The sequence below is a fragment of the Panthera uncia genome, chromosome A2 (assembly GCF_023721935.1).
Source record: "Panthera uncia isolate 11264 chromosome A2, Puncia_PCG_1.0, whole genome shotgun sequence".
In the NCBI taxonomy this organism is placed as follows: domain Eukaryota; kingdom Metazoa; phylum Chordata; class Mammalia; order Carnivora; family Felidae; genus Panthera; species Panthera uncia.
The window spans coordinates 155967601-156096615 of NC_064816.1; the positions used below are offsets into that span (position 1 = coordinate 155967601).

Sequence of the window (129015 nt, forward strand, 5' to 3'; positions counted from 1 at the left end):
CTGGAATGATTCTTCCAAGGTGATTATTGTGAATGGGATAATGCTTGCTTTAGATTTAATACACAGATGATTCAATGAATGAATTGTGCCGAGTTTATTTTGTATCTAGCAAATGTATGACATGTCCACTGATGATTACTCTCTGAATTAGGTGCTCTCGTCTCTGATTTATGGACAGAAAAGTGAGGCAGAGAAGGTTTGCTGGAAGGTAGGGCGCACAAAGAGCCAATGCCAGGGCAGGAATCTAAGCCAGGCAGTCAGATTTCGGTCTTTGCTCTTCATTACAAAGCTATCTGGCTTGTTTGCTCTGATTTCTAGGTGTGTCTCATACAATAATATCAACACAGTAACAAAGTATAGTTTCTTATTCGTTGTGGTTAAACTTCACCTCTACTCAGATAATATTTCGATTTGATGAGTTTAGAAAATATACAAAATATCAAATTACTGTTCTTTCACACATTCTCCTGAAGGGAAGGGAAAAGAGGGGTGCCTGGGTGGCTCAGTTGGTCAAGCATCCGACTTCGACTCAGGTCACGATCTCGCAGTTTTTGAGTTTGAGCCCCGCGTGGGGCTCTGTGCTGATGGCTCAGAGCCTGGAGCCTGCTTCAGATTCTGTGTCTCCCTTTCTCCCTGCCCCTCCCCTACTCACACTCTGTCTCTCTCTGTCTCAAAGATAAATAAACATTAAAACAAAATAAAAATAAAAAAAGAGAAGGGAAGGGAAAAGAAATCAAAGCATCTGTGTTTGGGCAAATTTAGGAAGGAACAAGCTCACAAAAGCAAATTCAGATTTGGGTCTTTATGTAAAACCTGACAATTTTTTTTTTTAAAGTAACCTATCAGACTGTGAGTAAAACTTTCTGCTCATTGGGCTAACCCGTGTCTTATGTGTCCAACTAGAATGCTAGCCAAACTCACGCCAGATTTGCAGTCTGGCTTTTGGGAGACGGCTTTACAGCAGCTATCCTGTTAGAAACCTCAGAGGACAAGTTACTTCACAGCATTCCTTTAGCGAGAAGCCTACTTTTTCTTTTTCCTTTTTTGTCTGTGAGGGTACCTGGCTGGGTGTGTTCCCTCTGGTTATAACCAAGGGCAAGGTCCTTGCCGATTCCATTTCCTGGGACAATTCTCTCCCTTCAGTCTGTTCCTTCCTCTTGGGAACCACAAAAGACCCTTTTTATACCTTTATTGTATGTTACTACTTGACGTATCTTTTGTTGTTCTATAATAATTTATAAATGTGTCTTATGTCCCCAGGCAAATTAGAACCTCTTTAGTGCTGGGAATGCAATTGTATCCATTTCATTATCTGGCAACGCTCTGTACACAAGCGTTGCTTATTCTAAAGAATGAGAGAGAGAGCGAGAGCGAGAGAGAATATGAATCTTAAGCACGCTCCACACCCAGCACAGCACAGACACAGGGCTCGATCTCACAATCCTGTGATCACAATCTGAGCCGAAACCAAGAGTTGGGCGCTTAACCGACTGAGCCCCCCAGGCGCCCCAAGAATACTTTTGAGTGCATGAACAGTTTTCATCTCCAAGGATCCACGTTCTCAACTATAGATGGGATCTAGGTGGCTTCAGAAGTCATGCGAGCACCAAAAGGTGCCCAGTTTCTAATCTTTAATCTGCTGCAGCCAACCTTGTGCGATTCCAAACTGCCAAGAATATTGATGAAACTCAGCAGGACAGAGGATTCACTCCGAACTTGACCATTTTGATGAGTTCCCAGACTACTCTTGTTGGACAGTGCTATTTTCAAATGGTTCCTTGATTTGTATTCATCTGGGCATTATTCAGCAATTTAAATAATTAAATAATTATTTAATTTAAATAATTTAATTTAATTTAATTTAATAATTTAAAATTAAAATTAAATTTAAAATTAAATAATTTAAAAATTTAATGAAATAATTAAATTAAATAATTTAAATAATTCAGCAATAAAATAATTAAATAATTAAATTATTGCCTCAGGGACTTCCTTTAATCCCTAAGCACCTGAATTCAGAATGGATCCTGCAAGTCCATGAGCTAACCCTTGAGTTTTCCTCTCTTTTCCATCCTTTACATGAAGTCCGAACACCATCATTTTAATAAGGAGATTGTCAATAGTTACTGGCACCCGCTTTTAGCAAGCACTGTGGCAAGGAACGCATAAGAGAAAAACCCTCGGGGGGCGCCTGGGTGGCTCAGTCGGTTAAGCGTCCGACTTCGGCTCAGGTCACGATCTCGCGGTCCGTGGGTTCAGGCCCCGCGTCGGGCTCTGGGCTGACGGCTCAGAGCCTGGAGCCTGCTTCGGATTCTGTGTCTCCCTCTCTCTCTGCCCCTCCCCCGTTCATGCTCTGTCTCTCTCTGTCTCAAAAATAAATCAACGTTAAAAAAAAAATTTAAAAAAAAAAAAAAGAGAGAAAAACCCTCGGTCCTCAAGTAGCCAAATAAATGATTTACCTGCCACTATGTTTCTGTCCAAAGTCTATGAGAACACTAAAGTATGATGTAAAGTCCCCGTAGCACAGTTGACAGATCAGGGACTTCAAACTGGAGAGGTTGGACGGTCCACCCAAAGATGCACAGCTGGGAAGTGACCCAACCAGAACTCAACTCCACTTTTCTGATGCGAAGCGTGATGCCCCTGTCCCAAAATGTTGACGGATGTGTCGAAATATACGTCCCGCCTGAGGCATTTCCAAGGAGAGGGAGAGACTATTTATGACTTGAAGAGCTTTTACCGAATTTTAGGGGCACCTGGCTGGCTCGGTCTGAGGAGCATGTGACTCTTGGTCTTGGGGTTATGAGTTCGAGCCCCATGTTGGGTGTGCAAATTACTTAAAAATAAAATAAAAATAAAAGACAGAGACTTCAATGCATTTTAAAGAAAATTATAAGCACAATGCAATTTATAGGGTAGGCTATTCAGTTTGTGAAAATTGCTAAAGAAAATAGCTGCGTTAAACGTGTAACAGTACATGTAGTAAGGAATATTAATAGCAAAAGAATATATTTCCAAGAAAAGAACACATGTAATTTTTGACTGACAATTACTGACGGAAATTGATGGTCGTGTGATGCCATCAGGCACGGAGGGATGTGCTTGTGGCTAAGAGTTTGGTTAGGAGTAAACTGCTAGGGGGCGCCCGGGTGCCTCAGTCGGTCAAGCATCTGACTCTTGGTTTCAGCTCAGGTCATGATCTCACGGTTTGTGGATTCGAGGCCCACATTGGGCTCTTCACTGGCAGCACAGAGCCTGCTGAGGATTCCTTTTCCCTCTCTCTCGGCCTCCTCCCCCCTCCCACTCAAAATAAATAAATTACCTTTAAAAAAAAAAAGGGGGGAGGAGGAAACCACCAGGCATGCGGAGGGTAAAGGGCCGCCTACAACAGGGGACAGTGAGCTCTCTGAGGCCACACAAGGTCACTTCGTGGGGAAGGAAATAGCCAGAGCAAGCGGCAACAGTCTCTTGGCTTTCCTTGAAATAGCTTGTCATTTTCACTTGCCTCCTCCAGGAGGAAATAAGCAAGACCACTCAGCAGAAGTGAGGTTGCATGCCTATAGCTTCCCGTATTCAGTACACACCCGGTGGATATTCATGACAAACGAATGCCACCGTCTATAGCATAGGTGCTGTCAGGAGCCAATGACTTAATTGCAGGCGTCTTGCTCTCAACGTCACATACAGAGAAAGGTCCCGAGTGCCTAGAGAAGGTTGCTAGGCTAAAACCAAAAGGCTGCTGTCACCTTGCTAGGGACGGAACGTTTATGTCCCCCTCAATCCGTATTTTGAATCCATAATCCCCAATACGATGTTATTTGGTGGTGGTGTCTTTGGGTGGAGCCCCCATGAATGGGACAAGTGCCTTTCTAAAAAGAGACAGGAGAGATGATCTCTCTCTCTCCACCCTGCGAGGCCACGGTGAGAAGACAGACTTCTGCAAACCAAGAGAAGAGCCCTCACCAGAAATCAAATCTGCTGGCGCCCTGCTCTTAGACTTCCAGCCTTCAGAACTCTGAGAAACAAAAGCTTGCTGTCCAAGCCCCCCAGTCTACGGTCATTTGTTTTTGTAGCCTGAGCTGACTGAGACACAACTCATCACATTCCATTTCTACTGCTAGCAGCTACGTGTGCTCATGCACAAGTTAGGCTCAGTTTTCTCAGTATTAAAATGGGTATAAGAGGGGCGCCTGGGTGGCGCAGTCGGTTGGGCGTCCGACTTCAGCCAGGTCACGATCTCGCGGTCTGTGAGTTCGAGCCCCGCGTCGGGCTCTGTGCTGACAGCTCGGAGCCTGGAGCCTGCTTCCGATTCTGTGTCTCCCTCTCTCTCTGCCCCTCCCCTGTTCATGCTCTGTCTCTCTCTGTCCCAAAAATAAATAAAAAACGTTGAAAAAAAAAATTAAAAAAAAAATAAAATAAAATGGGTATAAGAATAGGGGCGCCTGGCCGGCTCAGTCAGATGCGTGATTTTGGCTCAGTTCGTGATCCCAGGGTGGCGGGATGGAGCCCCGCATCAGGCTCCACACTGAGCATGCAGTCTGCTTGGGATTCTCCGTCTCCCTCTCCCTCTGTCCCTCCCTTGCTTGTGCTCTGTCTCTCTCTCTCTCTGTCTGTCTCTCAAATAAACTTTTTAAAAATGAAACATAAAATGAGTGTAACAAAACAGGTGTAAGCTCCTCACCATCAGCCTTGGTGATGATTTTTTTTTTAATTTGACACTAATCAATCAATCAATCAATCAATAAAGGCAACAAAAGCAAAAATACGGGTGCCTGGGTGGCTCAGTCGGTTAAGCGTCCAACTTCAGCTCAGGTCACGATTTCACAGCTTGTGAGTTCGAGCCCCGCGTCGGGCTCTGTGCTGACAGCTCGGAGCCTGGAGCCTGCTTCGGATTCTGTGTCTCCCTCTCTCTGCCTCTCCCCCGTTCATGCTCTGTCTCTCTCTGTCTCAAAAAGAAATAAAGGTTAAAAAAAAAAAATTAAAAATAAATAAATAAATAAAAATAAAAAATTAAGATCGTTAAGTTAATTAACTAAATTAAAAATAAACAGTGGGCTTACATCAAACTAAAAAACTTCTGAACAGCAAAAGAAACTTTCAATAGAATGAAAAGGCAACTTGTGGGATAGGAGAAAATATTTGCAAGTTATCTACCTGATAGGGATTAAAATGCAAAATACATAAGGAACTCAAACAACTTAATAGCAAACCAACAAACAATCCAATTAAAAATGGGCAGAAGATCTGAATAGACATTTCTCCAAAGAAGACGCAAAGATGGCCACCAGGTCCATGAAGAGGTGCTCAGCATCACTCTTCATCAGGAAAACGTAAATCGAAATCACAGTGAGGCATCACCTCACAACTGCTACAATGGTTATTATATTGGTTTTTTTATTTTTAATTTTTTAATGTGTATTTAGTTTTGAGAGAAAGGCAGAGAGAGACAGAGTGTGAGCAGGGGAGGGGCAGAGAGAGAGGGAGACACAGAATCCAAAGCAGGCTCCTGGCTCTGAGCTGTCGGCACAGAGCCCGACGCGGGGCTCGAACTCACAAACTGCGAGATCATGACCTGAGCCGAAGTCAGACGACTGAGCCACCCAGGCACCCCTACAATTGTTATTATAAAAAAGACAAGAAACAACATGTGTTGGTGAGGCTGTGGAGAAAGGGAGCCCTCGTACACTGCGTGTGGGAATGCAAACTGGTACAACCACTGTGGAAAACAGTGTGGACATTCCTCAAGATTTAAAAAACGGAACTACCCTACGATCCAGTAATCGCGCTACTTGGTATTTATCAGAAGGAAATGAAAACACTAACTTGAAAAGATATTCGCACCCCCATGTTCGCTGCAGCGTTATTTACAATGGTCAAGACATGGAAACAAACTCAGTGTCCATTTGATGATGAACGGACAAAGAAATTGTGGTATATATGATGGGGTATTATTCAGCCATAAAAAAGAAGGAAAAGCTTGCCATTGGCAACAACATGGATGGACCTTAGCATTATGCTAAATGAAATATACAGAGAAAGACAAATGCCTATATGATCTCACTTATATGTGGAATCTAAACCAAAAGACAAAAACCAAAAACCGAAATCACAGATACAGAAAACAGATCGGTGGTTGCCAGAGGTGGGGGTAGGGGGATGGAGAGGGTTGGGAGGGGTAGGGGTTAGGCAAAACGAGTACAAGTGGTCAAAAGTACAAACCTCCAGGGGCACCTGGGTGGCTCAGTTGGTTAAGCGACCTATTTCTGCGGGGCTGGACCTCATGAACTGTGAAATCACCACCTGAGCCGAAATCAAGAGTCAGCTGCTTAACCTACTGAGCCACCCAGAGGCACCTGAGAGTAAATCTTAAAAGTTCTCATGAGAAAAGAAATTTGTGACTATGTAACTGTGTGTGTTGACAGATATTAACCAGACTTATTGTGGTCATTTCACAATGTGTAGAAATATCGAATTTGCATTATGCATATACCTGATGCTAACATAAGGTTACAGGTCAGTTGCATCTGAGTGTTTTAAACACAGGCCTAACAATAATACTATTTCACAGAACGGTCTGGAGGGTAAAGGACTGCTCTTAGCACGGTCCCAAGCAGCCAGTGCTTAATTAATGCTGACTACTGTAATAATTATTATTACCTGCTCTCTGTTTCATAGGCGTGATATTTTCTTTTTTTTTTTTTTTTAATTTTTTTTCAACGTTTTTTATTTATTTTTGGGACAGAGAGAGACAGAGCATGAACGGGGAAGGGTCAGAGAGAGAGGGAGACACAGAATCGGAAACAGGCTCCAGGCTCCGAGCCATCAGCCCAGAGCCTGATGCGGGGCTCGAACTCACGGACCGCGACGAACTCACGGACCGCGAGATCGTGACCTGGCTGAAGTCGGACGCTTAACCGACTGCGCCACCCAGGCGCCCCTATAGGCGTGATATTTTCTATATTGCAGAGCTGAACGCTGTTCTGCTGTAAACTACATGCTTTTCGACATTATTTGACTCCAACTATAAAGGATTGTCTTTGAACACAGTTCAACATGGATGCAAAAAAAGGCAATAAAACTTCCCAGAAGTGCCCCTTAATACTGCAGCACTCACCGACAGGCAGACTTTGAACAAGGCAATTTTTGAACTGGTTTTGAGTCACAAAGGAGAAAGATGAGCGTCCTGGCCACGGCGAGTCTAGACTGGGAACATAGCAAACGGTGGCACCGAGGTCCCCTCAGGGCCCCTACACGTTCACACTTCTGCCCATTTGGGCCCATAAGATATTCTCATTCCCGTTTTACAAAGGAGGGAAGAGAGCCGCAGAGAGACAAAATGGCTTGCACACAGCAAGGGGTGGCAGAGTGGGGGAAAACACCAGATCCCCAAGCAACCCCCCCCCCACCCGCCCCAGGTCCTTTCCACCCCAGCATGGCCTGCTGGAGGCAGAGATCTGCGGGAAGAGCTGGTCCTGGGAATGGGGCAAGAGGTGTAGGCAGAAAGAAAGAGGTAAGTACAGAGGAGAAAGAAGTAAGATTTTAAAACGGAAAAAAGCTCCCGAGGGGTCAGCCTGTCCAAACCAGAAGGCCCTGAGCGTTCCTGTGTTTAGCCTGCGGGGGCCTTGCCGCCTCACCTGACACCAAAGGATGCCGCGGGATCCAGCCTCTCCCCTGGACAAGGATGCGCTGAGAGTCGTTATGAAGGCCGGCTGTTCCCTGTGGTTGGTGGCTCCGCGCTCCCCACGCCCCGGCCCTGTCTCAGCCCGGGGCCTGCGCGACAACGGCCGCAAGTTCCAGGCGGAGCCTGTTGAAGGAGAACCCTGGAAACACCGAGAACCGCTGCTCTGCCCCCGGAAGGGGGCTTTCAGCACCGCAGACCCTCGCACAAAGTCCTTCCCCGGAGGCGCAGACCCTGACACCGCCTGTCCCACAGCGCACGAGCCCAGGCAGGTGTCAGGAGTACCCCGCCCCCACCCCCTGCCTCTCCCCGGCTGCTGTCCTGGGGCCCACATCCTTCAGGATCCCAGCCTGTGAATACCAAGTGCCACCTTCAAAACCCGAGCCTCCCCAAGAGGAGGGCTGATTGGCGTGGAAGAAACACCTGAAAATGTTTCATCCTGCTTGTTTCCTTTTTCAAGTGGGAAAACCGTGGGAAGAAGCCGCAGCTCAGCTTTACAGAGGGTTCGTGACGTTCTGGTTGCTTAACGTCCCTTTACAGGTTCATTTTGGGTCTGGAGAATTCCATTTACATCAGATACAGACGTTTATGTGGGGTTGTTTACACCACACGGGGATTTGTTTACTCTGCTTTTCGTTATTCTGACTAGCCCAGCTGGAAGCAACGAAGGGATGAGATTTCTGATGATCACCCAAACAATACTACAACACGAGTATTGGAGGTTATATATACGCGATGCAAAGGAAACACAGACACTGTCCCGATATATCAAACTTCGGATTTTCAGTTTTCTTGGCTTATTCTCTACACTCTTATTTGCTGCTAGTCTGTCTCGTAAGTGCAGTCTTTGTTTTGCTTTCTGTTTTCCCACTGAACTTTATGTGGGAGACTTCCTTTGTACCACCCAGCTTAACAATTTTCAATTTAATTAACTAATTTGAGAAAGAGAGAGAGAGAGAGAGAGAGCAGGGGAGAGGGGAAGAGGGAGACTCTTACATAAGCTCCGTGCTCAATGCAGAGCCCAACACGGGGCTCGATCCCACAACCCTGGGAACAGAACCTGAGTGGAAATCAATTCTCAGATGCTCAACCGACTGAGCCACCCACGTGCCTGTACAATTCTCAGTTTTAAAGCTGAGTAACTTTCCATCTCACAACTAGATGTATAAAATATATTAATGCGTTTCTTATTGTTGGATGTGATCTAGGGAAATAAGGGTTTTTATGACTGGGGGGGGGGGGGGATGTGGTAATTTTGAAGGCTGGGCAGGCACTGCTGCCCCAGGGCAGCTCTGCATGGGACAGAGGGACAGAGAAGCAGGTGGAGAAAAGGAGGGAAGATGTGACACACCTGAATGACTTTTGCAGCTGGCCATCCGTATTCCTCGGATTCAGAGCTTTTCTTAAGCTGAGTTCGTGGTCAGGCTAGGGGGTCGGTGAACACTCTGACATCGCATATTGAATGTGTGCACTTTTGTGAGCGTAGATGTATAACTTTCATCAGAGACCCAAAGAGTGTAATAATTTGTAAAAGGTTTTGGGGTGTCTGGGGGGCTCAGTCAGCTAAGCATCTGACTCTTGATCTCCACTCAGGTCACAATCTCACGGTTTGTGAGATCGAGCCCCGAGTTGGGCTTCTTACTGACAGCACAGAACCTGCTTGGGACTCTCTCTGTCCCTCCCCTGCTGGTGCATGCTGTCTCTCTCTCTCTCTCTCTCTCTCTCTCTCTCTCTCAAAATCAATATTTTTAAAAATGTTTTCACAGTTTTTTTTAATTTATTTTTTTAAATTTACATCCAAGTTAGTTAGCATACGGTGCAACAATGATTTTAGGAGTAGATTCCTTAATGCCCCCTACCCATTTAGCCCATGTCCCCCTCCCACAACCCCTCCAGCAACCCTCTGTTTGTTCTCTACTGGGACAGATGAACCCCAAAGATGCCTTTAGAGGAGCCTCTGGGGTGGGGTTTGACGCACCGAGGCTGGAGGGTAGGCCCAACAATAATAGAGTGTGGAATACAGAGGGATAGGTTGGTCGGGGCCAGGAGGTTGTAAGATGCATCCCTTAATTGGGACGCCTAGGTGGCTCAGTTGGCTGAGCGCCGGATTTTTGGTTTCTGCTCAGGTCATGATCTCACGGTTCATGGGTTTGAACCCCAAGTTGGGCTATTAGCTGACAGCATGAGCCTGCTTGGGATTTTCTTCTCTCTTTCTCTCTCTCTGCCCCTCCCCGACTTGTGTGCACACACACACTCTCTCTCTAAAAATAAATTAATTTAAAAAAAAATTTTTTAACCCCGTGGGGCACCTGGGTGGCTCAGCTGGTTAAGCATCTGACTTCGGCTCATGGTTCGTGAGTTCAAGCCCCACACTGGGCTCTCTGCTATCAGTTTAGAGCCTGCTTGGGGTTCTCTCTCTCCCTCTCTCTTCGCTCCTCCCCTGCTCACCTGCATGCTCTCTCTCTCTCTCAAAAATAAATAACCATTTAAAAAATAATAAAACTAAATAAATAGAAAACCCAGTGAACACGGGCTGTCTCCATGGGTTGACCTGTAGCTCCGTCACCTGAGTGACTCAAGCTCCTGTTTCCCTGGTTCAGTCAATGCTGTGAGGGCCCCAGATGGCCTGCCCACGTTCCCCAACCCCAATGCCACTTCCTTTCCAGCAGCCGGATGTGTGGCACCCCCTCCACGGACCCCCAGTTCTGGCCTCGCACGTTCAGAGCAGGGTGGGGGGGGGGTCCTCCTTTCTGACTGACACGGCTCTCAGGGATTAAGTGATTATTCACCTGCCAGTAAGCAAAAAGAAGTTTCATCACTTGGATCCAGTCTGGCCCTGGAGAGTCGCACACACCACAGTCCACGGGTGAGGCGTTCAGTTGAGCTCCTAGAAGATAAGCTTTCTTGATCATCCCACCATCTTCCACGCACACACCACACAGGGCCCCACACCCAGCACGACCTCCCCAGACGTTTGTACGACCACTGAAATGATAAAGCACCCGATTCCCGTTCAGATTTTTTGGATTTTGTTTGTTTTTTACTTTCTAATGTTTCACTCGTTGCTAAAATCATATCAGAGCACAAGTAAAAGCTTATAACCAGCTTACAGAGTATTGAGGCGCAATTTACGTGCCATACAATTCAGTGATTCTTAGTAAACTTATAGAACTGCCCAACCATTGCCATAATCCGGTTCTAGGACGTTTTTATCACCCTCCCAAAAATGTGTTCTACAAGTCACTTTTTGCAAGGAAGGGAACGTCCTGGCCTTCTATCACTATAACATCACCCTTGCCTTTTTCCCCCCACATTCCTTGGTGATCTCTGCCCAAAGGCGACATTTTGTTATTGTTGTTTCCACAGTCATATTCTCCTCCAGCATTTCAGAAGGGTGGCTGTTTACATCCCATGCACAGAGATTTTTTAACTTCTTTTTTTTTTTTTTAAGTAAACTCTGGGGCGCCTGGGTGACTCAGTCGGTTGAATGTCTGACTTTGGCTGAGATCATAATCTCACCGTTCGAGAGTTGCAGCCCCGAGTCGGGCTCTGTGCTGACAGTTCAGAGCCTGGAGCCTGCTTCAGGTTCTGTGCCTCCCTCTCTCTCTGCCCCTCTCCTACCCATTCTCTCTCTCTCTCTCTTTCTCTCTCTCTCAAAAATAAATAAACATTAAGAAAACTCTATGCCCCAAGTGGGGCTCGAACTCAGGACCTGGAGATCAAGAGCACAGAGATTTTTTTTTGTTTTTTCAGATTTTATTTTTAACTAATCTCTACATTCAACATGGGGCTCGAACTCACAACCCCAAGATCAAGAGTCACATGATCCATTGCCAGAGCCAGCCAGGCAGTCCTAGCACAGAGATTTTTACAGGGAGAATGCATATGGGAGACCGGCTTAGACAGAGCTGGCTGCAGATGTTTTTGTCCACAGAAAGATTCCCTCTAAATAACTATTTGCTTTCCTTCCAGGCCAATAGGCAGCTCGTGACCGTGACCCGCAGGGTGGATGGGAACTGGACAGCAGGAGGCTAATGGCAGGCGGTTCTCGGGTGTGGCAGGAGAGCAGGGGTCATGGGCAGGGCTGTGGACAGCCTGCAGAGATGGGCCTGTGGAAGTCAGGACCCAGAGGTCCATTTAAATGGGCATTTAAATGTCATCTGAAAAATAATAAATAAATAAATAAATAAATAAACAAACAAACAAACAAATAAATGTCATCTGAAGACAGCAAGGGCCATGGAAGGGGTTCCAGTATATTCCAAAGAAAAGCACAGGTTAACGCTTGAAAAGTATTCACCCCTATGATCAAATGGCCCATTTTCCTAAAGAATTGCCATGTTTCCAGGTGGGCCAAAACCCAGCCTTCAGGTAGGCTAATGATGTCATCTACCCTTCCACTTGTTTTGGGACCCCCTTCCCCAGGCTGCCCCCTAGCTCCCACCCCACCCCCACCCCCTCCAGCCCAGGGAACGTGCACTCCTGTTGTATTTGTAGGACTCTGAGCTCAGCACCGGTTAAACTCTCAGTGAAGTTAGAGACATTCGAGTCACAGCCACGTGAAACCCATCCTGTGGGTTTCGTGAAATCCAAGCACCGCTTTAATAGCTATTTACGCAATATTTTCTTTAAGTAAATTGATTTGTTTTACTTAGATGCTTCTTTTTAATTTTTTATCCTTAGGGAGGAATAATCTGTATACAGTAAGATGCACCCATTTTAATCGTACAGGTCAATGAGTTTTGACAAATGTGTACATACACAAAATCACGATCAAGATGTAGAATATTTTCATCACCTCAAAACAGTTCCTTTAGGGCCCTTTCCTGTCCTCACCCCATCCCAGACAACCACAGATCTACTTCTCTTACCATAGATCAGTTTTCCCCTTTCTAGAATTTCATATAAATGTTGTCATTAGGGGCACCTGGGTTAAGCATCCAACTTCGGCTCAGGTCATGATCTTGGGGTTTGTGAGCTCAAGCACCGAATCAGGTGAGCTCAAGCCCTGCTTTGGGCTCCACACTCCCTCTCTCTCACTCTCTCTCTCTGCCCCTCACTCACTCACACTCTCTCTCTCAAAAATAAATAAATACATACATACTGTCATTAGGGGCACCTGGATGGGTCAGTCAGTTAAATGTCTGGCTCTTGACTTTGGCTCAGGTCATGATCTCATGGTCATAAGATCGAACCCCCAGTCAGGCTCTGAGCTGAGCTTGGAGTCTGCTTAAGATTCTCTCTCTCTCTCTCTCTCTCTCTCTCTCTCCCTCTGCCCCTCCCCAACTCTAGTGCTCACTTGTTCTCCCTCTCTCTCTCTCAAAAACAAATAAATAAACTTAAAAAAATGTTGTCATTGGATCTGGCTTCTTTTGTTCACTATTGTTCTTGACATTATTCATGGTGTTGCATCTATTGCTAATTTGTTCCTTGTCTTCCCAAATAATTTTTAGAAAATATACTTATTTTTTCTTTAATTAATTAATTAATTAATTTTATTTAATTTAATTAATTAATTTAATTTAATTAATAATTTTTATTTATTTATTTTATTTATTTATTTTATTTATTTTATTTAATTGAGTGTGAGAGGGAGGGAGGGGCAAGGAGAGAGAAACCCAAATGACAGTGGCTTGAGCCATACTTACTGTCCTCATGTCCTCATGTCACAGGAAGCATGTTGCTGAACAGTGCCCAGGGCTGGAGCAAGGCCCCAGGTGTCATCAATGTGCCAGGATTTCTTTCTGCTTGTCTCAGGCCATCTTTAGTGAGGGCCTCTGTCCTCATGCTTTCAGGATGGTTTTTCCAACTCTAGGCAACGAACCCCATTCTGGGCAGTGGGGTTTCTTTCTCTTCTCTTTGTCCTGTTTCTATTATTTCACTCAGCGACAGGGGTATTCGAGAAGGAATTCAGAAAAACTGCATGTGTTCAGGCTACCATGTTAAACAGAGGTTGATAAGAGATGTCGGAGACCAGAGTGGCCTTCCATCCAAATGAATGAAAAAACCTCTCAAGTGTGGGAAAAGGGAGAATAATTTTGGACTGCTCACGCTTCCAGGAAACCCCAGCTAACCTATTTTGGCAATCAGTTATCATCACTGCATGAGAGATTATAAGGATGATGACGAGAGACAGTATCTTCCGTCTACACTCTCCCAAAGTCTCAGCCCTTTCCTTCTCTGAGTCTCGGTTCCCAGGGAACTATACCAATTCTCATTCTGGTTACTTAAAAAACTTCCAGTTACTGGCCAAGCTCGATGCGTATGAAATTGGCAAACATTATTCCTTACAAAGTGATATTTCTTAAGCATTCAAGTTAATTACACTCTTTTTTTTTTTTAATGTTCATTTATTCTTGAGACAGAGCGTGAATAGGGGAGGGGCAGAGAGAGAGGGAGACACAGAATCGTAAACAGGCTCCAGGCTCTGAGCTGTCAGTACAGAGCCCGACGCGGGGCTCGAACCCACGAACCGTGGGATCTTGAACCGTGAGATCATGACCTGAGCCGAAGTGGGACACTTAACCCACTGAGCCACCCAGGCACCCCAAGTTAATTACATTCTTGAACACACATTTTCTTCTGTCCCTGAAACCTTCAATTCACTTTAACATTTAGCATTCTAAAATATTTAAAACAGGAAAATTAAGCTTTGGCAGGCTTGGGATGAGCACTGGGTGTTGTATGGAAGCCAATTTGACCGTAAATTTCAGATCAACAACAACAACAACAAAAGCTTTGACAGGCAAAGAAAAAAATTACTAAGATTTCTTATCCCTTTTTCCTGGTTAATGTGCCATTTCTTGCCGGGGGGGGGGGGGGGGGGGGTCATAGCTAATCAGTGAGTGGGACTCCACTAACAAAACCATTGGTAAAATCTATTTTTGGCACTTTATGGCAACTTCTAAATAGTAACAGCAGTCTTAAAGCTGAAAGATACGGTCATATTAAACGTGGCATAAGTATTTGACCTACTGTAACTATTAGGGATCATTAGGAAAGGAAGAAAATTCTGGGAAATACCGAGTGTGAACAATAACTTGTTCTTGGCTACGAAGTTCTCTAGCCAAAGCTCTAGTACCGAGTGGACAGAAAGTGAATCTTCTGTGTGTTTACTGCCATCTGCTGCTGCCTTGAATCAGAAAGGCATTTTGCAGATTATAGACAGGAGGACGATTAAAAAAAAAAAAAAATCAAAGCTCATTTTGCGGACGTTACACGTCTTTTTTTTTTCTTTATTGCTAACTACTTGGCACAAGTATGTTCATTTTTTTCTGTGAGCCCTGAATGTCCTAAGATATTTGTGAAGGGCAAGAAGCTTCTACCTGGTCATTTGTGTCTATTTCCCATCATGCAACTGCATTCATTTTGAATATCAGTTTGTGTCAAACTGTCTAAAATTCAAGGGCGATAATTGGGAAACATATACATTTTTGTACCAACAAACTGTATGGTTCTTGTAACATTAAACCTTGTTAAAGCCTATTAAAACATGTCGTCCTAAGTTATTTGGAGTAGCTGCTTAAGAGATTTATATAATGAAAGTGAAAGTACTCCTCTCGGCTGGTCCGATGGCAGTGGGGTATCAGAACTTATTAACATTAGTGTCACTAAAGTTGGTATACACCCCCCCCACTGCTAAATTTGACTGGCTTTTTAGGTTTGATTTTGTGTCCAATTACAAAGATAGCCTTGCATTCTAACCAATTACAAAGATAACTTTTCAAACGTTTCACTTTGGGGGAAAACATTCTTAAAATGAGTGTACGTATAACAACCAGGAACGACACTATTCTTTTTCTAAGGTTGTTCTTTTTTGTGTAATTTTGAAAAATATTTATTTTATTTTTCAGAGAGAGGGAGGCAGAGCGTGAGCAGGAGAGGGGCAGAGAGAGAGGGAGACACAGAATCCGCAGCAGGCTCCAGGCTCTGAGCTGTCGGCAAAGAGCCCCACGTGGGGCTCGAACCCACGAAGGTTAGATCATGACCTAAGCTGAACCGACTAAGCCACCCAGGCGCCCCTCTAAGTTTAATTATGATGGTATGTAACCTCTCTCTCTCTCTCTCTCTCTCCCTTTTATTTTCCTGTTTTTTTGTTTTTTGTTTTTTGTTTTTTTTAACCCGACATGGTCTTTTGCAGGTTTGATTCTTTTGTTTGTACTTAGCCTAAATGCCAGACAATTTCCTCCGGCTCCGGCTCCAGGGACTGAAGCCCATCTCCTCCGTAGAAGCCCTCCGGGATGGAGCTGAGGGTTGAGTCTCAGATGGCAGCTGAGGAGAAAGGAGGGGTCTACAGGGTGCCTGTTTGCTGGGGAGGGAGGAGCGGTTTCAGGGGACTACGGACAACCTCCCCTGCTTGTCCCCTTTTGAGGATCAAGGCTCTCCTGGCCGTCCTGGTCCCCTATTGTTTGAGCTGCAAATGCTTGTCAATATCTGTCTCTGGGAGCATCTCTCGGCAGCTCAGGCCTCCCCACTCTGTTCAGAGGAGTTTGTGGATGAGAACCAAGGTGCAGGGCAACCTGTTCTACTATATTTGCTTTAGTTTAAAATAATGACGATGATTAAAAACAATAATAAAACCAGCATAATCTTTCCTTCCTAGAAAATAAGACTGGCCACTGGAGCAAGGCAGAGAAAATAACAAGGGTAATGTTTATTCCCCAAAGCTCCTGATTGGGGACAAAAATAATACATATTTCTTTCTCTGTTTCTTTTTTCTGCAGTGGGAAAGAGGGGCAAGGGCCAGTGGCTGAGTGACAGAAATACAAATAGCCTGCATCCCCAGAAATACCACTTTATATGATGTCTAGTCCAAACCTCATCATGATTTCAACTGGTTACAGGAAATGACGAATCAGAGCAAACAAACATCTGGGTAATTGAAGCAACTTTCCCATTGCTCCCCAAACCACTTTGCCTTTTGTATCTGAATAGTGTGTCCTCAGTTGCTTGAATTATGGCCTCTGCTCCTGTGTGTATGTGTGTGTGTGTGTGTGTGTGTGTGTGTGTGTTGGGATCAGAGTTCCAGAGACAAGCACAGCAAGAACAGTGTACAGACTCACACTGTGTGGCAAAGTGGGCTTGTAGCAGCAGCCCCACGACGTCTCCTCTGCGTGGTCCCTTAAGGACTGATCATTGTTTTGATCCAGATATCAAATGTCTTGCTTTCCAGGGGCCAGCTCTCTGATCACCACCCCCCACCCCATCTCTGAACCCCCAGCCACACTGCCTTTGGCAAAAAACCCTCCATCACCTCCAGGCAGAGTCCCCTGTGTGGCCCTTATCCTGCTCCCTATGGTCTCATTTTCTCATTCTCCACCCACTTTTCTGGCCGGAGAGTTAGTGTTTCTCAAGTTCTTTCCCCCAAGCATTCCTTGTGCCCGGCACCCAAACTCCCACTTCCCAGGTGCTCGATAAGTGTTTCTGGGGGCCTCTGGGTGGCTCAGTCAGTTACGCATCCAATTCTTGATTTCGGCTCAGGTCGTGATCTCGTGGTTCGTGAGTTTGAGCCCCGTGTCAGGCTCTGTGCTGACAGCTCGGAGCCTGAAGCCTGCTTCGGATTTCATGTCTCCCTCTCTCTCTCCCCTTCCCCCACTCACACTCTGTCTCTGTCTCTCAAAAATAATAAACATTAAACAAAATAAAATTTAAAAAAAAGAAATAAAATGAAATTCTCATTAAATTAAAAAAGATGTGCCTCTGGAATGGATGAACAATTGAGTGAATAAATATTTCATAAAATTCACTGAGCAAATATGCAAAATTTTCAAAGCCTTGGTTTAATAGCTTATTCGTTTTTTAAAAATGTTTATTATTTATTCTTGAGAGAGCGTAAGCAGGGGAGGGGCAGAGAGAGAGGGAGGCAGAGAATCCAAAGCAGGCTCCAGGCTCTGAGCTGTCAGCACAGAGCCCGACGCGGGGCTCGAACCCACAGACCGTGAAATCCCGACCTGAGCCAAAGTTGGACACCTGACCGACTGTGCCACCCAGGCGTCCCCAGAAATAATTCTTTTTCCTTCCTTGCTTCCATCTGTGCAGAACGGAAGTGTGAGCTTCCTACTGCAGCAAGGAGTTAACCAACAACAGAGGTTGTACTGGGAAAGAGACAAAATCGACCACAGGAAGCTGGATTCTTTGGTGACAACCTACCTCTTCGGTGGCACGATCTCCTTGCTGTCGGTGACAGATGCTTCTGAAGAACCTCCGGGTGGGTTTCTGAGCACCACCGCCTCATGTGGCACACTGATCAGCCCCGGGGGCCAGAGGACACCCCCAGCTGCTTAGTCATTGTTGTCACTACTGTTGTAAAATAGATCCCGAAGAACATTTGATTTTTGTTTGTGGAACAGCTACTAGTCCCTGACCCCAGCCCCACAGCCGGGAGCCTCAGAGAAGGTGGCCCACATTCCTGGCATGGTGTGATGGTGCTGGGGTGGGCAAGAAAAACTTTGTCCTCCAAAAATCAGGGTTGTGTGTTTCGATGTGTCTTGTGAATCATTGAGAGACCTACACGGATCTGGCCGTGTTTCAACCACTCGGGCTGAAGCAGCTTCTGTGGAAAGAGTTTAAAGAGATAGAAAGACACAGAACACCTTTTGTTCCTTTCTTTTCTTATTGGATTCAGGCATTCAGATCACAGGCTGACTATGGAGATGATGGAAAAGAGACTTCGGTGACCACACATAACAAAGAATACAGTCTTAACAAAAGCAGTTCGGAAAAGTCACTAAACAAACAGATGACTATCGGCCTTTCCAAGCACCAACATCAATCCCCAGAGAGGGAGAAAAATCTGATTTCCAGAGTTACCACATTTCAATATTCAAACTGTCCAGTTTTCCACCAAACATTATGAAGCATACAAAGAAACAGGATGGCTGAGCCACAGGAAAGACAGAAATTGTCAGAAACCATCCCTGCGGAAGCCCAGATGTTAGACTTATGAGACAAAGTCTTCAAATGAACTGTGTTAAATATGCCCCAAGAACCAAAGGAGCCATGGACAAAGATCTAAAGGAGATCTTGAGTCTGAAGTGTGAAAAAGTAGGGAATCTTAACACAGAGATAGGAATTATTTTTATAAAGAACCAGAAAGTCCGCAGCTGGAAAGTACAATACCTGAAATGAAAAGTTCAGTCGACAGGGTTAACACCCCAGAAGAATACCCTGGGGCCCGTAAGTCATTGCTTCCCGTTCCAACCATATGCTGCTTATAAGACACTCACCGTAGATCTAGAGACACAGGGGTGCCATAGGACCCAGCAATTCCACTTCTGGGTATTTATCTGAAGAAAATGAAATCATTATCTTCCAAAAAAATATCTGTCCCCCCATGGTCCTTGCGGCATGATTTACAACAGCTAAGATACGAAAGCAACGTCAGTGTCCGCCGATGGATGAATGTTTTTAAGTTTTTTTAAGTTTCTGTACTTATTTTGAGAGAGAGAGAGAGACCCAGTGCGAGTGGGGGAGGGGTAGAGAGAGAGGGAGAGAGAGAGAGGATCCCAAGCAGGTGCCAAGCTGCCAGAGCAGAGCCCAACACGGGGCTCCAACTCAGGAAACCGCAAGATCATGATCTGAGCTGAAACCAAGAGTCGGACACTTACCCAACAGAGCCACCCGAGCACCCCGCACGACATGTTCTTTATGTATATAGTCTATATACTGTATATTTACAATGGAATATTATGCAACCGTTACGAATGAAACCTTGCCATTTGCAACAACATGAATGAAGCCTGAGGGCATTACACTAAGTGAAATAAGTCAGACAGAAAAAGATAAATATTGTGCGATCTCACTTACATGAGGAGTCTAAAAAACGACAAAACAAAACAAAACAACAGAAAGCCACGAGCACACGGATAGAGAATTGCTTGGAGCAGGGGGTTGGGGGAGGGGGCGGAAAATGTGTGAAGATGGTCAAAAGGTACAAATTTTCGGTTATAAAATGAGTAAGTCAAGAGGATGTAATGTAGAGCATGATGACTATTGTTAATAATACTGTACTGCAGATTGGAAACCAGCGAGAAAACTGGATCTTGAAAGTTCTCATCACAAGAAACAAATTTTCTTTTTTCCTTTTTTTGTTTTAATGTTTATTTATTTTTGAGAGAGAGAGAGAGAGAGAGAGAGAGAGCACAAGCAGGGAAGGAGCAGAGAGAGAGGGAGACACAGAATCCGTTACAGGCTCCAGGCTCTTGAGCTGTCAGCACAGAGCCCGACTCGGGGCTCGAACTCACAAACCGTGAGATCGTGACCTGAGCCAAAGCTGGATGCTCAACCGACTGAGCCACCCAGGCACCCCACAAATTTTTTATAACTACATATAGTGACATGTTTCCTGGACTTACTGTGGTGACCATTTTGAAATACATACAAATATTGAATAATTATGTTGTACACCTGAGACTAATATAATGTTATCTCAATTATACCTAATAATAAATAAATAAATTGCAGCATACCTATAGCAAGTAAAGAAATGGAATTAGTACTTTTTAAATGTTTTTTCTTTATTCTGAAAGGGAGAGTGGGGGAGGGGCAGAGAGAGGGGGAGACAGAGAATAGTAAGCAGGCTCTGCGTTATCAGCATAGGGCTCAATCTCATGAACTGTGGGATGATGACCTGAGTCGAAACCGAGAGTCGGACACTTAACCAACTGAGCCACCCAGGAGCTCCTGAATTAGTAATTTGAAAGATTCCTAACAAAGAAAATCCAGGATCAGATGACTTTATTGGTGAATTTTACCAGACATTTAAAGAAGAGTTAATATCAATCCTACACAAACTCTTCCAAAAAATAGAGTAAGAGGGGACACTATCTAAGTCATTCACTGAGGCCAGCATTACCGTGGTACCACAGCCAAACAAAGACACCACAAGGAAATAAAACTGCTAACATCAATTATGAATATAGACCCCCAAATCCTCAACAAAATAATGGCTAACTAAATCCAACAGCGCATCAGAAGGATTACATCCATGGCCAAGAGGCATTTGTCTTAGGAATGCAAGGTGGTTCAACCCAAGAAAATGAGTCAATGCAATAAACCACGTTCATAGAACAAAGAGGAAAAATCCACAATGATCATCTCAAGATGCAAAAAAGAAAACCATGGGACAAAATGCAAGACACCCTTTCACGATAAAAACACTCAGCAAACTAGGACTGAAGAGGAACTTCTTTAACCCGATAAAAGGACATTTATGGGGCGCCTGGGTGGCTCAGTCGGTTAAGCATCTGACTTCGGCTCAGGTCATGATCTCGAGGTTCCCGAGATGGAACCCCGCATCGGGCTCTGTGCTGACAGCTCAGAGCCTGGAACCTGCTTCAGATTCTGTGTCTCCCTCTCTCTCTGCCCCTCCCCTGCTCATGCTCTGTCTCTCTCTCTCCATCAAAAATAAATAAACATTAAAAAAAATTTTTTTAAGACAGTTATGAAAAATCCACAACTAACATCATTGGTGAAAAACCGAAAGCTTTTCTCTTAAGATCAGGAACAAGACAAGGATATCTATATTCACTACAGCTATTTAACACTGTACTAGAAGTCCTAGTTAGAGCAATTAGTCAAGAAAATTTCCCTGTCTTGGCTACTGTGAATAGAAGCATATGTTTTCCCCAAACAAGTCAGAAGGCAGAGGCCTAGGATTCCACTCGGTTCATTACCAACCACAGCCTACTTCAGTGGCCCTAAGTTGTCCCTCTGATTTTTCCATCAAATTATAAGACGGTTCTGTAGTTTATGCTAATTGAGGGGTTAATTCCAAAGTGGAGAACTTTCTTCTTACTGCCCTCCTTCCAAGAGTTTAGAAGATACCTCACTGTTACCCTTATGTACCTCTGACGTCCTTAACTCAAGAACTCAAGGTGAAAGTTGGAAAATATTAGCGTCGATGTCCCCGGCACGGTGAATTTCTGGCTCGATGAGGATACCTGTTCCCAGCCAGGACCCCACAGTGTGCGTTACACTCTGTGCCTCTGGTTGAAACTCTGACTCAATCCCTTCCTTGAGGTATCTTGGTCTCTCAATCGCAAGGGATAAATCGCTTTACAAGGAAGTAGCTAAATGTTGGTCAACTTTTGAGTGGACCTGTTTGTTTGTTTTTTTTTAACTAAAATTTTTTTTTTAATGTTTATGCATTTCTGAGAGAGAGAGAGAAAGCAGGTGGAGGGGCCGAGAGAGGGAGACAGAGACTCTGAAGTGAGCTTCCTACTGACAGCAGAGCCCGACGCGGGGCTCGAACTCACGAACCGTGAGATCATGACCTGAGCCAAGGTCAGGTGGTTAATGGACTGAGCCACCCAGGTGCCCCTGTTTGTGTTTAATAAAAAGCTGAGCTTTTTACTTTAGACTTACAGAATTATTGAGAAGATAATACAGAGAGTTTCCAGATACCCCGCGCCCAGGTTTCTCTATCATTAGCAGCTTGCAGTAGTAAGGTACCTTGGTGACAATTAGTAAGCCAATGTTGATACTTTATTTTGGGGGGGCACTTTATTATTAAGTAGGGCGATACTGGATTCACATTTCCTGCTTTCCCCTAACGTCCATTTGCTGTCCCGGGATCTCCCCCAGGATACCACATTACATTTAGTAGTCAGGTCTAGACTTCTCTTGGCTGTAACAGTTTCTCCGGGTTTTCATGTGTTTGATGACTTTGACAGTTGTGAGGATTGCTGTTCAGGTAGTTTGTAGAATGTCCCTTAGTTGGGATTCCTCTGATGTTTCCCTTCATGATTAGATCCGGGTTATGGGTTTTAGGGAGGAAGACCTCAGACATGAAGTACCGTTGTCATCACTTTGTACCAAGGTTACCTACTATCACTATGACTTATCACTGCTGATACAACCTTGATCACTTGGTTGAGGGGTTGCAAGGTTTCTCCACTGGAAAATTACTCTTTTCTTCTCTCCCTTGCCATATTATCCTCCGTGGTGGAAAGTTGACTGAGCCAGTGTTTTAATGTCATCAACATTTCATCTTTACATTCTCCTGGTGGCCTGACTTCCCTTGATCATAACAACACCCACGTCTGTGTGTGCACGTGCACACACACATACACACACAGACACACACACACACACACACACTTTGTACGTTAGCTGCCACAGACACCTTTTCCAGATGGCTCTTTCCCTTCCTTGTGTATAGCTCGTTTTTGAGTCTTGCCAGTGAGTCTGAACTGTACTTTGTAGGGTTTTGTTTTTTGTTTTTTTTTTTTTTAATTTAAACCTAAGTTAGTTAACATACGGTGTAACAATGAGTTCAGGAATAGAATTCAGTGATTCATCACTTACATATAACACCCAGTCCTCATCCCCAAAAGTGCCCTCCTTTATGCCCATCACCCAACACTCCTCCGGCAACTCTCAGTTGGTTGTCTGTACTTAAGAGTCTCTTATGGTTTGTCTCCCTCTCTTTTTATCTTATTTTTCCTTCCCTTCCCTTACATTAATCTGTTTTGTTTCTCAAATTCCACATAGGAGTGAAATCGTGTCTTTGTCTTTCCCTGACTTATTTTGCTTAGCAGAACACATTCTAGTCCCATCCGTGTTGTTGCAAATGGCGAGATTTCATTCTTTTTGATCATTAATATTCCATTGTATATATATACCACATCTTCTCTATCCATTCATCAATCAGTGGACATTTCGGCTCTTTCCGTACTTCGGTGATTGTTGATAGCGCTGCTATAAACATTGGGGTTCATGTGCCCTTTTGAATCAGCATTTTTATATCCTTTGCATAAATGCCTAGTAGTGCAATTGCTGGGTCATAGGGTAGTTCTATCTTTAGTTCTTTGAGGAACCTCCATCCTGTTTTCCAGAGCGGCTGCACCAGTTTGCATTCCCACCAGCAGTGCAGAAGGGTTCCTCTTTCTCCGCATCCTCGCCAACATCTGTTGTTGCCTGAGTTGATTTTAGCTATTCTGACAGGTGTGAGGTGGTATCCCATTGTGGTTTTGATTTGAATTTTCCTGATAATGAGTGATATTGAGCATTTTTTCATGTGTCTGTTAGCCATCTGGATGTCTTCTTTGGAAAAGTGTCTGTTCATGTCATTGCCTTTTTCTTCACTGGATTATTTGACTTTTGGGTATCGAGCTTGATAAGTTCTTCATAGATTTTGGATACTAACCTTTTTCTGATATGTCATTTGCAAATAACTTTCCTCATTGCGTCAGTTTCCTTTTAGTTTTGCTGATTGCTTCCTTTGCTGTGCAGAAGATTTTCATCTTGAGGTCCCAATAGTTCATTTTCGCTTTTCTTTCCCTTGCCTCTGGAGACATGTCAGGTAAGAGGTTGCTGCGACCAAGGTCAAAGACGTCGTTGCCTGTTTTCTCCCCTAGGATTTTGATGGCTTCCTGTCTTACGTTTAGGTCTTTTAATCCATTTTAAGTTTATGTTTGTGTCTGGTGTGAGAAAGTGGTCCAGGTTCATTCTTCTGCATGTCGCTGTCCAGTTTTCCCAGCACCACTTGCTGAAGAGACTGTCTTTTTTCCATTGGATACTCCTTCCTGCTTTGTCAAAGATTAGTTGGCCATACATTTGTGGGTCCATTTCTGGGTTCTCTGTTCTGTTCCATTGATCTATGTGTTTGTTTTTGTGCCGGTACCATACTCTCTTGATGATTACAGCTTTGTAATACAGCTCAAGGTCCAGAATTGTGATACCTCCAGCTTTGGTTTTCTTTTTCAAGATTGCTCTATTTGGGGTCTTTTCTGGTTCCATACAAATTTTAGGGTTGTTTGCTCAAGCTCTGCGAAGAATGCTGGTGTTATTTTGATAGGGATTGCATTGATTATGTAGATTGCTTTGGGTAGTATTGGCATTTTAACAATATTTGTTCTTCCTATCCATGAGCATGGAATGTTTTTCCATTTTCTGGTGACTTGTCCAATTTCCTTCACAAGCTTTCTATAGTTTTCAGTGTATAGATTTCTCACCTCTTTGGTTAGGTTTATTCCTAGGTATTTAATGGCTTTTGGTGCAGTTATAAAGACCAATTCCTTGATTTCTCTTTCTGCTGCTTCATTATTGCTGTATAGAAATGCAACCGATTTCTGTACATTGAGTTTATATCCTGTGACTTTGCTGAATTCGTGTATCAGTTCTAGCAGTTTTTTGGTGGAGTCTTTTGGGTTTTCCACATAGTATCATGTCATCTGCAAAAAGCAGAAGTTTGAGTTCCTCCTTGCCAATTTGGATGCCTTTTGTTTCTTTGTGTTGTCTGATTGCTGAGGCTAGGACTTCCAACAATATGTTGAATAACAGTGGCGAGAGTGGACATCCCTGTCGTGTTCCTGACTTTAGGAGGAAAGCTTTCAGTTTTTCCCCATTGAGGATGATATTAGCAGTGGGTCTTTCATATGTGTTCTTTATGATATTGAGGTATGATCCTTCTATCCTTACTTTCTTGAGGGTTTTCATCAAGAAAGGATGCTGTATTTTGTCAAATGTTTTTTCTGCATCTGTTGAGAGGATCATATGGGTCTTATCCTTTCTACTATTAATGTGATATATCATGTTGATTGATTTGCAGATATTGAACCAACCCTGCATCCCAGGTATAAATCCCACTTGAACATGGTGAATAATTCTTTCAGTGTATTGTTGGATCCGGTTGGCTAGTATCTTATTGAGAATTTTTGCATCCATGTTCATCAGGGAAATTGGTCTGTAGTTCTCCTTTTTAGTGGGATCTTTGTCTGGTTTTGGAATCAAGGTAATGCTAGGCTCATAGAATGAGTTTGAAAATTTTCCTTCCATTTCTATTTTTTGGAACAGCCTCAAGAGAATAGGTGTTAACTCTTCCTTAAATGTTTGGTAGAATTCCCCTGGAAAGCCATCAGGCCTTGGACTCTTGTTTGTTGGGAGATTTTTGATTACTGGTTCAATTTCTTTACTGGGTATGGCTCTGTTCAAATTTTCTATTTCTTCCTGTTTCAGTCTTGGTAGTTTATATGTTTCTAGGAATTTGCCCATTTATTCCAGATGGCCTCATTTGTTGGCATAGAATTGTTCCTAATATTCTCTTATTGTTCGCATTTCTGCAGTGTTGGTTGTGATCTCTCCTCTTTCACTCTTGATTTGATTTATTTGGGTCCTTTCCTTCTTCCTTCTGATCAATCTAGCTAGGGGGTTATCAATTTTGTTCATTCTTTCAAAGAACCAGCTCCTGGTTTCATTGATCTATCCTACTGGGTTTCTCTTTTTTATTTCAATATCATTGACTTCGGCTCTGATCTTTATTACTTCCCTTCTTCTGCTGGTTTTGGGCTGAACTGTACTTTGAATATTCTCACGAAGCAAGAGCTTGGCAAGCGGGTGTCGTTAGAGCAAGGAGACAGTTTCTGTGACCTGCAGTGATGAGGCTGTTGGTTGTGGAGAAGCCTTGTTTGTTTGTTTAATGCTGTCAGCTGTGACACGTGTGACAGCTAATCACCACATCACTCATCTGCCATGTAATTAGCATCTCCGTTAAAACATCAGCGCCCGCTAGCAAGTATCATTAAGTTTAAATTGGATCCCTGGGCAATGTTCTAATTACAATATTGGAATTTTTAGAATGAACTCATAGCAAGATTAATTTCCTACTGTAATTAGTGATTTTCTCCAATTGGACAGAAATATGCACCGTGCATTTTTTTACAGTGGATTTTTAAAATTTTTTTTAATGTTTATTTATTTTTGAGAGACAGATAGACAGAGTGCAAGTATGGGAGGGGCAGAGAGGGAGACACAGAATCGGAAGCAGGCTCCAGGCTCTGAGGGGTCAGCACAGAACCGGATGTAGGGCTTGAACTCAAGAACTGTGAGATCATGACCTGAGCTGAAGTCGGATGGTTAACCGACTGAGCCACCCAGGCGCCCCTACAATGTATTTTTTGAAGTAAATGTTGATTTCATCCTTGTAACACTAAGGTGGGCTTATGTGTCTGATTCATTCAAGTAATTACATTTCACTTCTTATTAAAATACATTATGTATATAATATATATTATATATGTAACCTATACTATGTCCTATGTAAATATTATATGTTTATATATGTAGAAGTATGTTTGAATGTTTATATATGTATAGATAGATATACTATAGAGAATATGGAATGTAATAGTCTGTGTCACATCATATATATTCTATATTCTATTGTATGTTATATTGTATACAATCTATTGTTATATTCTATATTCTGTATTCTGTTGTTATTGTTGCTGTTTTTAGTGAGCTCTTTGCCCAACGTGGGGCTCAAACTCGTGACCCCATGATCAAGAGTCACATGCTCTACTGACTGAGCCAGCCAGGCACCCTCTATATTCTTATGAGAATATATATGCATGTTTATAAAATATCGTGGTTGAAAATGGGGAATGTCGTGAAAGTAGGGAATGGCAAGATACCATTTCAGAGCGAGGTTAATTACACCATGCAAAGTAACAAAGGCACATAGAGGACAAAAGCAGTTGGGATACAGGGACGTTGTGTTTTAACTAAATAGAAAATAGGGGCGCCTGGGTGGTTCAGTCAGTTAAACGACCGACCCTTGACTTTGGCTCGGAGCACGATCTCACAGCTTGTAAGGTCGAGCCCCACATCCGGCTTCGCGCTGACAGCATGGAGCCTGCTTGGGATTCTCTGTCTCCCTCCCCCTCTCTCTTCCTCTCTCTCAAAAATAAATAAACAAACATTAAAAAGAAAAAGAAAGAAAATATCCTCCTCGGTATTGACCCTATGATTTTTCCGGCTCCTGCCGAGCAGCCACAGGACACACTAGCCCTGACAAACAGGGACGGCCAAGTGACAATGTGAACTTTCAGCCCCTACCCCAAGGCACCTTGCCCACTGCCACTGTGTTTCCCCAGGCTGCACACTGCACAACTCCAGAGAGCACCATTCATTCAGGGTCTGTAGCATGGCCATCCTGAGAGGCTCCTGGAGTTCTACCACGTGACTTTGGGTCTCCCATAAATTATGTATATGGCAGAGAGGTTTCCTGAACACTTGCCCTACTTTTCTCTTTCTTTTTTTAAAATCCATAGTGCTCCTCGGATGCTAGTCTTTAATGATTCACTCATCTTGTATCTAATCCATTTGGATCTACCCTCAACACCTGGGAAGGGCAGTCTGGCCCTTTTTCATGTTTCGATTCTTTCGCACCATGTCTTTGTTTTCAGTCGCTCGACAGATAGGTATCAGTATTTCAGTCTGTGCCTCCCGGCGGGCTTTCCTTCTCTTATTTTGAAGAGCAGGCATGGAGAATCTTTTATTTCTTGCAATCCCACGCCCCACAGTGGTAAAAAGCGTATCAAAACCGGCTGAAATAGAGAACCACTTAAACTCGTATTGGAAACTTGTATGTAGATGTTCATGGCAGACTTAGTCGTAATATTCCAACTCACATGTCCATCAGCTGCTGGGTGCACAAACAAAATGGGGTATATCCATACAGAAAAACCTTATCCTGCCATAAAAAGAATGGATTACTGCTACACCATGGCAGAACCTTGAACACATCATGCTAAGTGTAAGAAGGCAGACACAAAAGGCCACATGTTGTATGATTCCATGCGTACAAATGTTCAGAACAGGCAAGTCTATAGGGACGGGAGGTCAGTGGTTGCCAGGGATGGGGGTAGGAGGTTGGGAGTGACTGTCAGTGGATATGGGGTTTCTTTTCGGGGTAAAGAAAATGTTCTAAAATTAGATAGGAGTGATGCTTGTGAGTATACTAAAAAGCCACCGAAGTATACACTTTAAAAGGATGGGTTTTACTGTGTATATGTCAACAAAGCTATAAAAAGTTTTTTTAAATCGTATCAGAATCACAGAACTTTAGAGATGCATTTTAGCGGTCTTCAGACACATTCCTCCTTTTATAGGAGGAAAAGAAGGCTCAAAGCAGTTGCTTGCTTGTCCGCAGTCACAATAGTCTGTTAATGGCACCACTATGATTCAATTGTGAGGGGGAAGGTGTTTTTGTGGGGGTACACATCCCATGTATGGAGTTGTTGATGTACCCGGGGGATGGTTCTTATACCTGGCTCCTTTCTGATCTTCTCTCCAGTGAGGAGCCCATCTCCCTGGTTAGGGATGAATGTAATGCCTTCAGCTCACGCATTTTATAAAGAATAAACAATGGGGCGCCTGGGTGGCTCAGTCGGTTCAGCCTCCGACTTCGGCTCAGGTCATGATCAAGCGGTTCGTGAGTTCAAGCCCCGCGTCGGGCTCTGTGCTGACAGCTCCGAGCCTGGAACCTGCTTCGGATTCTGTGTCTCCCTCTCCCGCTGCCCCTCCCCTGCTCACGTTCTGACTCTCTCTGTCTTTCAATAATAAATAAACATTAAAAAAAATTATAAACAATCAGAAGCACAAAACTGCATTGAATTAATCAATACAATGAACATTATACGGATACTTTCAGGGGCACCTGAGTGACTGGCTCAGTCAGTTAAGCGTCCAACTTCATCTCAGGTCATGATCTCATGGTTCATGAGTTCAAGCCCCATGGCTCAGAGCCTTCTTGGGACTCTTTCTCTCCCTCCCTCTGCCTCTCCCCTGCTCACTCTCTCTCTTTCTCTCAAAATAAATAAACGTTAAAAAAAATTTTTTTTAATGAAGAATACTTTTAGCCCATTCCTAGGCCAGTGAGGACAAAATTACAGAAAAAGGAGAGACTGAAGAAGAGAAATGAGGACACAAGAAAGAACCCCAGAGACAAGGGCCGAGACCCGGGTCTCCTCCTCTCTACGCCACCCTCCCCTTCTGCTGGCACTGAAGGAACAACAGCTCAGAATCCCCTACGCAGACCCTCCAGTCTCCCCACCACCCCGGGAGGCCTGGCCCGAGACCACCTTGACCAAACGCCACTCCCAGGCCCCAGCGCCAGGACCTATACCTTTGGTGATATCTCTCCTGCTGCTGGGAACAGACACTGCTCAGCTGGAACACCAGGGAAGTCACCGGGCCATTAACACTGGAGAGTGAGATTTATTGAGGGGATTCTCTTCCAGACAAAATGGCACTGACTTTGTTAACCTTGGAGGAGACATTCCCCAAGGCCTCCCCAGTCCTAAAATTCCTTTCATCCAGGATCTTAAGACTAGGAAGAAGGAGTAGATCAACACCTCAGGGCAGAGCACTTGCTATGGGTCAGATAAAACTTGGAGGCTCCCTCAGGGCTGCTGGAGCCACGCGGGAAGACAGAACAGCCTCGTTCATGCACCACCGTTGGTCCCGCTCAGGAATGCAAACCACTGTCTCCTCAGAATTGCAACTTATGGGCAATCGGATGGCTCATTGCTTAAGCTGCTGACTCTCAGCTCCGGCCCTGATCTCATGGTTTGTGAGTTCGAGCCCCCTGTGGGGCTTTGCGCTGGCAGCATGGGGCCTACTTGGGATTCTCTCCCTCTCTCTCTCTCTGTCCCTCCCTACTTACTCTCTCTCTCCAAAAAATAAATAAACTTTAAAAATTAATAAAAAGGATTGCAATTTACTATGACAAAGTTATTAGGCAACCATTGTGGGGCCTTTCGAGGGAGTGGATTTTATTTTTTTTATTATTTTTAAATTTTTTTTAAAGTTTGTTTATTTTGAGACAGAGAGAGACAGAGCATGAATGGGGGAGGGGCAGAGAGAGAGGGAGACACAGAATCGGAAGCAGGCTCCAGGCTCCCAGCCATCAGCCCAGAGCCCGACGCGGGGCTCGAATTCACGGACCACGAGATCGTGACCTGAGCCAAAGTCGGACGCTTAACCGACTGAGCCACCCAGGCGCCCCTCAAGTGAGTGGATTTTAATAAAACTCCGCTCTGCAGACCCTCCTGGGACCTGGGATCGCTTCCACCTGTCACCTGCAGCCACTATCCTGATTTGCCATTTGACGGACCTGGTCTCACAGAGAACGTGGCCGTAACCCTGTGGACTTGGGCTTGCACTTTGTCAGTGTTGACTGCGCTGATTTATGAAACAGAGTTTTTAAAAAGACTAAGACCTCATTTTTCTACAGTGGAGAGTTGGCAGTTCTCTATTGCAAACACATCAACAACCAGACTGGATAAATTCTCCTAAATGTTATCCCCTCAAGGGCATGAAATTTGGGTCAAATAATCAAGGAGTCTGTATTGAGCACCTGTCGGGGGTCAAGTGTGGATTCGATTACTTATACTGGCTTCAAATACGCAATAAGCGAAAGGCTGGTGGAAGCCTGGGGGAGCCGAAGGGAGCACGTTGCCATCGGGATTTCAATGAGGTTAGAAGCAGCTGGTTCTCACCCCCCACCCGGGACAGGATCCCTCACCCTGCCTTAGGGATGGCCTTGTTGAGACCACCCCATTACGGAAATTCCAACTCCCTCTGCAGGAATCGGTTCAGGATCTCAGCCCATCGGTGCATGCATGGCCTTGACCTGGGTCTGGTATTGATTGTGAGCCGGGCACATGATCCCATCCCAGCGACAGAAAAGACATTTTTCCGTAGCAGATCTGGACCTGAGCCGAAGTCGGACGCTTGACGGACTGAGCCACCCAGGCGCCCCTTGTTGTATTTTTTGAAATCGTGTAAAATATATATTACTTAAAATTGACCGTCTTAACCATTTTTAAGCGTACAGCTGGGTCGCCTCAAGTATTCTCATCCTGTCGTGCTAGCCACCTTTGGAACTCTTCATCTGGCGAAACTGTAGCTCTGCTCCCATTATACAGCGCCTTCCCGATTCCCTCTCTCAGCCCTTTGCAGTCAACATTCTACTGTCCTTCTGTCTGTCTGACCAGTCTAGGTGCCTCACATCAGTGGGGTCATACAGTATTTGCCCTTTTGTGACTGGCTCATTTCACTCAGCATAATGTCCTCGGAGTTCAACCACGTTGTAACAGGCGTCAGAACGCCCTTCCTTCTTAAGGCTGAAGAAGATTCCATTGTATAGAGATGTGCCCCATTTTGTTGACCCGTGCATCTGCTGATGGACACATGGGCGTTTCCACCCTGGCTGCTGGGATTAATATCTATGTTCAGAGCAGCGTTATTCACAACAGCCCAAAGTGGAAATCCCCGAGCGCCATCAACGGATGAATGGATAAACAAGATGTGGTCTATGGGAACAACGGAGTAGTATTCAGCTTCAAAAAGAAGAGGCGCCTGGGTGTCTCAGTCGACTGGTTGAGCGACTGACTCTCGGTTTCAGCTCAGGTCATGATCTCGAGGTTCGTGAGTTCGAGCCCCGTGCTGACAGTGCAGAGCCTGCTTGGGATTCTCTCTCTCCCTCTCTCTCTGCCCCTCCCCTGTGTGCGCGCTCTCTCTCTCTCTCTCTCTCAAAGTAAATACATAAACTTAAAGAAAAATAAATATTAGGAAGAGAAGAGAAATTCTGACAAATGCAAGAACATGGATGGACCTGGAGGATGTTAAGTTAAGCCAGGCACAAAAAGGACAGAGAGCGAAGGATTCCACTTACGTGAGACCCTTACAAATAGTCAGATTCACAGAGACAGAGAGGAGAGAGTTGTTAGGGGCGGGTAAGTGGGGAGTTGTTCAACGGATACAGAGTTCCAGTTTTACCGGATGAAAAAAGTTCTGGAGATAAATGGTGGTGATGGTCACACAACACTGTGCATGTATTTAATGCTACTGAGCTGCACAAAGACGGTTAAATGGTGAATGTTATGTCGCGTATATTTTCCTGCAATAGAAAACAAGGTGAAGGTGGGGAGCAAATGGTGAGGTTGCGCGTGCCTGTGGGAACTGCCCCAAAAGACAAAGATCCACTCGTGCAACAGGTTACAATTGCTGGGCCCATGGGACCAGCAGCAATTAGAAAGACAAGGGACAGGGGCGCCTGGGTGGCTCAGTTGGTTGAGCGTCCGACTTTGGCCCAGGTCATGATCTCGCAGTCCTTGGGTTCGAGCCCCACATCGGGCTCTGTGCTAACAGCTTGGAGCCCGGAGCCTGTTTTGGATTCTGTGTCTCCCTCTCTCTCTGACCCTCCCCTGTTCATGCTCTGTCTCTCTCTGTCTCAAAAATAAATAAACATTAAAAAGAAGAAAGAAAGAAAGAAAGAAAGAAAGAAAGAAAGAAAGAAAGACAAGGGACCTGGGTGGAGTAGACTATTCCTTGCAAGCCACACTATTCCTACCATAGGCTTGGCTTGGAGTTGTAACAGTGTGAGTTGTAAAACACCTGTGCCTATCAGAGAAAAGTTAAAACACTCCTTTGAAACAATATATTCATTTCAACACCCATTGAGAAGGTTACCTGTTTTCTAAGGAGAATAAAATATCCCACATTAGAATACCAATGTAAGTACCACTGTGGAAGTGTCGGCTTAGCCCTGGTCTCCAGACACAGATTAGTTATTTATGCATATTTCCCTCGTCTCACTAGAGGGGCAGGCCCTGTTGGAATGTGTGTGCGCATGTACAGTTGTTCAGGGTGTACCCTGAGCAAGGGTACCACATATACATGGATACCACTCCCACTGCATATATCTTCACTGTTTTGCAGTATATTAATTTTTTTAAGAGAGAGAGTGGTCAGGGAAGAGGGGCAGAGAGAGAGAGGGAGACAGAGAAAGAGAGAATCTCAAGCAGGCTCAGTGCTCAGCACAGAGCCCGATGCAGGGCTCTGAGATCATGACCCAAGTCAAAATCAAGTGTCAGATGCTTAACCGACCGAGCCACCCAGGCACCCCAAAATATTAAAATTTTTATTATAATTGCATTGACTCCAATGATGGAAAGATGGAAGAAGTCTTGTTCTAACAGGATTGATATCGATCATTCCACTTGGAATTCCACAGGAAAAAGCTTGACGAGAGAAAACTCTTGTTGATGTCTTCCTGAAGTAGTCTACGCTTCCAAAAAAGGAGCTCTTTTTCTGCCCTGATTGGCGATTGCTTTCAAATTAAACAAATCCTCTCTTGGCCCTAGCTAGTACGTGCCTGATTTGACACTTTGCATTGTGGTTCTTCTCTCAGCTCTTTCTTGCCCGTGTCAGACCTGTATTGCTGAATTCCCAAATGATACCTACGAGTGCTTCCATTGTGTGATAACATGTATATATTTACCTCCATTATCCAAAGTCAAATATCATCTAGGCAGAAATTAGAAATTACTTTGTACTGGTTTACTATTTTATATTATAAACATTGTTTATTTGTTGTTGAGGGATTTCATCAGTACAAAAACTCAGTGCTCAAACGTAATGCAAACAGGCATAAAAACTGCCATTTCCTTTTTACAAAAGTAGGGCCTGTATATAAGACTCCTGTGTAGCAAATTATTGTATCCTGGTGATTTTCAGCTTTTATAGTGATTTCAAATTGATATTTCTATTAGTTTGTCTTTACTATTTTGACATTTTTTTAATGTTGATTTATTTTAGAGAGAGAGAGACAGAGCGTGAGTTGGGGAGGGGCATGGAGAGGGGGAACACAGAATCCGAAGCAGGCTCCAGGCTCTGTCCGAGATGTCAGCACAGAGCCCGATGCAAGGCTCGAACTCACAAACTGTGAGATCATGACCTGAGCCGAAGTCGGACGTTTAACCGACTGTGCCACCCAGGTGCCCCAATATTTTGACATTTATACATGGTTTATACATTACATGGAATGATTTTTTAAATTTATTTATTTATTTATTTATTTTGAGAGAGAGAGAGAGAGAGAGAGAGAGAGTGCAAGTGGGGGAGGGGCAGAGATCAAGGCTGAGAGAGAATCCCAAGCAGGCTCCGTGCCATCGGCACAGAGGCCAAGTTGGGGTTCAGTCCCAAGAACTCCGAGAACATGACCTGAGCTGAAATCAGGAGTCCAACATCCAATGGACCCAGCCACCCAGGTGCTCCCACATGGAATGATTTTATATTTTTGCTGGTGTTATTATTGACATATACATGACATTGATTAAAATTCACCTTTTACCACTTATAACGCTAGCCTTGCTTATGGCAAATCCACCTTCACTCCTGGAAAGGGTGAGGAGGGCACATAAAACATAGGTTATTGACGATGAATGTGGAAAGAAATGGCCAACCTTCTCCCCCACCCCCCACACACGTAAACTCTGGCCGATTCAGGAGCCATCTCCATGCAGCCAGCCCAGAGGAGGGAAATAAGTCCCCCAACGTGAGGAACGAGGATGGGCGTCTCTCTTGGAGATTTGGAGGAAAGTCAGGGGAGCAGCAGCCTGGGAAGAGGTAGAGATGTGAAGAGCTTTGTGGCTTTAGGGAAATGCTGGGGTCTGACAGCATAGAGGGAACAAGATAAAGTGTCCCACGAGCAGCCACCTACAGACGGGAGTCAGCCTGTCAGGGCCCGGGAGGCTGTGAACAGAATCCTTTAGACCCAATGCCCAGATTGAAAAGCAACAGAAGCAGCAGCTTGTCCTTGGGCCTGAGGATCTAAGGAGAGCACGCACCGGGAGGGGGATGCGCCGGGGTGGGGGGCACACTGCAGACAGGCACGGGCAGCCAGACACTGTCCAAGGGGACCGAGAAACTAGAAGGTGGCCTGCTTTTATTTATTTATTTATTTATTTATTTATTTAGAGAGGGGTGGGGAGAGAGAGAGAAAGAGGGAGAGAGAGAATCCCAAGCAGGCTCACAGCTGTCAGCACAGAGCCAGATGTGGGGCTCGATTCCATGAACCCCGAGATCCTGACCTGGGTGGAAATCAAGAGTTGGATGCTTAACCGACTGAGTCACCCAGGTGCCCCCGGCCTGCTTTTTATTATCACCACGTGCTGGTAATTTTAAACAATGCCAGAGACAAAGTGCTCCTTGCCCCAAATCTATTGCTAATCCAAGTTCTAAAACATTGCTGCAGTTACTTTTGAATTTAGTATCTATAAGATTGGAATTAGCACATGTTTAAATGTTTTTATTTATTTTTGAGAGAAAGAGAGAGACTGAGCACAAGCAGGGGAGGGGCAGAGAGAGAGGGGGAGGCAGAATTTGAAGCAGGCTCCAGACTCTGAGCTGTCAGTACAGAGCCCCACGCAGGGTTCGAACTCACAAACTGGGAGATCATGACCTCAGCTGAAATCAGAAGCTTAGTTGATTGAGCCACCCAGGCACCCCTGGAATGAGAACATTTTTAAATGTTTCCTTTAATACACATCATATTCCAGGGCACCTGGGTGGCTCATTCGGTTAAGCATCTGACTTCGGCTCAGGTCATGATCTCACAGTTTGTAAGTTCGAACCCCACTTTGGGTGAGCTTGAGCCCTCTTCGGGTGAGCAGGAGCCCTGCTTCGAGTAAAAACACAAACACAAGCCCTGCTTTGGGTGAGCCCCACTTCTCTTTCTCTCTCTGCCACTCACTCACCTGTGCCCTGTCAATCTCTAAAAACAAAACAAAAACAAAAAACCACACTATGTTCTACATGGGAGTTAATTTGGAGACGTCTCAGGCATAGAGGCAACCAACACACGTGGACTCAGCTCAAGCGTTTGTTTGAGGAAGGAGTTCCTCTGGTTCCCCACATTATTTAAGGTAAATCACTAGCTCACAGCTATGAACCACTTCATTCAACTGCAGGATTCACATTCTTCTCAAGCTCACATGGGACATTCACCAAGATAGACCACAGTCTGGGTCATAAAATACACCCTAACAAATTTAAAAGACTAGAAATCATAAACTGTTTGCTCCAGACCACAATAGAATTAAACTACAAACCAGAAACAGAAAGATAGCTGGGAAATCCTAAAATGCTTAGTAATTAGCACACTTATAAGTAACCCATGAGTCAAAGAAGAAAGCTCAAGAAAAATTTTTAAATATTTGAACTAAATGAGGATGAAAATACAATTTGTCAAAATTTTTGAGATGCAGTGAAAGTAGAGAGATATTTATAGCATTGAATGAATGTATATTGCAAAGAAGAAAGATATAAAATCAATTATCTAAGCTTCCACCTTAAGAAACTAAAAAAAAAAAAAAAAGAGCAAATTAAATCCAAAGTCAGCAGAAGAAAAGAAATAATAAAAATTAAAGCAGAAATCAATGAAATTGTACACAATAAATCAATAGAGAAAAAACAAAAACAAAAACAAAACCTGGTTCTTTGAAAAGATCATTAAAATCACTAAACTTTAGCCAGGCTAAGAAAAAAGAATATCTAAGTTACTAATATCAGAAATAAAATAGGGACATCACTACAGATCCTATAGACATTCAAAGGATGAGAAGCAAATATTGTGAACAACTCTATTCCCACAAATTTGATAACCTAGACGAAACAGACCAATTCCTTCAAAGCCACATACATCTGCTAAAACTCATACAAGAAGCGGACAGTCTGGGTAAGCCTATGAAAAGACATGGAGAAAACTTAAAGGCATATTACAAAGTGAAAAAAGTCGATCTGAAAAGCTACATATTATATGATTCCAACTGTATGACATTCTGGAAAGGGCAAAACTATGGAGACAGTAAAGGGATCAGTGGTTGCCAAGAGTTGGGGCAAGAGAAGGATGAGAAGGCAGAGCACAGAGGATTTTTGTAAACCTACTCTGTATGATACTGTGATGGTAGATACCCATGCACACTTAGTGCACAACACTAAGAGTGAATCCTATTGTAAACTGTACACTTTGGGTGATCAGGATATATCAGTTTGTCCATTGTAACAAACATACCAACCAGGCTGGTTCAGGATATAGATAATGTGGGAGGCAGTGGGTGTGTTGGGGCAGGGAGTACATGGGAAATCTCTGTATAGTCTACTGGATTTTGTTGTAATCCTAAAACTGCCCTAAAAATGAACCCTATTACCAACAACAACATCAAAAAAATTGTAGGACAACGATTGTTCGGACAAGAAACCGAACTTGAGTTACTTGATTTCTATCACTGTCTATCATCACTTGGGATTTTTATTTGTTAAAGTTTAATTTAAAATTAAATTAATTTAGAGGAATTTTAAAGTTTAATTTTAAAATACGTAGATTTAAGTTGGTTTTTAAATTAAAATTAAATTTTTTTAAATTTAAAACACTGTTTTCAACAAGGAAGCTCAGAGGGAATTGCAAGGTGTGATTTTTTTTTTTTTTTGGTAGTAAGAGCAAATTTTAATTCATACATGAAATAATTTACTGAATGTAAAGAAAATCTTTAAACTGTAAATTTCTTCCTTTTCAAAATGTTGGTGGCTTGTTTTAAAACGAACGAAGGAAACAGAGATTACTCCTAATGATTGCGGGGAGTATGACTGAAAATAACTGGGGTACAGACGAAAGTTCCAAATGGCCCCCTCCGGGGTCAGGCAGTGGTCCCAGCGGCTCCACCTGAGGACGAAAACTGCCGCCGAGCAGCGCGGTGCCCGTGTCCGGCTGCGCGCCCGGGTTGGGAGGAAGGTGCTGCGTCCCCGCAGGACCTGGGACGGGGGGCGCGCGCTTGGGCAGGACCGCGCAGCCGGGGCGGGGCAGGGCAGGACGCTGGGGCAGGTCCTCAGGGAAACCCGGGAAGGTGCCCCCTCCCCGACTTCGGCCTGCGGTTACCGTGAGCCTCGTTTCTGCATCGCAGCTTCCTAAAACTGACTTCTACTGACACGTTGTCTCAGCCTCCTTGGGTGTCCCCTTCTGTTTCCACAGGGGACCCCCAGAGGGCTGACAGCACCCAGTTCTCCTAGAAACAAAACCTCTCGAGAGCACTGCTACGGAGACCGGCGGGTAGAGAGCAAGCGAGGCCCCCAGGACCAATGGTGGAGATCAGGTCCCGGCGGTTGGGCTCCTGGCTGGGGGCACACGGCCGCCGAGCATCCATACACCTGTGTCCGTCCTGGCAGCGGCCGTCCCCAAAGGTGGAAGCGGCCCGCGCTCAGGTGCTGTCTCAACATGCGTCCTGCCTAGGAAGACGCCCTGATGAGACAGATTCGGGTTTAAAGAAAATCGGGTGATTTCAGCGCACTGAACAGAACCGCCACACAGAAACCAGACGCACCTTTTGGATTCTGGTGGATGTGGCTGCCGCTCGTTTGCATGCACATCACCCACAATGCTCTGAGCAGCGTTGCCTGGAACTCCTTTAATTCCATCGAAAAGGGAAAGGCTTTTTTCATGACAAAGTTGCTAATGTTTTGTCTTTAAAAAATATGGTTTATATTCGAGGTGCATAGTTATGCGTTTAAAAGCAAACCTTACTACAATCACCATAACTGTAGAGAAGATGGAACTCTGGAGACTTATATAAGGGGCAGTGCAATACCATCTCCTGGCTGGTCCGAGTGCAGTGGTGTTTACAATTAATTGATCACAGCCAGTTACAGATTTCTTTGTTCCTTCTCCACTCCCACTGCTTCACTTGACTAGCCTTTTGCTACAGGGGCGGGGAGAAAAGGAAAGATAAAAATTTTTTCCCCTATAGGCCAGCCGGGTACTAGGTCCTGCTTGATGGTTTCTTAAACACACCAGAAAACGCATCGTGCATGCCAAGGACCTGCCAGCAGAGATGACTACTGGACAGCAGCATATTGAGCGATTATCGGTTTGCCTGGATCATGCTGAAAAGGAAGGTCCTCTTGTCTCCTGATTGTTTCTTGAGAACAGGGAGAACCAAAGGTTTAGGTGACCTGGGGAATAAACCGTGCCTCATGCACCTCCTTATCCCCAGTGTCAGGTGTTCAGGAGAGAGGGCAGGAAAGCAAGGGGCAGCATCGTGCCTTGGAAAGAACACAAGCAAGTTGCAAAGTAATGTGCATAGAATGCTTCTATGTCACTCTATAAAGCAAAACAATGAACATATCTGTGAGTGAGTTTGTCTGCGTTCACAGAAAACACGGAGAAAGAAGACAAAGGAAATCCCAAGGCTGTTATGCCATGGCAGAAATGAGGTTTTACTCTGTGCTGAGTCCTGGATAAACTGTTTATGCACCCTTATGCATTCCTCAGTCTCTGTGGTTCACGGTATTAGCTCTAAGCGTTGGGTCCACCAAGCTTTGCTTTTCTAGTAAAGCAGAGAGGTTTTGGTATTGAAAAAAAAAATTCCCTTTCTCTTTTAAAATGCCAGGTTTTTGCAAATCAAGATGATTTTGGCTTCAAACTACAGTGTATGCAATAATAGCAGGATATACCTTGCAATATTTGGGATATACTTACACTAAAAAATGATTTGTTATCTAAGTATCTTGTATTTTATCTGACAACCCTATCCTAGTCACATGAGTCTTAGGAAAGAAGTAACCCCAAACTCTTTTCTTTCTAGGGTTATTATATTACTCTGGGCTGGCCCCATTGCTGTATTGGCCATTCATTATTGCTTTGCAGGTATTATTATCTGGTTAGGAACCCTCTAGAAATGAGATACATATATCATCAAGACTGATGGGGGGGTGCCTGGGTGACCCAGTCAGTTGAGACTCTGACTCCGGATTGCGCTCATGATGTCACCGTCATGATCCTACAGTTCATGAGTTTGAGCCCCGCATGGGACTCTGAGATGGTCATGAGGATTCTCTGTCTCCCTCTCTCTCTGCCCCTTCCCTGCTCACACTCTCTCTGTGTCTCAAAAATAAATAAACACCAAAGAAAGAAAAAAAAAAAAAAAACCTGACGGGATTGTGCAGTCCCCTAACCTGTGGAATGAGATTTTCCTAGGGTCAGAGAAATTGACTCTGTTCTCGAGTTTCTTAGTTTCCATGTTCACACTTATTCCACCACCAATTACTTACATCCCCTGAATTCGGTCTTATTTTATTATCTAACTATCTTTGAACTTTTTTTTTTTTTTTTAACGTTTATTCATCTTTGAGAGAGGATGAGCTGGGAAGGGGCAGAGAGAGGGAGACAGAATCTGAAGCACGCTCCAGGCTCTGAGCTGTCAGCACAGAGCCCGATGCGGGGCTCGAACCCACAAACCACAAGATCATGACCTGAGCCCCTGAGCTACCCAGGGGCACCTACCTATCTTTGTATTCTAATGCAATGTTTCCATTGATTGGGACACCACAGCAATTGGTTTCATGGTGTTGTTGCCATTGTTTGTCAGTTTTTCATTGTGGGGTAGCAGAGGGATTTCTTGGAAAAGAAAGGTAATTCTGGCCCTGCAAGTGGTGAGCTCTGTGGTTGGCCTTGAGCTACTCGCATGTTCTCTCAGAACCTCAGTTGCTTCATTTGTGAAATGGTAATGCCTGCCATACTAACCTAACTGGGTTGTAAAGAATATTGTGAAATAACGATATGAAATAAATGATACGAAATATTTTGCACCTTATAAAATACAATGCAAACATAGGGGTTTTCTTTAGCAAATATAGTCCATTGGCTGTGGCCAATAGACTGTTGTTCTCTTGCAATACCACTTATTATCATTATTCTTCAGATATGACAGTCCTGTGTTCATTGCTGGTGTATGATCAGAGCATCATCAATTGGCTTGAACGATCCACTGTAAGTAAGGTGGTTCTCCTAAGTGTATATCCATTCCCGAAGAAACAATGAGGTGTACAGGAAAGGGCGTGGGATCTAGATTGAGAACACCCACTGGGAGCCCTTGGTCTCTCTAAGCCCTAGGGTGCTGCTCTTAACCTGGCCTTACCTCCCAGTGGAGTCACCTTGAGACTACACAAGACCGTACTCACGGAAGCGCTAGGGAAATCCAATGTCCTCTCAAGGTACCTTGGATTGCCTCTACCTATGAGGACAAACCAAATCATTTCCTTTATAGGATACACATTTGTGGCCGTCACACGGTACTATGCCTGGTTTCTGTTGCTGTTAGGAATTACACTACCATCCGGTAAAGGTGAAAGGCGGACCGGTGTTATGACTCCTACTGTCAGATGAGGGGGCAGCTCAATGGCTTTCTGAAGGTCACACAAGAACGCAGGGGCAGAACCACGATGAAAAAGTGGCTCTGAGGCCCCACCTGGATGTCCCACAGTATACTCTGCCCTTCTCCACCTTCTTCTGTTTTCAGACTCTTGGGCTTGGTTTTCCTTCTTCCAAAATGTTTTCTCCTTGAAAATGTTCACATCTCTGTCTTCAAAACTTTGCAGGATTGTCAACTCTGAAATGTCTCCAATTCTCCAATGTTGTCTATTAAGTGTTGTATCATCAAATATTCGTCTCACATTCTACTGATATTCAAAACATTTTATAATCCTTACATATCTTCAAAGATGTTTCCTTTGGGTTGGTTTTGTGGGGTTTTGTTTTTGTTTTTGTTTTTGTTTTGCAAATGACATAAAGAATATAGAAATTAAATAAATAAAGGGCACCTGGGTGGCTCAGCTGGTTAAGTGTCTGCCTTTGACTCAGGTCATGGTTCATGAGTTCAAGCCCCACATCAGTCTTCTCAGCACAGAGGCCACTTCAGATCCTCCTTCCCTCTCTTTCTCCCCCTCCCCTGTTCTCTCTCTTTCAAAATCAATAATTAAACTTAAAAAAAAAAAGAAATTATATAAATTAAACAAAACTCCATTCCATTAAAAGGTGGGGGAGGGTCGCCTGGGTGGCTCAGCGGGTCAAGCCTCAGACTCTTGATTTTGGCTCCGGTCATGATCTCAAGGTTCCTGGGATCGAGCCCCATATTCCACTCTGCACTGACAGCACAGGGCCTGCTTGGGATTCTCTCTCTCCCACCCTCTCCCCCCCCCTCTAAATAAATAAACATTTATTTTAAGTGGGAAAAATAAAAGCCTTATTACCCCACCCCCATTTCCTTTCCTTGATCTCTTAGCATACATACTATATTTATCAGCTCTCTTTTATTTTGGGGGGTAGGCAGGTGGTCCGTGTTGGCTTCCCTAAGTTCATCATTAGCTCCTGAAGGTTGAGGTAATGGAGTATATTTTAAAACGCGTGTGTTGCTGTTGTTATTTGGTTGGTTTTTTCTTTTGTTTTGTTCTTTTTTTTTTTTTTTTTTTTTTTTGTATTCCCAGCTCTTATCTCAATGATACAAACATGGTAAGACTACTTGGTAGTGTTGATTTGAAAATTTTTTTAGTAGAAACAGACACCTTTAAAAAAAAAAAAAAAGACTAGTCAAGTGCAGTAGTGAGAAGGGGGGAAAGAGTAGAACAAGGAGTTCGATCTGTAACTGACTGTGAACAATCAATTGAGATAACTCACTACCTTCGGACCAGCCAACAAACCAGGCTTCTGCTTCCAGTATTTAAAGCCCAAGCACATACTCATTTTTAGCTTGTGGCGACACTTCAGTTACTGTTTATAAACAACTATATTCACAGGACACAACTGTACGCATCCTCTAAGAACTCCTCAGTGCATCCATTTACCAGGAGATACCGTAAATGTATTTAACAACCGGAATCAGAAGCACTGCTGAGCATCCTGGGAAAGAGAATGCAAAATTAGCATCTCGCCACTAGGGCGTCTCTTTTCAAGTCCTGTTTGTCTGGAGTGGATCCAGGCGCAGGGTCTGGGCGAGCTGCCCAATCAGCGCTGACCTCCTTTGTTTACCGCGTGTGACCAGGGGGACCTGTGAGGTCCGGAGGCGACTCCGAGGCGGAGCACACGAAGTCCTGTGCTTCCCTGCCTCTGTGACCCCAGCAGAGCTCCGCACCCTGGAAGAGGCCGCCCTTCCATCATGGCAGAGTCTGCCCCCTTCCGAAGGGCAGAGATGCCTCCCCCGTCTGCCCAAGATCGCCGTCCTCCTCCTTAAACCCCGACTGATGGAAAACAGAAACCACTACAGGAACGGGAGGAGGAGGAGGCATCTGAAACACCCCCAAACCTTGGATGCTGCTTAGGACTTCAGAATTCAAAAGGCAGAAGCCAAGATGACCAGGGGAAGCAAGCGGAACAGATTTCGGTAAAAGTGTCAGAGAGGCAAACCTCAGAAAGACCCAGAGTTCGCCCTCAGGGCAAAGAACAGCGAGAGGACAGTAGGGATGAACCTGGAGAGACAAGGATGGGAATATTCTGGAACAGGACGTAGAGGCCCCCAGAGCTCACAGCTCCGTTTTGCTCCCTAGGAAGGGCAGACCCAACTACAAGGGAGCAGACCGGAGGGGGTGGGGGGTGGGGGGAACAGGGCGGGCAGGAAGCTGCCCCTCCCCCCCTTGGCCAGAGAAGACGTGCCCCTGGGTACCCCAAGCTGATGTGAAAGGAGAATCGCCATCTGATTCCTTTTGGTGCCAAGCACAATGCCTGGCAGGTAGCAGGTGCTCAGTAAACGTGTTGAGTGAATACGTGAGATTAAGGAAAATGAACAACCTCGGAAAACTAGACATAGGGAAATGTCTCCCTTTTCGGGAGGAGAAAAGTGAGAGCAAGAGTTTCATAAATTACCTTCTCTAAATTGCTGTCGCTTTCTAGCAACATTCTGGTATGGATTATGAAAGAGGTGGATATGACAGCGGGAGCCAGCTTGAAATTAACAAGGGAAAAAAACCAAACACCGAACAGAATAGTTACTTTCTGTTTTTTCAGTGTCGCTGGTGTCTGCCCCGGTTGATTACATCCCTTCTTCTGCCTGTGTGTGGGTTGGGTCCAGTGGGCTGGAAGCCATTCAACAACCTGGAGCAGAGGCTGCTGAGGGGGGTTGATGCCATCCTGGGAGAGGCGCGCTGGTGTTACGTGCCATGGTGTTGTTCGTTGGCCAGACCCGCTCTGAGCTGAAGATGGCCCTAGATTGATGGCACAATAGGTGATATGTTGTGAGAATCCAGAAGGCACTAGAGATTTACAGCCTGGGCTCATCTCACCTCACCTCGGGTCCTAGATTTCACTATCCACTAGCTGTGCGTCTTTGGACAAGTTGTTTACCCAGCTTGAGCCTCAGTTTCTCACCTAAAGTGGGCATAATCAGAGTATCCATTTTTAGCAGGTTGGGGGGACTAAATGTGAGGCCATGTAGAGAGTTGTTCAGCCTGGCTCATTAAAGAGCCCTATAAGGAAGTTAGCTCTTGGGGCACCTGGGTGGCTCAGTCTATTAAGTGCCCGGCTCTTGACTTCAGCTCAGTTCATGTTCCCATCCCTCACTGGACTCCGTGCTGACAGTGCACAGCCTGCTCGGGATTCTCCCTCTCCTCTTTCTCTGCCCTTGCCCCACTGGCTGCCCCAGGGGTGGCAGGCTGGGTCTAGAGCAGTAAGTGTAATACGATTCCAAGCCCAGCCTGGTCCCCAACACCCACCAACCTCCCTGCTCGCCCTCTCTCAGAATAAATAAACTTAAAAAAAATATTTTTTTTTTCTTTAAAGTTAGCCCTCAAGGTTCAGAAACATTTTCCCTGGCTCAACAGACACAGACTAACAAGAAACTAACAGATACAAACTAACAATATAATTGATACAGATCAACAGAGCTGAAGTTCCCCTTTTCAGTTAAGAATTTTTTTTTTAATCTGAGCAGATGCCACATAAGAGACTCTCACAGAGTAAAAATACAAATACCAGCTTAGTTACACAGAAGTTGGCTGCCGTCGTCCCTCTGAGATGCGCTCAGGTCAGGTGGCGCCCAGAGCCCAGGGGACAGTTTTTAAAAAGACAGTGGCAAACCAGAGGGTCCTCAGGGGAAGGTGACTGACGTAATGGTAATTTCCACTTCCTCCCACTCTGACTTCACAAAAATGCTTTCAACTTAACGGCTCAAAGAGCCCCAGGTGAGTTACCCACACCACCCAGCAATTCCACGCTTAGGTAGGGACCCCAAAGACTTGCAAGCAGGCGCTCAAACAAATCCATGCACACGCGCGTTCACAGCAGCATTTCTCACCGTAGCCCAAACCCGGAAATGCTCTGGAGTGTCCCGCAAAGCGTGAACGGGTCACCCAAAGGTGCTCTGTGCCTACAATGGAAAATCATTTGGCCATGAGAAGGGATGAAATACTGCTACGTGCAGCCACATGGATGAACCTTGAACACGTCATTGCTACGTGGAAGGAGCCACACGCACAAGGTCACCCTAGTGGATGAGTCCAGCTGGGAGCTGTCCAGCATCAGTGACTCCACAGAGACAGAAGGCAGACCGGTGGTTGGTAGGGGTGATTGCCTAAAGGGCACCGGGTTCCCTTTGCAGGTGATTAACACCCGTTAGAACTAGATGGAGGTGGGCTGCACAGCGCTGTGATTGGACCAAATGCCACTGATATGTACAATTAAGATGGTGAATTTTATGTTCTGCGAATTCTTTTTAATATAATTTATTGTCCAATTGGCTTCCATGCAACCCCCAGTGCTCATCCCAACAAGTGCCCTCCTCAATGCCCATCACCCATTTTCCCTCTCCCCACCCGCTGAAGTCTTTTTTTGTTTGTTTTTTCTTTTCTTTTTTTTCAGTATATGAAATTTATTGTCAAATTGGTTTCCATGCAACCCCCAGTGCTCATCCCAAAAGGTGCCCTCTTCAATACCCATCACCCACCCTCCCCTCCCTCCCACCCCCCATCAACCCTCAGTTTGTTCTCAGTTGTTTGTTTGTTTTGAGCATGAGCAAGAGGGGGAGGGGCAGAGAGAGAGGGAGAGAGACAGAATCCCCAAGCAGGCTCTGTGCTCACAGCTCAGAGCCTGACTCTGGGCTCGATCTCACCATGAGATCATGACCTGAGCCGAAACCAAGAGCCAGACGTTCCACCGGTCGAGCCACCCAGGAACGCTTGTCCTGTGAGTTCTACCTCAAGTTCCAAAAATATTTTCAACTAATCACACCCATTACGTTTGGTCCTCATGACAATCCGTAAAGGCATAGGATTGGTGATGTTTTTTCTAGTCGTATGGCTGAGACAAATGAGGCTGGGAGTAGTGTGGGGGTTCGCCATTAGTAACCAGCTGGGTGGTGGCAGGCTGGGTCCGAAGCAGTGAGTGTAATACGATTCCAGGCCCAGCCTGGTCCCCAGCACCCACCAACCTCCCTGCTTCTCTGTCGCAGGCGTGTGGAGATGTGCCTGCCTCCCACCCTGCCTGCTGGCCCAGAGCCCTCCCCTGGAGGGCCACACATCCTGTGTCCAGACAGCCCCGCAGAAGGCCGAGGGGACTGTGGGGACGTCCGTCAGGTCTGTCCTCCCTTGACCCTTCACCTTGTGGCCTGGTCAGCCCCACAGGGTGAGAAACACTGTGCGGTCAGGGCAGGTCCCTCCTTCCTTCGCAGGAGGCCCTATCCGTGGGCTGGACCAGGGAGGGCCCCCACCTGTAGGGGCAGGTCCGTGTGGGTGACAATGTTATCTTACTTTTTTAGATGGCCAGCTGCCCTTGGCCTCCTCCTATGTTACTTCCCTGGACTGCAAGGGAGTGAGGGAACAACAACAAAACTGGAAGGAATGACAGTTAAAATACTATATGAGAAACTGGTGTAGACAGAAGTCTTTTTCTTACGACCCACCGGCATCCACCGGGAGAGCTGGCTGGAAATCAAACGTCTCTCCTCTTAAGCCCTGTCCTGCCTTTGAATCGTGAAGATAAAGCCAACAGCAACAACAAAATGAGATAAAGAGACACCCCCCGCCGGGCTTCCCTGGCCCCATGGGGGTCCGTCTGACTTTGGCACCCAGTTGACAGACCCTTTCGGGCCCAGTGGAGTGGCCCCCTGGGACAGGGCCCTGCATAGTCACACCAGGGATACTGGCTGTTTCCCTGGCTTGGGGGTTATAACAAAGCACCACAGGCTGGGGGAGGCTTAGACAACAAGGCACATACTTCTCACCGTTCTGGAAGCCAGAAGTCCAAGATCAAGGTGCCCATGGGTTCCGTTCTCCGAGAGGACTCTCTTCCTGGCTTGTCAACGGGCCACCTTCCCCCTGGGTCCCCACACAAGGGAGACAGAAGGCTGTCTTTTCCTCTTCTTGTGAGGACACCAATCCCATCATGGGGGCCCCCACCCCCGTGACCTCATCTCAACCTACGTGCCTCCCAGAGTCCCAACTGCCCAAATGCCATCCCACTGGGGACTAGGGCTTCAACGTACAGATGTCAGGGGGACACAAACGTTGGGTCCACGGCCCCGGTTCCTGCTGGGCTTTGCTTTTTCTCAATGCATCACTGCATGGGCTGCAGTGGTCCCAGTAGTGAGGATGGACCCAACTGGCCGCTCCCCACCGAGGCTCCCAGGGTGCAGTTCACAGTAGGTCCTGGAGCCCCATGTCCCGGCAGTCGTGGCGTCATGGACGCAAACCTGGGGGCCCCTGTTCCCCAAGAATCTGTGTCCATGGCTTAGCAGGTTTCCTCTTAATCCTTCAAAGATAAAGGGCCTGCCTCCACCCCTCTCCCCACAGTCCCACGCAGGTGCTGCCGCCTGCCAATGCGGGGACACCGGTGGGCGTGGGGACAGGAACCTTCAGTAGCTCTGGGGGGCTTTCTGGTGTCCCCCAGGCCCCCATACACCCATTCCATCCGAGGCATCATTTCCTAACTCACAGGGGAGTTAAAAGCCTAAAAAAAAAAATCCCTCCTGACTCCTCTGGAATTTCAATGGACTGCCTCCTCCCTACGGCCCCCACTCCAGAATTTTCTCCTCGGGTTTCATCCTTCTTTCCATAAGGAGGCCCTCTCCTTGGTCCCCACATCCGTCTTCCTTAGAAACAGAGCCTCAAAGGGCCGGAGAGAAGGGGCCACTGGCAGGTGCCAGTCTACATGACTGGATCCCCCCTCCTCCCCAGAGAGGCTCAGGGGACGCTGCCCTCACCCCAGCCCAGCCCAGCCTGTGCCACGTTGCCCTTCCTCGGGAACATTTTCTCAAAGCGCTTCTAGGGGCGCCTTGGTGGCTCAGTCGGTTATGATCTCACAGTTGATGAGTTCGAGCCACACACTGGGCCCTGTGCTGACAGCTCAGAGAGCCTGGAGGCTACTTTGGATTCCGTCTCCCTCTCTGCCCCTCCCCGCATCAAAAATAAATAAAACAAAAAATTCTAGGCGCTTCTGAAGAGCCAGGTCACCTCCCTCCGCCCCCCTCGGTGACCACTGTGTATTGTAAACAGACCCCTTCTAAAAACAACATGGCTCCCTCTCCACTCCTTTGGTTTTGAAACCCAGAAGAGGGGAGCTGGGAAGAAAGGGCCAAGGGGCACTTCAGTCTGTGACCTGAGTGACAAGGGCAGGGCCGTGTGAAGAGGCTGGGCGTCTGGCTGCCACAAGGTCATCGCCTCAGGAGCCTGGGCTGGTGGCAGCACAGGGGACAACAGAGTCCGTGCCCTGTGCCAATTCAGCAATGAGGGAAGAGTCTTGGAACCCCAGGACGTTGAAACAGAAAACACGGACGGTAGCTTCGTAGTTTGTAGTCTGGAGTATTTGGAAGGGCCCTGGGCCACCTCTGTGACTCGAGCAAGCCTATTTTTTCTCCAGGCCTCAGTTTCCTAAACAGGAGGGAGTTAGAAGCATCAAGGCTTCAGCAGGAACAGCAGATGCTGGTGGGCTTGGAGCCCGGCTGGCTCAGCCCCCAGGGAACTGCTGCTGCTTCCGAGGCCCAAACTAGCTTTGGGGTGAGCAAAGGGCAGTGGTAAGAAATGTGGCTTAGCAGGTGTCCCTGTCGGGGGTGCTCCCATGGGGTCAGAGAAATAACGGGAAGAGGCTGACCACGCGCTGCACCCAGGTGACCCTGGAAATGGGGCGCGTCTGCCTGGCCGGGCGGCCGTCCCGTGTTCCAGTGTGGTTCAAGCACAGGCCACGGCCGGTGCCATGTAGCCAGCAATCCAGCAGAACAACCCAAACCCAGCCCAAATTCCAGCACCAGACTGCAATCTCCAGCTTTTCCGAAGGAAACCAATTCTTAAGCCTTTTTGCACTCCGTGCATCCTCTGTGATTGTAAAAGTCAGGAAGAACAAAGAGGGGTTTTGGTGAGGTCTGCGGTTTCTAACAGAATCCAGCTCTCGGGAGCCTTTTCTTTGGCCCACATAGTACCGTTACGACAGTGAATTAGATGCAACATTTTAAAACTGGGCGATTTCACGTTAAAATCCTGGCTTTTCTTTTTAAAGCACCTGAACAGCCACAGCAGGCCCGGATTCCCCCAGGCCACGAGTACCCCCTCCAAGTGGGACACAATCTCAACTGTGCCCTGGTCCCCACCACTCCCTAGTGTCCACCCGCCCCTTTGTGCGGTTAACCTGCCTGTCCAGCCCCTTGAACACTGGTTTTCGACCTCTGACCTTGAAGGTCCCTCAAGTCTCCAGCCAACGTGTTACCTGTGATTTCCAGGTAGGATACTCTCGTAGCAGGCAGGGAGAGGGAGAATTCAGGATTCCTACATACTCGTGACTGAGGCTTCAGTTTTTAATCCAACCTGAGCTGAGCTCACAGAAGAAAAGCCAGAAAGAATACAGAGCGTTCCCTTCCCACAAGATTCCTTCTGCAGGCAACAGCCATCACTTTCGAAAAGGCCCCCGTCTCCATTTTTACTAACAAGTGGTCCTTTGTCCTCCTCTCTGCCACAGGATCCCCATAATCTAAGGTGTGTTGGAACACACTGAACTGGAGAACTCTGGGGCTGGGCCAAGTGCACAGGGAGCCGTGGTAGCCAAGGGGGAGGAGGGGACAGTGGGGCCCTGCCCGGCCCTCGAGCCTGGTCAACCCAGGGATCTGGTTCTCCAGTAATTCATTCCAACAGCGTTCGTTACCGTGTGCTTGGCCCTGGCCCCCCCCCCCCCCACCCCCCCCCGGCCCGTGTGTTGGCCCTGGGGGGGGGGGGCCCACTCCCCCCCCTCCCCCCCCAGCTCACGTTAGCTTTCCCAAGCCCCGTGCTACTCCCAGCGAGCCACCCGCCACGTGGGAACTGGATGGCTTTAAAGGAAAGCCACCTTTCCTTTCCGAGGTGCCAGAGGGTGCACTTTAAATACCTGGGATTCGGGGCGCCTGGGTGAGTGTCTGACTTCGGCTCAGGTCACCATCTCACGGTTTGTGAGTTCGAGCCCCACGTCGGGCTCTGTGCTGACAGCTTGGAGCCTGGAGCCTGCTTCGGATTCTGTCTCCCTCTCTCTCTGCCCCTCCTCCCAGCTCACGTTCTGTCTCTCTCTCGCTCTCTCAAAAATAAACATTAGAAAAGCAATAATAAGTAAATACCTGAGATTCACGGTCCTAGGAATCAAGGAACTAAAGTAATGTGCCCTCTCGGGTGAATCTCCCTTGGCCTCGGCCGATAGGTCTTGGGAACACCTGAGTGAGAACACCTGTATGTAACTAGCTGTTGTGTGCGCTGTGATGGGCTCAGGGGTGGGCTTGTCCCGGCCCACACCCTTCACCCCAGGGCCCGTCCACGGTGACACAGGAGGAGGGGAGGGAGGGAGAGACATCGGTGCTTCCTCAGGGCCGGGGACACTGGCACGGGGGGGGGGGGGGGGGGGGGGGGGGGGGGGGGTCACCGCGCAGCTCTGGGGACCTGTGTGGTTTGTGCTATAGAAGCCAGGTGAAGCCCATTCTTCTCTCGGAGTCCCTGGAACGCTCAGGCCTTACAGGCTCTGTGAGCTTCTTCAACAAGATCCCCATTTAAGCTTTTTATTTTTTTGTAAGTTCTGATATTGTCAAATTACTAACAGAATTCAACTTTGTTAATTTTTTTTTTTTAACATTTATTTTTGAGAGACAGAGCGTGAGTGGGGGAGGGACAGCGAGAGAGGGAGACACAGAATCCAAAGCAGGTTCTGGACTCAGAGCTGTCGGCACAGAGCCCAAGGCAGGGCTTGAAGTCTAGGACCACGAGATCATGACCTGAGCTGAAGTCGGACGCTCAACCGACTGAGCCACCCAGGCGCCCCTAACAGAATTCAACTTTAATGGAGCATTTATTAATCTTCTTTAGAAATGTTCTTTCAACACATCTGGGGAAATGCTGGGGCCTTAACTAGTTCTGAGTTCTAGTTCCAACTGGCCAATTTACTGGCCCCATGGCTTTGGGCAAATTACATTGTTTTTAAGTGTTTATTTTTGAGATAGAGCACGCATACACACACGCACAAGCAGGGGGAGAGGCAGAGAGAGGGAGACAAGAGAATCAGAAGTAGGCTCCGGGCTGTCAGCATAGAGCCTGACATGGGCCCGACTCTGGGCTCAATCCCACGAAGCAGATCACGACCTGAGCCGAAATCAAGAGTTGGATGTTTAACTGACTTGAGCCACCCCAGCGCCCCTGGGCAAATTATTTAATCTCTCTGACCTCCACTCCCTTCATTATGTGATGGAGGTCACAACACCTGTCCTGTCTTCATTTCAGGGGTGAAATGCGATTGTATTTCGGAACTTCTGAAAACTGATACTAGGCCCCAATCCTGCTGGATCTGATTCAGTAGGCCAGCACTGGGGTCCACAAAGAATCTGCATTTTATACATACAAACAGACCCAAACCCTCCATTTGTGGTCTATCTTATCCCGCACAACGCACGGTCAGGGGCCCCATCCTGGCCCATCACAATGGGCTGGAGAAACAAAAAGACAAGCACTTCCCACATAGATGGGAAAGGCCTCAGATTTAGCATTTCAGAGCTCTGCAGAGCTTTGCTCCGGTGTCTGATGTTCTGTTCACCAACTTCCTCTTTTATGCACCGGCAATCCCATCCTTCGGTTGGCACACGCTGGGTTAGAGACAATCACTGACAAGAGGGGTGTGCCTTTGTCAACGAGAACTCCAAGCCTGGGACTCAGCGATGGACCTACCCGCGACGAACCCCTGCCAGGGACGAGCTGAGCCAGCACACGTCCTGCACGGGGTCCCTACAGGCACGCTGCAGAGGCTGGGGCTTCATGTTACGCAAGGAGTTAGGTAACTTGCCCACAGTCACACGGCAAAGGAGCAGTCAGCCTGGATTAAGGCTTTGGGAACAGCACATGCCGGACCCCGGATCCTAGCAGGCACACGGTCAACGGCTCGAATCTTCAGCCTTCCGTATTTGGTGCTGTTTTCTACACTCAGCTCCCTCCAGGTGTCTACGTACCTCCTGGAGAGGCCGAGACCGCGAACATCGAACATTCCTCAAACTTGTACACGCGACACAAACAACAGATTCAAATGATCCCTTGTCACTGCTTCCGCCGAGTGGAGGCTGCAGGGAAAAGCCAGCGGGTGACGGGCACAAGAGACAAGCCCAGAGCAGGCACTGTGCGGAGTCAAACAGACCAAACGTCACGAGCCATTTTTGAGACACGCGGGCACACGTGACCGTGCACTAGGTACGGGATGAAATCATTCACTTTGGTGGCTGTGCTGAGGTGCGAAGAGCATCCTCAAGTCCGCAGCGGCGACAGAGAAAAGAAGGGGGACGGACAGATGAAGATGCGGCAAAATCCTGGTGACCTGTTTCACATGGGTGATGAGCAAATACACACGGCCTTGTGTGTACCGACCACACCGAAGCCCCAGGAAAAGAACCACTCAGCTTTCCCGGCAGTGCCGGAGGGGTTTGCCTCTTCAAGCACCATACCCACCTCCACTCCGGAATCTTCTGGCATCCAGCCCAAGGGGAGGCCCGCTCCTTCTCCCAGTGGGAGAGGACACACAGGTGGACCTAGACCTACTGCACTGGCTACTCGGAGAACTTACCAGAGCAGCACCACCCTCCCGTGCTTGGGCCACTTGGCTGGAAAGAGGTCGTCTGGAAAGGCCCACCCAGGCGGCCCCGCCCCAAGACCTAAGACCTGCTCCCTGGCCCCCAGCCGGCCCCCGCCACAATCACACGTCACTGCTGAAAGCTGCCGCTGGCTCCAGAACTGTCGTCCTCCTCACTTCTGTGTTAGTCACGTCAGGAGCAGGGGAGTGTCAGGGGAGGGGAGGTGGAGGCGAATGGAACCACTGGAACGAGGCTCCCGTCACGCACGAATCCCCCAGACCCCCATGTCGGGGCCGCACCATGCCCTCCTCCCGGGCTCCTGAAGTGCTGGGGACAGTCTCCTCAGCCTCCACCCCTGCCGTCCACACAACCGGGAGCTAGATCGCCGATGCCCCCCCCCACCTCCGCCAGGACACCCCATTCCCCGAATGCTCGGGGGGTCTGTGGCAACAGGCACCTGCAGGACGGCCAGCCCTCCCCATCTTCAGCTCAACCCAGGCTCCAGGACGGAGCGGACATTCTCTGACACGGTGACGGGTAATTTCCAGTAATTGCTTTATTCCATCATGAGAGCCTAATCTATCTTTTCCATCACCCGTGCCCTAGGTCACCTCTCCTCCGGCAGTACTGACGCCAAGAGGTGGGGCCGGCCTAACCAGGTGGGCAGGCGGCCTCCGTCCCCCCGACCCCGAGGCGGAGCCCTGGAAGCTGACTCCCAGGGTCTAGGGGACCCGGAGACCTCCTCGCCCCACAGTCCTGGGTGTGAAAGCAGAAGGCACAATGACGCCCAGTCCCGCAGAGACGGGGGTGGCTGACATCTCGGCACGGGGCTTGGTGACAGTTCTTGGTGCCGTACGGGAAGAAATGAAAACGAAAGCACAGGGACCGTCAGATCTTCAACTAGTAATTCCTCAGACAATGGTAAAATAAAAGGCAAAAAAACCAAAAAACAAAACAAAAAAAAATTGTGATTTGGCAAACTGTTTTCTTAAATTTTAAATTAGAAGAAAAAAACATTCACACAGAAGAGATTCAACTTATCTGCTTTGAAGAAATATATTAAAGAAAATGGAAGGTTAAAAAAAAAATCAAACCCCAAATAATGGTAAAAATAGACGTATCCTCTGTAAAAATCTGGGCTAATCTACTGAGTCATTCATATCTATTCAGTATTCAGAGCATGAGGTGAAACACCAGAGTATAAAAAAATTAAAAACCAAAAAGAGATACTGCCCTTGCGCTAACCCGCCAGCCTCACGGCTCGCTGGGCCTCTGGTCACCGGCCGCTGGTGGCTACAGTGTCTGGTCCCTCCCGCCCACCACAGACCTCACTCGAGGCCTTCAAAGCTCCTCCCTGGTCCTGCTCAGTTTTGTGGCATGTTCTTCTACAAACTTGCTCAAATGTTCCAGATCTCGGTTTCCATCCTCAAACTTTATCGGGTTCTTTTTGTCCCCGCTGGGGGCAAAGTAGATGGTCGGGAACCCCTCGACTTTGTAGCGGTTGTTGGGGATGTCGTTGGCGGTGGCGTCCATCTTGGCGATGACCAGATTCTTGTGGCCCTTGTACTTCTTGCCAAGGGCGGTATACTCGGGCTCCAGCTGCTTGCAGTGCCCGCACCAGGGCGCGTAGAATTCGATGAGGACGTCCTTCTTGGGGTCCATCACGATGGAGTCAAACGTCTTCCCCACCACGACCTTGACAGGTCCCTTGTTGTTCTTGGGCACTGGCTGGGACTTGACAACCGGCTTTAGTTTTCCTGCCCGGGAAAGCAAGCAGGGGAGCGTGTGAGTGCTGCAAAGGCCCTGGGCTCTGGCGGCCCTCACAGGACCAAGTGGCGAGGCCAGCCCGAGTGCAGGACGGGCGAATCCAATGTGCCAGGCCAGGTGGAGCCCACCTCTACTAGCGGGCCCCTTAGCTCTCTAGCCTCCTCACCCCTTCTACTCTCCCAGTTCCTATAAAGGCCAGAGAGCCTGTTGATGGTCACACCCCAGGCCCGATGGGACGCTGGGCCCCGTCCGGCAAGGAGGTCACAGGAGGGGGGGCCACCTGGTACGAAGGGGCTCTGGGAAGAGCCGGCAGCTGGGGCGGGGAAGGCCTGCAGGTACCAGCACAGGGAACGTTGGCAGACGGCGGAACGAGGTCCGCAGAGGACTCCGCCCCACGCCAAAAACTGGGCCGAGGTGCTCACCCAGATCAACAGAGATACCCTGATGCCTCAGAGCAAGTTTTCCACGTGTACAAAACTTACTTCTAGGTCCAAAAGCCTGCTTTACACATTAAACATTTTAAAAATAGGGCTTCTCGAAATTTCTGAGATACCAGCCTTTTGTTACAAAAAAGAAAAGCAAGCGAGCACGGGGCCTGTCTGTGTCCGTTCTCCCACCCCCCAGGTACAGGAGAATACACGCAGGGCCAGGCTCACCAGAAGGGAGTCGGGGGATGCAGTGTTGGAGCACCAGGTAACCACCCCTCCCGCCCCCAGGCTCCATGTGGGGAAGCTCAAGACCAAGGCTCACCTTTTTTGAAAGCTCTGACAAACTCACGGAGGGTGTCAGAGTCAAACTCGTCAGGCTCCATGGCGAACTTCCGCCCGCCCTCGTCCAGGATGGCTGCGTTGACGTCCTCGCCGCTCTCGCTGAGCCCCAGGTCCTTCACCTCCGTGGCAAAGTCATCCTCATCAGCCACGGCGAAGGTGTACTCGGGGAAGTCCTTGGCCACCTCCAGGACCTTGTTCCGCCAAAACTGAGTGGCTGAAATGGGACGGAGCACTGTGAGCTGAGCCGTAGAGATCAAGTTTAAGATTCTGTGGCTCAGACTCTCTGACCAGGCTCAAGCCTCACTTGGAGAGATTAGCATTTCTGAAAAGCGTCCTCCCTGAGCAGGTGGACCTTACTCAAAAGCCCAATGAGCCCAAGTGGCCTGTGTCCAGTGACATAAACCCCTGCCTGCCTGAGGATCAGGGGCTGGTCTAGTCCCAGCTCTGCCGCCCCATCTCTAAGAGATCTCTGGACTCCACACTAAGCTCCCCTCGTGCTCAAAAAGGAAGGAAGAAGGGCAGCTCTATGTAGCAAGGAAGGAAAATTGCCTTGGAACCACAAATACAAAATACACCCTTGCGAACCCGCAAGGTCTTAGGTGCAGGATTCCTAAGTGCGAGAGCCAAGAGCCCCCACCAAGAGCCCCCCTCCGCTGGACAGGCCCTGGGGTCTCACCAGCTCTGTAATCAAAGCTGAAGTCCACGCTGTAGTAGACGACCACCAGGGGGCGCCGCGTGTACCGCTTGGCGTCATTGGAGGTCTTGCGATGGCCCACCAGGGGCAAGGTGTGCTTCAACACGTGGTCCCTGATGGCCGACCCCTCGGTGGTGCTCTGCAAAAAAAAAAAAAAAAAAAAAAGGGGGGGGGGGGGGCAGGTGAGGAGCAGTTTCACGGAGGCGGGGCTCATCTCACCCCACCTTCCGCTGCCACTGTTAAGGAATAACAGCTCCGAAGGGACGGGCATGGGAGAGGAGCCGTCTGGAGGGGAGCTGCTGGGGGAGCACACCCAGTAAGACCCTGGTGTCTTTCAGGGCCTCTTTCCTCCACTGACCCCTAAGTGAGCTTCTCAGGCTACGGCAGACAGCATGTGACCTTTCCTCTGGGTCTGGGCTGGCCATCGGTGTCAATTAAAAACAGCTGCAGGGGGCACCTGGGTGGCTCAGCCGGTGAAGCATCTGACTGCGGCTCAGGTCATGATCTCAGGGTTCGTGGGTTTGAGCCCTGCGTCAGGCTCAGTGCTGATCGTGTGTCTGCTAGGAATTCTCTCCCTCTCTCTGCCCCTCCCCAACTCACGTTTTCTCCCTCTCTCCCTCTCTCTCTCTCTCTGTGTCTCTCAAAATAAAAAAAAAAATTTTTTTAAAGAAAGGAAAAGAAACTGCTGCGGGAAGGCGGGCTTCCAACCGCTGTTCCCACGGCTGAACAGAGTGGAACGATCTATCTTCCCCTCATGTGACCTTCACTACAGCCCCACCGGGGGCATTTTACAGAGGTGAAGGGAGGGAGGCCCAGGGGCACACACCTGCTGAGCAGCTATGCTGGGCTTCGAATCCTACCTTGAGAAACAACACCCATGACTACCGGTTACACCAGAGCCCGGCCAAGCTCTCAGGGAAACGCGGAGCCAGACAGAGCTGCGTGGCTGGAGGCTGCTGCACCTGAGGCCACGCCTCCTGAGACAGGGCCAGGAGGCGGGGCGTGCGGGGCTCAGCTGTCTGGTACCAGGCACCCGTCCTTGGACAGGCTCAACAACAGTGGCTCTTAAAGCTGGTTCACGAGGCTTCCCAAGTGTTTTCCAGATGAGATGGACCCGACTGACAATTTATGCAGCACCTGTGACCAGCTGGGCACAGCGGCAGTGGCTTGGGGACACGGAACTCAGGCGACCGCCCCAAGGGACACGCAGGGCCCCCTGACTCATGGTAAGACAGTCTCTGAATCAGAACCTCCAGACACCAGCCTCACAAACACATTACAGAGGAAGAAACTGAGGCACGGCCAGGCTGAGTTGCTCACCCAGGTCACACAGCTGCAAGTGGTTGGGGAACACCACACTCTTGGCTCTGGGCCCCAGTCCTGTCAGGATGGGACAGTCAGGGAGGTGGCCCTGTGTAGCACTAAAGGATGGCAGGAATTGCCAGGTGGGAGGGGGAAGGCGCTCCAGGGGAGGAAACAGCAGGAACCCAGCAGGGTACAAAGTCCCAGGGGAGGGGAGGGAGCAGGGGGAAAGTGCTGGAAAAGCGCGCAAAGAGGACGGCAGGTCAGGACAGCCGCTGGACTGAACATCACCTGGAAGGTGACCTCAAGAGTAAAGCAGAGTGGCCCCAGGGCACACGTGCTCTACAGCTGGGCACGTGCCACCCACAGGCCTGCGCCGAACTCAAGGGCAGAGCCGGCCTCACATCCTGCAAGCAAACAGCTACTTTCTTCCGGCAACGCTTCTTGTGCTGACTTTGCACCTGGCTTCACCGTGCCTGTCCTGCCTTGGTCTCTCCTTCGCCCAGATTTCCAAATCCACCTTTTACAAAATCGCATTTCACTGTGTTGTGTAAATTTTTACAAAGCAGTCTTAAATAATTCCGGCAACAAAGGTGGCATGTAAGCAATGCCAATCTATTTATTTGTTTTAAAGTTTATTCATTTGTTTTGACAGCCAGAGAGCAAGCAAGCAGGGGAGGAGCTAAAAGAGAAGGAGAGAGAGAATCCCAAGCAGGCTCCGCACTGTCAGCATGGAGCCCGATGCGGGGCTCGAACTCACGAACCGTGAGATCATGACCTGAGCCGAAATCAAGAATCGGGACACTTAACCGGCTGAGCCACCTAGGTGCCCCATCACCGATCCATTTAAGGTAAAGAGTAAAAGGCAGCGATGTGTATAACAAACTAGACCAAGTGGCCCTTAACCTTTTGGGGGTTAAGGACCCCTTGAAGCTCTCTATGGAAAGCTGCAGACCCCTTTCCCGGGAACATGCACACCACCTGGAATGGTGCCTGGTTCCTGGGGTCGCCTGAAGAGGAGGCGGAAGGGACAGGAGAGGGAGCAGCCCCCGTATGTCCAGGGGAAGAGAGGGGCCCTGAGCCTGAGCAGATGAGCAGATGTGGCCATGAGTGAGACTCCAAGGAGGAGCCATGGTGTTCACGACCCAGGGAATCAGAAAGATTCAAGGTGGCCTCTCCAAGGCCCCACATGCCCCCTGTTCACAAAAATGGATCAGAAGGTACGAGGCTGGGGGCGCCTGGGTGGCGCAGTCGGTTAAGCGTCCGACTTCAGCCAGGTCACGATCTCGCGGTCCGTGAGTTCGAGCCCCGCGTCGGGCTCTGGGCTGATGGCTCGGAGCCTGGAGCCTGTTTCCGATTCTGTGTCTCCCTCTCTCTCTGCCCCTCCCCCGTTCATGCTCTGTCTCTCTCTGTCCCAAAAATAAATAAAAAAAAACGTTGAAAAAAAAAAAAAAAAAAAAAAAGGAGGTACGAGGCTGCTCCCTACGGTGCTCACCCTGCCTGGGCCGCCACACCCTCCAGGTCCCAGGAGAGCCCTGGCGGGGGAATGGGGGCACTTGCAGCTTTCCCTCAGCCTGCCCCTAACCGGTGGTGGCAGTCTGGGCCATAGCTCACTGCTCTGCAGCCCCGTCTATCCAAGGAGAGCTCTGGGACCCTTGGCGTCGACGGGTCTTCCAAATCTGAAGATCCGCTCACAGAAGCGCCGGGCACCCGTGAAGCACTCCGGACACGGAGCTGGATACAGGCTCACCCCGGGCCAGGAACCCCTCACGCCCTTCTCAAGGGAGTGTGTCGCACGGTTTCGGAAGAGGGGGGCTGGGTAGGCCAGCGGAAAGAAAAGTAAGGCCAACCCCATGTGCCGCACTCCATGGCTCCATCCGGTGGAGAGAGGCCTGCATCACTCTGTACCCTCAGGGCCTCGCCTGCCCTTCGGCTAAGGGGGCCTAGGTCAGAGACAGGAGCACGTCCTGGCCCAGAGCAACGCTGGACGTGCAGGCCAGGCCCGCAGTGGCCGGGCACCCAGGGAAGCTGGCGCTGGGCTGCAGGAGCATGAAGAGAGGGAGCAATGCTGGTAGGGGTGTGAGGCCCCCAGACCCCCCAATAAACCACCGACCACCCTGCTGCCTGCGCTCACGTCTTCAGCCTCCCAGGAACCTACACCTTTACCATGGGGTCGGGAAACGGGGGCCTGGAAAGGCTCCAGGCTTAGAACCCCAGCGTTGGCTCAACCAGCAGCCTGAGGCCGATCAGAAGCCTGGGTGTACAACGCAGTGATCAGTTCCACACGCCTGAAACTAATATTATGTTGTAGGCTAACTGGAATTTAAATAAATATTTAAAAAAAAAAAAAAAAAGGCAGCCTGGGGCTGCGGTGGCCGCTGAGCCCTCACGCACCTGGATCTCCATCACGTAGCTCCTGGGCTCGAATTTGGACTGGAATTTCTCAGGCTGCATTACAACCAACTTCCCAGAGGAGACTTTCAAGAACTTTGCAATTTCAGTGCTGAAAGTGTGGTGGAATTTGTAATCTTCTCTTAGGTTGTTGGCTGAGGAAGTAACAGAATGGTAAGTACACAGTTTATTAAACTGCCTGACAGATCTAGGCTTAACTCATGACTCTTAAAGCTGTTGCCCTGCAAAGACCATGATTCCCACTGTGAATTCTGTGTGGACGATACCTAGAGTATGAACACTTGAGGTTTGGATTTTAAAACTTGGTACAGGTGTATTGCCTTAGAACCTCTATATCAGAATTGGCTTTAAAAAAAAAAAAGATAACCGTTCACGAAACAGCTCAGAGTTAACTGGTCAAGAGCTACTGTCTCCAATGCTGAGAAACACATTAAACCCCCAGACAGTTCGTGTGAACAGGGGAGCGTCACACTCTGTTATACCCACAAGGCGGCTTTTCACACGCAGCCCCTGCGAGTGGGCTGGCCTCTCCCCCTCGGACTGGTGGCTGGCCCGTTTGCAGGCTGCAGGCTTTTTGCTATACACACTTTCACTTAGATCTTGTCAGACTCTCAAGATGAAACCCCCCAGCCTGAGAATACTCTAGAACGGGGGTTGGCAAACCTTCCGGAAAGGACCAGACAAGATCTTTGGCTCTGTAGGCCATACTCTCCTAAGCACTCAACTTTGCATTGCAGTGTCAGAGCAGTTAGACAGCATGTAATAAAGCGTGGCTGCGGCCCTAAAAGACTAAGGAGACCAGGCAGGGGCTGGATCTGGCCCGCAGGCCAGTTTCTCCATCCATGCCCTGAATCCCCCGGGGGCGGGGGGAACGCACGTCAGTTCTCCACGCTGTCCTCACTGAGGCATCCAGACCCATCCTGAGCGGAGTCTGTGGTCCAAGCACTGGGTAAGACCTCCAATGGGTCCCCCCATCCTGCAGGGCGACTGGTTATAGGAAACATACGTACTGGGGGAGGTGGGAGACGGCTTTCAAAATCAGCCAGACTTAGATTCAAATTCTAATTCTGAGACCTGCTCATTATGTGACTTTAGGCCTCCCCGGGCCTCAGCCCCTCCTCAACAGAAACATGGAAGTCTACCCTGTAACCCCTGGGTAGGCTGGGGCTTCCCTCGGCGTGTTTCTTCCTGGCTAGTTCCCAGCAGGTGACACGGTTACTTCATCAGTTAAGACTGATGAAGCACCTTGGCTCCCGCGTTGGACATGGAAATGGGATTTCCCTCTACTGTCGGTTTTACCACGTTCATCTGCACTTGATGGACACACGATCGTTCTCGTGCAGCACAGAAATTAGCACTAAGTGGCAACCGGTGCATTGAAAAGTTGCAGCCGCTACTCTAAAGCAGAAAACCAAGCCGTGTTTGGAGTGGGGTGTAGGGCATCGGAAAGGACGCAACAAGGCCGGAGGGCATCCTCAGGGCTGCTGAAAGAACACATCTTCCACTCCTGACCCAGAGTCATCCAGCAGGGCAAGTACGCCTGCCACCAGGCAGGAGCCTGACAGTGGGTCTCAGGATGGGGCGAGTGCGACGTGCCCCACAGAACGCCACCTCTGACCGCTGTTCACCTCTCAACGCTAACACTGGACCTTAGCATTACCAGGCACGTTTGCTAGGTGCTTTGTCCACATCAGCTCAATTAATGTAACAACCTCTGATGTAGAAAACACCAAGTCGCCACCTGTGGTCCTTATGCTAATAATGGCAGAGCCAGGATTCGAACCCAGGCCAGAGTCAGAAACCCTCACTTTCTGGTCAAGACCCTGCCCTTGCAGAGAGACTGGGAAGGGGTGCCTGGAGAGACAGGGAGACAACGAACATGGATGAACGTGACCGTGGCCCTGCTCCTCCTCAGAGCCCAGGGAGACGGCACACTCAGTATACGATCCTATCACCCGTGTGTATTCAAGGCAACAGGGACTGACCTCTAACCCCAACCCCAGAAAGGCAAGTCTGTTCCCACAGATGCTATTGCAATCCTTCATCAAGCTGTCCCCTCGAGTGACGCCCCAGGAGCTTCACACAGGAGCAGCAGACTCCCCGACAACCTCAGACGGCCTGGGCACGTTCGCTTCATCCAGCCCAGAGTGCCACTACTTACCGGCTTCCTGGTACTGCTGGTAGGCCGGGTCACTCTCCCCCGTAAAGACCCCGATGATGATGACATCGTCCCCGTCCTTCAGGAACTCCTGGACCTGCTTCAGAGCCACGATCGCCTTGGAGGGCGGCCCCGACTGCTCGATCATGTAGTCCACGATCCCTGGGAGCCGAGCACACGCCTGAGGAGGGGCGAGGGGCTCCGAGGCGCTCCACCCACCGCTCTCCCCGGCCCCCTACGTCCCCCAGGACACCCCCCTCCCCGCTGAGGGAACACCAGGAGGCAAGCCTACCGTATTTTTCCCGTGGGCCGTTGTAATCAAAGGGTTTTCCCTTGCGGAAGATTTTCAGGGTGGGATAGCTAGAGACGTCGAACCTCTTGGCCAGGTCTGTTTCGGCAGTGGCGTCGACCTTGGCCAGGGGGATCGGGGGGGAATGCTGGCTCAGCTCCTTGGCCGCCTTCTCGTACTCGGGGGCCAGTTTCTTGCAGTGTCCACACCTGTAAGAAGCGACCGTTGTCAGGAGCCTGTTCCAGCACGAACACAGTCTCCCATCCGAGCGAGACACAGAGGCCCGGCCCTCGAGCAGCTCCGTTAGACCCTGCAAACCTCTGAACGTCTCCTCGGGGAGGGGGTGGAGCCGGGCCACTCCGGAGGCCAGCGTGACATCACAGGTGCCACTCACACAAGGTGCACACAACACACACACACAAACAGGAGGGAGTTGGGGGGGAGGGCGGGTAAGACATGGGAAAGGCGAAGAAAAACAACGATTTTTCTCCATTGCAGTCGGGACAGGGAAGGACACAGGTCAGGGATGGCTTCATACAGGAGGTGACAGTTGATCTGGGACGAGAGAGACAGGTAGGAAGCGGACATGAGTTGGTGAAAGGTGGGTGAGGGGAGGACAGACCGAAATAACCACATTAACAAAAGCACAAGGACGAACAGTAACCAACCCTCGCGGACGCCGCCCAGCAGGGCAGCAGAGGGTGGGCCTGAGGACTCCGTACCAAGAACCGACGGCTCACACGGGGGCAAGGACCTCGCAAGTCACGGGCTCCGCGTAGTGAGCTGAACAAAGCACTGCCTTGTCAGGGTCCCCGGGACGCCTCGGGGCTGCACCCTACAGCAAGTGAACTGTCTGCAGCTACAAGAACTGTTCTCCGCGGGGTCAGAAACCAGGTGAACCTGCTCTCTGAGCATTTACTGAGCCTGTGACGTCAACGGGCAGCTGAGCCCAGCCCCCGGCAACTAGAACTTAGGATCCGTAACCCGTCGTGAGACGTAACCTCACAGCCGTCTCTCCTCCAGCACCGGCACCACCTCCCGGGTCCCCTTTGTGCCGGAAACCTCACAAGAGGGGCCATGGCAGCCCTGCTCTCCACGTGCCCCAGGCCTTCCTTCCCCCTCCCACCACCCCGTCTTCTCTCTGCACGTGCACACCCCGTGAGACCAAGTGGAGTGACTTCTGCTGCAGAATCCAGAGCCTGGGGTCACTGTCGTCTGCCCCGCGGTCACATTCCTGACTCTGGTCTACACCGCACACCCTGATGAAAAGCAAGCCTGCTCCAGAGTCAGAACCGCTAGCTGCCCCGTGATGAATGCGCCAAGGTGAACTGCGAAGGCTGACCATCCTCCTGGACCCCTGGCCTCGACGCTCACACCTCCCTTGAAGACAGTCCACTTTGCTTTGCTCTGTCTTCTCCGGCTGCCCACACCTCCGTGCTCTCCTCAGGAAGCACAAGAACCACATACAGCACCTCCACCAGCCACTCTCCGACTGCCTTTCTTTCCGGCATCTTCTTTCCCACGTCCGGGTCCCCTCCCCTGAATGATCCCTGCCCCCGCATTCTGATCCTTTCTGCTCTCCTCTTGAGTTCTGTCGTCGCCTACAATCTGGGGGCCAGAACTGGCCACGTCACCTGCGTATGCTGGGGTCACGCAGGCCACACCCCTCCTCAACTCTAAGGGACTGGCCCACTTCCTCCGCAGAGCTGGGGATTCCAGTTCTCTGACAGGGAGCGGGCTTCGATCCCAACCCACGTGCTAGGGCCACAGCCCCCAGACAAGAGCTCTTCAGGCGCCCCCGGCCAGGTTCTGCTGTTTCTCTCCTACAAAAGCTGAAGCCCTGAGGCCGGGGGGTTGGGCAGGGGGCCCAGTGGCATCGAGAGGCCAGGGTTGTGATGGACAAGAGGAAAGGAGGCAGGGCGAGTGGAGAAGGCAGGAGGGCCGCGGGACCCTGGAGGCTCCGACTGGAGAAGGGGACACATCTGGAGCATGAAGCGAGGCTGAGGGTCATCTTCGAAGATCTGTTCCAGAACAAACAGCCACGAGTGGAGACGAAGACAGATAAAACCATGGTTCGAACCCCTCAGGAGGCAGCGAGGCGGGAAGAGGCGGCCCGAGGCCACCAGCTGCCACCACCCTACCCACCGCGGTGGCAGCTCCGCAAGGTCCTCCTCATCACAGCTGGACGAACTTCCGTGAACAGCATTTCCACACCTGCTACGGCCGTGTCCCCTCACACTGCCCCCCAGAGCCACGGCCGTCCCAGCGCCTTCCTGCGTGTTTCCTCAGGGACACGCCCTCGGCACATCGCTGGGCAGGGCAGGCGCGCGATGACAGATGGACCCAGCAGGCACAGGCCTGGCGCATGAGGGAACATGGACCGCCTTGTGGCCCCACACACGGGCTCCACTCTCCTCTGTGCTACAGGCCTGTGTCTACCCCGTCCTGTCATCTGGGAAAAGACCACCGCTCTCTGGAGGACTCAGCAGTCAGTTCGGCCTTCACGCATGGCCGGGCGGAGGGGGGAGGGCCGTGGCAGGACCCCGTTCTGCTTCACACGCAGGCATCTGTCTCTGACGCCCTCTACCCAGGGGCTATGGGGGAACCGAACGCGGGACAGGGCTCATCGTACCCGAGTACATGGGACAGATGGCATCTTACCAGGGGGCATAGAACTCCACCAGAATGATGTCTGCATCGTTCACCACTTCATCGAAGTTATCCTTGGTCAGCACAAGCGTGACTTCTGGTGGGGGCGTCCAGCTGGGCTGGGAGATCTCTTTGACCTTGGCCACAATTTCTGAAAGAAACCACACAAGACTGAGCACGGGCAGACCTCACTGCAGAGGCAGGCGGGGAGGCGCCGACAGACAAGTGGCAGGGCCTCGAGGAGAACGGGAAACATCTGATTTCCCCAAATCCACCGGCAGCTCTCGCCAGCGCCGCTCCGCAGTTTGAGGCCACAGTTCAGGGTCGAAGGTCCACGGTTTCCGCCAAACCCCCTCCTGCCCTTTTTCCATCCCCTGGTGACTTCTCCGACGGCCCAACGCCAGCTGGCGAGTGAGACCCTGTTCTTGCCCCGCTGCGGTGCTCACCGCAGGCCAACAGAGGGGGTCTCCCAACGTCTGACCACACGTGCCTCGGAGTAGCCTCGAGGGCGTCCCCTTCTCAGGTACAGAGCCACACGCGTTTCATCATGTTACATCCGGCACGCGTCCCGACACGTCCGCAAAAATCAAGGAAAACGAGGAGGAGCAGCCCCTCCCCCTGCTGCCCGGGCCGCGTCGGCGTCACCTGGGAAGGCATCACAAACGGGCCCGGTCGTGGCCCCGCTCCCCAGAGATGGAGTCAGTGACGCGAGTGGGACACGGAACAGACTCTCACGAGGCACCTTCCAAGTGGCTCTTAGGAGCAGTGCGGGCACACTTTACATTCTTCTTTTTTTCTTTTGCTCTGCACTCACCAAGGAGCCGGATCTGAGAGCCACTCCTGCAAAGCAGGAGCCTTCAGACGGAAGTAAGCACAGCAGCAGACGCACGGCATGTCCACGGCGTGAACCCCCGCGCCACCATCGTCGGGGAGGCCCATGTACTAAAACGCACTTGGAGACCACACTGCTCTCAAGATTCCAAACTGGCCACACCGCTAGGGGTCAAATGTTGGGACCAGATGTCCACATATATAAGCCTTTAAGGTTTTACTTTATTTATCTATTTTGAGAGAGTAAACGTGTGGGCGTGCGCATGGGGCAGGGCGGAGAGCAGAGGGAGGGAGAGAAAATCCCAAGCAGGCCCCACGCTGTCAGCAGAGCCCAACTCGGGGCTCAAACTCACGAACCAGGAGATCATGACCTGAGCTGAAACCAAGAGTCAGACGCTTAACCAACTGAGCCACCCAGACACACCAAGCCTGTTTACTTTTAAACGAGAAGTACACGGCTTTCAGCCTGTCCTTCCATGAAGTTCCTCTATGTGCTGACATGGGTAAGACATTATTTGTTAGGTAAAACACGAATGTGCACATGATATGCTGACAACTGTGTGAAAATCACACACACACACACACACACACACACACACACGCTGCCACCTTCCTGGAAGGGAGCCAGATAGCCAGGCTCAGGGTGGAAAGGCTATCCCTTATCTACCTCCTTGAATTCTGAACCACGCAAACATATTTCTGGTAAGTTCTCAGACAGATACAATGTGAAAGTAAGTACTGATGGATGTGAGGTCTTCTTTGTGCACCTACAATGGGCTCCAGTGCTTAGAAGATCATAGGACTGACCCTCACACCAGCTCAAAGAGAATTCAGATCAGACCCAAGTGACCTCCTGTTCCTCGGACGAGGAACTTGAGGCCTGGCAAGGAGAAGACACTTGTCCGGGACCAGTGCTATGTCACGACTGTAAGACCCAAACCTTAGTCAGTGCCATACCACACCAGGAAAGGAAAACGTAACATAATTTTTTTTTTTTCCTAGTGATTAAGAGATATGGTGAAGAGGGGCACCTGGGTGGCTCAGTTGGTTAGTTCTCCAACTTCCGCTCAGGTCATGATCTTGCAGTTTGTGAGTTCGAGCCCTGCATCAGGTTCTGTGCTGATAGCTTCGAGTCTGGAGCCTGGAGCCTGATTTGGATTCTGTGTCTCCCCCTCTATCTGCCCCTCTCCCCTGCTCACGCTCTGACTCTCTCCCTCAGAAATAAACCATTAAAAAAAAAAAAAAAAAAAGATATGGTGAAGATACCACAACTTGATTTGTTCATTCGTTAAAAAAAGAATTTAGCGGGGCGCCTGGGTGGCTCAGTCAGTTGGGCGTCCGACTTCGGCTCAGGTCATGATCTCGCGGTCCGTGAGTTCGAGCCCCGCGGCGGGCTCTGTGCTGACAGCTCAGAGCCTGGAGCCTGTTTCAGATTCTGTGTCTCCCTCTCTCTCCGACCCTCCCCCATTCATGCTCTGTCTCTCTCTGTCTCAAAAATAAATAAACGTTAAAAAAATTAAAAAAAAAAAGAATTTAGCTTGTGCCTAATGTCAGTCAGGCAGGGATCCCTCGGGCTTGGTTTTGGAAGAACCACCTGGCTCCCAGTGCCTGTAGTTCCTAATATGGGGTTCTGGACCCACAGCCTCAGTAAGCCCGGGGAGCCTATAAGGAATGCACATCATCGCGCCTGACCTGAAGCGTAGTGAACTGGAAGGCTGGGATGGGGCTCAGCACGGGCTGCGGGAGCCCACCAGCTGAGTCTGACGGAAGCTCTACAGCGCCGCCGAGAACCTGGCCTCGGGCAGCATGTGACACACGGCCTCCAGATCTGGAGTTTCATGGTCTGAAACGGGAAGAGACCCCTGCCACCCTAGGACAAGTTTATTTTGATCTCAGTTACCTGGAACATTCCAGCAGGGACCACTCCCAGCCCACACAACTGGTCTTCCTCTCTATTTCCCAAACTCCCCCTCTCTCAGCTTTCCTGTGGGAAGACAGTCCCGGCCTCATCTCCCCCTGCAGCTCAGGCTCCACTCACCTTCCTGGGTCCGGGAGCCCTCGTAGTCCACAGCCTGCCCCTTCTTAAGGACCTTGATGGTGGGGTAGCCGCTCACGCCAAACCTGCTGGCCAGCGCCGACTCCGAGGTCGCGTCAATCTTGGCCACAGGAATGGGAGGGTCATTCTCCTTCAAGGCACTGGCGATTTTTTCATATTCTGGAGCAAACTGCTTGCAATGTCCACACCTGAGAAAGAGATTTAGGGAAGGAGAAGCAGGTTAGCTGTACCCATGGAGACTTATACCCAGCAATGCACACAAACGCCGGGGCACCGGGACCAGAATGATCGCAGTCGAGAGAGAGAGACACAAGGTAACACAACGAGGAAGCCACGGTGGCTGGAGTCAGACAGACGTAGGCCAGAGTTCCCGCTCCGGGCTGGACACACACTCTCAACACCTCCAAACCCCAGTGCTTTCACCTGTAAGCTTCTCAAAGTCCATCAAGGGACCCCTTGTGAGGGGTCTATGAGGTTAAAAACTCTTTACCAGGGGCGCCTGGGTGGCTCAGTCGGTTAAGCGTCCGACTTCAGCTCAGGTCATGATCTCACGGTCCGTGAGTTTGAGCCCCACATCAGGCTCTGTGCTGACAGCTCGGAGCCTGGAGCCTGCTTCCGATTCTGTGTCTCCCTCTCTCTCTGCCCCTCCCCCACTCATGCTCTGTCTCTGTCTCAAAAATACATAAAAACATTAAAAAAAAAACCAAAAAACCTCTTTACCAAAGACCCTTCTGGTTGTCTTCGTGCATTCCCTCAGAGCACACGGTGGAGTTTTCCAGAGGCTACATGACAGATCACAACGTCCGCATAGTGATGATAACACGTAAGGGTTATCATTAAAGATGAATTAGTATTGAAATTTCTCCGTTTTAATGTTCAATATGGTACATACTGATTGCCATAATCCACACAGAAAGCTATCTGGAGGGCACCTGGCTGGCTCAGTCAGTGGAGCGTGTGACTCTTGATCTTGAGGTTAGGAGTTCAAGCCCCATGTTGGACACAGGGCCTTTAAAAAAATAAATTAGCTTTCTGTGCCGTTAGCATTCTTGTAGCCATGGTGAACGTTCCTAAAACCCGCCGGACTTTCCGCAAGATGTGTGGCAAGCGCCAACCCCACAAAGTGACACGGTACAAGAAGGCAAAGATTCTCCTTACACCCAGGGAAAGCGACATTATGACAGGAAGCAGAGTGGCTATGGTGGGCACACACAGCTGATTTTCCAGAAAAAAGGCTAAAACTACAAAGAGGACTGTGCTGAGGCCTGAATGTGTTGAGCCCAATTGCAGATCTAAGAGAATGCCAGCTATTAAGAGACGCAAGCATTTTGAACTGGGAGGAGATAAGAAGAGAAAGGGCCAAGTGACCCAGTTCTAAGCTTCTTTTTTTGTTACGTTATGAAGACAACACAGTCCTGAGGTTACGTTCACTTCAAAAAAATAATAACAATTAACTCCTTAAAAAGCTATTTGGAGTCACAAGAGCAAAAAGCGAGAAGTGGCGATCTATTATTACTGTTAGTTAATAATATGACCTCACGAACCTGTTGTTAAGGACTACTTAGTTACCTTGTACGGAACACCTCTCACTTGAACATCAAACGCGGGACCAACCACATGAGTATATCTTAACTATCTTGTCTCAAAAGTGAACCAAGGAGGGCAGAGGAAAGAGGACGACAAGAAGGAACAGAGGCCAGCAGGAGAGGGGAGGAGGAAGGGACACAGACCTGTAACACTGCACACAGTGGTGGGGGGGGAGGATAGAACGAGCGGGGCCCGGGAACTGTGTGCCCTTCCACACCGGAAACCACCGTGGGCCAGGCTTGCACTCGGGCAGCATGTGGTGGGAGCAGGGAGGTGGGGTGGCCTTGACACAGGTCAGGGTAGAATCTCTAACAAGGGACGTGTCTGTCGCCAACGCGGGTCTCCGCGGCGGCACAGCTTGTTAAACGTGCCCACGCCCCGGCCGTGGCTATCAGAGGTCACGTTCACATTCTGAACTGCTAAGGACCGCGTTCCACGAGGGCCGGCTCCCTGGACGCGGGGTCCCTGGCGTTCCTGCACCCGGACACTCCCACCCCGCCGGGGTCTGGACGCCCGTGAGGCACCAAGCGTGACAGCCCAGAGGAACCCCTCGTCCAGGCTGGCGGAGCGAGGAGGATGAGGGTCCTTACCATGGAGCATAAAACTCCAGCAGCACCGTGTCTTTGTCTGCCACAAAGTTATCAAAGTTTGCGTCGTTCAGGATCAGGACCCCATTTTCTTCTTTCACTTCCAAGTCGTCTTCCTCCTCGTCGTCGTCGTCCTCCTCCTCTTCATCCTCAATGGCATCTTCCTTATTAGAATCTGAGCAGAAAATACCCATAATGTTGGGAACCTGGGGACTCTCCTCCTTAAAAACTTTCCTAGGACCCCAAGCCCTCAAAGAGTGGCATGAGTCCTGAGTGGCCCCTGAGGACCACGAGCCGGGGTGGTGACATCAGGCCTCCCCCACCCCAGAAATTCAGGGTAGAACCTGTAACAAGGGACGTGTCTGTCGCCAATGCGTTGTCTCCGCGGCGGCACAGCCTGTTACATGTGCCCACGCCCCGGCCGTGGCTATCAGAGGACACGTTCACATTCTGAACTGCTAAGGACCGCGTTCCACGGAATTCCGCTCCCAGTCTGTACACTGGGGAGCCACTTAGGATTTCACTTCAAGGGAGGTCCCGGTTAAAGGGTTTGAAAACCACAGGTCTAGAATTTAAAGTCTCAACGCCCCAGCGGGGCTTGAGGGCAGGACGAGGCGCCTGTGCAGACGCAGCCCCGCAGCCTAGCTCCACGTGCCCCCTGCCCAGCCTGGGGGAACCCTCACCGTCGGCGCCTCCCCCTGCACTGGGATCTGATCCGCTCCTCAGCACCACCCCTCTGCGGGCTTTCCAGGCCTCGCCCCTGTAGCAAAGCTCCTTTATCCACATCCCACGCTTTATTTTTTAGGGCACCTCATTCTCTGGTTACCCCATGTTTGTGCTCCAGGGCAAGGCCAACTTTCAACGACATCTTCTTCCTCACTGACTACGCTTCCCACAAGTAGGGCCTCACTCAATCTCCCGTAACAAACACGTGCCGTGCCGGGCCCCCCAGACAGCACCACGCTTTTCGTTCTGGAGGATGGACTACTGACCAATTCCAGTTCTCTGACTAACCCCAGCGATCTCCAGGGTGGGAGCTCTCCCACGAAGAATTGTGAAGATTTACAGGGTCAACACGCGTCAAAAATACACAAACCACACCTTCATGGGATGCCTTGCCCGGAAGCAAAGCTCTCTTCCCAGAACACGAGAATCTGGGAGTTTAGCTCACTACCCAGGGATACAGGAATCTTCCACCAAACTACACGTACGGGGCACCATGAGCTGTTGTTAACCAGGATCCCCGGCTGCTGTCGCATCGGCAGACAGAGGTGCAGGAAGTACCAGAATGGCAGCAACCCCGGAGCCAGGTCATGGCCAGGGTCCCGTTCTTCCTTCCGGAGGGGCTCCCTGGGAGACAGAGCAGCCCCAGTGGTTCTGTGTTTGGGGCTGAGGGTGAAGTCAGCCTCGGGATTCTGGAACCTCCGGGACTCGCCCTGGCTCAGCCCTGCCCCTGACTAGTCCAGGGCTGGCTCCGTGGCTGCCGGGACGAGCCAGGGAATGGGTCCGGGTGGCCTGGCAGCTTTGCCCGTTTCCGTGAAAATCTACCAATCGGCAAACTAATTATAAAAAACCCTCAACCCTCAACCGCGTCCCTTCACGCATCCTGCTGCTTTTTTCTGGCTTCCATGTCTCTCTCCAGCTTACGGAGTAAGATTTCTCCTTTGTGGGGGGAGGAAGAATGGCCTCTAAAATCCCAAAAGAAAAGCCACCGATTTGACAAGTATGAACCGAGCAGACTCTCCTTTCCTGGGACTGGTGCCCCCCAACCCTGCCCCCAGGGCCATCGCCCTCTGACATGTGCTCTTTCCCTGGCCTCCCTCCTGCAGAGGCCCCGGGCCCCCAGCAATGTCACCAGGCTTCCTGGATGTGGAGGAAGGCAGGACCTGGAGGAAGACAAAGCAGGCTCGGGCTCCGTCTCCACCTCTTAGGCTGGCGGCCTAAACCGAATCCCCTCCCCTGGTCACTGGCAGGCAACACCATACACTCAGGTCTTCTGTCAATCTGAGAACCTAAGGCTCTTGGGAACCTGAGTTTAAAACTGGCTGGCGAGGGCTCCCCCAGGTTCTTCTGGAAATACCGCCCACCCCAAGCCCGCAAGGCAAGAACTCAGTACTGAGCTTTCCTGTTACGGCCTGTGGGACAGCAGCTCCGTTGGCTCTCCAGAAGGCCAATCTGCCCACCCTTCGCTTTAAAGTCCTACCCACGATGACCTGTGTAACGGCTGCGCACTTGAGGGCTTGACGCGGGAATGTTCTGCAGGTTCTCTGCTCCAAGTCGGGGCTACGAGGCACCCCACGCCCTGCCTCCAGAGGCTCGCGCGGGCCGGACAGCCTGTTGACAGCAGTGAGGCAGGGCCTGTGGGCCATGCGGACCCACGCTCACTGCCTGACTGCCCTGCCCATTCGAGAATCAGATTAACTTGCAAGCAAATGGAAAGACTGGAGGCCGGCTGGAAAGAAAGCACCGGGAAACTTAATCTGCGCTTTAAGCTAGGAAATACAGCGGGGGAGGAGTAAGCACTTGGCGATCCGCTCGGAGAATGGGGATAAGGTGAATTTTACAAAAAGAAAAAACAAAGATGCCTTCTCACCTACGCTCAGCCTGATCAGGTCTGTGAGCACAACTAGTGAGTGCTCTTAAGTGGGTGTCCCTGAGCTACCACGGGACAGAGTTCCTTAAGAGTGAACTCATTTCGGGGTGCCTGGTAGCTCAATTAAGCATCTGACTTTTGGTTTCGGCTCAGGTCACGATCTCACTGTTCATGAGTTCGAACCCCGAACTGGAATCCTTGCGGAATCCACGCTGACAGTGTGTAGCCTGCTTGGGATTCTCTCTCTCTGTCTCTCTCTCTCTCTCTCTCTCTCTGCCCCTCCCCTGCTCATGCTCACTCACATGCTCTCTCTCAAAATAAATAAACTTAAAAAAAAAAAATCTTAAAAAAAGTGAACTCATTTCTTGATACTTGAAAAAAAAAGTTTTTTTTGGTTTAAATGACAACAAACAAAACGACAGGGCATTCCCTACATAATTAAAGACTCTCAAATGCATTAAGTCATGCCTCTACCTTTCCATCCCTTCCCAGCTTGCAGATAACCCCAGGACTGGACCCACTACAATCTGAGTAGGCAATGTCTCTATATTCCTACGTACTAGGAACCCACCCACTCCTGCAAGGAAAACACCCCACATTAAAAAAATTTTTTTTTTAATATTTATATTTGAGAGAGAGAGAGAGAGGGAGACACATACACACACACAGAGCGTGAGGAGGGGAGGGGTAGAGAGAGAGGGAGACACCAAATCCGAAGCAGGCTCCAGGCTCTGAGCTGTCAGCACAGAGCACTATGTGGGGCTCAAACCCACGAACCGTGAGATCGTGACCTGAGCTGAAGTTGGATGCTTAACTGACTGAGCCACCCAGGCGCCCCAAAAATATCCCATATTTTAATGGGCAGGCCGTTTTTTCACTGGGCTTCACTTTGAAGATTGGGACATTCTAGGATAGAAAATACATCCACCTCTTTGTGTAAGTGGCCTGAGATGATCTCTGAAATGGTTCACTACTCACTTGACCCGGAAAACCCGACAAAGTCATGCAAATCAAGAGGTTCAAATCTTCGTGTTCACTTTAAGAATACACGGGAAACTGCCCAGGCCATCAAGGGCATGCATATCCGAAAAGCCACCAAGCATCTGAAACATGCCACTTTGCAGAAGCAATGTGTGCCATTCCCACACTACAATGGTGGGGTTGGTAGGTGTGCCCAGGCCAAACAGTGGGGCTGGACACAGGGTCGGTGGCCCAAGAAGAGTGCTGAATTTCTACTGCACATGTTTAAAAAGGCAGAGACTAATGCTGAACTTAAGGGTTTAGATGTAAATTCTCTGGTCATTGAGCACATCCAGGTGAACAGAGCCCCCAAGATGTGGCATAGAACTTACAGGGCTCATGGTCAGACTGACCCATACCTGAGCTCTCCCTGCCACATTGAGATGAGCCCCACAGAAAAAGAGCAGACTGTTCCTACACGAGGAGAGGAAGTTGCACAGAAGAAAAAGATATCCCAGAAGAAACTGAAGAAACAAAAACTTATGGCCAGGGAGTAAATTCTGCACAAAGCACAGGGAAATAAAAATAAAATCAGAGAAAAAAAAAAAAAAAAAAAAAAAAATCCAAAGCCTTCCAGCATCTTCTGGATGGATGCCATTCTCTTTAGCATGAGGCCAATGAAGCCCCTCACACCACCTCCACAATGCTCAGCCTACATGGTAAGACCACTCCAGAAGTGGGGGCCCCTCCTCCAGCCAGGCCTCTGCCATCCCTGTCCACTCTCCACTGTTTATCTGACGACAACACCGGAGCCTTGCCCAGCCTGGACACAGGCAACTCCTTTCAAGATGTCCTCATTCTACCTCCTCAGCTGCTCACTCTTCAATCCCCACCAGAGAAGTGCCTAGAACAGGTGGATAAACTACCATCAGGTAAAAACCATGAAGCTTGCATTAAACAAGGAAAAAAAGAAATTTGTTATCAGACAGATCATTAGAGGTGATATTTATTAGGTGCCAAGCACTGTGCTGAGCTTTTTAAACACACTCTCTCACCCCTGGAGGGAAACATTACATGCACTTTACAAATACAGAAACGAAGGCACACAGAGTATTAGTCACGTGCCCAAGGATCACAAAACTACTCAGTGGATGGAGAATCCTGACCACTCAACTGCTCTGGTATACTGTCACAGCAGATTTTCTTTGCAATATGCCGAAAGTTTTAGGCGGAATCAGGTGGTAATTACTTCTCAGGAATGAAGAGAGAGGGGCTGAGCAGTTCTTTAGCACTGCACCCAAGTGACTTTCCGCTTCACTTTTAAATCTAAACCAATCCCAGATAAAAAACAGACAACCACCTGCATCAAAGTATTTTCCTTCACTATTTTTAGCTGGATGTAAAGATGTGAAAAGTACCACGGATTTCTAATCTGAGACACAGAAAGTCCCACAACCTAAGGCTTATACCACCGGAGCTTAAGTTCTATTTGGCAGCCATATTCTCGGGATGGGGGAGGGGGAGGAGTGTCTTTTAGATCCCAGACACCACTGTGCTGTCTGAATCTAACATGTAAGAGGCAAAACAAAATCAAAACCTAAAGACTGGGAACATCTAGGGTGGAGGGAAATGTGGCGCCAAAATAAATCCGCAGGACAAGTTACATATGAAAGTGAAGGGGCAGGGAACCCCTCCCTCAGGGATGGGAAAGGGTCAAGGTAGGGACTAGAAGCCCCTCCCCAACGCGCCCCCACCTCAAAAGCACATGCCCTGCAAGACCCACCATGACCATGACAACTCCAGAGATTCCTGGGATCACCCCAGGGGCAACTGCTTCCCAGGGCCTTCATGGGATTAGTGACCTGTCACCCAAATGATACACTTGCTGGTCCTAATAACCCTTGGGGTCCACCCAAGTCTGCCACTCTCTCAGGCCTCTTGAGAACTGCCCCCCAAAGAGTCACTGGATCAAAATCAAGACAAAATTATTTTGCTTTTTAGCTGCGTTCCAAAAACTACTCTCCAGCCTCACTAGTCCTGAAACTTTGAGGTGCTTCCCAAAGTTTAATGTGCATATGAAATCAATGAAGAAGTTTAAAATACAGATTCCAGGGCACACCCCTGCAATCTGCTTTGGTATATTTTGGGCCTCTGTATTTAAATAAGCATCAGATGATTTGGATAAAGGTCCCAAGACACACCGTTATCTGGTTCCTTTCGGCAGGTGCTTTTTCCACCACGTGCCGAATTTTACTTCCTTTTCTGTTTTGGCGAAGGCTTGAATCAGTGACCCACACAGAAGTTACTCAATCTGTCTGAAAGGGTATAAAGTTCACACACTTCCCCCTACGCACTACTATTAGAAAAGGGGGGTTATTTATACTGGAACAAACTGGCTAGGGGAAAAAAAAAAAAAAAAAAAAAAAAAAAACAGGTCATCCGGAGAAAGGCCAGAGAGGAAGAAAGTTAAGACCAGGAATGGGATGCCTGTTCTCTAGGAACAGTATTCTTTTCTTGACTACTACTGCTTTCTAATTATGGACGTTTTCTCATACCATTTGTTTGCAGCGAGCTGGTTTCAAAGAAAAATGTGGCAACGATGGCTAGTAGCTGTCTAATGTTCGTACTAGAGCGGGAGCTCTATCGGCCATGGCCACGCTCATCCTATACTCCCAGAAGCCTGCTCGGTGACTGGCACATAGTAGGTGTTGAATAAACAGGCGCAGAGGAAATGGAACCTCTGGTTTCTAACAAATGCAAACCAAGCCGTCCCTTTCTCCCTCAAACCAAAACCCAGGTGCTATTTCTTCCCAAATCTACAAACCGCATTTTTAAAAAGTAAGATGCCTGCGGCCCGCCGCTGCCCGGGAGAGCTCCCACTCTCACCCCTTCACCAAGACCTGTTTTGCAAACAGTGGCCCCCTCTGCCTTCCCGCTCCCTGGGCGTGCTCGCCTGGAAATTTTAACCAGCACCCTTGCCAAGAGCGAGCAGTCAATCTGAACACGAGTAAAAACTGATTAGAATCTGGGTGAAGGAGCCAGTTGCAGAAAAGGCACCTGACACCCTCTCCGCGTCCCAAACCTGGTAGGCAAGGGCTTGCTAAGAGGCCTCCGCCGCCGTCCTCTCCCGGGATCTCCTAAGCGATCCCGCCCACCGCTACTGCCCTCAAACTCCAGCAAGTTGCCGCCAGTAGCGGAGGGGCTCCGCACGGAACCCACCGGTCCAGGGTCGCACCCACCCCGGATCTCACCCGTGGGCCCCTGCGGCCCATCAGGCGCGGCCCACCGCTGGCCGCTCACCTTCGTCCGGCCCCCCGGCGCTCGCCACCGCCAGCAGCTGCGCCAGCGCCAGGAGCAGCACCAGCAGGCAGGCTTTCCGGGGCCTCATCGTGGCAGTGCGCAGCGCGGCCTCCCCACGCCGTCGGCCCCTGGGCACTCCCGGACCTCGGGCCCTCGCCTCGCGAGCGAAACCGGAGGGAAAGCGAGAAACCCCCCCAGGAAGTCCTCGCCGGCGCTCGGCTGGGGGCGGGGAACCCACCGCCCGGCCAATCCCAAGCGGACTGGAGGCACGGGCCGCGTGCGCCTCGGTGCGCGCCGGTGCTCCGCGGCGCCGCCCTCCTCTACGGCCCTCCTCCCCGTCCTCCTCCGCGCGCCCCGCGGCTCGCGCGTTTAAAGCTCCGAGCCCTAACGTGAGGTGCCCCCTTCTGATTGGCTGCGCTGCAGCCACCAATCAGCGGCTGCCACTCGGTTTGCCGGGAGCGCACAGGCTGAGAGAGGGAGTGAGGGAGAACAAAGGCGGCGGGCCAGGGCCAGAGGGGCGGGGCCGGGCTGCGCATTGGGGCGCGATTGGCCGTCGGCGCGCTGGGCGGGGTGGAACCTGGGAATGTGGGGCGGGGCGGGGCTCCGGGTCCCTCAGCGGAGCTTGGCAGGAAGAACACGTGTCCTTAGAGGAGCTCCAGGGAGAAGGGCAGTTGGTAAAACCAGCCCGATAAGAGGAGGGTTGAGGTCGAAGCAGCAGAGGGGACTGAGCCAGTTCTGTTAATGGGAAAAGAAGGGAAAGTGGCTCTTGAGTCTGCTCTTTGTTCGTGGGCTTCTCAGTTTTTTTGTGTGTGTATGAGCAAATAAAAGTGTGCATTTTTCCCCCCTGGGTTAAAACGTATATTGAGCTGGGGAGCGGGGATGAATATGCAGTAAAGGTAATCCAGACCTAAGAGTTCTGGAAGCTGCTCTCCATGGTTTCATCTGCGAACAGACCATCAGTTGCTTGTCCAAATTTTGTCTCATGTTGTTTATTGCTCTTGTAATTTTCAGCAAAGGTGCAATACCAGGTAGGCAATCTAGTGGCTTACATATATCTAAATATGGTCCAAGTTTTCCCTCTTGACAACTGAAAAGAAAATTAGGTTAAAATAATTTTTGTAAAAAAAAATAATAATTTTTGTATGCCAAACCTGTGGTTTGAGATTTCTTCCACATGTGAGGATTAGTATGCCTAAAGAATTAAAGAAGACAAATTGGGGAGGGGAGGGGACTGTGGTCCAGGAGAATTTTTCTGTGTATACAGATTATGTTAGGAAGAAAGAAAGCTGGCTACTTACAGGCTTTATCATTTAGACCATTTTAATTTAAAAATTTTTATTGAATTCCTATAAATCTGATGGTTCTCTCAATTTTGTAGGGCGGAAAGACATTCTGCAACTAAGTATACACTGAGTGACTTACTAGAATGCTATTAGTGTAGAATATCGAATAATTCAATATCATTTTATTTTTATGTATTTTTTAATTCCAGTATATTTAACAGTGTTGTATTAGGTGTATAATATAGTAAATCAACAATTCTATACACTACATGATTCTCATCAACTAGAGCCCACCCAGAATTTTTGTCTTTCACGGCAATTTTCTACAGATCTATATTTTATTTTTATTTTTTTAATGTCTATTTATTATTGAGAGACAGAGACACAGAGCGTGAGCTGGGGAGGGGTAGAGAGAGGGGGAGACACAGAATCCAAAGCAGGATCCAGGCTCTGAGCTCTCAGCACAGAGCCGGATGCGGGGCTCAAACTCATGAACCGTGAGATCATGACCTGAGCTGAAGTGGGACACTTAACTGACTGAGCCACCCAGGTGCCCCTACAGATCTATATTTTAAAGAAGTTATTTCAATGTTTATTTTGAGAGAGAGAGAGAGACAGAACATGAGTGGGGGCGGGGGGGGAGAGAGAGAGAGAGAGAGAGAGAGAGAGAGAGAGAGAGAGAGGGAGACACAGAATCCAAAGCAGGCTCCAGGCTCTGAGCTGTCAGCACAGAGCCCAGTGCAGGGCTCGAACTCACAAACTGCGAGATCATGACCTGAGCTGAAGTCCGATGCTCAACCAACTGAGCTACCCAGGCACCCCTCTATAGATCCATATTAAACTGAGAGGAAAGAGAGCCCCATGTGCCTGGATGTGGGACAAATACAACTAATTTCACTAAGAATCTCTATTGACACAAGGTATGAAAGGAAACGTTTCAAAATGCAGTATGAATGTGTGTTTGTGTGCGTGTGTTTGTGTAGTCAGTATCGCATTACTTGTGAAATTAAACACATTCCTTTTTTAAATGTTTACTTATTTTTGAGACAGAGAGAGACAGAGCACGAGTGGAGGAGAAGAAGAGAGAGAGAGAGGGAGACACAGAATCTGAACCAGGCCAGACTCTGAGCAAGCCAGACTCTGAGCTGTCAGCACAGAACGAGATGCAGGGCTCAAACTCACAAACAGAGATATCATGACCTGAGCCAAAGTCCAATGCTTAACTGACTGAGACACACAAGGGCCCCTAAATACATTCTGTTTTAAAGCATTTGTAGTATAGTGGTGCCTGGGTGGCTCAGTGGGTTAAGCTTCCATGTCTTAATCTCAGTGTTGGGAGTTCAAGCCCCACACTGGGGAATTCATTTCCACAAATACCTGCTTATTCAGCCAGATATCGTAACCAGAGATACACCTGTGTGTAATTTCCTATCCTACATTTTAAACTTAATATTACATTATAATCATTTTTCCCATACTGTTATCTTGTCTTCCTAGAGAACTGTGCTTTCTCTTGAAGGGTCTGCCTTTAACTAAGATTAGAGATGGAGAAGAGGTCCTGGGCCCACACTCAGGACGCTGTTAGTTGCCTGAGAATACCCACCATACTCCTTCAATTCATTCTGTGCATTGTTAGGACACTGTACTTAGATTCTATCATTACATTTTAGGGTATAACAATATTTCAGCAGCTGCAGAAGAGACTGCTTTTGATATGTTTCAAAATAGGGAAACATTCACACATACAGGTGTGGCCAACCATTGAAAGTAAGGCCAAGTTGACATTTTCTGGCAGGAGGTTGTCTGTGACAAGACATTCTTTCCAAGTTTACAGAAAGAGGTAACTGGCACAGTTATTTCTTGATTAAGCCAATGGTCTTGGCCACTATTTCTCATTGTTCTAAGGTGAAGAAATTCTTAAGATGGTTTAAGAGTCAAACTAAGATTATTCCCTTAGTATTTAAATTTTGCTGTCACCAAATGCTAGAAGGTTCCAGGCATTTGGTAGCTGTTACTAAAAAGACATTACTGGTATTTGTGGAAATTAAACAGTAAGAGTTAGGGGCGCCTGGGTGGCTCAGTCAGCTGGGCGTCTGACTTTGTCTCAGGTCATGATCTTGCAGTCAGTCTGTGAGTTCAAGCCCTGTGTCGTGCTCTGTGCTGACAGCTTGGAGCCTGGAACCTGCTTCGGATTCTGTCTCCATCTCTCTCTGCCCCTCCCCCACTCTCACTGTGTGTCTCTTTCTCTCAAAAATAAAATAAAAACATAATAAACAAATAAACAAACAGGAAGAGTTAAATTAAAGACATAATAAGTTTATATTACAGACAAAAACTACTGTATTTGTTGTGAAAGGGTAGGAGTAGAGGCTCTGGAGTTATATTACATGGTCTTGAGGTTAGACCCGACCACTTTATTCACTCATTCAATATTTATTAAGTACCTACTATGTGCCAAGTAGTTATCAGTGTGCAATCTTCCATGTGCTTTGTAATATTTTATGCTATTTTAAAGTACATTTTATTTTTTTATTTTTTTTAATGCTTATTTATTTTTGTGAGAGAGAGACAGAGCATGAGTAGGGGAGGGGCAGAGAGAGGAGACACAGAATCTGAAGCAGGCTCCAGGCTCCGAGCTGTCAGAACAGAGCCTGATGCCGGGCTCAAACCCACTAACCGTGAGATCATAACCTGAGCTGAAGTTGGACGCTTAACTGACTGAGCCTCTCAGGTGCCCCCAAAGTACATTTTACAAATTTCAAATTCCTACTGTCCATTGCAAATATATGGGAGTACAATTGATTTTTTGTATTGACCTTGAATAATGCAGCCTTACTAAACTCACAATAGTTTTGGTAGCTTTGTTGTAGATTCCATTGGATTTTCTACATAAATCATATCCTCTGCGAATAAAGACAGTTTACTTCTTTTTCATTATAGATGCCTCTCATTTCTTTGCCTTTCCTTATTCCACTGGCCAGAACCTCCAGTACAATGTTGGAAAGAAGTAGTAAGAGTGAATATCCTTGTCTTGTTCCCTATTTTAGGGAAATAATTCAGCGTTTCCCATTATACAGGATGTTAGCTATAGATTTTTAGTAGATGCCCTTTATCAGGTTGAGTAAGTTCCCTTCTGATTCCTAGTTTTCTGGAAGTTTTTTGTTTTTTAATTAGGAATGGTTTTTCTTCTTTAGTCTTTTCATGTAGATTATTATATTGATTTTCTTTTTTTATGTTTATTTTTGAGAGAGAGAGAGAGAAAGTGCAAATGGGGAGGGGCAGAGAGAGGGGGACACAGAGGATCCAAAATGGGCTCTGCACTGACAGCAGAGAGCCCGATGCTGGGCTCGAATTCATGAACCACAAGATCATGACCTGAGCCGAAGTCTGATGCTTAACCAACTGAGCCACCCGGGTGCCCCAATATAGTGATGGATTTTCAAAAATTAAGCCAATCTTGCATTCCTGAGACAAACTGCACTTGGTCATGATGTATTATTTTTTTTACATATTGTTGGATTTCATTTACTAAAATTTTATTGAATTTATACATCTATGTAAAAGGGATATTTTTGATGTCACATAATGTTGGCCTCATAGAATGAATTGGGAAGTGTTTGATCTCAGTTTTTTGGAAGAGTTTTGATATATTTTTCTTTCTTAAATGTTTGATAAAATTCTCTAGTGAAGTTTTCTTTGTGGGAAAGATTGTAAGCATAAATTCAATTCCTTAATTGACATAGGGCTATTCAGGTTTTCTATTTCTTCTTGGGTGAGCTTTGATAGTTAATGGGAATTTCCCCATTTCACATAACTTATCAAATTTATTGGCATAAAGTACATAATATTCTTTTCTTATATATTAAGTAACTATAGAATCTGTAGTGAGGTCATCTCTCAGTGCTATGTTGATGATTTTTGTCTTCTCTCTTTTTATTAGTCTGGCTAGAGATTTATAAATTTTATTGGGCTTCTCAAAGAATCAGTTTTTGGTTGCATCGATTTTTCTTTTCTGTTCCACTGATTTCAGCTCTAATATTTATTTCTTTTCTTCAGCTTACTTCAGGTTTCATTTACCTTTTTTTTTTTTTTCCCCTCCAGTTTCTTAAGGTGGAAGCTAAGGTCATGGCTTGGCGGCCTTTCTTCTTTTCTAATATAGGCATTTTGTGCTACAAACTTCCCTCTAATTATAGCTTTAGACCATGAATCAGGCAGGTGGTGATGGTGGATATAGGAGAGTCTACACAAGGAATTAGAACACAAAGGATGGGAAACATAACACAACTTGGATGCATAGTGAGAGGCATTCCATGTAAGGGGAGCCCATGCAAAGAACTGGAACATGGGGAATTTGGAGAAAAGCAGGTTATTTAGTATAGCTGAGATATAGCGACAGGAGGTACAGCAAGGGATGAAGCTGAAGAAGACAGAGTCAGATAATAAAAGGCTTTGGGGGCACCTGGGTGGCTCAGTCAGTTAGGCACCTGACTAGTTTTGGCTCAGGTCACGATCTCACAGTTTCGTGGGTTAGAGCCCCATGTCTGGCTCTGCACTGACAGTGCTGAGCCTGCTTGGGATTCTCTCTCCCTCTCTCTCTGCCCTTCACGCATGCGTTCTCTCTCTCTCTCTCTCTCTCCTCTCTCAAAATAAATAAACTTCCTTTGGGAATGAGATTAGTGTCCTTATAAAAGAGATCCCAGACCCTAACCTCGAGGCCCCAGTGACAGACTGACATCTAGGGATCAGGAAGCGGTCCTCACCAGATGCGGAATCTGCTGATGCCTTGGTCTGGGACTTGTAGCCTCTGAACTGTGAGAAATAAGCTTCTGTTTTTCATAATCCACCCAGTCTGTGGAATCCTGTGATGGTAGCCCGAATGGACCAAGACAGGACACGATTCACATTGTATTCCCTGTCGGTTGTGGTCCAGCATTTACATTCACTTAGATTCCAATGTTAACAGTACTCCCTCAGTTGTGTGCAGAGTGGCCCTGAGGTTTCTTTATGACGTCTTTACAAATGTTCAAGAAGAGTAGATGATAAGCCATGACCTAATCACCTCTCAAAGGCTCCGCTTCCTAATACCATCACATTGGGCATTAGAATTTAACACATGAAACGGTGGGAGAGGGTGGATGGGGACACAGACATTCAGTCAATAACATACTCCCTTGAGTTGGGCAGTCCATGGCCCTGTCTTTGCTGAAGCACAGTAGAAAAAGCAAAGCTCCCTGTGAAAGGAACTGATTTTGCAGTCTTGCCATCTAGTGCTCAAACCTAATACACACTCTGTAGATGGTATTCTGACATAATCTCTAAGGAATTCTGTTGAAAAAAATAAGTCTATGGCAGTAGACTTGATACATTAAATTGACCCACTCAGGGATTTTGTCCTTCACCTTGTTCTCACCGCTCTGGTGAGACGTCCAGTTGAGCTAACAAGCTACTGATAGGCAATAAAGAAAAGCCACCGTGGGGGGCGGGGGGGGTGCCCAGCTTTGGCTCAGGTCATGATCTCACGGTCTGTGGGTTCCAGCCGCACATCGGGCTCTGTGCTGATGGCTCAGAGCCTGAAGCCTGCTTCAGATTCTGTGTCTCCCTCTCTCTCTCTCTGCCCCTCCCCTATTTACACTCTGTCCCTCTTTCTCTCTCTCTCTCAAAAATAAATAAACATTTAAAACATTAAAAAAAAAAAAAAAAGAAAACCCATTGGAACATACAGTCATTTCCAATGAGGGAAGTCTTTGGCCACTGGTGAATGAGAAAGTTAATTTCACAAGTCTTATGTTCACTGATATTTTAATATGGAATGATTTACTGTGGCTTTTTTTTTTTAAAAACCACAGAAGCTTATACATCTGAAACTAATGTAACATTGTGTGTCAACTATACTTTAATGAAAGAAAAGGAGAACCTGGGTGGCTCATTTGGTTAAGCGGCCAACTCTTGGTTTAGCCTCAGGTCATGATCTCATGGTTTGTTGATTCAAGCCCCACACTGGGCTCTGTGCTGACAGCACACAGCCCTGAGTGGGATTCTCTCTCTCCTTCTGTCTCTGTCCCTCCCCTGCTCATGCACTCTCTCAAAATAAATACACTTTATAAATAAATAAATAAAATAAAACTTTCACACAAAAACATTATGGTGACTTAAGTCCTATAGATAGTTCACTTACATGATTTTAAGCAGCATAGAATAGCTGGTAATATGTAAAAATCAGCATCATGTTTTGATCTTCTAAAAAAAGCTGCAGTTGCATTTAGGTGAATTACATTAAATTGCTATAAATGCTGATCTCATTGCCATTGTATGAAAAGCTCTAAAGAGAAACATTCTGTAGACTTTAATTTCATGAATGAGCTATGGCTTCTCCATTTGGTTAATCAAAATATTCTTAAATTGCTTGGAGGCATTTGGATAAGCCATATTATGTCTGTTATATAACTATGTAGGGATCATAAAACAATAAGCTCTCTTCCATTTTCACAGCACTTGGATGTATCCATGAAAGTAACTTTGTTTGTAAACAAAATGAGATTTAAATTCTAAGTTGGACATCTATGTCTTGTACATAAGGAAATTATTATCAGCCAATGTAAAGCTGAAACATTTCAATGAACAGATTAAGGTTATCGAACATCTGTTATTAAATTAATAATGTTTTAAAGGAGTATCTGGGTGACTCAGTCAGCTGAGCGTCCTACTTCTGCTCAGGTCATTATCTTGCAGTCCGTGAGTTTGAGCCCAGTGTCAGGCTCTGTGCTGACAGCTCAGAGCCTGGAGCCTGCTTTGGATTCTGTGTCTCCCTCTCTCTCTTTGCCCCTCCCCGCTTGCACTCTGTCTCTGTCTCTCTTAAAAATAAATAAACACTAAAAAAAAATAATAATGTCTCATAAAGCATAACACAATGGGACAACCTACATACTTCAAAAAGCTTTGTGGGGTACCTGGGTGGCTCAGTCGTTTCAGCGTCCAATTTCGGCTCAGGTCATGATCTCATGGTTTGTGAGTTCAAGGCCCACGTCCAGCTCTGTGCTGACAGCTCAGAGCACGTAGCCTGCTTTGGATTCGGTGTCTCCTCTCTTCTTGCCCCTCCCCTACTCACACTCTGTCTCTCTCTCTCAAAAATAAATAAGACATTAAAAAAATGTTAAAAAGCTTTACTATAACTTGAGAGAGAAAAGTTTGGTTTTTGTTTTGTACAGTTTTGTATTTTTCAATGATTTTTTGCCAATGGCCCTGAAACACCAGCAAGACACAGTATTTTAAGCTGCTACCTTTTGATCCAGGTTGCTGTAGGTTCTGTGCGCAGGGTCTCTGGGTAGAATCCCTGCGCGTGCAACTCTGGAGATGAATCTATGCGTATCCTCATAGGCTTAAGTAACCTGAGTGGTTGCTCGGCCAGTCTTTGCACAGAACTCTTCCCTTGCCTTTGAATTCCGACTTTGAAAATCTGTGTCCTACGGACTATGGCTATCTGACCTTCTCCAAAGCATCTTGTGGAGGAGAAAGTGACTTCTTGAACTTCAGGGAGGTTGTTAATTTCGTCCCCAGATTATTATTGGCATTGACCCTGAATACATGATATACCAAGGTATAAGGCAATCAAAATAAGGATGCCAGGACTTGGGCAGATTCCCCATAAAGAACAGAGAGGAAGTGGAACCAGATGCCTCGGATCCTCTCAACTATGTTACAGTCACATTTTCAGCTTATGACTGGTGTCAAAGGGAGACTTTGGGATAAGGCTCATTCTATAAAAGCAGAAACTTATATTTATTTTTTTTTAAAGAATGGCTTCCCAGGCCTTTATCCCCCCCCCCCAAGTTTATTTATTTATCTGGGGGACAGAGATGACATCTTGGTCACCTCTTAGGGTTTTTGTCCTGTTTTTTTATATCAGCTTTATAAATCAAACAGTGAATAAACCAACATCTCTTATTCCTTTCTAGAAGAGCAATGAGCCCTTTTCTAGTTCAGTCACTTCCATTTCCCGACCCCCCCCATACCAAGGAGACTAAGAGAAGAGATTTGTATAATCTCAGTACAGCGTCTCAAAAGCCAGTGCGATTGCCCCAAAACAGCCACGCTCTGATCTCATCAAATCCACAAGCTCACCAGCATGGGAGTTAACTGTCTTTTCTGTCTCCTTTCCCCTGGATCCCCAAAGAGCAAGTGGCTCTTGCCCATTTCAGTCTGGGGTATCGCGACTGGTTTGGGACTATCACCGTCTGAAGAGAGGTCACCGAGAGGTGGATTAGTTTCCTCCAACTTTACGTCCAAAAGCACATTCAGTGGTGCTAGAATTCCCATGTTTCACGAAAGGCACAAGATACCGGGCGAGAGGAAATACAAACAAAAACCTAACCCCCTGACGACCCTGTGGTGCCGGGAAGGGAAAATAAAACGGTCAGCACTCCAAGGATGTAACCTTTACTTGGATTTGAGGCGCCTGTTTTGGTACACCTGTCACGTGACGAAAAAGCCCGGGGTGGTAACATTTTGTGGTAGTAGGGGAGATACTACCCCAGGAGAAACGCTGGCAGGCATGCGCAGATGGTAGCCTCTAACCCAAGTATTAGGACTGTTGTGTTCAGAACAGGCCGTTCCAACCGTTCTCTAAGAAGCTGGACAACACGGTGCCAGGAAGGAGCGGAGGAAATGACTGGCTGCAGCTTAGGCAGCAGATGCCAGGAGACAGCGCGGTCGGGGCGGGGTCGGAGGAGGGGCGGGGGCGGGGCCGGGGCCGGCGGGGGCGGGGCCGGCGGGGGGGGGGGCCGGCGGGGCCGGCGAGGGAGCGCCGCGGTCTGAGGTTGAGTCTACACTGCCTCCTTCCAGGGACCGGAATCTGCCTTCTTTCATAGACCACACGTGGACCGCTTTGTCGAAAATGCGCATTCCTTTCCTCCCTGGCTCTGTTAGCCTGTCCAGTCTGCGCTTCTATCAGCTTCTAATCTACTCGGGCAGCAGCCACCCACTCGTCGTGTGTCGGGACTCAGCTGAGATGACTGTTTCTCCAGGACCGCTTCCCCGGTCCCTCCAGGTTGGGTCAAGTGACCTTCCTGTGTGTTACCCTCACACTGCCGGTTTCCCTCTAGCCTGGCGCTTTTTCCACTTCACTATATCTGCCCGTTTACTCCTCTTTCTGCCCACTAGACTGTGAGTCTCCCGAGGGCAGGACAGTACCTGGCCATCTCAGTGCTGGGCAAACGCACAGGACTGCTTTTCTTTCTGGTGCTGCCCTTTGGGTGTGATTTCCAAACCTCAGCCATGGCTGTCACACTTTGCCGTTGATGTTTATGATCTCAGTGAGCTACTCCTAATACTATAGCATTAGATCACATTTATTTAAACGATTCCCAAATCTATAACTCTATAGACTCACTTTTGGGGTTAATTTCAGTCATATATCCTCTTGCATATTACATGATCTCCTTTTGATCTTTTCTGCTTCTACACCGATTCGTTTTGTCAACTAAACCCTTTCCATGAACTGTTGTCACCACCTTTTCCTTTCCTTCCTCTTTCTCTTCCTTTCCTGAACAATTCAGCTCCAAAATCATTAAGTGGAGCCATTTAATGGTGTGGTGGGCATCCACACCAGCGGTGGATTCAAGGGTGGGGGGAGGTCAGTCCAGAGCTCAGTGTCACACCCACAGTGGGGCAAGGAGGGCATCTGCTAAGGGCAGGGAGTGGCAGTGGCCAGGTGAGATGGGTTACATACAAGGGGATCGGTCAGTTACATAACTATATTAAGGATAGTGGGAGCAAGGCTTCTCATTGTCGGAGACAGAGTTACAAATATGGGAAGGGACAAACTTGAATGGACCCTGTGGTGTTGGATTAAAATCGGCAGTATTGCTGGGGAGTCATTTTTAAAAAAGAGAAAGGGAAATGTATAAATGTAAACGTATGTGTTATGTGTATGTACGTCCTCACTCTAGGCACTGAGAGGGTCCCAGAGTAACAATGAACACTGCTGGTGGCAGATCTTGGCTTCTGATCCACTGCCCACTAAAAGGAACCAGGGGTCCCTGTTGAAATGTCAGCTCCAGCACTAGAACAGGGAAAAACGGAAGATGAGCCTGGAATAACTGTGCCAGAGAACAAAGGAAGTTGCTCAGGAATGATGGGAACATGTCAAAAAGACACAGAAAGAAGCCTGTGTAGGGGCCCCCTTGTGGGCCAAACTTGGGAAAATTGGAGCATTAAAATAAATACTGACAGAAAGGAATTATAAACCACTGGATAAAATAAGAATAAAAGAACCTATGGGCCACAGAGATATAAAATTTATACCTTAATCAATGGAGAATTCGATGAGGAATGGGATATTTACATGGCTTCAAATACATTCCCACGAAATCACCGCATAGTTAATAATCACAGAGAAGAAAAAAAGCAACTTCACAGTGGAGAAGTCTGGCAGACACGACCTGGGTCAACTGATTAAGGTGAACATCATCAGTAACAGAACAAATTGAAATCCTGTGCTACCCAACAAGATGTGATGAGAACACAGCATCACTTCTTGTCCATCCCTCTGAAGGGAAATAACCTGAACTTAATCCTGAAGACTCATCAGGCACACTCAAACTGGGGGACATTCTACAAAGCAACTGTCCTGCATTCTTGAAAGGTATGAAGGTGCTGACAGCCTGAAGCTGTCTCTTTTTTCTAGAAATGTACCGAGGGCTGAAACAAGCAAGCTGCCACACCTGAATATTTTTTTCTACCTGCCAAGTCCACAGTGCTACATGCTAGTATGTACATGGTCGGAGCCCCAAGATTCAACAGGTGACAGTTACTATTAACGAAGACTGTCAACTTCTCAGACCAAAACACTCATTGCTTTTCTCCATTCTAACTTTCTCTAAGCAGCCAATTCCAGACTTTAGTCTCTATTACTTGCAAACCCCCCCCCCGCTTCTGTTAGCTATCTCTATGTCTTTATTTCTTTAATGTTTTATTTATTTATTTATTTGAGAAAGAGACAGAGTGTGAGTAGGGGAGTGGCAGAGAGAGAGGGAGATACAGAATCTAAGCAGGCCATAGACTCTGAGCTGTCAGTGCCGATCCTGACGCGGGGCTCGAACTCATGAACCATGAGATTGTGACCTAAGCCGAAGTCTGAGGCTTACCGGACAGAGCCACCCAGGTGCCCCAATTAGGATTCTTTATTTTGTAAAAGAAAACTCAACCCGAAACATTTTAAACAAGAAGTAAATGTTTCTGGTTCACATAACTGAGGAGCCAGGGGTAGTATAAGTTCAGGCACAGCTCACGCCAGGGCTCAAATGATGTTAACAGGAAGAGGTTTCCCTGTCTCTCAGTTCTGCTTCCATGTGTTGGCTGAGCAGTTCTTAGGGCCACATCCTTCCTCGTTCTGATCCAGCAGGAAGGAGGGTGTTTTCCCCCCATGTAAGTCACTCTCAAAGAATAAAGGAGTTATGACATGTTTTGCAAATAGTAAAATTGCGGGAGGTTTTCTCTTCTCCCTGCCTGAAAATTCTAAGAGAATGGAGAAACGGAATGATTTTCCCATACAGTTACACTCTTTCGCTCCTATGTGGAAGACTTTCTGAATCGCTGCTGAATCTTCAACAGGAAGTGGCTTCAAAATAAATATATGTGACTTCAAAAGTCATTGGATGGGTAGGTCAGGAAATCCTACTGATAAAGAAGGTCGCCATCTCATGAAAGCCTGGCCAGTCAGCAAACATAAAGAAGGAATGAATTGCTGAGACTTGCTTAGTCTTTGATTTCATGAATTACTCTCAATTTTTCAACAAAGCCCCATCATGCCTAGAAAGATCAGTCTCATAGATATTCTTTATAACATGCGTGAAGGGTTCCTTCGGATGCTCATCCAGATCTTCCTCCTGTGCTCAGAAACAGACGACTACATCATCAAAGGACCCTGCCGCCTGGCCCCACAAACACACTTGCCTTTGTCGCAGGATGGCTCCACGCCTGTCCTCATCAGAAATATTTAGACACCTTCTACCTTTGTTCGTCTCAGATAAGGAGTTCGTGGATCTTGAGAAGCCACACTTTTCAATATGTACGACAGGCACGGCTTGCAACGATTTTGCTCGTCCTTTTTCTGCAAGTTAACCTATACTTCACCCAAACCAGATTTGCCCCTGGCAGAGGTAGAATATTGAATACATAGGTTCTCGTTTTAGAAGAAGGATCTGTGTGTCGTGGGGCGACTCATAAAGCAGTCATTGGAAATGCCATAGACACTCATTTGTAACTGGAGAAACACAACTTGAAATGAGTAGTTTGAATCAATTAAATGAACATTTGAGCACATACCACAGGACACAGTCATGTCAACGTGGTAGTGCGTGAAGTATGCACAGAACTGCCTTCAACATTTTCTGTGATTCAAACACTCATGCGTTTATGAGAAAGAAATACAGAAAGTTACATCTGCAGAGGTTTCTACATTTGGTACTGTGTTGCTCCACTAAAATGAAATTTAAACTGAACACTGATTATTTGGCCCAAGAACACTTTACAAGTGTCAGAACACCAATTACCTTTAGCACCATAAAATCAGATAGTCACTTTACCTAGAAGAAGGTGACAAAGGGGAACAAGGAAAATGTCTGAAAGCTGGATATGTCTGATAACCTGGAAAATGTGGAACAGAAGCTAATTAGGCAGTCACAACCCAAGAGAAGCAGTATTGTGAATTTTATTAATATTTGTTAAAGGAAACAAGTCCTAATAGGTATTTGTTGAAGGGAGGGAAGGAGGGAAGGAAGGAAGGAAGGAAGGAAGGAAGGAAGGAAGGAAGGCAGGCAGGCATAGAACTGGAACTCAGGAAACCAAAGTCGTATTATCTGTCACGTGGAGGAAGTCACTTCAATCTCTGTAACTCGCTTTACTCACCCATAAAATGAGTGAGTTAGATTACAATCACTAAGGATTCTATTTTTAATACTTTTTTTTTCTTTCCTTCTTTTTTGCATTAGTGAAAAAGGCAGTAAGAAATTAATTGCCATGTTTCTTGGGAAACATTGTTTCAAATTAGGCTAAGTATCGGAAATTGAGTTACTGTCACCCCGGGGGTCTTTGAAAACCTTGAAACTAAAATAAGACTTAGGACCATCATTACCATTTTCTTAAGAACTACTAGAGTGACGGTCCCTATCACTGCAATTTAGAGTTGTACTATCTATCATACGTCCCCCCGTCCCCCTGTAGGGCTTCTTTCCTTTTCTCAGCCATCATTTCCTCTGTTCTTTCTCCTATTTTGCACCTCACCAACACGCAAACTCAGCTTCAGGGAAACTAGAACACTCAGCCCAGGGCTGACTGTAGATTCAGTAGCTATGTGTAGGGCTCTACGTTCATTAATTCATTGATTGATTCAACACGCGTTCGGAGAGCGCCCACTGGGGCCATACACTGGATGGGTAAGAAGAGAAAAAAATCAGTCTCTGCTTCAAGGAACTCAGTTCAGGGCTGAGCGCACGGATTTGTCTGCACGGCCCTCTCCGGATCCCACAACACAAGCTCAGGTTGGAGGGCTGGGCCAGGGCTGCAGATTCCACCGTCCGACTTTCTCGGAGGGCGCCTCCTACTGGCCGGAACCGCACCAGCAGGCCACCCTGGGACCGAGGGCCAACCTCTCTGCCCGGCCGAGATGTCACGGCTCACACCTGATGCTGCACCTAAAGCATCTGCGTGATCCAACACCCCAGGCTGGTTCCAGCCGGAGTCTCGCTTCCGTCCGGCACCAGCTGCCCCTTTCTGACGCCCAGTCACTGCGGCAGCCCCCATCCCCACCCACCCCGCACACTGCCACCAGGAAGTCTGGGCGGTCGACCTCTGGGGGCGGCGCCAGCCCCGGCGGCGGCCGTCGCCCTGGAGATACGCAAGGCATCCGGGAAATGTTGCCTTTCCTGCGCCTGAACTCGGCCCCCACAGTGCCGCCTGCGGGCAGGAGGAGCAGATTGCTCCGGGAGCCTCGGCAGCTCTGTGCATCCCTTTAACAGCATCCGGATCTCCCCTGCTCTCCAGACTGGGAGAACTGGAATTGCACTCCACAGCTCTGACCCTTCCTCCTTTGGAGGCTACACAAGGTTAGATCCAAGATTGACCGGCATATAAGTCATGGAATTGGACCGTGCATAACGTTCCTTTTTCTGCCTCAATTTTTCCTGACCCAAATTGCCCCTCTTCAAAATGAAATTGTGAGTCATTGCACCCCTCCACCCACCTCTCCGCCACTCACTTACTCACCATGGTGGTTTTCACCGTTCCGTCGTTTCAGGAAAGGTCTGGACTGCCTTGGGCTCAGAACAAGTCCTTTAGCTTCTATGAGGAGCTTGGGGGTGGAAGAAGGTGATAAGGGAGGCAAACTGAGGAAGGTACTCTAACGATGAGTAAAGGCTAGTTAGTAATGTTCGTTATGTAGATTTCTCTGGTGCTGTCTCCAGGCCGCTAGAGTCTAACGTTGTCTCTGGATTAACTTTTGTCCTTCCTGATAAGTAGGCATCGGTAGAAACCAATGGGCGATTTCCGAGGCACAGCTTTGGAAATTGACGTCCTGCTTTTACGCAAATGGGGGGAAGGCAGGAAACTTGTATCTGCTTCCTTTCCATTGCTTTCCTTATGCCAAAGTGGCATATTTGGGGGTGGCATATTCTACTACTATTCACTGGTCAGATGACCCAGCTAGCACTCGCCAGCAGGAGTGTTTGTAAGTTAAGGATGTAATGTGGAGGCTGTTATTTTTTATTTATTTTGAGAGAGAGAGAAAGAGTCAGGGAGGGGCAGAGAGAAAGGAAGACAGGATCCAAAGAGGGCTCTATGCTGACAGCAGCAAGGCCAATGTGGGGCTCTAATTCATGAACCATGAGATCATGGCCTGAGCCAAAGTCAGACGCTCAACGTACTGGGCCACCCAGATGCTCCGTTCCATTTCATTTTAAAACTTCTGATGACAGGGGCACCTGGGTGGCTCAGTCAGTTAAGCATCCAACTTTGGCTCAGGTCATGATTTCACAGCTCATGAGTCCAAGCCTCACATTGGGGCTCTGAGCTGACAGTTCAGAGCCTGGAGCCTGCTTCGGATTCTGTGTCTCCCTCTCTCTCTGCCCCTCCTCGCTCATGCTCTGTCTCTTTCTCAAAAACAAATAAACATTAAAAAAAATTTTTTTAACGTTAAAAAAAATTTCTGATAACAAACTGTCCTTTATTTTGTCAGTTATACCTAAAAGTTTCTGGATCTGTAGTTATTTAATCACTCCAAACTGCCCTTGTTAAGTTGATGAAAACCTCCCCCGCAAACTTGCTTGGTAAAGAGTAAGGCAGTGAATTACATTCAGTCTGAAACATGTTTGTGTTTTATCCCTAATCATTTTGTTCTTATAATCATAAAAGGTTTCCATTAATTCTCTGCTTTTCTTCCCTATTAAAAAAAAAATACCTTTCATTACTCTTTTGGTCTCTTCCAGATGCTAATAATCTCCTTAGGCCTATGTGATTTTTTTTTTTAATTTTTTTTTTAACGTTTATTCATTTTTGAGACAGAGAGAAACAGAGCATGAACAGGGGAGGAGCAGAGAGAGAGGGAGACACAGAATCTGAAACAGGCTCCAGGCTCTGAGCTGTCGGCACAGAGCCCGACGCGGGGCTCGAACTCACGGACCGTGAGATCATGACCTGAGCCGAAGTCGGACGCTTAACCGACCAAGCCACCCAGGCGCCCCTAGGCCTGTGTGATTTTGTCCTCAGTAGTTGGTGTTTTTTTTTCTGTTCTCTTTCTTTGTAATCTTCTTTCTTATTTTGAAAACGTTTTCCCTTCTCTTCTGCAACAAATTAATTGGTTTAGTAATTGTACTGGTTTTATTACTTTAAGCACTTGGTATTTCTCATGCACAGAATATGAATTTCCTGAATTTCCAATTAAGTGTGGTGGAAGGATCCCTGCCCTTGTACCTGGGGACCCACAAAGAGTCCCAACCCAGCCACTAACTATGGGTGAGACATTTACTATACCTTTGGTTTCCTCCTCTGTAACATTAGAGATTGGAATAAAAAATCTTCCTGCTCCTTATAATGCTAAAATTCGGAATTTAGAATTATAAATTATTCTATATATTTATTATATTCCTTATATATTTATACCTATATAAAGTCTAAAAAGAATTGAAAGGAATACTTGGGTTTAGTTGGATCTTACCTTTCTTCTTGACTTTCTCCAAGGCACCTCTAGTTTTTAACAATATTTTGAACACTCTGGATCTTTTACCATCTGTGAAATCGTGCAAGGGTAACAGGCAATAAGTGAGAACAGCAAACTAGAGGCTCCGGCCTTCGGTCTCCCATGAAACCTCTACTGGGTTCCTGATCACATCCTGCTGGCAGGGTCCCCACCACGGGCATCCACCTTCTTTGCTTACATTGAGTCTAGCTCCACACGTTGAGGTTGGCTACTCTGTGAACACAACAGACATCACCGTGGCTCTGATTGTAAACCTGCCTAAATGATATAATCTTTCAACGTTGTCAGTGACCTTTGCTGGTGTCCCACCACTTGAGGAAAGAGGGTACTCTTAAACCACATAAGAATTTATTCTGACTTAAAGGTCTGTTTTCTTTGCCCCATAAAACCTAAGACCTCTTTTCCTTGGATTCTCATGCTTTAAAAAAAAATTTTTTTTTTTAATTGACTTATTTATCCTGAGAGAGACAGAGACAGCTTGAGTGGGGGAGGAGTAGAGCGAGAGGGAGTGAGCATCCCAAGCAGGCTCTGCACTGCCAACGCAGAGCCCAACACAGAACTCAAACCCACGAAAACAGTGAACTCATGACCTGAGTTGAAACCAAGACGCCAATGCTCAACTGACTACACCACCCAGGCTCCCCGGATTCTCATTCTTCTTAACGGACATAGGGCTGCTTTGCTGGAGCCAAAAGGGCTCTTCAGTAATGTTTTCCAAAATGAATCCTGCAGAACTCTATGTCCCCAAGGTCATAGTAAATGTTTTTGAAAAAGAAAGAATCCCAAGGTCAAATATATTCACAATATAAGAATATACTATACATTAGGTATTCCTAATAGACTTCATGTGTGTGTGGTGGGGTGGAGGGAACAGAGGAAAACTGTTTTTACCTCAATTGGCCATGTGGTGCTTTTCTCTTTTTTCAAAAGTACACCTTTGGAGGGGTGCCTGGGCGGCTCAGTTGGTTAAACGCCCGACTTCGGCGCAAGTCAAGATCTCACAGTTCGTGGGTTCAAGCCCCATGTCGGGCTCTGTGCTGACAGCTCAGAGCCTGGAGACTGCTTTGGATTCTGTGTCTCCCTCTCTCTCTGCTCTTCCCCCACTCATGCTTTCTGTCTCTCAAAAATAAACAATGAAAAAAAAAAGTATACCTCTGGAGCTAGTGTTCCAGAGCACATCATCTGTGAAACATTGTTTTAATAGTGTGTTTGTTATAGGTTAGTTGCAGTCTCATTTTCCGTCATCCCTCCAAATTTCAGGTCAGCCATTCTTTACACGAAACACGAACCCTCTGAAAGTCAGGAATTCTTTGTCTGCAGTGGAATTCTGTCCCTAATGTACAAACATTCTGTGCTCCTGCCGTCTTCACCTCATGTAACAAGTGGGGTAATCTCCTGGACTTCTGTTTACTTTTAACATTTGCTTTCAAACTCCACACTAAATTGTTGTTGCCGGTACTGCTGCATGACAAAGCTGTCTAGCTTTATTTATTTTTTTCCTAAAGATTTTAAGTAATCTCCACACCCAATGTGGGGCTAGAACTCACAACCCCGAGATAAGTCGCATGCTCTGCTCACTGAGCCAGCCTGGTGCCCCTTGGCTTTATTTTGTCTTTACTCAGATTTAGTCACTGCTTAGATAGGCACTCTTGGTAACCTCCTTCACCGTCTTGGCTTCGAACAGCTCCCCTATTCTGCAACTCCTAAACCTGTATCTCCTGTCCCAAATCCATCTCTCATCTAAATTCTAGCCCTATACATCTTAGCATCCTCGCTTTAAAAAAATATATATTGTTTTGGGGCGCCTGGGTGGCGCAGTCGGTTAAGCGTCCGACTTCAGCCAGGTCACGATCTCGCGGTCTGTGAGTTCGAGCCCCGCGTCTGGCTCTGGGCTGATGGCTCGGAGCCTGGAGCCTGTTTCCGATTCTGTGTCTCCCTCTCTCTCTGCCCCTCCCCCGTTCATGCTCTGTCTCTCTCTGTCCCAAAAATAAATAAAAAACGTTGAAAAAAAATTAAAAAAAAAAAAAAAAAAAATATTGTTTTAATGATCATTTGTTTTTGAGAGAAACAGAGTGCGAGCAGGGGAGGGGCAGACACAGAATCTGAAGCAGGCTCCAGGCTCTGAGCTGTCAGCACAGGGCCGGATGCAGGACTCGAACTCACCAACTGTGAGATCATGACCTGAGCTGGCGCTTAACCAACTAAGCCACCCAGGCTCCCCTTAGTACCCTTGCTTTTACATTTCTTCAACTCAGATTACCAAACTTCGATGAAATTATCAGTTTTCTTTAGGGGGAACTATATACATCACCGCCACGAAACATACCGTGAAGCCTCAGCATTCATGTAAACAGACCAGGATTCAGAGAACTTGTTTTATTGCTCACAGTTTCAAAATAAATGAATCAAAACCAAATTCAACATTATATCAGGGCTGCAACAAAATTCACACATACCTGAACCCCCACTTTAGAATCATACTGTGAAAAAGAGAACAGTGGACATTTAATAGCCACCTCATCTCCTCAACTTTGGGAACAGTACTGGAAGGATTTCCTTTTGTCTTAATTCAAGCTGGGATTTCAGAGCTAGCTGAACATTTGGGGGGAAATTACCACTTAAGATGGTAAGAAGAACAGGTATCTCTTTTATCAATGGATAGGAAATAGAACTGGTGATGTTTTAAATGTTTATTTTAGAGAGAGAAAGAGAGCGCCCGCGCCTGAGCGGGGGGAAGGACAGAGACAGAGGGTAAGAGAGAATCCCAAGCAGGATCGGGCTGTCAGCATGGATCCAGATCTGGGGCTCGAACCCACCAACCTGAGATCATGACCTGAGCCGAAATCAGGACTCGGATGCTCAAGTGACTGGGCCACCCAGGCGCCCCTTCCTGGTGATGTTTTAGCCAAGAAAATCCTTTGTGGCTTCTCATACTCCTAACTTGGTTCCATTCTTGCTCAAAAAAGGGCCCCTGTTCCTAAAATCTGTCTCCCGGCGGGTTTCGCTATGGCTGCTGTGGATTCCCAGGGAATGTCAAGCCTGCGGAAGGCTCTGGACGCCCTTCCCGGCCTCAACTCCAGTCAGCCTCGATCATTGCGAACAGCTGGCTGAGCCTCTTCTTGACGTCAGGCTCGCTGGGGGCACTGCAGGATTTGGCGTGCACGCGGATGTGTTCGGCAAGTTTGGACTTGTAGATGAAGCCCTTGCCACAGTCGCCGCAGGCGAACGGCCTCTCGGGCCTGTGTATGCGCTGGTGCCTCAGCATGTGTCCCTTCTCCCGGAAGTTCTTATCACACTCGGGACAGTGGAAGGGCCTCTCGCCTGTGTGCAGGCCTTGGTGGCTGAGCAGCTGCGCCTTCAGGCGGAAACTCTTGTCGCACGTGGGGCACTGGAAGGGCTTCTCCCCCGTGTGCGTCCGGACGTGTTCGATGAGCTTGGACTGCTTGGCGAAGCCTTTGCCGCACTCGCAGGAGAAGGGCATCTGGCCGCCGTGCAGCAGCTGGTGGGCCTTCATGTCGGCCTTGACGCGGTAGCTCTTGCCGCACTCGGGGCACTGGAAGGGTCTCTCGCCCGTGTGCAGGCGCTGGTGACTAAGCAGCTGCCCCTTGAGGCGGAAACTGCGGTCGCAGCTGGAGCAGCGGAAGGGCCGCTCGCCGCTGTGCACGCGGAAGTGCTCGGCGAGCTTGGACTGCCGGGTGAAGCCCTTGCCGCACTCCCCGCACGAGAAGGGCCTCTCCTTGCTGTGGGTGCGCTGGTGGGCCTTCAGGATGCCCTTGAGGCGGAAGCTCTTGCCGCACTCGGGGCACCGGAAGGGCCTCTCCCCGCTGTGCACTCGCAGGTGCTCCCGGAGCTTGCAGCGGTGCGCGAAGCCCCTGCCGCACTCGCCGCAGGAGAACGGCCTCTCCCCGCCGTGCCGGAGCCGGTGTGCTCTCAGCATGCTCTGGAGACGGAAGCTCAGCCCGCACTCCGGGCACTGGAAGGGCTTCTCGTCCGTGTGCAGGCGCCGGTGCCGCAGCAGCTGTCCCCTCTGGCGGAAGCTCCGGCCGCAGTCGGCGCACCCGAAGGGCCTCTCCCCGCTGTGCACTCGGACGTGCTCCGTGAGCTTACACCGCTTGGCGAAGCCCTTGCCGCACTTGGCGCAGGAGAAGGGTCTGCCGCCGCCGTGCGCGCGCCGGTGGACCTCCAGCGAGCCGCTCGGGCGCAAGCTGTCGCCGCACTCCCGGCACCGGAAGGGCCGCTCTCCCGCGTGCACCCGTTTGTGGCTGGCGAGCTGGGACCCGGCAGCGAAGCGCTCGCCACCCTCGGGGCAAGACAACGGCCTCTCCCCGGCGGGACGGTGCCGGACAGTCTCCGCGGCCCCCGGCCACGGGCCTGGCTTCCCTTCCGAGCGCAAGCTGGCCCGCCGTGCCTTCCCTGGGAGGGCCAGGTCACCTTCGCCACGGGAGACCAGCCTCCCCCTGCTGGGCTGGCCCTGGGGAGCCGCCAGGCTGTTCTTCGGGAGAGCATTCCGGTCGCACCTGGGGCACTGGGAAGGCCTCTCCCCCCGGCGCCGGAGGCGGTGGCCGAGAAGGCTCTGCTTGCGCGGGCCGCACCGTTTACATCCAGGGCCCTGCGGGGGGCTCGTCCCCGCGGGTACAGCCAGATGCCTCAGCAAATACCGCTTCCGGTGGAAGCTCCGCCCGCAGTCGTGACACCGGAAATGCCTCGGACGCTGAGGGATGCTGCGCTGTTGCTGTGGATCGGCTTGTTTGCTGAATTTCTTCCAGGGCCTACACGGCTGGTCACTCAAGTGGCTCTGGTGCTTCTCTAAGTGACTCTTCTTCCAAAAGCTTTCCTCACTGACAGCGCTTGGGTGCTGGGTGCCCTCCCAGGAGGGGACCTCCTGAAAGGCAGGGGGAGCCAGAGTTCTGCGACTTGGGATTCCTTCTCTCCGGGTAGGTTCCCTGCAGCTGGGGACTACTGGAATCGGAGCCCATGCGACACGTCTGTGTGGATTCACGAGAGCGATCCTCCCGTCAGGCCCGAAGGAAGCATCTGCCCTTCCTCGTAGTGAGGGTTCAGAGGGGCACTGGCCCTGTAGGAGATCTACTTGGAACCGGCATTTAGCTTCGCCTGAATTCACAGCTTGTTGACTTCCTGAAATGGAAAACAAAACTTCAGTCCGTATTCCTGTCATGACTAAAGGCTTGTATCACCAGGAAAGGGAGCAGTAACAGTGACCTCTGGGAACCCAGCTCCCACGGAGCTCCACAACCAAGGACATTTCAGTATGGTTCCATTTAATGACCAGGAGTTTGGTGAGAGTCTGCTAAAATTAAACCGAAAAAAACTTATCTTAAAAGAGGAAAATCTAGGAGCGCTTGGCGGGCTCAGTCGGAATAGCATGCCACTCTTGATCTCAGCGCCATCAGTTCGAGCCTCATGTTGGGTACAGAGATTACATAAATAAACTTAAAAAAAAAAAAAAGGAAAATATAGGTCTTAATAGGGCCTATGCTCTGAAATGAGACCGTCTGGGTTCAAATCCCACCTTTCCGCTGTCTAGCCTCTTGTCAAGTGAATCTCTCTTGGCTTTGGTTCCTTCTCCCGTAGAAACAGGGAAACGACAGGACATTTGATTGTCATGATTATTAAGTGAGTTCTTGCAGTTACAGTGTTGAACATGTGCCTGGCATACTGCACACCCCATGTGCTCACCGCCATGACTACAGGACCATCCAACTTGTGCCGTTTTGATGTGGAGGCATTTCTGGAGTCAGCATGATGACGGTGTCACTAATAGACCCTAACACCACGGTCCCATGTCACCCAGGGGATGTCCCTCAGGCCAGGCAGCAGGGCTTGGGCTCTGTTCCCCACTCCTCGCCCCTATTTCCACCAACCTTTTAAAAAGGTTTCTTGGAAGAATTGATAACAGATGGTAAAAAGTGAAAGAATTTGTGAAGCAAAACTCCTTTACTGTCCAGAAAGCAGCAGCAACAAACTAAGCAAACTAAACAAATTTCTGGGAATGATGCTCCCGTTGGCTTTCTCATTCCGTATTTTAATGCTGCCTTTTAAGAATCCAAAAATTTCAGACTCTCCTATGATAACAAGAAACAACAGAGGAGAGCTAAGTTTTAGGTATTCAAGTAGAGACAACAGTTCCCAGATAGGAAGGAAGCAATTTTGGTCACTAGGATTTAGGTAACCAGTTTCGCTACCACCCCGCCCCACACCAGCCCTGCCTACTAACAACAGTGCCTACTTACTGAGCTCTCACTGTGTGCCATGTATCATTTTAACACTTTATGTATACTAACCTATTTAAACCTATAATGTAGGTGCTTTTATTATCTTCATTTCATAGGCCAGGAAATTGAAATATCGAGAGGTTGAATAACTTGCCCAAGGCGACCCGGAAAAGCAAGATCCAGACTCAGAGTCCAGGACCCATACTCCTAACCACTGTGCTTTACTGCCTTTTTCTAGAATATGCCAGACATCAAGCCTCAGCCTAGCCAAACAGGAAGACATGATCAGAGAACTGGAACAAAGATATCTGAATGTGATGTCCTCAGGAAAGGGCCCTAATTTCTTAATACTCACGCCAAAACAGATGTCCCTCAATAACTGGATCAAAATGCAGATCAGCTGAAGAGCAAATTATGTTTCCTGATTTCTGTGATTCTCCCCAGTTCTTGAAGAACTCTTTCCCCTGTTCAATCCGTGATATTAGTTCTGGTTTGGGAAGTCCATCATCTGTACAAAGAAGTTAGACAGGGTAGTTTGGTTTCTTTGAGCACTAAATTTAAAGCACGCGGAGTTGTTTTTAAATTTTTTAAATGTATTCCTGGGATAATGTATGAGAAGAGATGTCAAAAAATAGATTATAGGTTTGCACAAAGAGGAGTAAAACTGCCCACACATCCTAAAAGTTCTTCCTCATCTTTCTGGACCTGTTAAATCAGTTATACTGTTTAAATCCTGTCTTGGTCCCCATATGTCTAGCAATATGTATTTAGCCATGGGTTTCCTAAAACTCACTAGTAGGGTGCTCTGAGAATGGTGGGACAGCTCTGGAGACAGCTGGACAGATATCACGAGAAGAGGGGGAGATGGAAAAATAACTCGAATGCCTGTCCTAGGCAATTTCAAAGTAGGTAGCTCCAGCTAAAATATTCTCAGAAGTTCTCTGGTAACGGTGCTAATCATGACTCCAAACATGGTGGAGTTCTGCTAGAATAAAAAGGGTTGAGGGGTGCCTGGGTGGCTCGGTCGGTTAAGTGTCCGACTTCGGCTCAGGTCACGATCTCACGGTCCGTGAGTTCGAGCCCTGAGTCAGGCTCTGTGCTGACAGCTCAGAGCCTGGAGCCTGTTTCAGATTCTGTGTCTCCCTCTCTCTCTGCCCCTCTCCTGTTCGTGCTCTGTCTCTCTCTGTCTCAAAAATAAACGTTAAAAAACATTAATAAAAACAAATTATTTAAAAAAAAAAAGGGTTGTAAGCAATGAAATAAACAGATGAAAACAGTTACAAGATTCTTTAATATATGACCCCCATTTCCCAAAAGAAATGTTTAATTTATTTATTTTCAAGTAAAATTTTCTTTCAATAAAATATATTTAACAGAATCTAAAGTATGCTTCATAGGTTGCTAAAGGGAGATCAGTGTATGGTTCAAATAAGAGAAAGAGGGGGGCGCCTGGGTGGCGCAGTCGGTTAAGCGTCCGACTTCAGCCAGGTCACGATCTCGCGGTCCGTGAGTTCGAGCCCCGCGTCAGGCTCTGGGCTGATGGCTCGGAGCCTGGAGCCTGTTTCCGATTCTGTGTCTCCCTCTCTCTCTGCCCCTCCCCCGTTCATGCTCTGTCTCTCTCTGTCCCAAAAATAAAAATAAAAAACGTTGAAAAAAAAAAAATTAAAAATAAAGAGAAAGAGGGTACGCTGGGCAATGCCTGCCTCAGGAATAAAATGTCAGAGTGGTGTAATACATGTGGAGACAGATCACTGTTCTAGATTCCTCCTTGTCCTCTAAAATCTAACTTCAATCCCAAAAGAATTCTAAGACTTCTTTCATGAGAAAAGGAATCCCTATCTTTTGTTTAAATCCATATACCTATTCTCAATCTTCATCTGTTGAAATCCCAGCATCTTTTAAAATAAAAGTATTTTTCCAAAAGTAAAGCCTGGGTGGCTCAGTCAGTTAAGTGTCCAACGTTGGCTCAGGTCATGATCTCACAGTTTGTGAGTTCAAGCTCCACATCAGGCTTTGAGCTGATGGTGCAGAGCCTGCTTGGTATTCTCTCTCCCTTTCTCTTTGCCCCTCCCAAGCTTGTGCTTGCGCGCTCTCTCTCTCTCTCTCTCTCTCTCTCTGAGTGAATAAACTTAAAAATTAAAAAATAAATAAAAAAACAAAACCAAGAAAACAATTCAATTTATAATAACACAAAAAAGAAAAAGACATTTAGGAATAAATTTAATAAAAGAAATCCAAGACTTATGCAATAAAAACTATAAAATATTGTTCAAAGAGACTTTGTCCTAAATGAATAGGAAGATATCCCATGTTCATGAAAAGGAAGCCTTGATATTGTTAAAATGACAATATTCCCCGAATCCAATCTGCCTTGTTTTTTGACAAATTGATCCTAAAAGTAATGGTAATCAAAAAGACAAACATATATACATCAATGAAACAGTATTGAGAATCCACAAATAAAACTCTACATTATATATACATCAATGAAACAGTATTGAGAATCCACAAATAAAACTCTACATTTATGGTAAACTGATTTTCCAAAAGGATGCCAAGAGAATTCAATGGGGAAAGACTTTTCAACAAATGGTGTTGGGACAACTGGATATCCATATGCAAAAGAAGTTGGATCCCTACTTCACACTGTATACAAAAATTAACTCAAAAGGTATCAAAGACCTAAATGTAAGCAATGAAACTCTAAACCTCTCAGAAGAAAACATAGGAGTGAATCTGTGTGACTTTGGATTAAGCAATGGTTTCTCAGATATGACACCAAAAGCTCAAGCAACACAAGAAAAAGAAGTTGGGCTTCATGAAAATTGGTAACTTTTGTGCTTCAAAGGATAATATCAAGAAAGTGAACAGGGGCACCTGGGTGGCTCAGTCGGTTAAGCATCCAACTTCGGCTCAGGTCGTGATCTCAGTCTGTGAGAAGAGATGTCAAAAAACAGCACCAAGCCAGCTTAGGATCCTGTCCTTCCCCTCTCTCTGCCCCTCCCCGACTCGTATTTTCTCTCTCTCTCTCTCTCTCCCCCCCGCCCCCCAAAAAAACATTTAAAAAATAAAGAAAGTGAACAGACAACCACAGAATGGGAGAAAATTATCTGCAAATTATGTATCTGATAAGGGTCCAGTATCCAAAACAAATAGGGAATTTGTTTTTAATAGGCTTTGAATACAACACAGGGCTTGAACTCATGACCCTGAGATCAAGACCTGAGATGAGATCAAGAGTCAGATGCTTAACAGACTGAGCCACCAGGCGCCCTACAAATGGAGAACTCTTAAAACTCAACAATAAAAAGACAAAGAAATAAATTTAAAAATGAGCAAAGTATTTGAACAGACATTTCTCCCAAGAAGGTATACAAATGAAAAGATGCTCAACATGATTAGCTGTTAAGGAAATTCAAATCAAAACCACAACAATATACCACTTCACATCCATTTAATCCTGATGTTTGGAACATTCTTTCTGGGTAGAACAGGATGGATGATAATAAGATTATCTTTCTTTCTCTATAGATTCAATTACTTTAATTGGTTCTTCAGTAAAAATAAAAATATGTAATATCTTAGATTATATGTTTTAGAAACAACACTATCTATGTAAAGCCTAGAAAACTTAATTATGGTAAAAGAATAGAATATAAAGTATTAGAAACCTTATGATATAAAGAAGTGGTATGGCTGTTAGGAGCTGGCAGAAGAGGTGACAGGAAGTACAGGAGAACTAATCACCTTATCTTCATACACTGAAGTAATCGAGATGTAATATGAAGTTCACAGAACATGATCTAGAAGTTTATTATTTAAGTTATAAAGTTAGCCCATAGAGGCCTGAAAAAAAAAAAAAAAAAAAACCTCAAAATTCGGGGGAAAGGGAAAAAAGGAGACAGAAGATCCTGTAAGTGAGTTAATCCCTCATTTTTCATAGTAATGAGTTAATGCTGTCTAGACGTGATAAATCAAGAAACTGAGACACAAGCATGATAGTAAGATTGGAGGAAACCACAGTAAGAACTAAAACAGAAAAGGTTAAACGTGGTTGCCTTGGGAAATGAACTGAGTGCAGGAGTGAGGATGAAGCAGAGACTTTATCATTCGACACTTCTCTGAACAGACTGATTCTTAAAAATCACATTTGATAAATTTAAAAAAAACAAAACATACGAAGACCAAGTAAGGAAAAAGACTAAAAAGAACACATTACTATAACCAAGCAGAGACAGTTCCTGTTAAACATCTCAGGGTATAGCCTTACAAAATCTCACTGCAGGGAAATATTATAGCTTTTCTGAGTTATACAGACCCCACTGTAAAAGCTGACAAGTAGGGACACTACCCATATTAAAGATAATATGGGTACATTATGGATAGGAGCTAGGAGTGCTCCAATATGGAAATCATGGCACCCTATGACTGTGTAGCAACTAAAAGTCCCAAGTCCTGGTGTATTTAACATATGACTCTAGGGTAAAACAAAAATACCTTTCTGAGTTAATTTCTGAGAAATCTGGCCAGCTAACAAACAGGAAAATCAAGTGGCCAAGACCTCTTTCAGGCCCATTTCCAGGATCTACCCACAAAATCAAGCACTTCTTACCTAGAGAAACAAGAATCTCATAATTGGTTCTCATTACATGCTTGTAAAGCTCCTTCTGCCATGCCTCCAGATTCTGCCATTCTTGTTCAGAGAAATAAATGGCAACATCTTCAAAAGTCAGAGGTAACTGAAATTACAGACATAATACATACATAGTCATTATTGCTTCAAAATGATTTCAGCTCCTTCTCATCAATGTATTTATTTTCTTTAAGTAAACTCTACCCTCAACATGGAGCTCGAACTCACAACCCTGAGATCAAGAATCACCCGCTTTACCCACTGGCCAACCAGGTGCCCCTCCTTTTCATCAATTTAAAAGACTTTTTTAGAGGATGCTGTTCTTGTGTATTCAGCAGCTTCCTCCTTGAGAACTGCTCCTCCCCCTACTCCAACCATGTGGTTCTGTTAACCACCATACCTTCCGTGGTTCTTTATGGTTGTTCAAACTACATATGCATTTGTATAGGATATTTTTCTTCTTTTAAAAACAAAAGAGGGAATAAAGCACTGTGTAACTTCATTCACTTAATATGTCAGGTGTTTTTCCAGGTCAGTGTGTATAGGCAAAACCAGGTTTTTGCAAACTGCATTATATTCCATTGCATGGGCACACGTACCCCATGAATGGGACATATAGTTTCCATTTCCTTTATAAATTACAAACAATGCTCTGATATGCTTCCTGATATACTAGTGCTTTTACCACTAAAAAGCCTAAAAAGGAGAACTACTAAATCAAAAGGTATAAAAACGTTCAGTTTAATAAACACCACTAGACTGCCTTCCAAAAAAAATCCAGCACTTTTGCCCTTTTGTTAAATGAGACTTATTTCTTTGCACCTTCATCAGCACAGCATGTTTTTAAACCTTTATTATTTTTTTTTTTTTCGCCAGTGCAATGGGTAAAAAATTTCATTGTTTTAATTTGCATTCATTTGTGAGGCTTAACATCCTTTTCATACTTTTCGGGTGCGGAGGATGTTCCAGTATCTTTGTACATGTCTGTTCACATCCTTTGCTCAACATTCTCGTGGACTCCTATAATTTGAATGAACTTCTTTATATCAGGGTTAATCATCCTTTGATTGACTAGCAAACATTTTCTCCCCTAGTCGTTTGTGTTTTGATTTTATCTTCTGCCAAATAGAGCATTTTGAGCCTTTAATTTGATCTGTCAGTCCTTTCCATGGTTTCCATGTTTGTTTTTCAATTTTTTAAAGGTTTATTTTGAGAGAGAGACGTGAGACTGAGCCACTCCGGTGCCCCCATAGTTTCCAGCTTTTTAAATGTCCCCCACACCAAAAAGTTATACAAATATTCTACTAATATTTTTTGCCCTTAGATTTGCAATTTAATTCTATAGATGAGGGGCACCTGGGTGGCTCAGTCAGTTGAGCTTCTGGCTCTTGATTTTGGCTCAGGTCATGATCTCACAGTTTGCAAGATGGAGCCCTGCATCAGGCTCAGTGCTGACAGTGGGGAGCCTGCTTGGGATTCTCTCTCTCCCTCTCTCTCTCTGCCCCTCCCCTGCTCACATAATCTCTTTCTCTCTCAAAATAAGTTAATATTTTTAGTAAAAATCAAAGAAAATTCTACAGATGAGATTGGCATCTTTAATAGATACATATGGAGAGCCAATCACACACCAATAAGTATACTATCCTTTCTCCTTAGATTGGAATGCCAACCTTTAATCTTTGCATGTATTAGATTTTCATAAATATGTGAATCTATATATTCTTACACTTTCTATATGTGTCTGATTACAGTACCTATGCAATATTGTAATAATGGGATGGTAAGTCTTACCCTCTCCTCACATTCTTTTCAAAGTTACTGCTGTGAATTCGTAGATATGTATCCTTCCTTATAAACTCCAAAATTATTTAGTCCAACAAAAAAAGTGCATTGGAATTCCAGTCTGGACTGCATTAACTGTATATATGTATTTAGGAAAGATTGATCTCATCTAGAAACATGTTCTACATTCATTTGGTCCAGCTTGCTATCCTTAATAAACTTAATTATTTTCTTCATAAATGTTCTGAGTCTTTTTTATTAACTTTATTTCTGGTCTTCTGTGGTCTCTCCAACAATTGTAAATGAGACCACCCCTTTTGGGGTGCCATTTCAAATTATTATTAATAGTTTTTTAAAAAGTTACTGATTTTTGTAAACTTACTGTGTATCCAATTAATGTGCCATATTATTTATCAATCCTATTAAGTTTATGGTGGGATACAATAAAAATTCTCAAATAAAGATAATTTCTCCATCTTCTACACTGCTTTTCTCTTATATTATTATAGTTTTCAGGAGAACCTCTTTTGTGGCTTTAGGGTTTAGTATCTTGATTTGGAAGACTTCTCCTATTCTAAAATTATAAAATATTCTCTTAAATTCTTCATAACATTCTTATAACTTTTATTAGACTTATACCGTTTTCCATCTGGAACTTATTTATGTGTAACATAACAGGAAGGAACATAATTCTTTTTCCAAGTGGATTTTCAGTTATCACAAAACTTACTCAACAGTCTATTCTTTCACCACTGATTTGGGATTGTTTTTCATTAATTAGGCTTCCATTTATACTTGCCATTTATACTCCATTTATACTTCCATTTATCCTTTTTTGCTCCAATACTGCAGTATAATTCTTTATAGTTTTATCAGATATTTTGCTTTTTCTTATTTTTTTTTTAACCTTTATTTATTTTTGAGACAGAGAGAGACAGAGCATGAAGGGGGGAGGGTCAGAGAGAGGGAGACACAGAATCTGAAACAGGCTCCAGGCTCCAAGCTGTCAGCACAGAGCCCGACGCGGGGCTCGAACTCACAGACCGTGAGATCATGACCTGAGCCGAAGTCAGACGCTTAACCGACTGAGCCACGCAGGCGCCCCTAGATATTTTGCTTTTTAAGGGGGCATGGCCATCCACCACTAACCTCCATCATTTCCCATAGGAAAACGTCTTGGCTTTCCTTGTCTGTTTTCTCTTCTACATAAATAGTAAAGATATTTTGTCAAATTTATACAAATTCTCATGGGATTCTGATACGAATATGCTTAATATATTAATTTGGGGAGAAATGGGCCTCTAAAATATGGGTTCTTTCCACGCAGAACCATCTTTCTCATTTTTCTAGACATTTTTATGTGCTTTAGTAAAATTAGTTTTCTTCATGTAGATTTTACATAATTCTCAACAGGTTCATTTCTAGGAATGGTAGAGTTTTTGTTGCTACTATGTTTTGGTTTTTTTTCCCCCACTAAAATTTCTAATTATGAAAGGTTGGGAAGCTAATTTTTGTGTTTATTCTGGAAATGAATTCCCTTGTTGGCTAACACTTTAGTTGACTGCCTTGGAGTGTCTATGTTGAGAACGAGATCTGCAAATTAACATTTCTTTTAACCATTTAAGCCTATCATTTCTTATTTTTCTTATTGTATTGGCTGGAATGATGTTGAATAAGAGTGGTGATAGCATGCAACTGTCTAAGGTTTATAACTAGAAGCATGTAAATTATATATTTGTTAAAGTAATTTACATTAAATGCACATTCTTTTATGGTTTCCTTTTCTCTCTTTTTCAAATTATATTTAAGATTTTTTTTTCTTTTTAGGTAATCTCTACACCCAATGTGGGGCTTGAGCCACAACCCTGAGATCAAGAGTCACATGCCCTACTGACTGAGCCAGCCAGGAGCCCCTATTGCTTTCTTTTTTAAGTTTTTTTTTAAATTTATCTATTTTGAGAGAGACAGAGAGAATGTAAGCAGGGAAGGGGCAGAGGGAGGGAGAATCCCAAACAGCTCCCCACTGTCAGCACAGAGCCTGACGTGGGGCTGGAACTCACAAAACTGCGAGATCATGACCTGAGCTGAAACCAAGAGTCAGAGACTCAACCAACTGGGCCACCAAGGCACCCCCTATTGTCTTCTTTACATCAGTTTTAACTCCCAATGTTTTGCCATATGTGTTTACTTCCTATGGGTATTAAAGTCCAGTTTGTTTCAACTTTTATTTTTATTCATCTTTTCGTTATATTGAATATGAAGCTTAGATTTACGTTTTTAAAAAAATCTAATAATTCCTTTACATTTATATCAGAGATTCATTAAGTTTAATGAAACAGTCATTTCTGCTATGTTTTTAAAATGTGAATTTGTCCTAACATGATTGGTATTGGGTGCCTGGGTGGCTCAGTAGGCTGGGTGTTTGACTTCAGCTCAGGTCATGATCTCACAGCTCGTGAGTTCGAGCCCCAAGTCAGGCTCTGAGCTGTCAGCACGGAGCCTGCTTTGGATTCTCTGTCTCTGTCTCTCTGCCCCTCCCCTGCTCACACTTTCTCTCTCAAAAATAAACATTAAAAAAAAACTGAAACAAAAATAATTTGTCACAAAATTTTACACTTGCTTATATGCAAGTTTGTCAGTGAGAAACTCTAGGTCAGTTCCACATGGGGACAATTTTACACCCCAGAGGACGTTTGGCAATGTCTGGGGACACTTTTGTCAGGACTGGGCAAGCTGCTACTTGCATGTAGTGGATACTGGTCAACATCCCACAGAGCACGAGACAGCCCCCTACAACACAAACTAGCCAGTTACAGAATGTCAGCAGTGGCGAGGGGAAGGAACCGTGCCAGGCTGCCACAGAGAGATGAGAAGGAATATACAAAACACGCCCGCGCATACCCTTCGAGAAGAATCCGCCAGCTTCCTCAGATTAATTACCCTGTTTTATGAGCCCAACCTCTCCAAACCTGGTGTTGAAACTTTCCGTCTGATTTCGGATAATGGTCCTTCCACCTCACCGCCCCTTCTTACACCCACTTCCATAAGCAAATTTCAGGTAGTTTTTAAGCTAGTTTATTTTGTTAATAATTTAACACGCATAAAAGTGTGTTTTTACTAGGTTCCTATCTTTTCAACATGTCACTGACAAACTTTTTGAATGTTGTGTATCTAAACACCATTCCTCCGGTAAGCTATGGTTTTTACTACATGATTTTGCATTGCACTGTGATTTTTAGAAATGCATGTGATGTGTTATAGCAGAAATGAATGCATGTTTTTGTTTAAAATATACTTATTCTCCTCTGATTAAATTCCTTACTTTAAAAATGTTTTCAAGAAATGCTCAAAAAGCCTTCATTATTACTTTAATTTTCAGAAGTTAAAGATTCAGAAAATTAGAACATTATAACAAGTATCCTGGGTTGTTATCAGTATACTACTGATTTAAGAATTCAACATTTTTCTTCAGACTTCCTTTTAATGAAATAGAATATGACATGAAACTCAAGTCCTCTTTAGTCCCTCTTCAATATTTTTAAAATCTTTCTAAAATTTATTAAAGTTTATTTATTTTGAGAGAGAGAGAGAGAGAGAGAAAATGTGTGAGTGGGGGAGGGGTAGAGAGGGAAAGAGAATCCCAAGCAGGCTCCCAACTATCAGTGCAGAGCCCAACTTGGGGCTCAGTCTCCCAAACCATGAGATCATGACCTGAGCTGAAATCAAGAGTCAGCTGCTTAACCGACTGAGCCACCCAGGTGTCCTATTGTTTTTTTTAAATGTTTATTTATTTTGAGAGAGAGGGCATGGGCACTGGGAAGAGGCACAGAGAAAATCCCAAGCAGGCTCCATGCTGTCAGCACAGAGCCCAACTTGGGGCTCGATCTCACAAACCGTGAGATCATGACCCGAGCCAAAATCAAGAGCTGTAAGCTCAACAAATCGAGCCACCCAGGGGCCCCTTCAATATATCTTATACTCAGTCCTATTCTCTCTTCCAAGAAGCGAACATTATGTGCATGTAGTAACTTTTCAATTCATGTTTTTAATTTTTAAATACACATAAGTATCTATAAATATTACTTTAATTTTTATGCACAAATGCTTTATTATATTGCAGCTTGGATTTTTCATTCAACATTTTGAGATCTGTCCATATTGATATATACAGAATTGATTTAATTTTGTGTCGTGTTCTATTATCTGAATATGTCACAATTTTTAATCCATTCTTTTATCCACTGACCATTTGTTTTCAGTTTTCTGAACTGACTGTTCAGATCTTTTACCTATAGTTTTTACTGGGTGACTTATGCTTTCATTTCTAGGATTTCATTTTTTTTAAGTTTACTTATTTTGAGAGAGAGAGGGACAGCACAAATAGGGGAGGGACAGAGAGAGGAGAGGGAGATTCCCAAGCAGGCTCCACATCATCAGCGCAGAGCCTGATGCAGGGCTCGATCCCACAAACTGAGATCATGACCTGAGCCAAAACCAAGAGTCAGATGCTCAGCTGACTGAGCCACCCAGGTGCTCATTTCTACAATTTATTTATATAACTTGTATATTGATTAATTGTTGACTAAATTAGGTTATAAATACTTTCTCCTTGTGTATGTCTTCTCTGTTATTTTTTTTTTTTTTAAAGTTTATTTATTTGGAGGGGGGAGAGAGAGAGAACGAGCATGGAAGGGCAGAGGATCCAAAGCAGGTTCTGTGTTGACAGCAGAGAGCCCTACACAGGGGTCAAACTCACAAACCATGAGATCATGACCTGAGCTGAAGTCGGACGCTTAACTGACTGAGCCACCCAGGCGCCCCTAAAAAAATTTTTTTAAACAAAAAATAAAATCTGTTTACATTCACAAAAAATCTTACTGCCATTTTGATAAAACTGCGGTAAATTTACATATTAACTTGGAAAAAAAGTATCATCTTTACTGTATTTAGTCTTTCCATCTACGGGTCTCGCTATCTCCCATTTATTTATAATTTCTCCATAAAAGTGTTGCATATCTTTTGAATATTTAATCCTAGGAATTATGCTTTCTTAGCTGAGACTATTAACGCTACTTTGAAATAACCTCATGAATTCATTTAGTGATCAGAAAAAATGCTCGGGGCGCCTGGGTGACTCAGTTGGTTAAGCGACCGACTTTGGCTCAGGTCATGATCTCTCAGTTTGTGAGTTCAAGCCCCGCGTAGGGCTCTGTGCTGACAGCTCAGAGCCTGGAGCCTACTTCAGATTCTATGTCTCCCCCTCTCTCCACCCCTCCCCTGCTCACGTTCTGTGTCTCTCTGTCTCTTAATAATAAATAAACATTTAAAAAATTAAAAAAAAAGAAAAAATGCTCAACATGAAAGTTTGTAAGGTATTTAAAAAAACATAATAAATGGTCATTCCTTCTAAACCTCGATCGCAACAAAACATTAAACAAATAGTGTGTATTCTGCTTAGATTTTTATATCCTATTCTATTCCTTCCGACCTGTCTTCCTTCCTTCTTACACTCAAACGTTAGCAGATGAATTATCGTATTCAAGCCGCTGCCAGCCATCATTTCAATCACTCAGAGTCTTAAATTTTTTAAACACTTGTTCTGAATTCAGTAACTGCCATGTAAAACTGGCTGAGCTGTGACACCCACAAGGGAACCAGACCCATTTCTCTCCTTTCCCTTGTCAGCCCCGCCACGCCCGGGCGCCCCCGGCCAGGCAGGGCCCGCTACTGAGTGGGCCTGATCCACGCTCGGCTTGTTCGGGAGTGCGGCCACCGGCTCCGTCCACGGTCCGGACCTTACACCCGGACAGACGCCGCTCCGCCCGTCCTCCGCGGCCACCCCGCGAGGACCCCGGATGGCGGCCCGCCACGCCGGAGCCCGAAGACCCGCCCCGAGCCCCGAAACTGGGCGTCCGCGCACGGAGCCTTTCTTACCGGAGCCGGCTCGGCCATGGCCCTTCACGGTCCCTCCCGGCCCCCGTCCCCGCGGGGACGCTAAATTCCCGGGCGGCCCCGCGGCACCTCCTCGGGCGCGCGGCCTCCAGCTCCGCCCAGCCCCGCAAAGCCCAGCCCCCGCGCGGTGCACGCTGGGACTCGCGCCCGGTCCGGCCCCACAGCGCCCCCTGCGCCCGGGAGGAGCCAGCGCCGTCCCCGGGTCCTGGCGCAGGGTCTGGGTCTCCGAGCGAGGAAGACAGACCGAGAGGCACTGAAAGGAGCTGGAGAGAGGAAGACGGAGAGGCGGACGTGGGGCTTCAGCTGCAAGTGGGGAGACGACTCGCTCTTCAGTGAGCCCCGGACGGAGAAGGGGAGCGGGGCTGGTTCCTCCCCGAAGCGGACCCCAGGCGAGGGGAGGATCATCTGTGAGGCCATCCCGGGAATGAAGCGAGGGAGGTGAGCCGGCCCAGGGGGTCAACGAGCAGGTCCCTGTCATGGGCAATGGGGAGTCCGTCCGACGATTCTAAGAGTGTGCAATACCCCCCTACCCGCATCAGAATCCTCCCACCAGGGACCAGGAGGCTGGGAATTCATCTTCAGGGAGTCAGGCAGACACGGCATCGCTGACCCCATGGACTTAAATTAGGACGTGACTTACAGTCTATAAAATCCAAGAAATGGTCTTATAACCTAAATGTGAAATGGATCTTCAGTTTACTTCGTCTTTCACTCTTAAGTACTCAGTGTGATTGAAGTGCTGGGATATATGTCATTGCTTCCCCCTACCTTAAAGGTTTTCTTTAAAAAAAAAAAATAAATAAATTGGAGGGCGCCTGGGTGGCTTGGTCGGTTGAGCGTCCGACTTCGGCTCAGGTCATGATCTCGCGGTCTGTGAGTTCGAGCCCCGCGTTGGGCTCTGTGCTGACCACTCAGAGCCTGGAGCCTGTTTCGGATTCTGTGTCTCCCTCTCTCTCTGCCCCTCCTCCGCTCATGCTCCGTCTCTCTCTCTCTCACTCTCACTCTCTCTCTCTCTCTCTCTCCCCATCAAAAAAAAAAAAAAAACATTAAAAAAATTTTTTTAATAAAAAAATAAATTTAAAAAAATTTGAAATTTAACAACAATAAAGCAAATTTAAAAAGAAGTAGGCAGCTCTTTCCGCCCATGGGTCGGTCCGGTGCTTTAATAAAACCACATTTTTACACTGAAGACAGACATCTCAAGAACTATTTCTTGGCCATTGGCTCTGAACCCTGACACTTCAAACCACATCATTTGGCATCCTAATGATTCTGAGGCTTAGTCCAAACTTGGACGCCATTCGAAATACTGTTTATATTACCAAGACTTTGGCTGGAATGTCATATTTGAGAGCCATGCATAGACTCAGCTAGATGGCCATAGCTTTAAGGAACTAAGGTTGACTTTTCGAAGAACGAAGCCAATAGAGCCCCTTGGAACTATTGACCTTGATGAAGTTTTGGGGTGATGGTGGGGCGGGGCGGTCTAGAGCCAACGACCGAGAAAAAAAAAATCCTTGAAAATGTCTTTGGTGCAAAAAAGGTGATTTTATTAAAGCGTGGGGACAGGACCCATGGGCAGGAAGAGCTGCACTGGGTTCCTGACAGGTAACTCATTATATACCCTCAGGTTGGGAGGGAGTTAGGGGTAGAGTAAGTCTCGAAGGTATTTTCGAAGCAAGGTTTCCAGGACCTTGAGGGGCTACCTGTTGCTAGGGAAACATCACTTATTACCATTTAAGAAAACCTCAGTCATGAGACCCTTCAGATGTATATGGGGGGGTGAGGGGCATAAGCTTGGAGTAAGATTGCCAGTATATATCTCGGGGTGGTTGAAATGAAGTAGAATTACAGGATCCTCGAGGTTGAGGTAATGTTAAGCTAAGATTCTCTTTTGCCTGTAGCAAAGTGTCATCATCTAGGCAGCTGAGCTCCTTAGAGGGAGGTCACTGCCTGTTTCAGGGACTTACCTATGGGCTGTAGGCAGTAAGGGAATTTAATTTTTCATTTGCCTTAGTTTCCCACATTAAGCATGGCAAGCACTTAAACCTCTTTCCTTTGTTCTTGGGTAGGCAGGAGTGTCCGAGGAATATCACACATATTCCACCTGGGGGCGGGGTGGGGGGGTTGCTCTTAGCCTGTACTTTGCCTTCAGCTTGCCCCACGCTCCCTCATCAGCCTGGTACCTTGCTTAGAGTTTCCAGCAGCCTTACCAGGAGTCTGGTATGTCAGCTGACACGGCTTCTTATTCCTGTGAACCTGTGGAAACCTCAAATTGCTCTTCAAATGACAATGAAGGACTTTGAGGAAAGTTCTGATTAACTATCAAAGTGATGTGGGAAACAAAGGCAGAAGGAGATAGCAGATAAAATTGAATTTCCTTATGGCCTGCAGCCCATTGACAAATGCTTGAGGCCAGCAGAGTATATAACTTTCCTGCACGAACTCCCTACTGTCTTAATGTAAATGCTTTGCCAGAGGGGAAAACCGCCTTAGCTTGATAATAGCTAGGCCTCCAGGATCCAGTGTCTTTAGCATATGAAAATCCTTTGGGAAACTTCCTCTAGCTTTTACCTCCCCCAACTCCCAAGTATATTATCAGTCACTCCATGGGGCCTGTCCCCATGCTTTAATAACATCAGTTTTGCAAAATAAATAAATAAATAAGTGTAAAATTTGTTTATAATTCTGGCACTCCAATGTAAATGTTCTATTTTTTTAAATGTTTTTATTTTTGAGAGAGATGGAGTGAGCGGGGGAGGGGCAGAGAGAGAGGGGGACTGAGGATCCGGAGTGGGCTCTGTGCTGACTGCAGCAAGCCCAGTGTGGGGCTCAGACTCACCAACCGGGAGATCATAACTTGAGCCGAAATCGGACACTCAACCAACCGAGCCACCCGGGTGCTCCAAGATTTTCACATAAACTTCCAGTCTCTGCCGGCAGACATGTACTTATTATATGGTTCTGAGACATATGTCACTTTGTTTCTTTTTTCATTTACCACATCAGAGTTTTCCATGTTTCTCATAATCTTATAGTTCTACTCTTAAATGGATGTAATGCAAGGCAATGCATTAATCTGCACGGACTGGGCACGTTAAAGACAGAAATGAACTCTCTCACAGTTCTGGAAGCCCAAAGTCTGAGATTAAGGTATCAGCAGAGTTGGTTTCCTCTGAAGACTCTCCTTGGTTTGCAGATGGATGCCTTCTTCCTGTGTCCTCCCAAGGATGTTCCTCTCTCTGGGTGTTCTGTATCCCAATCTCTTCTTATCAGGATACCAATCTTATTGGACTAGGGCCCACCCATAATGACCTCATTTTACCTTACTTACCTCTTTCAAGGCCCTGTGTCTAAATATAATACTGTTCTGGGCACCTGGGTGGTTCAGTCCATTAAGCATCTGACTGCGGCTCAGGTCATGATCTCATGGTTCTCGAGTTCAAGCCCTGCATCGGGTTGTCGGGTTCTGTGCTGACAGTTCAGAGGCTGGAGCCTGCTTTGGATTCTGTGTCTCCCTTTCTCTCTGCCCCTCCCCCGCCATCTCTCTCAAATAAATAAATAAATAAATATTTATATACATATTTATATAACATAGTTAAATAAATAAATAAAGTCCTGTTCTGACATACTGGGGGTTAGGACTTCAAACATATGAATTTTTGGAGAGTACCAGTACATAGTAGGTAGGGTAGTGTAAAATATTCAGGGGCCATTAAAAAAAATGTGGCCATAAATAATGCTGCTTGAATATTTCCATGTGTATAGTCTTAAAACACAAAAAGTACAAAGTGCAAAGGACAAATACATGAAATTAGATTAAGATTTAAAACTTTTTTTTCCCCATCAAAAACCACAATAGCCTAACCAAAACTAAGTCAGACTGGGGAAAGATATTTGCAGTAAGGAAAAACATCTAGAGAATATAAATAACTTCTAAAAATCAAAAGACTACTCAGGAGGATAATGTGCAAAATTATGAATAGTGAATTCAGGAAAGGGGGAAACATGAATAGGCACAAAAAACACAAAGATGTTCCCTCTTTACTGTCAGTAAAATGGCAGTATCTGCTTTTGAAGATGCGCCCATCCTACATCCAGCAAGTCTTAACCTTGGCGCTGTTTTTGCACATTTACATAGGAGCCACATTCAACAATCTCCATAGCAGCATTGTTTTAAGAGCAAAAACAGGAGAACAATTTAAGTGTCTATCACCCAGAGGATGGATCTCTTGTGGGTTTTTCCCCCATACACTGAAAAGTAGCAGCAAAAACTAGTGAGCTACAGCTTTAAAGAGCATACGTGAATGACATTAACATAAGGATGACTGAAAAGGCACGTTGTAGGTTACGTACAATATGGTACCCCTTACAGAAACTTTAGGACATATAAAATAGTACTATATATTATTTAGAAGTAACACGTATGTAGGCAAAGTATACTGACATGTACAGGAATAAATACCCAGTTTGGGATAGTAGCCATAGCTGGGAGCTGGGATGGGGAAGGGGTGGGCAGGAGAGGATGGAAAACAAGGTTACACAGGTGCTCCATCAGTACAGATGGTCCCCGATTTGTGATGGTACCACTTACGATTTCTCAGTTTTACAATGGTACGAAAGCAATACGCATTCCGTAGAAACTACGCTTTGCATTTTGATCTTTTCCTGGGCTTGCGATTTGTTGGAGGATCCTCTCTCGTGATGCTGGGCAGATGCAGCTTGCAGTCAGCCACATCGTCACAAGGGGCACAAAACTGATGTGCTTACAACCATCACCCACACACCCGTTGTTTGTCACTTTCGCTACAGTATTCATACATTACACGAGCTATGCAACACTTCATTATAAAATAAACTTTGTATTCAGTGATTTTGCCCAACTGTAGGCTGATGTAAGTGCTTTTAGCACATGCAAGGTAGGCTGGGCTAAGCTATGATGCTCATTAGGTTAGGTGTTTTAAACAGTATTTTCAACATGCAATGGTTTTATCAGGTTGCAATCCCATTTTAAGTCACAGGTCTGTACTGCAAATGACTTATTCAAGAGGAGCCAACTGCTCACAGGTGAACATTCTTTACACCTTCTGAATATCTTTAACGCTACAAGAAACATTTAAATAAATGAAGCAAGCCATCAGAGTATTTGCCATCTCGAGGGGAGGGACACAGGCTTGTAAAGAACAATGTGAAAATAATATCCAATACTATTAGCAAAGTACAAAGTGCTGTGGGAGCATCAGACAAGGGATTAGCTGGCTATCTCCAGAGGTAGAGTTCATTAAGAACTCTTAGCTTTTTGACTATGAAACTAATTCTTTCACAAAATTTTAAAAAATATTTACGTGCACACACACACACACACGATTTATGTCTAAACTTCATCTCACAAATTTGGTATATAGAACTTAGAATGTTTAGTTCTAAAATTGCATTGTGATTTCCTCTTTAACCAGAGGTCTTAGTGTGTTTTTAAAGTTTCCAAGCCTAGGAAGTTTTGTTTGTTGTTTAAAGTTTTCTTTTTTATTTCTAAGTTAATATTTCATGGTAGGAGTTGGATCACAATGAAATGAACTTTAAAAAATATGTAGAGACTTCATTGTGACCTATTACATAGTTAATTTTTGTAAATGCTCTGTGTTTAAAACTGATGTTATTTCTGGGGTGTCCGACTTCGGCTCAGGTCACGATCTCGCGATTCGTGAGTTCGAGCCCCGTGTCAGGCTCTGTGCTGACAGCTCAGAGCCTGGAGCCTGCTTTGGCTTCTGTGTCTCCCTCTCTCTCTGCCCCTTCCCCAACTCACACTCTGTCTCTCTGTCTCAAAAAGAAATAAACGTTGTTAAAAAAAAAAAAAAACTGAGGTTATTTCTCATACAGGGTTTTCTGTTGGGTAAAACTTACAAATTTTTTGCTGTACACATCAAATTATTAATGCTTATTATTGTCTGCTAGATGAATACGTTTACGAAAGGTGTGCTAACTATCCAACTAAAATATGGTATATTTATTTTGGTCACTTGGGTAACTTTTGCTTTTCATAGTACAAGCCTACATTGTTAGGTGTTTACAAGTTCGTGATTCTTAACTCTTCTTAGTTGATTCTTTTTATGGATTTTGCTATAAATTCTAACTTGTTCTCATGTATAGTTTATTTCACTAGGCTTCATTTGACAAATCTTTTTCCATCACTTTATTTTCATTGTTTAGTGCTTGTCGTCATGTCTCTTGTAAACTTTGTATAGTATGAACTTTTAAAATATCTGACAGTCTTCTGATTGTGTACTTAATTCACTATTTTATTATTTTCATCATTTCCTTTTTCTGCCTTCAGATGGATTGGTACTTTTTTTTTCTTCCTTTCTTCCTCTTTCTTTCCTTCTTTCTTTCTTTCTTTCTTTTAATGTTTTATTTATTTTTGAGAGAGAGCACAAGCGGGGGAGGGACAGAGGATCTGAAGCAGGCTCTGCACTGACAGCAGTGAGCCTGATGCGGGGCTCGAACACACAAACCGCGAGATCGTGACCTAAGCCAAAGTCGGAGGCTCAACTGACTGAGGAACCCAGGCGCCCCTGAATTGGTACTTTACTATATTCCTTTTTTCTTCAGCTGTTTTAGAAACTATATATAACATCTTAGTGATTGCTGTTGATTTTTTAACCGTTTTATTGAGGTACAATTGCCACACTATAAACTGTATATATTTAAACCTTACAATTTGGTAAGTTTTGACATATGTAGAAGTTCGTGAAACCATCCTCAAAATCAAGATAATAAACAGACCCATAATCCCCCCAAATTCTCCATGCCCTTCTGTTTTTCTCCTTATTCTTGATGCTAGTTTTACCATCATTGCTAGGTGTGGATTTTTACTATCCTCTCATGTAATGGAAGTGCACTTTTCCTTTTTTTTAAAATGTCTATTTATTTTATTTTTTTAATGCTTATTTATTTTTGAGAGAGAGAGAGTGTGAGTGGGGGAGGAGCAGAGAGAGAGAGGGAGACACAGAATCTGAAGCAGGCTCCAGGCTCTGAGCTGTCAGCGCAGAGCCCGATGTGGGGCTCGAACTCATGAACCGTGAGATCATGACCTGAGCTGAAGTCGGACGCTTACCGCCTATGCCACCCAGACGCCCCATATTTATGAGAGAGACAGAGTGCGAATGGGGGAGGGGCACAGAGAGGGAGACACAGAATCCAAAGCAGGCTCCAGGCTCTGAGCTGTCAGCACAGAGCCCGACATGGGATTTGAACCCACAAACCGCGAGATCATGACCTGAGCCGAAGTCGGATGCTCATCCGACTGAGCCACCCAGGCACCCCATTAAATGTTTATTTTTGAGAGCACAAGCTGGGGAGGGGTAGAGAGAGGGGGACAGAGGAGGCTCTGTGCTGACAGGAGCGAGCCCAATGTAAGGCTGGAACTCATGAACCACGAGATCATGACCTGAGCTGAAGTCAGATGCTCAACAGACTGAGCCACCCAGGTGCCTGGTAGTGCACTTTTCATTTGAAGATTTTGGAAACCTCTCAGCCATTTTCAAGTATTGCTTCTCAGCCACTCCCTTTATTTATTTTTTCCTTCTGGAATTGTTAGGTATATATCAGAAGCTCTCAATCGATTCTCTATGGATCTTCACTGCTTTCATACTTTTATTATTTGTATTTATCTATCTACTTCATTCTGGGTAAATTCCTAAAGCTTGTTTATTCTATTCGAGATTTTCGTTCAATCAGTAACTTTACTTTCTCATTTCCAAGGTCTTTTTTCATATCCACCTGTTTATCACTTCTGCTTATTGTTTATTTCGTAGTATTTTAAAATGTTATAATTCGTTTATATTTTGGTGAATCAAGTGCACTGGTTTTAAGGTGTCTTCCAGGGATCTCTATTTAAACGTATATGGAGTGAATTCATCTTCTGATTTTGTTTTGTTGGCTCACTTAAACTTCCATCTCTTTATGGGTTTTGGAATTACGGATTGCAGGATCATCGTGAATGGGGAGGGGTAGGGTTTGTGTCTATGTGAGAATGTATGCACCTCCAACCATTCTTGTTTAGCTGTCCCGCGACTGCGTCTGACTGATTCCCTGGGGCCCTCAGGTCCATAATCAAGTCCTATGTAGTTCAGTGCTCCCCCACCCCGCCCTGTTAGTGGGTACATCACAGATCCAGGTATCAAGCCAGAGAATGGCTTGATCTGGGTGGGAAAATGCAAAAACAAGATTAAACCCCTGCCCTGGCCAGAGTGCAGTCTCTGAGGGAAGCAGGCAGGTTACAGTTGAACACTAAGAGTGCTATCAGAGAAAGGGTGCTGTGGCATTGTGCACATACCTAAAATGCTGCTGGTGTGGAAACTGAATGGTGGAACGTGCAGGAGTCGGGAAGATGAGGGAGTGGTCACGAGGATATGACGCACTTGGGAAAGACCAGAGTCATTCGGTGAGAGTGAGGTTCATATTGTGAATAGGTAACAAGATTAAGCTGAAAAGGCAGGTCTGGGTCAGCTCAAAGGTTTCTTTCTGATGTCATGTTAGGGAGTTTACGTTTGTAATAAAATTGGAAGCTTATAAAAAATATTTTTTGAGAATAACATTAGAGTTGGATATTAGGGAAATCAATCTGTTATAAGGGTAATGAATGCACTGCAGGAGAAAGCAGGAAAATCTGTCCATAAAAACACTAAATTTTTTTTAAAGTTGGCTTTGGGAGGAGGCAGCTGGGCGGCTCAGTCCATTAAGCGTCAGACTCTTGATTTCAGCTCAGGTCATGATCTCAGGGTTTGTGAGTTCGAGCGCCGCATCAGGCTCTGTGCTGACAGCATGGAGCCTGCTTGTGTTCTCTCTAAAAGAAATAAACAAACTTAAACAATAATTTTTTTAAAAGTTGGCTTTAGGGGCGCCTGGGTGGCTCAGTCGGTTAAGCGGCTGACTTCGGCCCAGGTCATGATCTCGCGGTCTGTGAGTTCGAGCCCCGCGTTGGGCTCTGTGCTGACAGCTCAGAGCCTGGAGCCTGTTTCAGATTCTGTGTCTCCCTCTCTCTGACCCTCCCCCATTCATGCTTTGTCTCTGTCTCAAAAATAAATAAACGCTAAAAAAAAAAAAAAGAAAAAAAAAGTTGGCTTTAGTCAGTGGTGATGGTAGAGATAAAGAAGGGCATTTGTTTGGGAGGAATTTAGGAGACAGATTGGGTGGAGGAAAACCTAGGATCATTATCAGATTTTCAGCTTTAGGATTAGTTAGTGTAATTTTAGAGGTGGGAAATACAAGAATGTAAGGAAGAGTGCAGAGTGAGGGTTGATATGGATACAGTCTTTTTTTTTTTAATTTTTTAAATGTTTACTTATTTTTTGAGAGAGAGAGAATGTGACTGAGGGGCAGAGAGGGAGGAAGATACAGAATCCAAAGCAGGCTCCAGGTTCCACGCTGTCAGCACAGAGCCCAAGGTGGGGCTCGAACTCATGAACCGTGAGATTACGACCTGACCCGATGACGGATGCTTAACCGACTGAGCCACCTAGGCGCCCCTGGATGCAAAGTCTTATCTTGGGCATTTTGTGTTTGAGATGCCTGTGGAAATCAGAATTTGAAAGTCATCAGCACCTAGGAGATAAGACATTACTGCACAAGTGGTGGCTCAGGAGAGGAACCGATGACAAACACGCACAGCTAGCAGTGGCTGGTGGTGGTGGTGGTGGTGGTGGTGGTGGTGGCAGCGGCAGAGGAGGAAGTACTTCCTCCCCATTCTTGGTATTTCTTTCCATTTAGGAACACAGCATTCTTAATCTCCGCGCCTCCTTATTCGCTTTGCTCAGGTCTACTAGTTAAGGTTAAATGAGGCCATAGGACTGAGGCCCTAATCCAATAGGGCTGGTATCCTTCTAACAAAAAGAAGAAACACCGGTGATCCCCCACTCCCACCCTGTGCACAGAGGAAAAAAACAACATAAGGACACAGGAAGCCAGCTCTCACCAGACACCAATCCTGCTGGCCCCTTGGTCTTGGACTTCTAGCCTTTAGATCTGTAAGAAAACAAATTTCTGTGCTTTAAGCCCCCCAGTCTGCGGTGTTTTGTTATGGCAGCCTGACCTAACACACACATAACGTAAGAAACTTTTATCCCAAGGAGCTTGATTACAAAATGGAGGAGAGAAAGGCTTAAAGGAAAAGGTCTAACCTGAATTTCACAGCAGGATGACTAGAATGCTTTCAAAGAATTTTCCTTCCTCCAGTTTCTCCACTCACTAGAACAAATGTTCTGGAGCTTTTCCAACAAGTTCACTTGAACAGACTGTCACTCAGTAGGTGTGGGAAGGGTCCCTGGGGCCTGCGTTTTCCACACGTATCCCAGGCGAAGGCACGGCGTAGTCCTGAGGTGTGCTGGTGAAGAGGCCGCCGAGGCTGACATCCAGCCCACACGCGCCCTGGCACAGGTTAGAGGAAGGGCATTTTTCTTTGCACAAAGACACCATTGACTCGCCAAGAGGCTTGCACCTACAGGAGTGTACCAACCAGACGTTGGTTCTCGTAGAGACACTGTGACTTGTAGGGTGTCCTTGATTCCAGCTGATTCTGACTCAGGTGATCAGCAACCACCGTGTACTACAGCAGTGGGAATTTTCCATAGGCCCCAAAGATTCCCTAAGGAAGCACAGCCTTACATTTTTGTAGGAATGATGTTAAAAGACTGACAGTCCATGAGACAGATGAAGGTTCGCTAGAACAGGCTGCAAAATCACCTTAGAATGATCGATTGGGCCACAGAACAAAAAATGGAGTGATGTCTTGGACTGGCAATATTTTTTCCTTTGGTATTTACCCAAAAGCCCCCAATATTAAGGCAAGTTATGTCTCCTGGAGAATTGACGTATACTACTGAAAATGCAGAGGGGTTAGTTACATCATTGCTTGTTACCGACAATGGTGGATTTTTCGGTGATTTAAATTAAACCAGAGGGAAACAAAAATTTATGTGCAGCATCGTTAACAAAGGAGATGGTAGACAACACTTACTTTTGGTAATATAGAGAAATTCCCCCGCGACACAGATGCTGTCACCATGTGAGAGAAAATGAAAATTCACTATATGAGGAAAAACTGAAAGTCTCAGTACAAATTTAAATAAGGAGGCCTGATAATAGAAAGCAGACTGAGGCATCTGAGGGGAAACATTTCAGTCTGTAACATTTCTTCAATCGAGCTGTGGTTTCGGAATTTCTTTTATTGTTATTTGAGAGAGAGCGCGCGCGAGTGGGGGAGAGGGGCAGAGGGAAAGAGAGAGGGAATCTTAAGCAGGCTTTAAGCTCGGCGCAGAGCCCGACGCGGGGCTCGATGCCACGACCCCGGGATCATGACTTGAGCTGAAATCAACCACTCAACCGAGCCACCCAGGTGCCCCAAGGTTTCAGAATTTAATAAAGGTATTACTATGCTCTTGGATGACGCTGCTAAAAACTGCCGGAATGGCGGCAGAGTCGAGTGTTTCTTCCAGAACCGGCAGGCCTGGTCCACAGGAATCACAGAGGGGAGATGCCTCTTGTGCCTGGATAATTGGGGACCTTTGTCAAGGAGCTGTCACGCCCTGCCTGCTGTGCATCTGGCCAGCGTATGTGAGGCCGGTGTCCCGTGAATCCCTTATCCCCCTTCTACCGTGGATCCGACAGAGCTGCTAACGCCACCTAAGAGCTGTCACTGCCGCCTTTCTGCGTGGCTTGGCCTAGACACTGAGGGGCTTTGCCCTGGCATGTACGGCCATATGGGTGTTGAGTGCTCCCATGTACGTAAAGCTCCTTCCACACTCGTCACAAGAAAAAGGCCTCTCCCCTCTGTGATGGTGCAGGTGGGTCTTCAGACTTCTCTTCTGGAGGAAGCCTTTGCCACATTCCGGACACCCGAAGGGCTTCTCTCCACTATGCGTGTGCAGGTGGACCTTCAGGCTTCCCCGTATGCAGTAGCTCTTGTCACACTCGGGACACCGGAAGGGCTTCTCACCACTATGGACTCGAATGTGTTCGGTGAGCCTGTACCGCTGAGTGAAACTTTTGCCGCACTTAACGCAGGAGAACGGCTTTTTGTCACTGTGCTGGAGCAGGTGGCTTTTCAAATTCCCTTTGAGACGGAAGCTTTTATGGCACTCAGGACACCGGAAGGGTTTCTCTCCGCTGTGGAGTCTCTGATGTTCGGTGAGCTGAGACTGCTGGGTGTAGGTCTTCCCGCACTCGCTGCACGCAAACGGCTTCTCGCCCCTGTGTATCCGCTGGTGGAACTTCAGGGAGGCCTTCCAGAAGAAGCTCTTGTCACACTCAGGACACCGGAAAGGCTCCTCCCCACCGTGAAGCCTCCTGTGCTCGGCGAGGTGCGAGTGTCGGCTGAAGCTCCGGCTGCACTCGGGACAGGAGAACGGCTTTTCTTTGGCGTGGACCTTGAGGTGCTCCGTGAGCCTCGACTGCCGAGGGAACGTCTTTTTGCACTCGCCGCAGGAGAACTCCCTCTGCCTGTCGTGGACTCTGCTATGGCGAGCAAGCTTCGAGGGCCGGGTAAACCTCTTGCCACACTCCCCGCAGGAGAACGGCTTCTCCTCGCTGTGTAAACGCTGGTGGGCCTTCATGGCGTTCTTCCAAGAGAAGCTCCTGTCACACTCGGGACACTGGAAGGGCTTCTTCCCGCTGTGCTGAAATAGATGGGCCTTGAGGCTTCTCTTCAGGCGGAAGCTCTTCTCACACTCGGGACACTGGAAGGGCTTCTCTCCCGTATGAACTCTGGTATGTTCAGCGAGTTTCGTCTTGTGCGTGAATCTCCGACCACATTCGTCACAAGAAAACGGCTTCTCTCCACCGTGGATCCTCTGGTGGGCCTTCACGGCAGCCTTTCGGGAAAAGCTTCTGCCACACTCCGGGCAACGGAAAGGCTTCTTCCCATTGTGTCGGCAAAGGTGGGCCTTCAAACTCCTCCGCAGGCGGAAGCTTCTGTCACACTCTGGACACCGGAAAGCCTTCTCCCCGGTGTGCACCCTGAGGTGCTCCGTGAGCTTGCACCGCGAGACGAAACCCTTGCCGCACCGCTCACAGGAAAATGGTCTCTCCCTTTTGTGCAAACACAGATGCTTCTTCAGAGCGGCTCTAAACTGGAAGGTCTGGTCACACTGGGGGCACGGGAGGGGGCGCTGGCCCACGTGAACAACCTGGTGAATGATCAGGCTGCACTTCAGATAGTAGCTCTTCTCGCACTTGCCACACCGGAAACGCTTCTTCTTACACAAGACCGGCCGGTTCCATCGGCGTTCAGAGCTCCCTCTGGATTCATTTTTGTGCTGTGGATATTTACAGAGCTGGCTCTTGGCGTGGTTTCTTTTGTGCTTTACCAAGTCTCTCTTTACCTGGAAGACCTTCCTACAGACAAAACAGGAATAAAATCTTGGCCCCGGTGGAATTTCCAAGTGACCTGGGGGACCTACCAGCGTAGGCCATGGATCGTTCTTATCCCGATTAGAGGATATGACGTCAAGGTTTTCATGTGGAATCCCTATTTCTTGGAGACTTGGGTGCCATAAGGTGGCTCTTTGATTTGGTAAGATCTTTCTTTCCTCCCTTGGGAAGGTAGCACGCGAACCCTGCTTTTGGAGGCCATTTGAACAGCATTCCTCCTCTTCTGCCCCAAGATTTCCTTGGTCACCTGGAGAGAAAAAAAGAAGACCCACCCTTACCAATGACGTGTCTGTGCTACGATGGGGTCAAGAATGGTCTTCACGTCACTACCAGCACGGGAAAAGGAATCCCATTGATCTTGGTGACCTTGTGTATCTGCTTGCCACAGGCCAAGTATATCTAACTGCGACGTGCAAATTCTTCCATCAAGTGTTAAGAAATGGCTGCGTGTGGAAAAAAAATTGCAGGCAAATACATCTTGTGAACCAATGAATTATCCTCAGAGAATAAGCAGAAGTTGAAAGAAAATAAAAATGAGCTAGTCTGAGAATATGACCATTCTATTCTAGTTCCTTAAATCTGTGAAGTAAATCACATAATACTGAAGTATAAAGGCTTTGGGTCATATTCTTGCCCCTTCTACCACAGATTTCAGGAAAAGCTTTCTGGAAGAAATACTAATAAAAAATATCTTTCTTGGCGCCTGGGTGGCTCAGTCAGTTAAGTGTCCAACTTCAGACCAGGTCATGATCTCACAGTTCACGAGTTCGAGTCCCACATTGGGTTCTCTGCTGTGAGTGCAGAACCCACTTCAGATCCTCTGTCCCCCTCTCTCTGCCCCTCCCCCACTTGTGCTCCCTCTCTCAGAAATAAACATAAAAAAAAAAGAAAGTATCTTTCTTAAGAATGTCAAAATGACAATTTACTAAATTTCACAAAGAACACTATGGAAATAATGCCCTTTTCCAAGGAACTTTGCATCGTAAGAAAGATATTAATAGACGCATAGTCACTGCTGTTCCCAGAGCAAAAACCATGATGACAGGAAATGGGGAGCTGAGCTCGCACCGTATTCTCACCCGCAAAAACTGGAGCGGTCAATTCCAGATGCTGGCCTGAGCTGATGTATTTCAGAACCGCTTTGTCTCCTACCTGTTGAACTGGGTCCTAGGCCTCTCCTTTTTTAAAATCTCTTAACACAGGAGGAAACCTCACCTGTCAGGAAGGGTGGGCCTGCCCCCAGAGAACTCTGATTATGCTCTGTGGTCACGGTTAACAACAACAGGATGATGTCATTTACTAAGTTAGCACTCCATAGCTAACGTCTAGGTCATGGCAAAAGTGTACTTACCTGTCTCCTTGAACTCTATTTCTTATCACTTACTATTTATTCCAGGCAGAGGAGCAGTTGTGATTGGGTGAGTACCACCTGGCACGAAGGGAACATTCGTTTTTAGGGACAGCCACCAAAGTTGGCTTTGGTACTCAAAAACCTTTCTGGGTCCTCCCTTTCTAAAGGATGAAGTCAAACTTCCTCCTTGGGATTTCTGGCCCCAGCTAATCTGACATCATGTCATGTTTCCCCTTCTCCACCTCCCATACACTCCCAAGAATCACATTCAGCTATACATTTTCTAAACACAATGGGCTTGTTCCCACCTTTGAGACAGCTCATGTATAACCCCTGCTGATCTTCTCTAACCAAATCCGTCCATTCTTTGCTATTTAAATCCTAATTCCTTTAGAAGGCCTCCTGGGAAACTGCTGTCTCTACTCCACTCACTCTCCTCTAAATCCCTATACAACTCCTACTACCACTGCCACTTACTATTTTATTAAATTGTACACAGTCCCATTATATAGATGACTAGTCTAACAGTTCAATATGATCGACTAACTTAACTGCCATCCCAGGTGAGCACGAAGACCAAATCCTCCAGTGGAACATATATATGGGTATATGTACGTGTCTCCTTCCCACCCCCAGCCTGAGTAATAACTAACACGGTCCTAGGAACATGGTAGGGACTCAATGCTCGTTAGATAAATGAAATAATAGACAGTGGCAATGAAATGAAGTCCTTGGGAATTCTTTTTTTGTTTTGATGGAGCTAGCCCATACGTTCCCTGGGCTCAAATCCCTTCTTCTTAAGGAGAATCCTATGACTTCCAGGGACTTAGATCTCCATTTAATAAAACATTAGCATAGTCTAAAAAATAACATATTCCCTTAAGCATTTAAAGTATTTTCGGGGCGCCTGGGTGGCACAGTCGGTTAAGCGTCCGACTTCAGCCAGGTCACGATCTCGCGGTCCGTGAGTTCAAGCCCCGCGTCAGGCTCTGGGCTGATGGCTCGGAGCCTGGAGCCTGTTTCCGATTCTGTGTCTCCCTCTCTCTCTGCCC

At 46.9% G+C, this 129015-nt stretch overlaps 4 protein-coding genes and 1 pseudogene across 5 annotated transcripts in view; 2 read left to right on the forward strand and 3 right to left on the reverse strand.

Annotated features, from left to right (window-relative positions):
- Window positions 1-53830: 53830 nt before the first annotated feature.
- PDIA4 (protein disulfide isomerase family A member 4) lies at window positions 53831-77431 on the reverse strand. The gene is made up of 10 exons (XM_049642052.1): window positions 77062-77431; window positions 70212-70383; window positions 68017-68222; window positions 65160-65298; window positions 62502-62707; window positions 62213-62371; window positions 60034-60185; window positions 56320-56476; window positions 55624-55857; window positions 53831-54863 (listed from the first exon to the last, which is right to left on the reverse strand). The coding sequence occupies exons 1-10, from the start codon at window positions 77147-77149 to the stop codon at window positions 54448-54450; spliced, it is 1929 nt and encodes a 642-aa protein (XP_049498009.1). The 5' UTR covers window positions 77150-77431; the 3' UTR covers window positions 53831-54447.
- Window positions 69087-69448, forward strand: LOC125930276 (60S ribosomal protein L36a-like; annotated as a pseudogene).
- Window positions 73764-74371, forward strand: LOC125930275 (60S ribosomal protein L17-like). Its single transcript, XM_049642054.1, has one exon. The coding sequence runs from the start codon at window positions 73764-73766 to the stop codon at window positions 74316-74318; it is 555 nt and encodes a 184-aa protein (XP_049498011.1). The 3' UTR covers window positions 74319-74371.
- A 19520-nt stretch (window positions 77432-96951) lies between the features above and the next one.
- Window positions 96952-113287, reverse strand: ZNF786 (zinc finger protein 786). Of its 2 annotated transcripts, XM_049642055.1 has the most exons (4): window positions 113173-113287; window positions 105436-105562; window positions 101179-101331; window positions 96952-99726 (listed from the first exon to the last, which is right to left on the reverse strand). In XM_049642055.1, the coding sequence occupies exons 1-4, from the start codon at window positions 113188-113190 to the stop codon at window positions 97661-97663; spliced, it is 2364 nt and encodes a 787-aa protein (XP_049498012.1). In that variant the 5' UTR covers window positions 113191-113287; the 3' UTR covers window positions 96952-97660. The 2 variants fall into 2 exon arrangements, with proteins under 2 accessions (XP_049498012.1, XP_049498013.1); XM_049642056.1 differs by lacking the exons at window positions 105436-105562; window positions 113173-113287 and having other exon boundaries at window positions 96952-100040; window positions 101179-101263.
- An 11102-nt stretch (window positions 113288-124389) lies between these two features.
- The window catches only part of ZNF425 (zinc finger protein 425), a 10368-nt gene continuing 5742 nt past the window's right edge, over window positions 124390-129015 (reverse strand). Inside the window, exon 4 of the mRNA XM_049642058.1 lies at window positions 124390-126859. Coding sequence (XP_049498015.1) covers window positions 124905-126859 — 1955 coding nt within the window. The 3' untranslated portion in view covers window positions 124390-124904. The remainder of the gene's footprint in view (window positions 126860-129015) is intronic.

Excerpts from the sequence above, each read along its gene's own strand:
- LOC125930275 (XM_049642054.1), top strand. The coding sequence starts at position 73,764 with ATGGTTCACTACTCACTTGACCCGGAAAACCCGACAAAGTCATGCAAA.
- PDIA4 (XM_049642052.1), bottom strand. The coding sequence starts at position 77,149 with ATGAGGCCCCGGAAAGCCTGCCTGCTGGTGCTGCTCCTGGCGCTGGCG. Across the intron at positions 70,384-77,061 it reads CGCCGGGGGGCCGGACGAAG|ATTCTAATAAGGAAGATGCC; the intron begins GTGAGCGGCCAG and ends TTTTCTGCTCAG. Across the intron at positions 56,477-60,033 it reads GCTACGTGATGGAGATCCAG|AGCACCACCGAGGGGTCGGC; the intron begins GTGCGTGAGGGC and ends TTTTTTTTGCAG.
- ZNF786 (XM_049642055.1), bottom strand. Across the intron at positions 101,332-105,435 it reads TGAGATTCTTGTTTCTCTAG|ATGATGGACTTCCCAAACCA; the intron begins GTAAGAAGTGCT and ends TTCTTTGTACAG. Across the intron at positions 99,727-101,178 it reads TGAGGGACATCTGTTTTGGC|GAAGTCAACAAGCTGTGAAT; the intron begins GTGAGTATTAAG and ends TTTCCATTTCAG.